The following is a 139,959-nucleotide window of genomic DNA, read 5'->3' as shown; positions in this document are numbered from 1 at the left end:
TTGTTTTTTAACTAAATACATGTTCAAACTCGCTGTATGTGCGCATGAGTATTTCCGCCCACCAGTTTGTTTGTGGTTGTTACCATGGTGACTCGTAGTATCATGGCTCCATTCATGCTGCCTGAAACTGAAAACTCAGTTTTCCATCTCAGGGTAAATCAACTCAGATATCAGGGTTAGACTCAGAGTTTGTTAACCGTCCTTCCTGAAACGGGCCCCTGCAGTGTTAACGGCTGCTTTACCGGGTCTGTGCTTGTAAACAAAAACAAAAAAACAACAACCGAGAGGTTACACCCCTGCTTGTTGGTACAGCCTTACTTGAGTCTAAACACAGTGACTTGGGACTTGTTCAAGACGGTGGAGGTTAAGACTTGTGACTTACACACGTGTGACTTAAGACAGTTACACACCGGGGGGGGGGGGGACGAATAATAAAATATCAAAGCTATTCACACCGGCAGCGATGCAAATTTGCGACAGTTTTCAATAAAAGTTTTGGATATTGGCGCCAGCTCATCTACCATGTCAGTAGGACAGATGCTGAAGAGAGAGAGAAAGTGACGGGAGATGTGGTGTGAGCGGACGAGAAAGAGAGAGAGTTAACGTTTAGTGGTGGAGAGATGAAGTGATTGTACAGCAGATTCTGCAGTTTGAGAACAAATAAATGCAGCAGCTCCTCAAAAGCACCAAAAGGTGTCCTTCTGGTTTCCAGGCTGCTGAGTGGAGGGACGGGGGTTAGCTCCGGGTACGTCCCAGGAAAAGCTGTAACACTAAGCTACTGTAAGCTATTTATTAAGATTTCCTCTAACTCTAACTGAGTATACAGTTAATACTCAATTGAATTCCTTCTGCAAAACAGTGTAGCATATGTCTCGGGCTTATTGTGAAAGGTAAAAACGGAAAGAATGTTTCTGGCATGTGCTGCCTTTGTAAAGGTTGAAAGGAGTAATAAAGTTTGCTGACTGTACAGTCTGTAGTTGGGACAGCAGCCTCCGTGTCGTTGTTTGCTGATCCTCATAAGTAAACACTACTTGTGACAAAAACAACAGTTCGAAAAAATATATTGACATGTGAAATAATCGTCCCTGGTGTACCACGGTCTTTAATCTCACCTCTGATATTTTTGATTAAGAGCTACTCTCCCGCAAAGCCACAACCAGAGATGTAAGACAAAATCTATGATGTCATCAGGTTACTAAGCTGCTTCATAGACAATGAATGTGAAACTAATTTTGTAGAATAAAAAAAACCCAAATGAGGTTTATTCTACGTTAGCGTTTCATTTCTGAAACCCAAAATCTACCCGTTACCTCCCAACACCCCCCTGGGTGTTCTCAGTGTCATCTGTAAAATCTTTCTCAATTCATTGTTTTTGAAAAAGCTCCAGACGTTATATCAGATGACATCACAAATTTGACTTTTTGGATTTTGGACAGAGTTGTTCATGTTCACTGACATTTTGAACACATTTCCCACATTGCCCATAGTTCCCCTTTTGCTATAATGTAATGTACCAGACAGTTTCTGCTCCCATAAGTTTATTCATATGTGAACTTCAAGGATAGCACTGTTTAAATAGTACATTTCTTTGTAAAACAAGCAGTAAATGGTCATTTTATGATACTTTCTGGTTATGATACATCTTAAAATCTCATAAATCTCAAATAGGAATCTGCAGTGAAAAATGTATATATTTATTGCGTGTAAAAGTAGTTAATGCAAATGTACTTTTACATAGCCCTTTGGGTTTCTGTACATTCAAAACCCCATTTACTAATCAGGAAGTTGTGAACATATATTGGATAGTTATAGTAATTACTGTCAAATAATGTTTATGAAGTATATCCCATGCACTTATAAGAAAAGTATGTAGATATATTGGTGTTGCTTGTTATTACTGTCAAATAAAGTTTATATAAAGTGAACACCCATACAATAATGGTAAAACTATGTGTATATATTGGATATTTGCTTTTATAACTAAAAGAATAATGTTTATATAAAGTAAACCTCATATATTAATGGTAAACGTATGTAAATATATTGGAGAGTTTCCTTTTATAACTATAAATGAATGTCTATTAAAAGTAAACAACATACGTTAATGGTAAAAGTATGTAGATATAGTGGAGAGTTGCTTGTAAATACTCTCAATATTGTTTATATAAAGTACTGACTATTATTACAATGTTTCTGGAAGGTATTATCCCATTATCTTCTATTTTTTGTACAGTAAATAAAAACAGTATTAAACAGGAATTTACCATAAGTAGATTGGATAATCATAATATAAACGCCTAAAGGAGGGTATATGAAAGTCATTTTACGTGATTTTTGTGTTTTACATCCAGAAATCTGTACTTTAACAGGGAGTTCTTGTGGATGGATTAGATAATCTTGTGAATTTACCAAAGAAAACCGTATGAAAACAGCAGTTTTCATTTAAATTATGTAATTTTAAGGTATTTCTGCAATATTTCTTAGTTTTGATAAAGATTTATACATTTGTTTAACATTCTAGAAATGTTTTCTAACAAGAAGTTGTTTTAATTCTACAATATTTAGACTGTAAAATATTCACAGGAAATTTTTGTATTTAAAAAAAGAATTTTCCTGTAAAACAATGTAAGGTTTTGTACTGTCATTTGACGGTTAGTGTTTGGCAACTTTGCTGCCAGACTTTTTACCGTTTTTTTACGATATTTTTTTTTACAGTGCAGGTTACGGGTTAAGTTCTTGAAGCGAAAATGAAGTAATTATTAAGTAGTTAAGTAAGATAAAGTTATACAACAAAAGTTTCAGGAAATGGCCAAACAGACAAATATTAAAACAACAACAACTAGAACTGCAAGCAGTTAAGTTGCCTCCGGTCGACGAAAGTCAAACGCAAAGTGCAACGACGGGGAGGCTAAGTCTGGAAATATTGCAAGGCGTGAGCTGCAAGGTCTGTAGTAAATTGAAAATGCAAGCTTCCCATTTACATTTATTGTATACATCCATTCTAAAAGCATCGATACATTTTTTGGGGTTGTAATAGGCCACGCCCATTTCAAGCAATCAGTACACCTTTGTGTTCCATTGAGTCTCAGGAGCGGCCCTAGATCGTACCCTGCAAGTTTCATAAAAATCACACATATATCACATAAGATATACCATCAATCACTGCTAACGTTCAAAAAATCCTTTTGAGAATTTTAATCTCAATCTTAATTAATTAGGTCAGCAAAAATGATTCGATAAGATTTGCTGAAACTAGCGTACAAGTCAGTCACCACAAAATGTGTAGACTCAAGTAATCTAAGCTCATTAGCCCTTCTCACATATCAAGATTTCAAATACAATTCATGACCAAGCTACAGTCCAGACTAGTCCAGACAATAGACTGACTTCACCAACTATAGAAACATTTGCCTTCAGGTGATGTATGTTTTAGTGACTAAAAACTAGTCGTTGAAAGATTCAAACCAACCAACTTTATTTACACATTATGACATTGACACATTATCATCACTGTTAAAGGTGCTGTAGGTAGGATTGTGAAGAGCCAGGATTTAGCCAAAGATTTTGAACATCGACAACTTCTCAGTCCCTCCCCCCTTTCTAAAGCCCAAACGGTCTCCTAAGCCCCTCCCCCCACAAGGGAGAATGAGTGCGTGTGCCTGAGCAGTGACTGACACCCCCCCTGGCCCTGATTGGTGCATCTGAACAGTTAGACACCCCCCCTGGCCCTGATTGGTCCATCTGAACAGTTAGACACCCCCCCTGGCCCTGATTGGTCCATCTGAACAGTTAGACACCCCCCTGGCCCTGATTGGTCCATCTGAACAGTTAGACACCCCCCCTGGCCCTGATTGGTCCATCTGAACAGTTAGACACCCCCCCTGGCCCTGATTGGTCCATCTGAACAGGGCTCCAGGCTGTAGGTGGAGCCAGAGGAGCTGATTATTTTAATGACCTGCTTCCTGTAGTTCTACTGGAACATAGGGTCAGTTTCAGCAGATATGACAGACAGGGAGTTTTAGAAGTCTTACCTACTGCACCTGTAACACTACTATCATCCGGGCATTTCATTGAAGTTTTTCTTGTTATTCCAACTTTGTTAGATGACACAGTAAGTTTTCTAAATTAGGGAAGGACAATTACTCGAAAAGTAAATTAAACTGAAATTCAGAACCTCTAAACCAACATCATTTTTCCATTTCCTTTTTTTTTTAAATCCTGTAAATACTTTCCCTACTGTTTGTTCATGTACTTTCCATTAAAAAACAGACTACCGCGTGTGAAGTTAGGTGACTCAGTGTCCGTTGTTTTCGACACATTTTGGCTTCAGTAAAGACGACACCGAAGGAGTAAATTCAGGATCACGGATCACCGCGAGGTGACGGCCGTTACAGTTGAGCTAAGCCGACAAAACATCACCGTCATGCGTCATTTATTGCGTTTACAGAAAAATGTATTTACGTTATTTTTTTTCTACTTTTTCAGGAAGATTGCTTTTTACATTAAAACTAAAAATGTGACGTTTTCTTTTCAAGCAATGTGTGCGTTGATTTCAACTGTTAATATTCAATAAATAATAGGGATGCACCAAATCCAGATTTTTTAGGGTTCAGCCGAACACCGTATTCAGTGGATTAAGATTGTGCCGAATCCAAAACCGAATACCAAATCCTCGTCCCATCCTCAGTCCATGAACACAGTAACACATGAATGGAGTCAACAACGTCCGCAGCCTCTACAGTAGTTAACTGTAGCAACTTAATGTTGAATCCACACGCTCTTTACACACCGTAGGAAAGCACATCGCTATCGCCAGCTGAGTGGTGTTGAATGTGATGAAGGTGTTGTGAAATGTTTGTTTAAAGCAAATAAGAAATTCATGTTGTTTAGTTTAAAACACTCTAAAGGAAATGGTCAGTTATAGTGTGCATAAAACTCACTATTTACATTATTTACAGTACTTCATTTACGCTAATATGTGAAAAGGTACACAATCTTATTTAACAGTAATTTAGTTTTACTGCGAACCTTCACGGGAAGTGCTTTTATTTTGAAGAAGCCTACACGGAAGTTGTCTGTTGTGTACTCTTGCTAGCTTACTGAGATGACCGTGAGACGCTAGATGCAAAACATGTCCGTCAAGCTTAAGTTGCTCACTTTCTTGTGTGTAAAATGCCACATATTGAACAGTAAATGTTCACAGTAAAGGAGAAGTGTTTTTGGTCATCATTCGAAGTCATTCCACTACGGAAGGCGTGTTGGGTGGGTGAAATTAGAAAGCTAACGTTAGCTAACGAGCAGCAGCCGAGTAGGGTTCGGTAGAAAAAAATTCTAAGGTTCGGCAGAAACTGAACCCCGTCAAAAAGCCCGATATTCGGCCGAATCCCAACCCGAACGTCTGGATTCGGTGCATCCCTAATAAATAATCATAAATAGTTCATATGTGTGTTTCCTTCAAGTATTTTAAAAATCACAAAGATAAGATATGCTCTTTTTCATTAGAACAAAAAAAAACCTTTAAAAGTTGAGCATATTTTCTGTATATACCTTGTCAGTAAACAAAACAAAAAAAAATACAAAAACAGAATGGTTTTTCAATCGTGATTGAGGTCAAATTGTTCAATTAATCATGATTAAGATTTTAGCTAATATTGTCCAGCCCTATAGAAGACTTTTTTAAACGTGTGTTGTGATTTCAATTGTTGGAAATATTCAATAAAAAAACTAAAACATGTTCATCTGTGTGTTTCCTCTAAGTATTTTAACATCACAAAGTTAAGATAATCATCATCAGGGTCAAATGTTCAGTTAAGCTTGACTTTAGGTAACATCGTCCAGCCCTATAGCCCTGTTCTACATTCTTTACCAAAAGCAAGACTTCTACATATGTTACGGATTTTGGACATTTTTAGTCCGTACATTACAGGATTCAAGAGCGGCTGGCACGTAAGCCAGTACAATGACAGAAAAATGCGTAACATGATGGGTAAACTGCTCATATTAAATCTGCCTTGCACTATTTCAAAGAAAGCCCCAAAAGAAAAGTTGAGCAGGGAAAAAAGGTGAGGTGTGCAGGTACTGACAGCTTTCTGTCTGGTCTGTTTAGAACCAGAAAAACACACTTTAAGGATCCTCATGTAGGAGTAAAGAATGAGAATTATAAGAGCAAATATTACAGTAAACATATACACAAGTCCATATATGTTGTTGACGGTTGTGTCGAAGCATGCCAGTTTAACGATTGAGTAGTTGTCACAGTACACTTTTTGAATCGTGTTCCCACACAGCTGTAAGGTGACACTCAGAGACATCATGACAACTGTTGCAAGCACACTGTATAACCATACGGACGCAATAAGCACGGCAACCTTGTTAGATGTCATACGAGTGTTATATTGCAGAGGATAACAGATAGCAAGATATCTGTCATAAGACATGACTCCTAAGGTAAACAATTCTACACTTCCATAGAAATGTACACAATAAATCTGCAGGAAACAGAAGGGAGCAGAAACAGTGTGAATGTCAGAGAGGATCTGAACCAGAAGGAATGGAAACAACCCTGTACTACCATACAGTTCATTTACAAACAGGCTGACCAGAAAAAGGTACATAGGTTCATGTAAGCTTCTGTTCATACAGATAACCACAATCAGCAAAAGATTGGTACAAATTATTAACATATGTAAAGCCATAACAATCATGAAATACAAATATTTGAAAGCCCCGGTGTCAAAATAGGCAACAAGTGCAAAATATAAAACCTGAGTAGAGTTTATCATGATCCCTTATTTGGTTCATCAAGCAATCAAAATATAGGAGGATAAACTAAACTTAACTATTGTGTGACATTTAGTTCCAGTTATGTAAATTGTGGTTTACACTTTAAACTCATGTGAAGCAACAGTAAACAGATTAATTCTTCATTATGAAAGGAAATAAGCCACAAAACCCAAACTTACCATTTACCCTAAACTAAATGTATATAACACAAAGATTAAACCTTAGGAGGCACAGTTCATGACATTGTCTTAATCCTCACATTCATCTGCTGCTCTGCTCTACTCAACTGATTCCCTCCCAACTGAGCTGAAACTGTGCGTCTGCTTCTTTTAAGCTTTCCAAGTCAATTGATTCTCCCAGCAGCAGACTGACGTCCTCATCAAAGGACCTGGTGGTTGTCTGTGATTCCTATTGTCAGGTCAAATAGCAAACTTCCTTTGCGTACGTGTATATACATAAATGGATAGGACATTTGCTTAAAAAGGATGTCAAAGTACCAAATAATGAAATCCCCGAGCCAGAAGCAAACTGTGGCAATTGTAAATAGTACAACAGTAACAGTAGGGATGGGTATCACCAATGATTTCCCGATTCGGTTCCAATTCATAACACTGTAGAAGAAGAAGAATGCCTTTATTTATCCCGTGAGGGGAAATTCACAATTTTCAATCTGTTAGTACAGTTGCAAACACAGGCCTGAATTACAAACATGCTCAGGATCTATACAAGCTCAACACACTGATGGAGCGATGTCAGAGTGAGGGGGCTGCTCTTGGAAGAGCGCCCCGAGCAGTTGGGGGTTCGGTGCCTTGCTGAAGAGCACCTTGGCAGTGCCCAGGAGGTGAACTGGCACCTCTCCAGCTACCAGTCCACACTCCGTACTTCGGTCCGTACGGGGACTTGAATCAGTTCCTAACCCATCTCCCTACTGCCACCCCATCCCATTTCAATACATTTTTAATAAGATATCAATCAGGTTAGGGGAAATTCAGTTACAATAGAGACAGAGTGCATTTAAGTCCCGCCCCCACCGGAGGGAAAAAAAACTCTCTGCATTGACTTGTAAATGTAAAGAACCCATATTTAAATTTTTATAAGCTGCCGACCTGGAAGACTGAGCTTTTATGAAGACAAAATCGGAAACAGAGGGAATGAGGAGACACTAAACTAACGTTATGTCGGACCGACGTTACGTGTGTTATCTTAACTTACAGACAGCTTAAAACTAACATTTGGATATTTGACATAAGAAAAAGCTTGCCAGTTTATCTCGGATATACAGTAAAAGATATTCTCAGAGAAATTCTGCTGTAAATTGTACAGCATGGCAGTACTTCTACTCTTCACAGTCTCTTTCGGCGTGTTCCATTTGTCACGTCATACATTTTAAGCTTTCTGCGTGTCATTTTATGCCCCGTTCTCATTCACCACTCGTCACATGGACACTTTTAGGACCCCTTGATGTTACGTGCAAAACTATGACGCTTCACTATGACGCTTCACTATGACGCTTCACTATGACGCTGTTTTGTGAATTCAAATAAAACTTTAGGTAACAAAAGTAGGTAGTCATTTAGGAAAAACATTGTGATTTGGGTTTAAATAAGGACTTTTTTACACCAATTATAGGGTTACGGTGAATGTAAAAGAGCTGATTTAAATATCTGGAGGGCCGATGAGGAAAGTGTGCGGTTAGTAACCGAACCTAACCAATTTGGCAAGATTTCAGCTGTGTCTTGTATTGCAACCAATTCCATCGTCAATCATAATATTTATACTGGAAACGGGGCGAGACTCGCTCCCACACCTTCATTTATTTTTATCGTACTTAACTGACATTACAAGAGAGAATACGGGATATGCAATGGCCTCACAGCCGTCATACATTTTACTCTTCGCTACTTTTCGCACGTTCTACCACTTGCTAAGAGTCTTATCATAATTTACGAATCATACCCCCATTGAGGCGCCATGCTGCAGCTTTCTGGGCAGGTGGAGAGGTAACAGGGATACACAAAGGCATGTCTTCTTCTTCTGACTCAACCTCTGTGAGTTGATTCTGAAAGCAGTCACGAGATCATTGGGGAACAAAGTGACACGAAGCAGGGTTCAGTTCACAATGTTCTAAAAGTTTAATGAGGCACCCAAGAATATATACATTTTCTAACAGTCACTCCATTCACTTCGATGACGTGAGAGTAGAAAGATAAGAAAGAGGCTCCAGAGGGAAGGAGGATTGGCTCAAAGCTGGTTCACGCAGATAGATGTTTAGGAAGGAAAACAGTGGAACAGTTCATGATACAAATTAAATGCCTGGATTATAGCGGTGTAGAAAAGAAAAAAATCGATACACGTGAGTATTGCGATATTTTATTTAGCAATACTGTATCGATTTTCAAAAACACCTTTTTTTTTTAAAGTTTACGTGCAAAAATATTCATGTAAGACAGTGGTTCATGTTTATGTTGTGTTTAAACCCCCTACCGCTAGATGGCTATGCTGAGACACACCACTAGTGTCCTTGCCTAGCAGTGCCTAACAGTCCCTAACAGTCCCTAACAGTGCCTAACAGTCCCTAACAGTCCCTAGCAGTGCCTAGCAGTCCCTAACAGTCCCTAACAGTCCCTGACAGTGCCTAGCAGTGCCTAACAGTCCCTAACAGTGCCTAACAGTCCCTGACAGTGCCTAGCAGTGCCTAACAGTCCCTAACAGTGCCCTAACAGTGCCTAACAGTCCCTAACAGTGCCTAACAGTCCCTGACAGTGCCTAGCAGTCCCTAACAGTCCCTAACAGTGCCTAACAGTCCCTGACAGTGCCTAGCAGTCCCTAACAGTCCCTAACAGTCCCTGACAGTGCCTAGCAGTCCCTAACAGTCCCTAACAGTCCCTGACAGTGCCTAGCAGTGCCTAACAGTCCCTAACAGTGCCTAACAGTCCCTGACAGTGCCTAACAGTCCCTGACAGTGCCTAACAGTGCCTAACAGTCCCTAACAGTGCCTAACAGTCCCTGACAGTGCCTAGCAGTGCCTAGCAGTGCCTAGCAGTGCCAAGCAGTTCCTAACAGTGCCTAACAGTGCCTGACTTTTTGCTAGAAGCTAACAACGTAGCTATGGCTGAACTTTGGCCTACTTTAGCATATAAACATTAGCTCACTAAGAACCTGGGAACCACAATCCCAAACTGGCAGTTTGATTTTCTGTGTACTGAATTGTTTACCTAAAGTAAACTTCTTTGACTTCATGTCTTTTTTAAACATTACTTTTTCTAAAATTATACTTGAAAAAAATTCCAATATATTGCCTTTTGCACAGTATCGAAATATATTGCAATATATTGAACCGTGACCCACGTATCGTGATATGTATCGTATCGCCAGCCCTACACAGCCCTACCGGATTATTGCAACAGCCTCCTTTACTTGCTTGAACCAAAAATGTATTTCTCCACTCCAGCCTGTACAGAACTTAGCTGTCAGGGGTTTAACCAGATCACATCACTGCCAGTATGTTTTAAGGCCCAAACGCACTGAAAGCGTCTGACGTGCGTCGATTTTGGAGCGTCAAAATGAGGATGCAGTGTGACCAAAGCTGTTTTTTTTCATAGTATGCCCAAAAACCGCCCGTCAGCTGCTCTTACGGAGGTATACAACCCTGTCCGTCAAGGGAGAAAGTCTTCTGCCCTCACAGACAGGGGGATCTGTAACATACAAAACCTCTGTCTAAATAGCAACCTTTTCTAAAATACTGCTGGTTCTGTGGTGTTTGGGCTTCAAATCTGATGCCTGGAGTGCGCCATAGAAGCATCAACTGAGGCGCATCAGCTATCGCACTCAGTGCATTTGGGCCATTAGAATACATTTTAAGATTTTACTGATCACTTTTGAGGCTCCTTATGGCCTCACACCCTTGCATATCTCTGACCGCCTACTGTACACGCTGCTATGTACTTTCAAATCCTCAGGCAGAGGTCTGTTGTCTGTTCCAGAGGCATGGCTGAAAATTAACCGGTACAGAGCGCTTGCAGTCTCTGGATCGATCTGCCCGAGGATATCAAGTCAGCAGAATCAGCGGAAGGAAAGTCTGAGGCCATGTTGTGGCTGGATGGAAAACACGCAGTTACAGTTTGTCACAATAAATGTATTTTTTTATTGATGATGAGCAAAGCCTATTGTTGTCAGATAACATTTGTAGTAAGTGAGTAAGTAAACTTCATGAAGCACCTTTCAAAACTATGCTTACAAGGTGCTATTCAGTGCAACATAAAGATAAATACACAGTTAAAATACAACACAGAAATAACAAAAAGAAAACAAAAACAATGAAAATAATAAAATAAACAAAGTTAAAGGCACTCAAACAGTAGTAACTATATCAGAGGCACAGCAAAAGCAAAAGTACCGACAAAGGTAACTTATTTAATAAATGTATTTGTATTTATGACAAGCAAAGCTCTTAGTTGTCAGATAACATTTATAGTTACATTTTGCCCCCAAAGAGCACACGTCTACATACAATGTGTATTTTGGACATTTTCAGTCCGTACAGTAAAGGGTTGATGAGTGGTTGGAATGTAAGCCAGTACAACGACAGAATAATGCGCAACATGTTCGGTAAATAGTTCATATTAAACCTGCTCTGTACTATTTCAAAGAAAGCTCCACAAGAAAAATTCAGCAGGGAAAAAAGGTGAGGTGTGCAGGTACTGAGAGCTTTCTGTCTGGTCTGTTTAGAACCAGAAAAACACACTTTAAGTATCCTCATGTAAGAGAAAAGTATTAAGATTATAAGACTAATGTTTACTGTAAATAAGTGAACAAGTCCAAAAATGTTGTTCACTGTGGTGTCAGAGCAGGCCAGTTTGACAACAGAATAATTGTCACAGTACACTTTGTTAATGATGTTTCCACACAGCTGTAAAGGAGCAGTCAGACCAAACACTACCAAAGCATTGGTAAGAAAAGAGTACAACCATGTTAGAGCAATAAGCACGGCAATCTTTTTAGATGTCATACGAGTGTGATATTGTAGAGGATAACAGATAGCAAGGTATCTGTCATAAGACATGATGGCTAAAGTCCAAAATTCTCTGCCTCCATAAGTATACACACAATAAATCTGCAGGAAACAGAAGGGAGCAGAAACAGTGTGAATGTCAGAGAGGATCTGAACCAGAAGGAATGGAAACAACCCTGTACTACCATACAGTTCATTTACAAACAGGCTGACCAGAAAAAGGTACATAGGTTCATGTAAGCTTCTGTTCATACAGATAACCACAATCAGCAAAAGATTAGCACAAACTATTAACATATGTAAAGATATGATAATAATAGAATATAAATATTTGAAAACCCCAGTGTCAAAATAGGCACTTAGTGTGAAAAATGAAACCTGCGTAGCGTTTACCATGATCCTCCTGACTCTGAAAAACTAAAAATTATAACATTGTACAAGATAACTTCATCGTGTTACATTTTGTTAAAGGATTTCTGAAAGTTTAGTTAAACCTTTAAATCTTTCTTCAGACTGTGTATAGATAAAGCATTGATCACAAACAGTATTCAATCAACAAACAGCAGAGAAATCAATTCCTCATACTTACCACTCCTCAAGTATGCGTTGTAATACTAAAGGTAAGACATTACACAACAGTTTATGAATCCTAACATTCATCTGCTTCTGTCAGACTGTGAGTCCGTCCTAACTGAGCTGAAACTATGCTTCTGCGTCTTTTAACCTTTTCCAGTGAGGAGACGCCCACAGCAGCAGTCTGACCTCATCATCAGAGCACCTGCTCCTTGTGGCAGTAGGTGCTTGTTTCTAAGTGATGCTTGAAAAAAATAACACATTTCACATTTAGCGACAGCTTTTCAGAAAATCTTGAAATATTCTACTTTTGGTTTATACATCTTTGGTAATATTCCCTAATTATTCACACACACACATTTTCTGTTAGTTATTCTTCCAAACATTTTGTGGCAGCCTACTATGTATGCATACCTTCATTTTCATCTCTTCTAGGATATGTGAGCTTACCTTAAACTTATTTCTACCATTTACATTTTTTTTTAAATATTAAGCCTTTGTGTAAATGAAATTTAAATTGAAAGTCAATGGAGAAATCTTCAAATCATCATTACGCTTTTTCCACTTTGAAATGCTACTACTTCGGCATACTACAGCTACAGACATCATTCAAACTTTAAACTGTTTCAGCTATTGTATTCAGCTTTTTTGTAAAACTGAGTGGACACACGGATTCTTCTTTTATTATTTTCAAGTCAAGGGGACGCTAGTCTATATCCTCGACGTTCCACTTCCCGGGATTGCACATGAGAATTTAACTTTTTGGGTACTAGAATAATACAATCAATTGCTTTTTCAGTCCGCTAGATGGTGCAATTGAGGGTTTTTTTAACGGCGAGGTCAGCGTTCACAAGGAAGTTCAGAGAAAGAAATAAGGAAAGCACAGTTCTCGTTTAAATAAAATTAAAAAAGGTAATTAATTGCAATTTATCGCAGAATATTACAATATGTTAAGCTTAGTATCATCTCGTGATAACTGTATCGTGATTGTATTGTGGGGCCCCATCCCTAATTTTCAAGACAGTTCAAGAAAAATTAACATGAAGATAAAAAAAAATAATAATTTCCACCAATACCCAATATTTCCTTGTCCTTTTTTATGTGTGCGGTTCAGGTCACCTATCACAGCACACATTGGCTGAAAAGCTGGGTACACTCTGGATTAGGGGTGTCATGATGCAGAGAAGGTGATTGGCTGCAATCTGCCGCTGCTCCAGGACCTTTACGCCAGCAGGTCTCTGAAGCATGCTGGAAAGATTGTGGCTGAGCCCCCCCCACCCCAGACACAAACTCTTTGAGCCACCCCCTCTGGCAGGAGGCTGAGGTCCATCAGGACCAGAACCTCACGTCACATGAACAGCTTTTTCCCCTCCGCCACTAGCCTTATTAACAAGGCCCGGACCCCACCCTGACCCTCCACCCCTGGCTCTTCATGCCACTGTTCTCTCTCTGCTGTAATGCTCTTTGCTCTTTATTTTATTTTTTTATTTCTATCTTTATTTTTAATTTAATACATACTGTGTACATATACTTATACTTATATTGTTTATACCTATACTTATATTGTTTAATATTCCATCTAGAGAATGTGTGATGTGCACCAACAACACCAAAACAAATTCCTTGTATGTGTTAAAAAACGTACTTTTGACCTTTTGAACGTACCTTTCTGATTCTGATTCTGAAAAATCCAAAATTATATTTGACTTTCGATTTTAAGGTTATGGTTCAATTCAATTTTTGATTCAAACATTTTCTTTTCAACAGTGACAGCTATGAAATGAATGAAAAATCCTTCTCCTGACCTACAAAGTTCTAAACTACAGCGACTATTTCTAGTCACTGTTCCATTATCTTTATTGTGACTATTATTGCCACTGTTCATCACACCACTACATTTTCCTCACCACTCCAGGTTTCTCCCTAATAGGAAGTGTTTCCTCACCGCTGTCCCACTAAATGCCTGCTCTTGGGGGAATTACTGGAATTGTTGGGTCTTTGTAAATTATAGAGTGTGGTCTAGACCTACTCTATCTGTTAAGTGTGTTATGATTTGATACTGTAAATAAAATTGAATACGTAGATGGGAAGATTTTTTGACATTTCGCGTTCGTGCATGTATTCCCTTTTGTCTAAATTATTACAGATTGTCCTGGCTGATGCTCGAATGACAAAAAGGCAGAAAATGCTGACAATTGTGAATAATGGTCAAAAACATAAAATAAATAAATAAATCACTAACACCATTAGGAGTGACCGCCTCTGGTCGGGAGGGAACTTTGCATTTTGGGGCCAACTATTTCCAACTTTTTAATACATGGGAAGGGAAATGTCCCAATTCTTCCTCTGTATCCATTGAACAAAAGGGCATACTTAAGGAATAATTTAGAACACTTGGGAAGGACTTTTGGGAAGACTTTTACAGTTTAGTTCAGGACACCTGGGAGGATTAAATATCCCATTTAAAAAAAGTGAATTTGCATCTATTCAAGTCTTTGCATTGACTTTGAATGTAGTCGCATCAAACAAATATTTTACTCTGCGTTTGGTGTGAACACAGCATTAAACACGACTGGTCTACCCCGCAGCATTTGTGTGCATGTGTCTAACTATAATACTTATTGTTCTAACAATTCAACAATGATCTAACATTAAGAAAACTAATTATTGAATCAATAGCATTTGAGGCTCTTCTCTTATATCTTGCTGAGCAATTTCTTGTGCAGATTTTCTTCGCATTTGTGGATTCAATTGCCCATTATCAATAACATCAACTACCAACATGACCAACCGAACCTCTGGCAGATAATTAGCAAACAATGGTTTGAAAACATCTTGGTCTCAGCTGCTCATATGGATAACAATAGATAAACTGAAAATGGAATGATCAGCAGCCTGCCTGATCTGAAGCCAAGTAATGCTTTGGCATGGCACACTTGACTTCACTTTGCGCCCCGCACCTTAGAAAATAGAGGCCCTGGTGTCCATTACAGTTCTTATAACAGTCAAGCTGGAAATACAGTCAGGTCCATAAATATTGGGACATTGACACAATTCTAATCTTTTTGGCTCTATACACCACCACAATGGGGTTGAAATGAAACGAACAAGATGTGCTTTAACTGCAGACTTTCAGCTTTAATTTGAGGGTATTTACATCCAAATCAGGTGAACGGTGTAGGAATTACAACAGTTTGTATATGTGCCTCCCACTTTTTAAGGGACCAAAAATAATGGGACAGATTAGCAATCATAAATCAAACTTTCACTTTTTAATACTTGGTTGCAAATCCTTTGCATTCAATTCCAGCCTGAAGTCTGGAAGGCATAGACATCACCAGACGCTGGGTTTCATCCCTGGTGATGCTCTGCCAGGCCTCTACTGCAACTGTCTTCAGTTCCTGCTTGTTCTTGGAGCATTTTCCCTTCAGTTTTGTCTTCAGCAAGTGAAATGCATGCTCAATCGGATTCAGGTCAGGTGATTGACTTGGCCATTGCATAACATTCCACTTCTTTCCCTTAAAAAATTCTTTGGTTGCTTTTGCAGTATGCTTCGGGTCATTGTGCATCTGCACTGTGAAGCGCCGTCCAATGAGTTCTGAAGCATTTGGCTGAATATGAGCAGATAATATTGCCCGAAACACTTCAGAATTCATCCTGCTGCTTTTGTCAGCAGTCACATCATCAATAAATATAAGAGAACCAGTTCCATTGGCAGCCATACATGCCCACGCCATGACACTACCACCACCATACTTCACTGATGAGGTGGTATGCTTTGGATCATGAGCAGTTCCTTTCCTTCTCCATACTCTTCTCTTCCCATCACTCTGGTACAAGTTGATCTTTGTCTCATCTGTCCATAGGATGTTGTTCCAGAAATGTGAAGGCTTTTTTAGATGTTGTTTGGCAAACTCTAATCTGGCCTTCCTGTTTTTGAGGCTCACCAATGGTTTACATCTTGTAGTGAACCCTCTGTATTCACTCTGGTGAAGTCTTCTCTTGATTGTTGACTTTGACACACATACACCTACCTCCTGGAGAGTGTTCTTGATCTGGCCAACTGTTGTGAAGGGTGTTTTCTTCACCAGGGAAAGTATTCTTCGGTCATCCACCACAGTTGTTTTCCGTGGTCTTCCGGGTCTTTTGGTGTTGCTGAGCTCACCGCGTCGTTCTTTCTTTTTAAGAATGTTTTCTTAAATTTGTTTTCTTGATTTGGCCACACCTAATGTTTTTGCTATCTCTCTGATGGGTTTGTTTAGATTTTTCAGCCTAATGATGGCTTGCTTTACTGATAGTGACAGCTCTTTGGATCTCATATTGAGAGTTGACAGCAACAGATTCCAAATGCAAATAGCACACTTGAAATGAACTCTGGACCTTTTATCTGCTCCTTGTAAATGGGATAATGAGGGAAAAACACACACCTGGCTATGGAACAGCTGAGCAGCCAATTGTCCCATTACTTTTGGTCCCTTAGAAAGTGGGAGGCACATATACAAACTGTTGTAATTCCTACACCGTTCACCTGATTTGGATGTAAATACCCTCAAATTAAAGCTGAAAGTCTGCAGTTAAAGCACATCTTGTTCGTTTCATTTCAACTCCATTGTGGTGGTGTATAGAGCCAAAAAGATTAGAATTGTGTCGATGTCCCAATATTTATGGACCTGACTGTATGCTTCTAAAAAGTTAGAGCTAAATAACTCTGTGAACTAGGGCTGCAACTAACAATTATTTTCATAGTTTATTAATCTGTGGATTATTATTCAGTGTTTCCCAAAGCCCAAGATGACGTCCTCAAATGTCTTCTTTTGTCCATAACTCAAAGATATTCAGTTTACTGTCACAGAGGAGAGAAGAAACTAGAAAATATTCACATTTAACAAGCTGACGTCAGATCATTTTTGAAAAAAAAATTGGTTCAAACTGATTAATAGATTCTCAAAAAAGTTGGAGATTAATTTAATAGTTGACAACTAATCGATAAATCTTTGCAGCACTATATATTATAATAGCTTAGGTCACATGCTTGTGATTTGTGCAAACATTAGTACAAATGTGTGTGCTGAAAAAGGATTAGTCGTGTGAATCCAAAGGCCTTCTTGACTGAATTGTTAACTGTCTAAGATAGGCAAGTAGAGATATATAATACAATAAAAAATATTAACAGTTAGGTGTAATTGTAAATTTGATTTCATGTCTCATAGTAAATACCTTAGAAAAGCTTATTCTGACATGATATGGTGTACATTACAATTTCTATAAACGTAAGATTAAGAGTATTGTGGATGTTTTGTTCCTGTATTGACAGTAAAAACAGGTTGAAAAGGTTTAGTTAACTTTATTTGTCACATTATATACAGTGCACAGTTCTACAATAAAATAAACAGTCCCATTATATTTTTCAAATAAGAAAACCTGTTTGAGCATTTTAGATTAATAGACTGCTTTTGATATAAGACTTTTACATATGACACGGATTTTAGACATTTGCAGGCCGTACAGTACAGGGTTGAAAAGTGGCGGGCATGTAAGAAAATACAATGACAGAAAAATGCGCAACATATTGGGTAAACTGCTCATATTAAACCTGCTCTGTAATACTTCAAAGCAAGCTCCAAAAGAAAAGTTGATCAGAGAAGCGAGGTGAGGTGTGCAGGTACTGACAGCTTTCTGTCTGGTCTGTTTAGAACCAGAAAAACACACTTTAAGTATCCTCATGTAAGTGTAAAGGATTAACAGTAAAGACACAGAGATTGTGCTAAAAGTTGCAATGAGTCCATAAATGTTAATTGCATTTGTGTCAGAGCAGGCCAGCTTCACAACAGAGTGTGTATCACAGTAAACTTTGTTAATGACGTTCCCACAGAGCTGTAAAGGAGAACGCAAAGACAGCAAAACAACCATTGCAAAACAAGGATATAACCATGTTACGGCAATAAGCACAGCTATCTTTTTAGATGTCATACGAGTGTTATATTGTAGAGGATAACAGATGGCAAGGTATCTGTCATAAGACATGATGGCTAAGTTTAAATATTCAACAGCTCCATAAGAGTGTGCACAAAAAATCTGCAGGAAACAGAAGGGAGCAGAAACAGTGTGAATGTCAGAGAGGATCTGAACCAGAAGGAATGGAAACAACCCTGTACTACCATACAGTCCATTTACAAACAAGCTGCACAGAAAAAGATACATAGGTTCATGTAAGCTTCTGTTCATACAGATAACCACAATCAGCAAAACATTAGCACAAACTATGAAAACATATAAAGACAAAATAAGCAAGAAAAATAAGTATTTAAAACCCCCGGTGTCAAAATAGGCAGCAAGTATGAAATATGAAACCTGTGTAGAGTTTATCATGGTCCTCACCTTGGTTTATAACAATACGACTGTGCACACCAAGAAATAATTATGTTAACTTTTGTTCTACATTTGTAAAACTATACTGTATGTAACTAGTTTAAATTTGGACTAGGTTGGCACAATGTGCAACTTAAACACCAAGCACACATGAACATAAGCCAGTGTAGTAATACTAAACAGATTCATTATCATGGAAACAGTTTTAACAAACAACCCCCAATGTACTATTTAGTTCAACATAATGTTCAGGTTACGAATTATTAATAAAACATTTGTGACATTGTGTAAGTTTGAGCTTACACCCTCTGTAGTCAGACTGAATCTGTCCTAACTGAGCTGAAACTTCGTTGCGACTTCTTTTATCCTTTTTGATACAGAGGACACCCACAGCAGCAGAATGACCTCATCATGAAAAGGTCCCATTGAAAGATTCTGTTTGGTCAATGTCAGCAAAAGTAAACTTTGTAGAAGGCATTTCGAACAACAGAAACATAGACAAGACAAAATATGGTTTCCATTAGAGTTGTTCCAGTACCAATATCAGTATCGGTAACGTAAGTAGTTTCCCCCTGATATATCGGCTGTTTGATAATTGATATTGTTAGAGATTATGTTTGAGCAATGTCAACAAAAAAGTAAACTTTCTAAACGCATATAGAACATTTGTGGTGAGGGGCCAGACAAAGAATGGTTCAAAAATCCTATGAAAAATCGAGGAAGGGATGAAGTGACCCTGCCCGGAGGAAGCCCGGGGCCCCCGTCTGGAGCCAGGCCCAGATGGAGGGCTCGTCAGCGAGCGTCTGGTGGCCGGGTTTGCCACGGAGCCCGGTCGGGCACAGCCCGAAAAAGCTACGTGGCGGACATCCCTCCATCCCATGGGCCCACCACCTGTGGGAGGAACCGCTGGGGTCGGGTGCGCTGCCACATGGGTGGCAGTGAAGGTCAGGGGCCTCGACGGACCAGACCCGGGCAGCAGAGGCTGGCTCTGGGGACGTGGAATGTCACCTCTCTGTGGGGGAAGGAGCCGGAACTTGTGCGGGAGGTGGAGCGCTACCGGTTAGATCTGGTGGGGCTTACCTCTACGCACAGTCTTGGTTCTGGAACCATACTCCTGGATAGGGGTTGGACTCTTTTCTTCTCCGGAGTTGCCCAGGGTGTGAGGCGCCGGGCGGGTGTGGGGATACTCACAAGCCCCCGGCTGGCGCCGCTACGTTGGAGTTTAACCCGGTGGGACGAGAGGGTCGCCTCCCTACGCCTGCGGGTTGTGGGGGGAAAAACTCTGACTGTTGTTTGTGCATATGCACCAAACAAGAGTTCAGAGTATTCGGCCTTCTTGGAGACCTTGAGTGGAGTCCTGCATGGGGCTCAGTCGGGGACTCCATAGTTCTGCTGGGGGGACTTCAACGCGCACGTGGGTAATGATGGAGACACATGGAGAGGCGTGATTGGGAGGAACGGTCTCCCTGATCTAAACCAGAGTGGTTGTTTGTTGTTGGACTTCTGTGCTAGTCATGGATTGTCTATAACGAACACCATGTTCGAACATAGGGATGCTCATAAGTGTACTTGGTACCAGAGCACCCTAGGCCAAAGGTCAATGATCGATTTTATAATCGTTTCATCTGATCTGAGGCCATATGTTTTGGACACTCAGGTGAAGAGAGGGGCGGAGCTGTCAACCGATCACCATCTGGTGGTGAGTTGGGTCAGGGGGTGGGGGAAGACTCTGGACAGACCTGGTAAGCCCAAACGGGTAGTGTGGGTAAATTGGGAATGTCTGGAGGAGGCCCCTGTCCGACAGACTTTCAACTCACACCTCCGGAAGAGCTTTTCGTGCATCCCTGTGGAGGGTGGGGACATTGAACCCGAGTGGACAATGTTCAAAGTTTCCATTGCTGAAGCTGCGGTGAGGAGCTGTGGTCTTAGGGTCTTAGGTGCCTCAAGGGGCGGTAACCCACGAACACCGTGGTGGACACCGGTGGTCAGGGAAGCCGTCCGACTGAAGAAGGAGTCTTTCCGGGATATGTTATCCCAGACGACTCCGGAGGCAGTTGCAAGGTACCGAAGGGCCCGATGGGCTGCAGCCTCTGCCGTGAAAGAGGCAAAGCAGCGTGTGTGGGAGAAGTTCGGAGAAGACATGGAGAAGGACTTTCGGTCGGCACCAAGGTACTTCTGGAAAACCGTTCGCCACCTCAGGAGGGGAAGCGGGGGAACCATCCAAGCTGTGTACAGTAAGGATGGGACGCTGTTGACCTCAACTGAGGAGGTAATAGAGGGCGGTGGAAGGAGCACTTTGAGGAACTCCTAAATCCGACTAATCGCCCTCTATGGTAGAGGCAGAGCTGGAGGATGAGGGGGATTGGCATCAATTTCCCTGGTGGAGGTTGCTGAGGTAGTTAAACAACTCCACAGTGGCAAAGCCCCAGGAATTGATGAGATCCGTCCAGAAATGCTTAAAGCTCTGGGTGTGGAGGGGTTGTCTTGGTTGACACGCCTCTTCAACATTGCGTGGAAGTCTGGGACGGTGCCTAAGGGTGGTGGTTCCCCTTTTTTAAAAAGGGGGGACCAGAGGGTGTGTGCCAATTACAGGGGTATCACACTTCTCAGCCTCCCGGTAAAGTCTACTCCAAGGTGCTGGAAAGGAGGGTTCGGTCGATAGTCGAATCTCAGGTTGAAGAGGAACAATGCGGATTCCGTCCTGGTTGTGGAACAACGGACCAGAACTTTACTCTCGCAAGGATCCTGGAGGGAGCCTGGGAGTATGCCCAACCAGTCTACATGTGTTTTGTGGATCTGGAGAAGGCGTATGACCGGGTGCCCCGGGAGATACTGTGGGAGGTGCTGCGGGAGTACACGGTGAGGGGGTCCCTTCTCAGGGCCATCCAATCTCTGTACGACCAAAGCGAGAGCTGTGTCCGGGTTCTCGGCAGTAAGTCGGACTCGTTTCAGGTGAGAGTTGGCCTCCGCCAGGGCTGCGCTTTGTCACCAATCCTGTTTGTAGTATTTATGGACAGGATATCGAGGCGTAGTCGGGGTGGAGAGGGGTTGCAGTTCGGTGGGCTGGGGTTCTCATCACTGCTTTTTGCAGATGATGTGGTCCTGATGGCATCATCGGCCTGTGACCTTCAGCACTCACTGGATCGGTTCGCAGCCGAGTGTGAAGCGGCTGGGATGAGGATCAGCACCTCTAAATCGGAGGCCATGGTTCTCAGCAGGAAACCGATGGAGTGCCTTCTCCAGGTAGGGGAATGAGTCCTTACCCCAAGTGAAGGAGTTCAAGTACCTTGGGGGTCTTGTTCGCGAGTGAGGGGACAATGGAGCGGGAGATTGGTCGGAGAATCGGCACAGCAGGTGCGGTATTACATTCAATTTATCGCACCGTTGTGACGAAAAGAGAGCTGAGCCAGAAGGCAAAGCTCTCAATCTACCGGTCAGTTTTTGTTCCTACCCTCACCTATGGTCATGAAGGCTGGGTCATGACCGAAAGAACAAGATCCAGGGTACAAGCGGCCGAAATGGGTTTCCTCAGGAGGGTAGCTGGCGTCTCCCTTAGAGATAGGGTAAGAAGCTCAGTTATCCGTGAGGAGCTCGGAGTAGAGCCGCTGCTCCTTTGCGTCGAAAGGAGCCAGTTGAGGTGGTTCGGGCATCTGGTAAGGATGCCCCCTGGGCGCCTCCCTAGGGAGGTGTTCCAGGCATGTCCAGCTGGGAGGAGGCCTCGGGGGAGACCCAGGACTAGGTGGAGGGATTATATCTCTAACCTGGCCTGGGAACGCCTCGGGATCCCCCAGTCGGAGCTGGTTAATGTGGCCCGGGAAAGGGAAGTTTGGGGTCCCCTGCTGGAGCTACTACCCCCGCGACCCGACCCCGGATAAGCGGATGAAGATGGATGGATGGATGGATATAGAACATTTGAAGTATGGGTGGGGAAGAAAAGCAATACAGCATACTCTCCTCGTTGATAAAGCTTGTAGTTAGGGAGTGAGGAGTTGCAGCGTTAGCCTAGACCGGCGGAGGAGGGTATATAGCTTCAGACTTGGCACCCTTTTCTTCCCCGCTTCTCTTCATAGTTGTCAGATTCATCTACCAACCCTGTCGCCGTGGTCCTGTTCCGCGCCCTGCTATGCCCTGCAGTGCCCTGCAGTGCCTGCAGGGGAATCCAGCTGGTGAGGCAGTGGGTGGAATTGAGTCAGCTGACGTATTAGTGTAGACTCAGTAATAAAGGTGATGCAGACGGCCAGACGGTGATGGAGAGAATCTTCCAGGTCCCAAAACTGAAGACAGAGGAACAGGCAGATTAGCAACGGTAAAACGTCACAAAAGAGCAGAACAAACTTCTCAAACTTACTAACTGGCACTCTAGCAAACATACTGGTGAGGATAACGATCCTCACCAGTGGATGTCAGTTCACAGCTTAAATGGTGGACAGGTGATGATCAGGACCAGGTGTGCAGATGAGATACAGGTGAGTTTGATTGCAGATTCTCCCGCCTTGCTTCGTCGCCAGGCAACTAGACAGGATGCGTTCAGGAACTCAGAAAAACACAGACTCACAGGTGAAAACAGAAACTGAGGCAGAAAGTGAACCTAGGAAGCAGGATTCCTGACATCTGATGTACATAATCCATCTCTTTAGGGACAAACGAGGACTAGAGGTTCTTCATTTAGGGGCAACGATGGCCATTAGACTGTAGAAGGATCCCCTGGAGAGTCTGAAGTCCACCCTCATGTCACTTTCCCCATCAAACTAAAGTACAGTGCCAGCACTGGGACTGTATTGTTCAGCTGGCAAAAACGTTACAGCCTGGGGTTTGGAGCTTGTAGAACTATAAGCACAGGACCGACTTTTAAATAAAATTCTATTAAATGTATTTAATGTTGTGTTATCTTTTGCATTGCACTTTGCATGACTGCAGCATATAACGTTAGTGCATAAAAGAATAGAAGAATGGGGTCTATTTAAATGTTAATTCTGTTGCCTCTGCTTTCACTCTTGTATTGTCACTGTATGAAGACCATTTAGAACATGTAAAATTATGACTTAAAATAATAGCCTATATAATAAATATGATATCCACCTTGCCGCAATAAACGTTGCAGGAATTTACTATCACACAGCGGTGCGTAAAAGTATTCTAACACATGTACATATGATGTGAGCCTTTATAAAATGCTCAGTCTAGCTAGAAACATAAACTTATAAGTTTTAATGATGGTTTGTCTATTAGGTAAGTTGTAAGGGTAAAGCTTCAAAACAACAGTTTTATCTATGGGCCACAAGGATTTTCTCATAAAACAGTTGAGCATTACAATTACTACTCAAATGAACAGTAATACATTAATGTTACTCATTTTAAAGCAGATACATAAAATGTACATAAAAGAGTGATCAACAAAGAATAAATATAATTAATTAATAGAAAACATTGAATAGAGAGCAATAACAAAAAAGAAGGTACTGTTACATTTTACAGCTAATAAGAGGCGGATGACACAACGGCGTTGTCGCAATCGTCTTATCCTCGCGTGACACGGAGAAAATGTAAGCAACAATCAATAAAATCCCATTTATTTTTATTAAAAATTTCAAAAACGAAGCAGGAATGTATTTTTCGCTGAAAACAATAGGTGGCTGGAAAGCTCTCCCTGGGTGAAATTCACAATTCTACTGAAGTGCACTGTTTGAGACACACTCCCAACCTATTTAAGGTCTTTTCAGACGGGGAGTGATTGATGCACCTACTAGTAATTCATATTTCAATGAGAGGCGAGCGGGCAGGTAGGGATTGTGGGCAATCTGACAGGCAGATCGACAAGTGGATGCAAACCCGTGAAACTGTCGTGGCTGTGCTGATCTCACGCACATGCCAGCCCGCTGCAAGAGATGAAATGTGTTAAACATGAGTGTTCTGCATGAGTGACGCGCAGTGCAAACCGATGGCTGGGTCTTTCATAAAGTAAGAGCTGTGTTAGCGTTCTCATCAGGAAGTGGCTGGTATAATTGCTTCAGGATTGCTTCTCTGAGTTTAATGGTTTTATAGGCTTCTTCAGACTGTGATCTGCATGCTAACACTTTGAGACCGACTGTGAGGGTCAGCACCTCCAAGTCTGAGTCTATGGTACTCTGCTGAAAAATTGCGCATTCCTCCCTGCGGATTGTGCATGCATAATAAAATGTCTGTTAAAACAAGGAGCTCGATGCACCAGGATCAGTTTTCTAGATGACAATGTATGTTTATTTTAAAACAACCACGAGTAGATTAAGTGTTCATAAACCACATAACGGCCAATAAAAGGCCTAAGTGCCACAAAATAACAGACTATGGAAAATCTTTATTTTCCGGCAGTATGTGACAAATTCTAAGAAGTTCATCGCAGTTTGAAAGCTTTGCCACCAGTTGCTGCACCTATGGGTGTCGCTGTAAATGCGGTTGTTTCTCTGTGTCTTTATGTTATCTGTTGATGTATTTGTCTGTGTGTATTGCCATGTGAATGAAACAGACAAATCTCCCTCATGGAACAATAAATATCTATCTTACACAAATTACTACGTTTTACAGAATAATGTAAAGAGCTGCTAGCATTACAATAGATGCTATGAACAAATACATGCAGAGCAATAAACCAACCAATTATCTTATAAATTGAAACATAAATGACACGATATACAAACAACATGCTTAGTCTCATCTAGTGTTACTTCAAATCATATTCACTATATGTTATCTACACAGCAACACTCACATGCTCAACTACATGTGCTCAACAAAACATTCACAAATACACTGGTGTTAAGCATTACATTTCATTGGTCCAGAGAGTCTGGCCTCTCTCCATTGACTCCAAGTGTTAACTTCCTTGAAGGTGGGTACTCTGTTGAAGTTTAAAACTATTGGATCTTCCCAGAGCCACTCTGGATCTGCCATAACCAATCGCTAACGTTTGGTCGTGACGTATGTCACGCGCATGTGCAACAAGAGGGGAGACCGACAACAACTATCGGCTTATATTTAGCATTAGCATCGCTAGCATTAGCCTTAGCCAACTCCTTCACCACTAACGGAGCGAGCTGGAAAATCAAACTGTTCCCGAACCCCGTGGGGAGGAGGGCCACAACATCACGGCCACCAACACAACTCAGCAAAGATTGTTCTGGCTCGGGCTTTAACTTCTGGATATTAGGCAGTGTTGCCACAACGGACCGAATGGCTTCGCTCACGTCTTTCTAGTGCACGTCCTCAACGTCATCGTTCTCAGCCACTCCCTCTGTTTTCGCTGATTGGACCTACAAATATTTGACCGTAGAAAACCCAAGACTATACCGCAAACCCAGACGGAGTACTGAAGGAAAATGAAAATTGAGCAGAAGTAAGTAGGAGGGCGGAGCCAGGCTAGTTAAGCATCACCTGCCACAAATACCCTTCAGTTCAGGCTGCTATACATTGTAAAAAAAGGTTCACTTACAGCCATTGCTTTTCTAAGCATTACAACCAAAGATTGAAAGTGATTGCTTCTGGTACTGGTGCATTGATTGCAAACAGAGAAGCATGAGGATCGGAGGCTTTTAAAAACTACCTATTTCCTACTTCCTGTTTCCTGCTTCACGTGTGCAACACACCTGCATAGGGCTTCAAGGAGTTGAAAAATATAATCATTACAACATCCTGTTTCAATTGAAATTGTGTTGGAAAACAAAAGAAGGATCATGATACACATGTTGTATGTAAGTGTAAATATTAAAAGTATAAGAATAACTGTTGTAAAAGTATAAACAATTCCATAGACGTTATTTACAATGGTGTTGCGTGGAGCATGCCAGTTTAATGATGGAGTAATTGTCACAGTACACTTTGTTAATGACATTGCCACTGAAGGGAATTATGTTTAAGGCCTGTCAAATCTGACTCCAATTTATTAATTCCCACGCCTTCTTACATCGTACTTAAGTTTACCAGGACACAAGGATCAATCTGAGACGAAGAGTTCAGTTAAGCAAGTTTACTTGAAGTCCAGCATTTAAATCACAACACACGTGTGGATTCACAAAATGACACTAAGTTTCCCTAACTTCAGACACCAGTATACTGAGTTCAAGTCAGCAAAGTCTGTCAAATCATGAACCCCCCCTAACCATTTCCCTAATGTTTTATCATCTTCCATGAAGAGATCTCCCTCTCCTGTCTCTGGGCAGATCTTCCAGCTCTCACACATACACAGACAGACCCAAGGGCTACCACCTGCGTTCCACCTCTCCGCCTGGTACAGAAAAATACATTCCTGAACTATAAGGTAATCAAAACATTATCTAACTATCACTCTGTGTGTCCCTAGTCTATACATTATACAGGGAATACAACTTTAATACTGAAAATAACAATCTGCAACAATCTAGATTATAGAAATATTTCTACACCACACAGCTGTAAAGGAAGACTCAAAGAGATCAAAATATATAGCAATACTTTGTTATATGAATGAATATGAATATTTCTTTATTGTGTCATGCATACAATAAAACATGCCCAGCCCACAGTCTTACAAGACACCATTACTGAGGACTTGATGCCAAAGTAACCACATACCCTAAACAAATAAACCTTCTAGTCTTTTTTGCTAAGCATTAGAAACAAAAGGCGCCAACTTACAGTCATGTGAAAAAAAATTATGACACCCATGCTAAAGTTGACTAAAAAGAGGAATAAAAAAATCATGTTTTGGAAATTGATCTTAATGCCTTAATTAAAAAAAATGAGGAAAAATCCAACCTTTAAGGACACCAATTTTGTATGTGAATGAATAATGTATCATAAATAAATAAATGTTCTTCCTTAAAATACAGGGGGCATAAGTAAATACACCCCTATGTTAAATTCCCATAGAGGCAGGCAGATTATTATTTTTAAAAGGCCAGTTATTTCATGGATCCAGGACACTATGATCATGATAAAGTTCCCTTTGGCCTTTGGAATTAAAATAGCCCCCCATCATCACATACCCTTCACCATACCTAGAGATTAACATGGTTTTATTTCAGTTAGCCTAATAGCTGGTTTGATTTGCATTGAGAGATGATCTTATGGAAAGTACCCCATGCCATATATATATATATATATATATATATATATATATATATATATATATATATATTCAATTTAAACAACCACTCCAATTGGTCCTCATTCGTGCACCAGAACATTTCAGGATTTTGGACAGACATTTCATGTAAGATCGGTGTTCTTAACTCGTCATAATATGGAAAGTACAGAAGAAAATGTGATTCGTTCTCACCTTCTCCTAATTCACATATTGAAAGTGTAAGCCGTTTCAAATTTCTTTGGGTAGGACCACCAGACCCCCTGCTTAATGTGTGATCCCCCCACAGGCCCATTCTGAGCTAACAAAATCCTGAATATGACAAATATTAAAATAAAAAGACAGAGGAAATAGAACCCTAAAACTGAGACTGTCCTCCGAAAAAAAAAAACTTACCCATAGATAATTTGTATAAGCAGTAATTACGACACATATTTAAGTTTTGCAGCAGCAGCCTACCCTATGAAAATTATTGCTGCCGCTTCCCTCAAAATGTTATCAAAAAATATCATGAAATCGTAGTGACACAAATCTGTTGAGCTGAGCTAGAGAGAGCACTGTAGTTGGCACATTATATGACAGCTACAATGTCCCCCTGTCATGGTTTGTCAGGAATGGCTTGGACCCAAATGCAGTTTATTTATTAAAGTACATACCAAAAGTGTCCAGAAAGCAACAGGCAAAAACTAATTCCAGAACAGGATCTCAAAAAACGGAGGAACAAAAAAGTAAAACGGGGCTAGGGAACAGAGGATAGTGGGAACTGGGGACCATGGGCACTCAGGAACTGGAGACAGAGCCGCTAGGCACTAGGGCACGGGAAACTAGTGGGCAAAGAGGCCTGGGAGAAACCGAGGACCGGAGCGGCCTGGGGGAAACAGAGGGCCACTAGGGGAAGCAGAGGGACCACTCGGGACAGGGAACAGAGAGGCACAGCACAGATGGGACCCCTCTGGCGGTCAGTGGCGAAAGCGGTGTCCCTCTGGCGGCCGGCGGCGAAGGCAGAACCCTTCAGGCGGCTGGCGGCGAAGGCAGAACCCTTCTGAAGAATGGCAGCGAAGACAGAATCCTTCTGAAAGCCGGCGGCAAGGACAGAACCCATCAGAAGACCGGTGGCGAAGCCGATATCCCTCTGGAGGTTGGCGGCGAAGGTGATATCCCTCTGGAGGCCGGCGGCGAAGGCGATATCCCTCTGGAGGCCGGCGGCGAAGGTGATATCCCTCTGGAGGCCGGCGGCGAAGGAGAAACCCCTCTGGAGGCCGTCCGCGAGGCAGCATCCCTCAGGCGGACAAGCAGGACGGCTAAGGCTGAATCCATCGGGAGACCTGGTGGGCCAGCGAAGACTAAACCCCTCTGTGGGCCGGGCAGGCGACGGGTCAGCAGCGCTGGAGACAGGCGACGGGTCAGCAGCGCTGGAGACAGGCGACGAGTCAGCAGCGCTGGAGACAGGCGACGAGTGTCTGCCAACAAGGTAACAGGAACAGAAGTAGGCGGATCCGCCAACAAGGCAACAGGATCAGGAACAGCTAACAAGGCAACAGGATCAGAAGTCGGCAACTCCACCGACAGGGTAACTGGAGCAGAAGTCGGCCTGACCGCCGACAAAACATGAGGGGCAGGAGTCGGCTGGACCGCCGACAAAAGCAAAGTCTCTGGGACGCTGGAGACGGGCAAAGTCTCAGGGGTACCGGGAAAGGGCATAGTCACTGGGGCAATCTCAGGGACAGTCTCAGGGACGCCGCAACCCGGCAACGTCACTGGGGTGTTGGAGACCGACAAAGTCGCTGGGGCCCCGGTCAGCCAAGACTCTGGGAGAATGGTCAGCGTAGACTCTGGTCCGCGCTGGGGCTCTGGAACTCTGGTCCGCGCTGGGGCTCTGGAAGAGTGATCATCGAAGACTCTGGACAACTGGAAGACTCTTGAAGAGCTGTCATCAGACTCTGGACGGCTGGACGTTCTGGACCGCTGCTCGGCCCGGAACTGCCGCACCCCTTGGGACCGCTGGACAACACGTGCTCAGTTCTGCTGGACAACACGTGCTTCGGTCCACTGGACAACCCGGGCTCTGGTCCACTGGACAACCCGGGCTCCGGTCCACTGGAGAGCGGTTGAACCAGTGCATGGCGTCGGGGACCATGTCAACCACGTCCTCTCTTGCGGCCTCCATGGTTCCCAGAAAATATGGCCAGACGGGTCCCTTCAAAGGACTGCTCAGGGGAGCTGCATGAAGGTGAACTGGACCGTAGATCACCAGCTAGTAATCTAACTGCTTCGGCCTCCTCAGTCCGTCTAGCACATTTAGCTAGGTACTGGAACAAAGTCATATAAGTCTCTGGCTTTCCTCCAGGTGGAGAAACTTCCTGACTGGGAGAAGCGGGCAAAGGGGTAGGCGGGGTCAAAAACAGAGAACCTGTAGCTACAATGCTAGCAGGCCTAGAAGCAGGCAGGCTAGTGGGTGCTAGCTGGCTTGGAATCTGATGAGGAGCTGGTACGTGACTGAGTGAAGCATTGGTGGAGTTAACAGGTTTGACTGAACACAATCCTTTAGTAAGTGGAGGAGCTGGAGCAAAAATTAAGCTTGTAACCCAGTTAGGAATGGAGTCCTTTAACCAAGGTTTTTCCAAAACCTTCTTACGAGCCAATGCCAAAATTGCCTCCTTCTGGCAATCATCATTAGCCTTCCTCCACCAGGCTTTGAGTTCCATAAGTTCACATATAAGGTCATGAAGTTCATCAGAAATCATCTCTGCTGGGTCCATGTTTGGTGGGAGCATTCTGTCATGGTTTGTCAGGAATGGCTTGGACCCAAATGCAGTTTAGATGATTTATTAAACAAAACTGAAGTACATATCAAAAGTGTCCAGAAAGCAACAGACAAAAACTAATTCCAGAACAAACAGAACAGGATCTCAAAAACTGGAACTCAGAGACGAAAGGTAGACTCCAGACACGAACACACTCACAGAACACACTCACAGAACACACTCACAGAACACACAGCAACAGAATGAACAGCAACAGAAACGTAATGCTGCCACACAAGACAAAGACAACACAGATACTAAATACACAGGTTAACAAGGACTAACAAGAAACAGGTGACACAACAGGTGAAACAAATCAGGGCAGAACAATAAAACAGGAGGGAAAACAAAAGACAGGAAGTAAACAAGATAGGACAAGGGAGACAAGACAGACTTCAAAATAAAACAGGAAACAGAACATCACAATTATGACACCCCCACATGTTTTATTATTATATTACCCAAAAGTTTCAATAATATGTGCAATTAGTATAAAAAAAACAATACTTGGCTTCAGTGCATCAATATAGATATGCCACAGAGAATATACAATGCTGTATTGATTCCCCCCCAACCCCTAGCATTAATAGTAATATTAATAATTATAATAATAATAATAATAATAATAATAATAATAATAATAATAATAATAATACATTTTATTTATATAGCGCTTTCCAAGTTACTCAAAGACACTTTACAATAAAGCACATTAAAAGCAAGTAATTCAGAAAAACCAGCAAATAACAGCAGGTGACATTTTATTTTATTACAGGGTTAAGGCTTATCTAAAGTGTTAGGCTTTGATACGTGATTAGCATGTGTCCAGGTCAGTTCAGTTACAGATGTGTATGGGTAGGCAGTCCCTCCAGGATTTCACGGCCTTTTTTTGAGATTGTTGCGGCCCAAAATGCCTGATTTCGCGGGAGCTTTTGTAAAAAATTGCGATAAAAGTAGCGATGTCTTTGTCTGTTTGTTGCAATGAAGTTGCGAGAGACAGTGAAAGTTGCAAAAAAGTTGCGATTTTTTTTTTTTTGTATAGTTCTTTCAAAATAAAAAGGAAACTTCTTTTGGGGAGAATAAAACTACTCTGGGCTGAGTTTTCCTAGTAACCTTACCAAAAAGGTTCAGGATGCTGTAAATGTTGGTATAATATGAAAATGGCTGGTGGATTTAAGACAAAAAATTATAATTTATTGAATGAATCAAATATGAACATATCTGTCAGTGGCTTGTTAGTTATTTTCCTATCCTGGCCTGGGCTGGGACACACATTCATACGGTTTGATAAAGTACTGACTTTAACTTATTGCACGAGCGTAGCTGTCCTCAACATGACTTTAGGTCATTGTGTCGTCTCATCTCCTTTTTCTCCTGCATCCACCGTGTGTGTCTGTGTGTGTGTGTTTGTGTGTGTGCAAGCGTCAGTCGTGGGGGGTACGGAGCAGTAGCCCCACCCGCTGCAGAGAGCCGACAGCCAGGATGGAAACGGCAGCAACTTCAGCGACTTTTAAATCGTTAAAGTCTACATTGATGTTAAAATGTATCGGACGGTCTGAAATGTTTTGCACGGTCTTTCGCTGTACGTTTTGTTGGTAAATGAGTCACACACGTCTCGTCTTCATATCAAAAACAAGGAAATGATCAACCCATTCTCACTCCCGCTTGGTCATTGGCTCTCAGAGTGCACGTGGGACTGCTGTGATTGGTTGAAGTCGCGGGAAATTTCAGGTTATTGGTCAAATGTGCGGAAAAGTTGCGGTGATTGGTCAAAATTGCGAGTCACATCAAATTCGGGGTGATTGGTTGAATTTGCGTGAATTGGCGCGATCGCGACATCGTGAAATCCTGGAGGGACTGGGGTAGGGAATCCAGAGTTATGAGGTCACTCGCCAAAACACCTGCCCATTTCTCCACTGGTTCTCACAACTAAATTTTTCACAGAAGACTGTTGGTTTTAGTTCTAAATAATTTTTCTACAAATTTATTTATGGGGTTCACCAACCAACAAGATGCTCTTTAACTTTAGTTTACATTTGACCAAAGATAAGACTTTTACATAAGCTACGTATTTTACTCATTTGCAGACCATACATTAAAGGGTTGAAGATCGGTTGGCAGGTCAGGAAGTATAATGACAAAAAAATGCGCAACATCATGGGTACACTGCTCATATCAAACCTGCTCTGTAATATTTCAAAGAAAGAACCAAAAGAAAAAGTTGATCAGAGAAGCGAGGTGAGGTGTGCAGGTACTGACAGCTTTCTGTCTGGTCTGTTTAGAACCAGAAAAACACACTTTAAGGATCTTCATGTAAGTGTAAAGGATTAAAATGAGAGGACCAAAGACTATAAGACAAGTGTAAATGAGTCCATAAATGTTATTGACTCTGGTGTCAGAGCAGGCCAGTTTGACAATAGAGTAGTTATCACAGTAAACCTTGTTAATGATGTTCCCACACAGCTGTAAAGGAACACTCAAAGATATTGTGACAGCAACTCCAACAAATGGGTATAACCATGATAGAGTAATAAGCATGGTAACCTTGGTGGATGTCATACTTGTGTTATATTGCAGAGGATAACAGATAGCAAGATATCTGTCATAAGACATGATGGATAAATTAATAAATTGTATATTTGCATAAGTATACACACAGATAAATCTGCAGGAAACAGAAGGGAGCAGAAACAGTGTGAATGTCAGAGAGGATCTGAACCAGAAGGAATGGAAACAACCCTGTACTACCATGCAGTTCATTTACAAACAGGCTGACCAGAAAAAGGTACATAGGTTCATGTAAGCTTCTGTTCTTACAGATAACCACAATCAGCAATAGATTGGTAGAAATTATTACAGCATAAAAACACATAATGATAGGAAAAAATAAGTATTTAAAGAGCCCAATATCAAAGTATGCACCAAAAGTGAAATATGAAACCTGTGTAGAGTTTTTCATGATCATTTGTTCGGTTCACAACACAACCTTTCAATTCTGCACAGGATGAACAGTTGACATCGTTACATTTTGTAGGAGGTTAGCAGAAATCAAACTAGTTTAAATGTTAAATGTACCCTTATCCTGGACTCACTGTATTAACACACAAGCAGTATTCAGCCTGAAGACAGTAAATACATTAATTATTACAATAACATAGATTCTCCAAACTTACCATTTACCTTATTTAACAGTTAATGAGATTGCATGACTATTTACATTCATGAGCTGTGTAGCAGTCATGCTGTGACTGCTTTGCAACTGAGATGAAACTCTGTCTGCTTCCTTTAAACTCTTCAAGTCAGAGGATGTGATCATCAGCAGTCTGGCCTCATTACCACGGGACACATCTAACTGACGTCTGAACGTCTACTCTGACCATATTAAAAAACAACATTGGTCAGTAATACAAAATATAAGCAAACAAGAATTGATTCTTTCCCATTTCACATGACTGTAGTTGTTAATCCAATAGTCAATCAACAGAAAATGTATGGCTATTTATGATACCGAAGAAATCATTAAAGTCATTTTTCCATATTAATAATAGTATTTAATAATTGAAGTAATATTGTTTATACTGAATATAGAAGATTTTATACAAGAAGCTGCAATACAATGTGATTCAGAATAGATGACAAATACACGTAAAAAGACAAATGAAGAAATACGACCATTAAAACATGTTCTCCTCGAAAAATTCACATTTCTTGGTAGGCAGCGGCGCCTTCTAGTGGCCGTACCAATTATGAGGGGAGCTAAGCAATAATAATGAAAAGGGGTTTTCCTGCATAGAGACATTTTTGGCGCCCCCCAAAGAGGTTTTAGCCAGCGTCAACATTTAATCACCAGCGCAAAAAAGTCTTTGAGTTCCAACTCTACTCTCATCCACAGCTGCTATATTTTAGACATGCGTCTGGCGCTGATAAGCCAGCACTGCATTGTTTTGACTGGACCTGAACGCTCCGCTGTGAAGCAAGGGCTAATGGGATCTAAGTTTTACCGTCCGGAGTAGGGTTGGGTAGCGAAACCCGGTTTCCAATATGGAATGTGTTCCACTTAATGTGTCGACTGAAACTGACGTAAAAATATCACACTTTCTCTGTAGTCTACTGTTGGCTAGCTACCGTAAATTTATGCTACTTTTAAAATGCCATATTTTCCCTCTGGGCTCACTAAAATGGATGTAAAAGCCTTTCTTTGACGTCATTTTTCAGTTTTTCAAGAATCAGTTTAGAAATCGGAATGGTTTTAAAAGTATTGTAAAAATACAAACGATACCCAACCCTAGTCCAGAGTCATTCTGTACCGAACTCTTCCGGTGACTTTACTGCCCCGGGGACCGTTGGCGCAGCGAGGTGAAGCTCTGCTCCTGGATGGAGGAGGAGCAGCTGCTGTCTGGCACAGAGCTCTCAGCCCCCCGCCGAATCAAGTTTAGTTTGGTCTGTTTGGTCTGTTTAGTCTGCGCCAGACAGAGTTTAAAGGAAGCAGACGCAGAGTTTCATCTCAGTTGCAAAGCAGTCACAGCATGACTGCTACACAGCTCATGAATGTAAATAGTCATGCAATCTCATTAACTGTTAAATAAGGTAAATGGTAAGTTTGGAGAATCTATGTTATTGTAATAATTAATGTATTTACTGTCTTCAGGCTGAATACTGCTTGTGTGTTAATACAGTGAGTCCAGGATAAGCGTACATTTAACATTTAAACTAGTTTGATTTCTGCTAACCTCCTACAAAATGTAACATTGTCAACTGTTCATCCTGTGCAGAATTGAAAGGTTGTGTTGTGAACCAAACTCTAATTATGATAAACTCTACACAGGTTTCATATTTCACTTTTGGTGCATACTTTGATATTGGGCTCTTTAAATACTTATTTTTTCTGATTATTATGTGTTTTTATGCTGTAATAATTTGTGCCAATCTTTTGCTGATTGTGGTTATCTGTATGAACAGAAGCTTACATGAACCTATGTACCTTTTTCTGGTCAGCCTGTTTGTAAATGAACTGCATGGTAGTACAGGGTTGTTTCCATTCCTTCTGGTTCAGATCCTCTCTGACATTCACACTGTTTCTGCTCCCTTCTGTTTCCTGCAGATTTATTGTGTGTATACATATGCAACTATACAATTTCATAATTTATCTATCATGTCTTATGACAGATATCTTGCTATCTGTTATCCTCTGCAATATAACACACGTATGACAGCTAACAAGGTTAGTGTGCTTATTGCTCTAACATGGTTATACCCATTTGTTGGAGTTGCTGTCACAATATCTTTAAGTGTTCCTTTACAGCTGTGTGGAAACATCATTAACAAGGTTTACTGTGATAACTACTCTATTGTCAAACTGGCCTGTTCAGACACCAGAGTCAATAACCTTTATGGCCTCATTTACACTTGTCTTGTAGTCTTTGGTCCTCTCATTTTAATCCTTTACACCTACGTGAAGATCTTTAAAGTGTGTTTTTCTGGTTCTAAACAGACCAGACAGAAAGCTGTCAGTACCTGCACACCTCACCTAGCTTCTCTGATCAACTTTTCTTTTGGTTCTTTCTTTGAAATATTACAGAGCAGGTTTGATATGAGCAGTGTACCCATGATGTTGCGAAATCTTTTGTCATTATACTTCCTGACCTGCCAACCGATCTTTAACCCTTTAATGTATGGACTGCAAATGTCTAAAATACGTAGCTTATGTAAAAGTCTTATCTTTGGTAAAACGTTAACTGATGCTTAACAGACCCCTGTCGATACATTATTTGGAAAATGATGTAGAAACTAAGTACTACTACCAGTGGAGGTGTTTTGGCAAGTGACTGGCTAATGATACCTCACCTTTCACCATCCCAGCCCCATACCTCTGGAACTCCCTACCCATACACAGCTGGAACTGAACTGAGCTGGACACATTAAAAGTACTTATCACAGCCTAACAATTTAGATAAGCCTTAAACTGTAACACAATAAAATGTCACCTGCTGTTATTTGCTGGTTTTACTGTTTTACTTGCTTTTAATGTGCTTTATTTTAAAGTATCTTTGAGTACCTTGAAAAGCGCAATATAAATAAAATGTATTATTGTTAATGCAAGGAAATGGATACAGTATAGCATGGCAATATTGTTTGTGGTAATACCAAATTGATACACAGAAGCCAGGTATAGATTATTTTTAAATCCAAATTGCATTTGAGAATTTAACTTTTGGGTACTAGAATAATAAAAGAAAAAGAAAAATTGAAGTGAGATGAATAAACAAAGAAAATGTATCTTTTAAAGATAAAACATATGATGAAAAGGTTTTCCTTTGTGGACATGGTGCCTGTCATAATGTGCATGCCAACTAAAGTTGTGTGACACACTATTTCTTGCATCCAGATACATTTGTATGTACCAAATAAATGGTGGAAACTAATTTTTATCTGTGTGAAGGAAAACAGAAAATTCAGAAGGGGGGCTTTTACATCCGATTCTGTAGAATCTCAAGTAGATTAAGTGTTCATAAACCGCATAATGGCCAAAAAAAGGCCTAAGTGCCACAAAGTAACAGAAAAAAATTTCCGACAGTATGTGACAAATTCTAAAAAGTTATAGACTGTTTCTTTATAATAGGCATACATAAATCACAATCATACTAGGCTAAATATAGGCTACCATCTGGGCCTGCGGCAGAAAAAAAAGACGCAGAGATGTAAGACACCGTGGCCCTCATTTACGAAACAAACGTATGACATAAAACAAGCGTAAAACCGGCGTGCCGTCATTTTCACGTAAAGCTCGGCATTTATCAATATGAATCTCACGTCAAGTTTAAACTCGTGTACGCAAGTTTTGGAGTCAGTGTGGCCTTGCGGTGTAGCATATAATCAGTTTAACAGGAGAAGGAGAAGTCATCAGTTGATCACTTATCAGCAATGGCAGATCTGGCTCTTTTAGAGGACCCCTACGCGCCGGTACAACAGTGCACACGTACGTGCACGGGCCACGGTGGAGTGCTCCATCGGATTGATTAAAGGCAGATGGCTCTGTCTTGCATCAGTGGGGGGGGGACCCTATACATGCCAGAAAAGGTCTGCAACTTTGTTTCAAAAAGGTATAGTGTTATGTTTGGCAATGATATTTAATACAGGATACATGACAATGCACAACATTTTTATTTATTCTTCAGGTTTTTGTTTCTCTTTTAAAGTGTCGTTGATGGCCACAGGTGAACGATTTCTGTCTGCCATTGACTAACATATTTCAGCTTGTTTTTCCAGCCCCTCTGCTGTCAGGAGACAGGGTCGGGGTGGTGGTCCAGCACGGGGGGCGGAGGACACACGCTTTCCCTTACAGCTCTGTACCTTTTTCTGGTCAGCCTGTTTGTAAATGAACTGTATGGTAGTACAGGGTTGTTTCCATTCCTTCTGGTTCAGATCCTTTCTGACATTCACACTGTTTCTGCTCCCTTCTGTTTCCTGCAGATTTATTGTTTGTATACTTATGCAGCTATACAATTTATTAATTTATCCATCTACAACATTTGTTGTACAACTGTTGTTTGTACAAGCAGTTATTATGACTTATATTCACATTTCTTGGTAGGAAGCGGCGCCTTCTAGTAGCCGTACCAATTATGACGGGAGCAAAGCAATAATAATGAAACAGGTTTTTCCTGCATAGAGACATTTTTGCAAACGAAGATAAACCAGAAGACATGACAGGGGAAAACCAACCAGGAAGGGAAGACAATGAACCCACATGAGACAAAGACAGCACAGAGACTAAATACACAAGGTAACGAGGTCGAAACAAGGGACAGGTGACACGAGGGCTCAGGAAAAGGTGAAACACATCAGGGCGGGGCAGACAATCAAAAACATGGGAAAACACAAGGCAGGAAGTAAAACCAGACATAACAAGGGAGAGAGAGAGAGAGAGAGAGAGAGAGAGAGAGAGAGAGAGGCTACTAAATCAACGGTACAGTATGCAGTGTGCTCTTCAACTAAATGGACTTTGGGGTCAAGTGTACTCTGGTTATGGTTAGTGTTGTTATTGTCCTAGGACATCTATTGTAATAGGCGTGGAAATTTTTTGTATTTTGGGCTACAATCAGATCCGTAGTTGAGATAAACCTGATGGTTTGCGGGTAACTGTAGCTTCCGTTGTTGATGTTAGCCACCCTGCTGTAAACACATGCTGTTGAGCTAAGAAGAGGGTTAAAATTCCATCGTAGTCTGGGTAATCATTAGCCTGGATGCCAGCCGAACTTAGCCCCGCCCACAACATTCGAGGATGGGAAGTTCGGTCTGGACTTGATCCGTGGTGGAGCAACTATGCTCGAACAAGATCTGTTCGGACCAATCAAATTGTCAGGGTGGGCTTTATACGATGATGGACAGATGATCAACAGTAACGTAATCAACCACGTCACCAAAGAGCGTTTGGGTTGAATTTGTTTCTGTTAAAAACATTTTGCAGCAGCAGCCCACCGTTGGACCAATTGGACTTTGGGGTCAAGTATACTCTGGTCCGGCCCAGAATCGGATGTAAAAGCCCCCCTCCTGAATTTTGTCGTTTCCCCCATTTATTTGGTGCATACAAATGTATGCAAGAAATAAAGTGTTAGATGCTCAATGTTTCTTGACAACCCTCTGTCCCCCACTCTTAATATGTCTTCCCCCCCCAAAGGCCCATTCTGAGCCAAGACAAATCCTAAAGACGACAAATACACAAAAAAGCGAGACCGAGACAGTCCTTTGAAAAATGGACTCATAGATCATTTGTACAAGCAATAATAACTACCCATATTTATGTTTTGCCAGTGGCCCACTGTTGTGAAATTTTTGCTGCCGCTTCCTTCAAAATATTATAAATTGTCATGAAATCGTAGTGACACAACTGTAGTTGGCATGCAGATTATGACAGGCACCATGTCCCCAAAAGAAAACTTTGTCATCCTCTGTTTTAGCTTTAAAAGATACATTTTCTTTGTTTGTTCATCTCACTTCAATTTTTCTTTTTTCATTTATTATTCTAGTAACCAAAAGTTAAATTCTCAAGTGCAATTTGTATTTAAAAATAATCTATACCTGGCTTCTGTGTATCAATATGGTATTGCCACGAAAAACATCTCCATACAATGGCGTATCCATTTTTTCCCCACCCCTGGCATTAACAATAATAATAATTTTATTTTTTCACTTTTCAAAGTACTTTACTTTAGAGTAATTATGTATCAAAGAATGGACAAAATCACTGGAGTTTATTTAAAAGTTCATTTACTTGCATCAAGTAGAGTCAGTTTAACGGCACTCACAGTTAGTACATTTTTTATTTCTGATCATTTGTTGAAAAGCAAAATCATAGTATGCAAAGAAACACTAAGACTACAGTTTACATCAGCAATTAAACTGATTAAATCCTGCGTTACTTTATACTATTTATAGGGCCAAAATGGAGTGGTTTTTACTTTGTTACATTTTGCAGCATTATCTATACTTTCTACTCCACTACATTTCTACAACATTCCGTTACATTTTCTGATCAGTTTTCCCCCCTGCCAAAACGTCTTCCTGACCGTCACGTTTGTCTCACTAGTGAAGTTTGGTTGCCATCGATATGGGCACCGCCGATCCTTCATCGACTTCCAAGCCGGCTCCGGTGCTCCAGAGCCCGGGCGCAGCGCCGCTGACCCTCGGCAATACAGCCTCCAGTAAAGGTGTTTTTTATTATTCCCGTTTTTAAATCATAGTTGCCATCTATTTCTCTCCATAGCGTCGTTTACTCCTCCACCAGGTAGCGTAAGACACGTTCATATCTTATTTATTTGGCTGGACCTCTTCACATCTCCTCCCCATGTTCGCTGCTTCACACACTTTATTTGCATACTTGCATGGTTAAAGAAAATAAAACCTTAAAATACATCCATGAATAAAACCAACCGCATTCTGATTCTAACAACATATTTCCGTTTTATGCTGGTTAGGATAGGAACTTCTTTTAAATTCCAGCTGGCCTTGTTTGTGGTAGTTAACATCTTCGACTTTTACTAAAGTAAATATGTCTCTGGTTATTTGTACTTTTATTTGTACTGAGACTCAGTACTTCCTCCACCACTGCAATGTAAGTCATCTGCGACTCCGAAGATTATCTCTTGAAGGCAGTCTCCCGCTTCCCAGGAGGTGCACAGGAAGTGTCATGTCCTTATATGGGAATTTGCGCGCACGTTTTCTTATGCTAATTAGGAACTGGCACACGCTTTCAGTTACGAAGACGTGGGATTCATCAATCCTAAGAACACAGGTGCGAACAATTCTGCCGTTTAAGAACACGTCATGAATCCGATGTAGACTTTTCTTACTTTCTTAAGATCATATTTAAGAGAAAACTTAGGAAGATATTGGTGAATGAGGCCTAGTGTCTTTTTATAAGAATCAGGGAGTAATATTACAAAAGAGATACTGTCTTTATCTCTGGTCAGGCCTGGCGTCTCCTCCACGTGCGCTCTGCCCTCAGGGGCATTCAGTGCTTTTCACAGGGTCAGTGGCTCTCATGATTATCTAATGGGTGACATAAATAGTTTGCACACAGACTTTTATGCAAATAGTTTAACACTAAAATGAAGTAAGCATCACTTTTGTAACAGTACTCAAAGACACTTTACAATAAAGCACATTAAAAGCAAGTAAAACAGTAAAACCAGCAAATAACAGCAGGTGACATTTTATTTTATTACAGCGTTAAGGCTTATCTAAAGTGTTAGGCTTTGATCAGTAATTTTAATGTGTCCAGAGAGAGAGGGGGAGAGAGAGAGAGAGAGAGAGAGAGAGAGAGAGAGAGAGAGAGAGAGAGAGAGAGAGAGAGAGAGAGAGAGAGAGAGAGAGAGAGAGAGAGAGAGAGAGAGAGAGAGGGAGAGAGAGGGAGAGGGAGAGAGAGGGAGAGAGAGAGAGAGAGAGACACAGAGAGAGAGAGGGAGAGAGAGAGAGAGAGAGAGAGAGAGAGAGAGAGAGAGAGAGAGAGAGAGAGAGAGAGAGAGAGAGAGAGAGAGAGAGAGAGAGAGAGAGAGAGAGAGAGAGAGAGAGAGAGAGACACAGAGAGAGAGAGGGAGAGAGAGAGAGAGACGCTCATAAAAGTTAAACCATTTAGAGACCGACAGCCCCGTTATGATTCCCTGATGGTATCTTTATGAAAGATATAGATTGTAATGGGAGGGAACTTCATATCTGCTACCAGCAGCTTGAGCCGTGTGTTGCCAATGCCCAAAGCGGTTTGAAGTATGTTTTTAGATTTTTTATTTGCTCTCACGATCACTCCCACTGCCAGGGCTGCAACTGAAATAAAAGGCTAAAGCAGCGACAGTGTGATCATGGTCAGATCTCGGTCCTGACTGATGGGGAAGTGATATTAATAAGCGTTGTGATTTACACATTTACAGGGTCGTCTATTTTTTTGCCAGCTGTCCTCCTGTTTTAGGAAGCAGCGACTGGATTGGACTGGGAAACCCTGGGATGATTGAACTAGTTAACCAGCGTCGTGACTCAGGTTATACGGGACCACGTGGTTAGGTTAGGTGAAGCCGGGGAACTGAAATCAATCCAGGGCACGTTGATCTGGATTCGTAGTACAGGCCTCTGCTCAGTTCAATGACAGCTGTGTATGGGTAGGGAGTTCCAGAGGTATGGGGCTGGGATGGTGAAAGGTGAGGTATCATTAGCCAGTCACTTGCCAAAACACCTCCACTGGTTCTCACAACTCAACTTCTCACAGATGGTGCTGCTTTTTCTCGAATTTTGAGGAAAGAGAGGCATGGTCCAATGAAGATTAACAAAAAGATTAAATAAGAAGATGGCATGACAAAAACAAGTTTTAACACTACAGCGGACTGAAAAGATGCTTCTCCCTTCTAAGTTTCACCAATATATTCCCTTAAAGTTGTGGGCACTTCCTTGGATGAAAACTCTCTCCATTGGTCCATCGTCGCCCAAAAGAAGGCGTTATTTCCAAATCCATGTGTTTTGAGGTTACTTCTGGTCACAAACAAGATCCTACCATGTGGATGTCAATTATTTTCAAGTTAGTCTTTTGGTCTTAATCTAATCAACAGTCGGCCCCCAGACAGAGACAACAAAAGTTCTTCCTGCCTTGTGAACAAAGAGCTTCCTCCTGTATGCTAAGTGACAGACATGATCCAATTAGCACAATAAGCTGCAGAGGGCAGGATGTTGATTGGGATGCAGTTGACCTGCCTAACTCAGCTGCAGCATACACTGTGACATCAAAACATAAAAGTACACTGATATCAAAGATCAGCATTGTTTTAACTTTTTTAAACTCAACAATGGCCATTATTTCTAGTTTCTACATCATTATCCAAATAATGTATCGACAGGGGTCTGTTAAGCATCAGTTAACGTTTTACCAAAGATAATACTTTTACATAAGCTACGTATTTTGGACATTTGCAGTCCATACATTAAAGGGTTGAAGATCGGTTGGCAGGTCAGGAAGTATAATGACAAAATATTTCGCAACATCATGGGTACACTGCTCATATCAAACCTGCTCTGTAATATTTGAAACAAACAACCAAAAGAAAAGTTGATCAGAGAAGCGAGGTGAGGTGTGCAGGTTCTGACAGCTTTCTGTCTGGTCTGTTTAGAACCAGAAAAACACACTTTAAGGATCTTCATGTAAGTGTAAAGGATTAAACTGAGAGGACCAAAGACTATAAGACAAGTGTAAATGAGTCCATAAATGTTATTGACTCTGGTGTCAGAGCAGGCCAGTTTGACAATAGAGTAGTTATCACAGTAAATTGTGTTAATGATGTTCCCACACAGCTGTAAAGGAACACTTAAAGATATCAAGACAGCAATTGCAAGAAAAGGGAATAACCATATTAGAGCAATAAGCACACTAACCTTGTTAGATGTCATACGTGTGTTATATTGCAGAGGATAACAGATAGCAAGATATCTGTCATAAGACAGGATGGACAAGTTATGAAATTGTATAGCTGCATACGCAAACACACAATAAATCTGCAGGAAACAGAAGGGAGCAGAAACAGTGTGAATGTCAGAGAGGATCTGAACCAGAAGGAATGGAAACAACCCTGTACTACCATACAGTTCATTTACAAACAGGCTGACCAGAAAAAGGTACATAGGTTCATGTAAGCTTCTGTTCATACAGATAACCACAATCAGCAAAAGATTGGCACAAATTATTACAATATATAAAGATACGATAATAATAAAATATAAATATTTGAAAACCCCAGTGTCAAAATAGGCACTTAGTGTGAAAAATGAAACCTGCGTAGCGTTTACCATGATCCTCCTGACTCTGAAAAACAAAAATTATAACATTGTACAAGATAACTTCATCGTGTTACATTTTGTTAAAGGATTTCTGAAAGTTTAGTTAAACCTTTAAATCTTTCTTCAGACTGTGTATAGATAAAGCATTGATCACAAACAGTATTCAATCAACAAACAGCAGAGAAATCAATTCCTCATACTTACCACTCCTCAAGTATGCGTTGTAATACTAAAGGTAAGACATTACACAACAGTTTATGAATCCTAACATTCATCTGCTTCTGTCAGACTGTGAGTCCGTCCTAACTGAGCTGAAACTATGCTTCTGCGTCTTTTAACCTTTTCCAGTGAGGAGACGCCCACAGCAGCAGTCTGACCTCATCATCAGAGCACCTGCTCCTTGTGGCAGTAGGTGCTTGTTTCTAAGTGATGCTTGAAAAAAATAACACATTTCTGTTTTGCACAGCTTCATGAAGCCATAAACATCTCTGGCTCTACCCGGTTTGCTGCTTCCTGTTTGGTGCTGGACGGAGCATTGGTTGTTGACAACGTTCACATGATTTACAGTAACTTTACAGGGTAAGCCCTATGTTCGCACATATTTAAGATTTTTCTTAAAATTAGGCCCTATGTTCCCACATTTCTAGGACATTTTAAAAATGAGGTCTTGTGTTCCTACATTTCCCTTCAATTTAAGCCCTATCCTCCCACAACATTTTTTAGGGTTAGGGGAAGTGAAAGTTATCTTGATGATTTCACCTGGGTTAGGTTAGATTTAAGAGTTAGGGTTAGGGAGATAAAATCTGATACAAATTTATGAAAAAGGAAATGTGGGAACATAGGGCCTAATTTTAAGAGAAATCTCAGAAATGTGGGAACATAGAGCTGTGGGACTATAGGACTGTGGGAACATTGGGCTGTGGGAACATTGGGCTGTGGGAACATAGGCACGCTCCCAACTTTACTAGCAAGACTTCAAACTTTCGATAATATCAAACAGGTCCTCACACTAACAGATCACCTTCAGTCCTGTCTCACTTTGTCAGCAAAGCTACATTTGAGTTAAATATTGATTTTGAATAAGCTCCAGTGGTTAGCATGGTTAGCTCCCATTAGCAGCTGGTGATCCTGAACACGTGGCTAACAGCTAACTGTTAGAACAGAGCTAATCTCAGAGCTAGCTGAAAAGTGTCACTTACCAAAAGTTTGACCTGGAGGAAACATGTCTGCATCACAACACGGGAGGAAGTTAAAGTAAAAAGCTGCTGACACACACACAGAGCAGGAAGTAGGGGGAAAAGGGGAAGGGTGTAATCTAACTGCAAGTTTGTGACATGCCTGTCTGTATCTGGGAGCTCTTTTCAAAATGTGATAAAAACTAGTTACACGTGTCTGCTGTTAAATGGTGCACCTGTTAGAATAATAATAATAAACTTTATTCTGTAGTATTTTTCTTAACAAGGTTGCTGTTGGGAATCTGTTACATTCTGTAACAAACTCAACCAAGACCTGCATCTGTTTTGACTGATACATTGAAAGGGGGTAATAGCAGTAGATTCAGAACATTTATAATGTTGGCCTGGCTACCTGGCGCCCATATATAGAGGTTTACTCCTCGAGGCAGCGGCCACAGTTTCGACTCCGACCTGCGGCCCTTTGATGCATTTCATTCCCCATCTATCTCCCCTTTCATGACTTCAGCTGTCCTGTCAAATAAAGGCTTAAATAGAACATTTAACATGGAAGCTTATTCTGTCATGTTTAACCTGTGCTAGGGCTAAGATTTTTTCTTTGATATTAACTCACATTCAACTTGACAGGAAAACTATTTCCATTTTTCGTACATCAATACATACATTTTTTATCCGATATACTGCTCAAGAGCCTTTCGGAAGCCATTGTACTTGATGTAACACACACATGTTGTTATTGTCCTGTATCTTTAGATGAAAATGAGTGCAGAGTTCATGGCCGATGTGTCGTCTGTGTCACTGCGGTAAGAAAAAAACTTCATGGAAATATGTGAATCCTACCAAAACTTAATGATGCTCAAACACTAACACATATTACGTCAACCAGGTAAAGGTCAGTGACAACTTTATTTCCTCTACAGGCCCAAGATCTTAAACATGTATTACATTGTTTGTGCTACAGTGAGATGTATGGTGAACAGAGAGCAGGCAGTGGGGACTCTGATGTGTCATTTGCTCATGTTTACTGTATCGTTTGACAGTAATGAGCCCTGGCAGATATTCTGTGTCAGCAGCAGCTATTTCCATCTGTACCACAACACAAGGCCAGACCCCAGAGGCGTCTATGGACACTTGGACACTCTGGAGGCTCCAACCAGCTTCACTAACAGGCCAATTAGCACACTCTGCATCATGGGAGGACACTCTGCTGTCGCCATGATTACTGCTGGAAACAGAGCAGTGTTTGTGCTCCTGTGGAGTCCGGTTTGGTTCGGCCCGCTGACCTCCGACTGGGCCTCAGATCCAAAGAAGCGTTGCACACTTGGGAAAAATGTGTTTGGACTCATATTGAAATAATAAACCAATAATGAACTTTACATCATGAAAACTTAAACTGCTGTTTCAGTGTAACAAAGATCAATCAGCGTCTCTTCTTTCTGAGGAGACTCAAGAAGGTCCACCTGTCTCTTCAGATCCTGGTGAACTTCTACCGCTGCACCATTGAGAGCATCCTCACCAACTGTGTCACAGTTTGGTATGGCAACTGCTCTGCCCATGACCGGAAAGCACTGCAGAGGGTGGTGAAAAAAGCAAAAACGTTGAAAAAAAGTGTTTTTTTCAAGATTGATGGGAAGACAACACAAGGGTTAACCTACTAAGCCCCCCCCTGGACAATTTGCACTACCCTACCCCACCCATGCGTTTCTATTTATTTATTTACAAATGTACATACTGTAATTACACCTATACATAGCCATATTCTACTGCTCTTCATACTATTCATCCTATATATACACTTCTTCTTTTTTTTTAAGATTATTTTTTGGGGCTTTTCCCTTTATTATAGTGACAGTGGATAGAGATGAAAGGGGGAGAGAGATGGGGGATGACACGCAGCAAAGGGCCGCAGGTCGCATTCGAACCCCGGCCGCTGCAGGACTCAGCCTACATGGGGCACACGCCCTTACTGGGTGAGCTAGAGGCCGCCCCATATACACTTATTCTTACTACTCTTATGTTACCACACTGCACATAGCTGTACATACTATAAATATCTGTCTATATGGTTCATACAGAATATCCATATTTATTCAGTTTTTTCTTATAATATATTCCGCTAATATTCTGCATATATCTATATTATTCATATTACTATTATTTCACTGCTACTACATTGCACATATCTGTACATGTTGTTCATACATTGTTCATATTACATAGCCATATTTATTCTGCTCTTATAGCACTGCAATATATTTCTTGTCCTGTCTATGCACCACCTGTCTATACATGTATATCACATTGCACTTTTCTGCTCTTTTTGCACTTCTGGTTGGATGCAAACTGCATTTTGCTGTCTTTGTACTTGTATTCGGCACAATGACAATAAAGTTGAATCTAATCTAATCTAATTAAGGGCCATAGCCTGCAGTGGACAGTCAAGGGGAACAGTCTCAATGTCCATTTGTTGGGCCAATTCACGATGCAAAAAATTGTCATCAGCACCAGAGTCAATAAGTGCATCGACAGGGAAACTCCAGGACTGCCACTGGAGGGAGGTCTGGAGCCGAATACGGGGGGGAGAACTCACTGCTTGGCTCACCAAAACTTCTCCCATTAATGATGAGCCGACCCTTTTACCTGGGCAGGAAGAGACAAAATTACCAGCCTCACCACAGTAAAGGCAAGATCGAGCATGAATGAAAGAATGTGGCGTGCACGCTCCTCAGAGGACAATTGTACACGGCCCACCTCCATGGCTTTGGGTTCGGCACTACTCGTAGGGACTCGGGGAGTCTCGGCCGGGAACTCCACCGCCATCTCTGCAATGTTGCGTGATCCCACAACAAACTCTTAGCAGCCTCCTTACCCCATACTGGGTGATCGAAAACCTTTCTCATCTCTGTGGTGAATGCCAAATAGGAATCGCACACAGCTGACTGACTCTCCCATATCGCAGATCCCCAGGAACGGGCAGAAATGATGGTAGAGTTAATCAGGTAAGCGATACGGGATCTATCAGTGGCATAGGGTAGTGGCTGTTGCTCAAAAACTAAAGAACACTGTGTAAGGAAATCGCCACAGGTTCCTACGTTACCACCGTTACGCTCGGGAGTAGGAACAAAAGGCTCTCTAATTTGCGCTGGTGGAGCAAGCAAAGCAGACGGACCGGAGGGAGAGGTGGCTTGCATGCTATGAACGGGGGGGTGTAGCGTTGACTTGAGTGGTTAGGGCAGATACTTGATTCGTGAGGAGATGGACCTGATTGAGAAACATCTGACTGTTATCGGAGATAGTCTTGAATAGTGTATCGTGTATCGTGATTTCAGGGGTGGGCTCTACGTTTGGGTCTGCTGGGTTCATTTTGAGGTCAGATCATACTGATAGGTTTGAATGCTAAACATAACCCAAATGCAGACAGGTTTCCGGGGGAAAGGGGAAGGCAAGTCCAGGTTTCCAGGGTGGAGAACAGGTCAGGTGAATTCCGGGAAAGAGTGGGTCCGTCAGAGAGAGACAGTAGGCTGGCTAGCGGGGAGTCCAGTGGTGGTGGTTCTGGTGGCAGGAGTCAGGTTCCAATAGTAGCTGAGGCACAAGAGACGGGATCAGGACAGGCAAACATACAAGTAGACTAAACAGATAGGCAAAGGTTTGTCTGGAGCGAGACTACCTGTGGCAGTATCTATGTATCTATGTATTCTATCTCTCACATTCAGAATGGAGCACCACGACCGGCAGTTTGCGGTGCTCTGTACCCAGCTCACAGTCACCTATTCTGGGGTAACTAGACCACCAACTACTGTTCAACTGACGGAGCACCACGACGGCAGCTCGCGGTTCTCTGTACTAAGGCATGGATACCCGACCCGAGCCCGACGGTCCCGACGGGCCGGGTTTCGACAGATATTTAGAAATTATGGTCGGGTTCGGGCCGGGCTCGGTCACATCAGCGTGATAAGACATTTGTTGTAAAATGGTGCTGCGGCTCCTTTAAGAGAGCTCATGTGTCTGTGTGTGTATATGTGTCTATGTGGAAGCTGGTCAGAAGAGAGATAGAGACATTTTGCAGCAGCAATCCACAGTTGCAGAATTATCGCTATCACTTCCTTCAAAACTTAATAAAATGTTATGAAATCATAGTGACACAACTGCTGAGCTGAGCTAGAGGGAACACTGTAGTTTGCAAGCACATTATATGACAGCCATCAGGAGTGTATTCACCCTTGTTATTAGGACTGGGATACAAAAATACAAAAAGTAAGGACATGGTAGATCATGGTAGATTATTTCTCTGTGGTAACAATGCTTTTTGGCAATAAATCTTATGCTGTTGGAAAGCCTGTTTAGTTCCCTTTCAAATGGTGCCTCATTTGTAAGGAACATGCTTTTGTGGGATGAGCAGCAGAGTATGTGGGTTGCGCCCATGAAAAATTTGCCAAATCTTCTCTGCCAATGCCAAACAGGTTATTTTGCCATTGACTCGTTTGGTGTTTGGTGGATTGGATGATTGCAGTTTGAAGAAACAAGAGATATTGGCAATTTAACAATTTATTCATTTCACAAACAGGAGCCTCAGTAGCGTGTGGAAGAACCAAACACAGCCACAACAGCCTGGCACCTCCTCCTCATGCTGGTCACCAGCCTGGTCACACACTGCTGTGGGATGGCATCCCATTCTTCAACCAGCATTTGTTGCAAGTCAGCCAACGTGGTTGTGTTGGTCACTCTGGCACGAACAGCACGCCCAAGCTGATCCCACAAGTGTTCAATGGGGTTGAGGTCAGGACTGCTGGCAGGCCATTACATCCTCTCCACTCCCACATTTCTACTAACTGGGATGTGTTCAGGACTGCTACCAACAGTCTGGATGAGTACACAGAGGCTGTGACGTCATACATCAGCTTCTGTGAGGACTGCTGTGTTCCATCAAGCACCAGGGTGAGTTACAACATTTACAAACAAACCCTGGTTCACAGCCAAACTCAGAAGGTTAAGGCTGACTAAGGAAGAGGCGTTCAGGAGTGGGGACAAAGACAGATTTAAAGAGTCGAAGTACAAGTTTAGCAAGGCAGTGAAGGAGGCTAAACGATGGTACTCTGAGAAGCTCCAATGCCAGTTCTCAGCCAACGACTCTGCGACTGCCTGGAAAGGACTTAGGCAGATCACCACCTATAAGCCTAAAACCCCCTACTCCTTCAATGACCGACACCTAGCCAATGACCTGAACGAGTTCTACTGTCAATTTGAAAGACAAAAGGACAGTCTGACACCATCCCCCACGACACCTCCCTACAGCTACAGCCACTGTGCTTCACCTCCACCTCCCCCACCTCAGCAGGGTCCTGGGCCTCCCCACCAATGCCATCCACAAAGGTCTCCCCCTCCACCCCCCACCCACCTCAGTGACGACTCTCTCCATCCATGAGAGGGACGTCAACAGACTCTTTAGGAGACAGAACCCCAGGAAAGCTGCTGGACCGGATGCTGTCTCCCCATCCAGCTTGAAGCACTGCGCTGATCAGCTGTCTCCAGTGTTCACAGACATTTTAAACACCTCACTGGAGACATGCAATGTGCCTGCCTGCTTCAAGACCTCAACCATAATCCCTGTCCCCAAGAAGCCAAGGACCACAGGACTTAATGACTTCAGACCCGTCGCCCTGACCTCTGTGGTTATGAAGTCCTTTGAGCGCCTTGTGTTGTGACCCCCTCCTGGACCCCCTGCAGTTTGCCTACAGAGCCAATAGGTCTGTAGACGATGCAGTCAACCTGGCCCTCCACTACATCCTCCGGCACCTGGACTCCACAGGAACCTACGCCAGGATCCTGTTTGTGGACTTCAGCTCTGCCTTTAACACCATCATCCCGGCTCTGCTCCTGGAGAAACTCTCCCAGCTAGGCGTGCCTGACTCCACCTGCAGGTGGATCACTGACTTCCTGTCTGACAGGAAGCAGCATGTGAAGCTGGGGAAACACGTCTCCGACTCACAGACCATCAGCACCGGATCGCCCCAGGGCTGCGTTCTTTCCCCCCTGCTCTTCTCCCTGTTCACCAACAGCTGCACCTCTAGTCACCAGTCTGTCAAGCTTCTGAAGTTTGCGGACGACACCTCCCTCATCGGACTCATCTCTGATGGCGACGAGTCCGCCTACAGGTGGGAGGCTGACCACCTGGTGACCTGGTGCAAGCAAAACAATCTAGAGCTCAACGCTCTAAAGACAGTGGAGATGGTTGTGGACTTCAGGAAGAACCCAGCCCCACCTGCCCCAATCACTCTCTGTGGCTCCACAATTGACACTGTGGAGTCTTTCTGCTTCCTGTGAACTACCATCTCCCAGGACCTCAAGTGGGAGCTGAACATCAGCTCCCTCGTGAAGAAAGCACAACAGAGGATGTACTTCCTGCGGCAGCTGAAGAAATTCAACCTGCCAAAGACAATGATGGTGCACTTCTACACAGCCATCATTGAGTCCATCCTCACATCCTCCATCACCATCTGGTACGCTGCTGCCACAGCCAAGGACAAGGGCAGACTGTCCTCACATCCTCCATCACCATCTGGTACGCTGCAAGCACAGCCAAGGACAAGGGCAGACTGCAGCGTGTCATTCGGTCAGCAGAGAAGGTGATTGGCTGCAATCTGCTGCCGCTCAAGGACCTTTACGCCACCAGGACTCTGAAGCGTGCTGGAAAGACTGTGGCCGACCCCTCCCACCCCAGACACAAACTCTTTGAGACACTCCCCTCTGGCAGGGGGCTGATGTCCATCAGGACCAAAACCTCACGTCACATGAACAGCTTTTTCCCCCTCCGCTACTAGCCTTATTAACAAGGCCCGGAAACCACCCTGACTCTCCACCTTCATGCCACTGTTCTCTCTCTGCTGTAATGCTCTTTGCTCTTTATTTTTTATTTATATCTTTAACTTAATACATACTGTGTAAATATACTTATACTTATATTGTTTAATATTCCATCTAAAGAATGTGTGACATGCACCAACAACACTAAAACAAATTCCTTGTATGTGTTAAAAAACGTACTTGGCAATAAAACCCTTTCTGATTCTGATTCTGATTCTGGAGGTAGTCTCTGATAAACCCCGCCCTGTGGGGGCGAGCATTGTCATCTTGGAGGATAGAGTTCGGTCCCAGACTGTGGAGATATGGGATTGCCACTGGTTGCAGAATCTCATCTCTATATCTCTCTGCATTGAGTTTTCCTCCAATGATGACTAGCCTCGTTTTTCCAGTGAGGGAGATGCCGCCCCACACCATCACACTGCCTCCACCAAAAGGTGTTACTCGGTGCAGCAATCAGCATAGTGTTCTCCGCGTCTTCTCCACACTTTGACCCCACGATCCAACTGCCGTAGGCAGAATCATCCAATCCACCAAACACCAAACGAGTCAATGGCAGAATAAACTGTTTGGCATTGGCAGAGAAGATTTGGCAAATGTTTAATGGGCGCAACTCACATACTCAGCACTGCTGCTCATCCTTCAACCAATCAAACCAACGATCCGGATGACGTAGCAGCGACAGCAGCATCAACGGGTTGCTGCGCTTCGGTGGCCGTCATGTTTAATGTAACAAAAAGCTGCTTGCCGTCGCTGCGCTATCGTCATCGTGTAAAGCCTGCCTCAACGGTTGTGATTGGTGTAAAGCCTGCCTCAACGGTTGTGATTGGTGCCTCCATTTGGAAAAATTGGAAATGGGCTTCAATGGGCTCTTGGCCAGACGGACTTGCAGAGCAAATCTCAAATTTGCCAGAAGTTCGTCAGGGTTTTCCCAGGCTAGGTTAGAGGGTTCCTTATAGAACTTACAGCATTATTTTTTTCTGAGAATCTCTACAGTTTTTCCAACTTCAAATTATGTCCTCAAAGAAAAAATCTTTGTCAACATCTGTTTTATCTAAAAAGACAAAATTCTGTTTGTTCATCTTGTTTCACTTTTATTGGTGCAAAATGGGATTGTTAAGCAGACAAACTAACAAAAAATAAATGTCAAATGTTGTAAAAAAGATACATGATGCAATAGATCAATACTTGCCGTCCGTGTATTGCTACAGTATTGCCACAGAAAATATTGTGATACTATGGTGTATACATATTTTCCCCTACCCCTAGCATTAACATATAGCTCTTTTCAAGTTCCCCTAGGACAATTTACAACATAGAACATTAAACATTTCTCCTTACAACATAACTCAGTTTCTCACAGATGGTCGTTATTTCTAGTTTCTACATCATTTTTCTATAAACAATGATTCACGGGTTCACCAACCAGCCAGATGCTCTTTAACATCAGTTTACATTTTACCAAAGATAAGACTTTTACATAAGCTACGTATTTTGGACATTTGCAGTCCATACATTAAAGGGTTGAAGATCGGTTGGCAGGTCAGGAAGTATAATGACAAAATAATACGCAACATCATGGGTACACTGCTCATATCAAACCTGCTCTGTACTATTTCAAAGAAACACCCAAAAGAAAAAGTTGATCAGAGAAGCGAGGTGAGGTGTGCAGGTACTGACAGCTTTCTGTCTGGTCTGTTTAGAACCAGAAAAACACACTTTAAGGATCTTGATGTACGTGTAAAGGATTAAAATGAGAGGTCCAAACACCAGAAGACAAGTGTTAATAAGTCCAGAAATGTTGTTCACTGTGGTGTCAGAGCAAGCCAGTTTGACAATATAATAGTTGTTACAGTAAACTGTGTTAATGATGTTCCCACACAGCTGTAAAGAGGAACTTAAAAATATTGGGACAGCATTTGCAAATAATGGAAATAACCATGTTAGAGCAATAAGCACGGTAACCTTGGTGGATGTCATATGTGTGTTATATTGCAGAGGATAACAGATAGCAAGGTATCTGTCATAAGACATGACGGCTAAGTTACTAAACTCTACACTGGCATACATATACACACAGAAAATCTGCAGGAAACAGAAGGGAGCATAAACATTGTGAATGTCAGAGAGGATCTGAACCAGAAGGAATGGAAACAACCCTGTACTACCATACAGTTCATTTACAAACAGGCTGACCAGAAAAAGGTACATAGGTTCATGTAAGCTTCTGTTCATACAGATAACCACAATCAGCAAAATATTGGTAGAAATTATTACAGCATAAAAACACATAATGATCAGAAAAAATAAGTATTTAAAGAGCCCAATATTAAAGTATGCACCAAAAGTGAAATATGAAACCTGTGTAAAGTTTATCATGATCATCCGTTGGTTCCCAACACAACCTTTCAAGTTTGCACATGATGAAATGTTACATTTTGTAGGAGGTTAGCAGAAATCAAACTAGTTTAAATGTTAAATGTACGCTTATCCTGGACTCACTGTATTAACACACAAGCAGTATTCAGCCTGAAGACAGTAAAGACATCAATTATTCCAATAACACAGATTCTCCAAACTTACCATTTACCTTATTTAACAGTTAATGAGATTGCATGACTATTTACATTCATGAGCTGTGTAGCAGTCATGCTGTGACTGCTTTGCAACTGAGATGAAACTCTGTCTGCTTCCTTTAAACTCTTCAAGTCAGAGGATGTGATCATCAGCAGTCTGGCCTCATTACCACGGGACACATCTAACTGACGTCTGAACGTCTACTCTGACCATATTAAAAAACAGTAAAACAAAATATAAGCAAACATTGATTAGTTCAAGTTATCATTTGTCAATTTAATAGGCCTAATATAGTTTTTTTTTAATATATATATAAAAACGTTTATACAAAACTTTGGCAGTGACGCTGCCGTCTCAGCTGCTCGCTCACAAGCTCCACACAGGACGTGACAGAGGCTGGTAGTAGCAGAGCAATCATGGCAAGAGAGAACAAAGCTAACTTTTGAGAGAGTTTTTAGCTTTGTGGCTTTTTCCTGGACAGCGCTCTGTGCCAGGCAGACACAAAGCTGACAACCTCACAGATGGATGCGGTTGAGATGGCCTCATACATACACGCAGCGGACCGCTGTGGACTTGTGTCGGTTGCATGGACACGCAAGGATTTCCAGAAAAGAGGCTGCATGTCTCTATGACAATGCACGGACCATCGTAGCTACGCGACCAGTACAAGTCGATACAGACATTACATAGTATACACTAACACCGTGTAACGCCGATGACCTGCTGATGGTGCATTCAACCTGCGCTGGACTCGTTCATAATGAATCAGCCGTCACTCTGTGAGGAGAGAATCCAGTCTGCAGTGGAGTTCAGACACCTCACTGATAAACCAGAGATCGGCTTTATGGTCAAAAATAGTTTTTGTATAATTAACTTAAGTAACGTTAAAGTAACGAGTAAAGTAAAAAAGTTACTTTCCATAGGGGGTTACTAAGTAAAGTAACAGATTACTTTTTTAAGAAGTAACGAGTAACGAGCAAACACTACTTTTTAAAAGTAACTTCCCCAACACTGGTAGCGCCGCCCTCTAGTTCTGTAGTAGGTATGGCGGGAGCAAAGCAGGAAGTCATGTAACCTGGTATTAAGACCAAGCAGCAAGTTCCGTGCCAAGACGTAATGCCAATGCATAACTACCTTAAAGCTGCATTCTATCTAATTTCCAGTAGGGGGTGACACTAATAGCTCCAAAAAGAAGTCAGTTTCTATAGAAGTCTATGAGAAAATGAGCCTAGTTCTCACTTGATTTATCTCCTCAGTAAACATTTTCATAAGGAGTTCATGGTCTCAGTCGCTAGCGTTGTTTACATTTCTTTAAACCAATCTGAATCGTTAAGCTCTGGACACAGTGACGATGCCTCTTCAAAATAGTCTGAGGAAGTAAAAAGCGCTGTGTTAGCTTTTTCACCAGAGAAGAAGTTGGTCACCTCTATGCTCCTGCACGTCACTGAAAGGAAACTGAGGCGCTTTGCTAATAGACCTCTGTGCAAGTCACATTGTCCACAAGGAACATCGTATTCCTTAGAGCAATTCATGAAGGTAGTTGGTACATGAACATTTTATGGCCAAAGATCAATGACCGACTCTAGAAATCCTATCTTCAAATCACCATGACATCATGACCCGGTTAATCTAAATGTGTAGCAAGGTGAACTGGTAATGGCTGGAAGAAGCCAATGTGCACCAGGTCTTACACGCTTATTTGCAGAGGAAAATGTTAAAAAAATAAATAAATCTATTCATTCTAAGTCTAAAAAACAACCTACTCATGCTCGAAAGCCTCCATTGCAGAGTGTCTATTCAGAATCATGGCCAGAAGGTCAACGGCGATTTAACGTAACTTAACAATGCCTTCCTTAACTGTTACAAAACGTTGTATTTTTCTAAATAAATTATTGCTTGGGTAATGGTCAGAGTGCGGGACTTTCGCTTCTTAATGGTAACACTTCCATGAATGAAATTACATTAACAGAATGACAATATATGATTATTTATTACAAAAACAAAGGAACGCTACATACTGGTCTCCTCAAGAGAGACCTGCATGGTGGCCACAGGGAGCCACCTACTGGGGATACCTGGTGGCCACAGAGTAACTTTTTGTGGCCACGTGCCATCGTTCCATGCTTAATGTCGAAGCCTATCAAATGCTGAGGGCTGTAACTAAGCGTTGGTATTTGACGCCCTGGGAAGGACAACAGCCTGCAATCAACAGGTATTGGGGCAGGTAAATCCATAAAGTCAACAGTGAATTCTGCTAAATAATAGTTTTAATATGAATGTAGCCTTGTTCAACAGTAACAAAGTGATGATGGGATTAAACCTTTTTGAGAATATTTTATTTGTTTCATCATGTTTTTAAGAGTTAATTTGGTTTTAAAGTTTGGTCTATATTATAAATTAAACTACTCAGCAGTTAATTACATGAATAAATCTTCCAAAATGTTCAGATATTGTATAGATTAAATTAATTATTAATGAAAATAATTATCAGTATGTAACTTCAGGTGGAGAATGATGATGCAATGGTGATTTGAAAGTTGCTTTATGCTGCCATCTTGTGGTCTCATAGGATATTACATATGCATTACATTCTGGGAACTGTGCCCTGAATCAGACCCTGTTTTAGAATGGGGGGTGGGGGGTAAAAGATGTTGTTTGGGCCCAAGTCTATTACAGTTAAAACATTTGAATTAGTTTTAACTTTAGTTTAGGTTTGACTTTTAGATTTTAGTTTTTAGAGTGTGTTTGTCAGTTTTATTGCTACCAAACCAACCTTAATATTCACCGTTTGATTGTATGAAATAAATAACAAAATCCATTTTTTTCAGTTGCTGGACAGGTACTGCACTACATTTATCTGATCCTGGCCCACGTCCCTGATGTGAAAGCCCCCTTTCTGCATTAAATTCCAATATATTCTAAATTGTCACCTGCCTCCTGAATTTTGTTTTCCTTCACAAAGATAAAAACGTTTCCAACATTTATTTGGTGCATAGAAATGAATCGGAATGAAGGGAATTATGTGTTTGACACTCAATATTTCCTGGGGTAAGACCACTGGATCCCTGCTATGTCTCCTCAAAGGCCCATTCTGAGCCAGGAAAAATCCTGAAGACAACAAATACACATCAAAAGACAGAAGAAATAGCAGCGATAAAACCCAGAGATCGCTTGTACAAGCAGTAGTTACGACCTACATTTATGTTTTGCAGCAGCATCGCTATCACTTCCCTCAAAACTTAATAAAATGTCATGAAATCATAGTGACACAACTGCTGAGCTGAGCTAGAGGGAACACTGTAGCTGGCATGCACATTATATGACAGCCATCAGGAGCGTAACCCCCCTTGTTATTAGGACTGGGACAAAAAATAGATTTTCTGATTGAAATCAATCTTAATTTGAATGACACGATATTGATTCATAAAATTCCAAGATCGATCTTTTAAGAGGCTCTGTTTTAAAGCTAGAGTGAAGATATTGGAATCATATCAAGCTAGACAATGTAAGGAATCCATTTCATGCTTTGTTGCCTCAACGGCCCATTCTTATCCCAGACATTTTCAATTAAAGGTTTAAATCCCTGCCTCCAAACTGCTCCCCCATCGGTCACAGATTGTCTAAAGTGAAACTTCAATCATTGGGGCAGATGGATTTATTCACCCACTTTAAAAAGATGTATTAAAAGCTTCTTTCTTTACACATTTATTTACAGCATTATATGTTGATATTTATATCATAATATGCTGTATATTAACTTATTGGGAGAAAACAGGTAGTTAAAATCCGACATTGAGCACCCCCATTAAGTAAAAATGGCAACGTCCCCCGCCTCTGCAAAGATTTGATTGTGAGATTGGCAGTCAAATCCGGCCAGGGTCTTTCGGGGTCACCCCTAAAGGAATCTAAATAATACAATTCATATCCAACAATTACTGAACAATAAAAGTGTCTGTCCACCCTGAGGTTGTGACAGAGCGGTCTGATGGGAGGTCATTACCCACCAGTCTCTGAGGGCCGTGCTCATTGGTCTCACTGGTCAACAGCTCTGATTGTAATCAATAATTGACAAAACAATCCGTGTAGACGAATGGGCGTAGAGTTGAAATGCGGAGACATGAAATCTGCAAACTTGTTTATTTCTGTTATCATTTTCAGCAGCAACTGTAAGCTTTAAAGAAATATGGTTAAACACGGAGGACCTGACTAGAGCTGCAAAGATTATTCAAATAGTTGTTAACTGTTAAATTAATCGCCAACTATTTTGACAATCGATCAATAGTTTTGAGTCATTTTAGATGGAAAAGTAGGTCAAGATTCCCTATTCCCTGTATCTTAAATGTGACTATTTTCTAGTTTCTTCTCTCCTCTGTGACAATAACCTCAATATCTCTGACAAAAATTTGAGGACATCATCTTGGGCTTTTGGGCAACACTGATCAAAAGTTTTTTTTAACATTTTTATTACTTTTAATAGACAAAACATCTAATCTGTTAATTAAGAAAATAATCAACAGATGACTCCAGGATAAAAATATTTTTTTGTTGCCGCCCATATGCAGAGGCTTAGTCCTCGACGCAGTGGCCGTGGGTTTGCCGCATGTCATTTCCTCTCTCTCTCCCCTTTCGTGTCTAAGCTGTCCTGTCACAAATAAAGGCCTAAAATGTCAAAATAAATATTCTTGAAAAAATCGTTAGTTACAGCCTAGATCTGTCGTCTCTGCTGTCCTTATTTTCTGTACATTGTTGCTTTGCTAGCGTCTATCATAAACCAAATCTAGCGTTAGGAACGGCAACATTTCAGCACCGGTTATACTGACTAGGCAAGTTTGGTTGGTGTCATTTTCTTTAGTCTGTGGCCAACAGGTAAATTAGGTCTCCAAGCTAATGTTAGTCTAAGTGTTGAGATATGAAAGCTTCAAACATGCAATTTAGATAAAGGAGATGAGAGTATATCCAGCTATACCTTGCCCCCTTTTGCTCAGCGGCTTTATTTATTCAAGGTTCACTGAGAGACAGCCTCTCTTTTGCAGGAATGCCCTGATCACATTCGCACAGTTCCACATTCATACCTGGAAGCTGCCCAGAACTACCACAGTCTGTCCCTAAGACCTTTAGACCACAGCTCCCCACCGCAGCTTCAGTAAGGGAAGCTTTGAACATTGCCCACTCCAGTTCAATGCCCCCAACCTCCACAGATATGCCAGAAAATCTCCTCCAGAGGTGTGAGTTGAAGAACTCTTGGACAGGGGCCTTCTCCAGACCTTCTCAGTTCATCTGCACTACCCGTTTGTGCTTCCCAAGTCTGTCCAGAGTCTTCCCCCATCCCCTGACCCAACTCACCACCAGATGGTGATCAGTTGACAGCTCTGCCCCTCTTTTCCCAGTTATCTTGTGAAATTACGGTCATTACAGAAGAAAGTTATACGTGCCACATCATGGTCAAAGGTAAATGTTCCCACTGACCCTCTTTTCCACAGCTACAGTCTTCTGAAGCTTGCTGAATGTAAAATCTTTTACAATGCCTGTATAATGTTAAAGCTTTAAATAGCTTACCAGGGTGTCCCATTTCAACTGCATTATGTCTTATGATTGTACTTGTCTTTTAACTTTTGTGAATAGATTGAACCTTGAACCTTGAACCTTCACCCATGGGTCCATAACATGTGGCCTCAGATCAGAAGATACAATTACAAAATCTATCATTGCCCTTCGGCCTAGGGTGCTCTGGTACTAGGTACACTTATGAGCATTATGTTCAAACATGGTGTTTGTTATAGACAATACATGACAGTAATCTAACAACAAATGACTTCTCGGGTTCAGAGCCTATTAGAACTACGGAGTCCCCTACCGGAGTCCCATGCAGGACTTCATTCAGTCTCCAAGAAAGCTGAATACTCTGAGCTGCTGTTTGGTGCATGTGCACAAACAACCTGTAGGCGTAGCAAGGCAACTCACTTGTCTACCGGGATAAACTCCAATGTAGCGCCACTCTGCATGGGGCCTGTGAGTATCCCCGCACCCGCCGGTCGTCTAACACCCTTTACAACTCCAGAGAATAATAGAGTCCAACCCCTATCCAGGAGAATGGTTGCAGAACCGAGACTGAGCTTAGAGGTAAGCCTCACTAGATATAACCATTGTGTGGTCATAGTGGTAGCACACCCAACCCCAGCGGTTCCTCCAACAGGTTTAATATATGTCTATTTTTAATTTGTATCTGTCTTATGGAGCTCAGCGTAAGTTCTTGCAGGAAGACTTCTAAACTTAATCACATTCTTTCTCTGCTAAATCTGAACAGCTGTTAGAGGCATACATTTATCTAACCAATCAGAAGCAGCCTTGAATTTCATGAGCCAATCACAACATGACATCCCTGTTTTAAACCTGTCTCTCTCTGCTGCTCAGTTGTCATTCAGGTTAAGACCACAACCCTCCTCCCCTTTTTCCTCCCGTCTTCATCTTGCATGGGTCCTGGTTCCTCCTCCGGCAAGAATGCCATCGGCTCATCGGTTCGGTATTCGGGTTCCTCACACCACCATCAGTGTCTAGACTCCATCAGGGGATCAGCTTCTGGCTGTCTAAATCCCTAAAAATATATATCATTTCATAATGATGGAGTCTAATCTCTGACTGTACATGTTTTTATCCTGCATTTGCACAATAAATCTTTGCATATCTGCAACGAAGTCTCTCCTGATTGAAATATGTGTCTTGTTGCAACATAACATGATCTTAGATTTATTGCTGACCCAACCAACCTCCATATTGACAGTGTTTGTATGAAATAAATAACAATATACACTTGCTGGACAGGTACTGCACCCATTTGTCTACACAGATTGTTTTGTCAACATGATTGTTGCAGTCTATAATATGGAGCTTTAAACTTCTGGGATGTTAATTAATAACTAACTTCACTCTCTTCTTTAAGTGATGCAACCTCTCAAAGGTGTTAGGAGAAGTTACATCACTGCATCTCACTGATGAAGTCCCTCAGGTCAAAGGTCATTTCAGCCTGTCAACATGTTTGTCCCTGAGGTCTCTTCGCATTAGCCACAGTTTCCATTAATTCCCTCTGAAGCAAATTACAATCAGAGCTGTTGACCAGTGAGACCAATCAGCACGGCCCTCAGAGACTGGTGGGTAATGACCTCCCATCAGACCGCTCTGTCACAACCTCAGGGTGGACAGACACATTAGAAAATATTAGTTTACAGATTCGTATTATAAAAATCTAAATATAATCAACAAAATTATGTATTATTATACTACCCAGCAGTCAATTATATAAATAAATCACTGTGTGTATTGTCTTGTCAGTTCACACACACACACACACACACACACACACACACACACACACACACACACACACACACACAGATTTGTTTCACTATCTATGTGGGGACCCTGTCACATAACGTGACATAATACATTCCCTAGCCCCTTACCCTAACCTTAACCATCCCAACTAAATGCCTAACCTTAACCCTTACCCTCACCCTAACCAGAACCTCATTCTAACCCTAATCCTAAAACCAAGTCTTAACCCTCAAACACACCTTTAACCTTGTGGGGTCCAGCATTTTGGCCCCACAAAGCTGTCGGGACCCCACATGTCACGAATATAGTTAAACAAGCCCACACACACACATACACACACACACACTAGAGCTGAATATCTTTGCCCGAACCTAATGGGTTCAGTCGGGTTCAGTCTTAATTTCTATCATTTTACACGGGCTCAGGCTTGTGCTCCAGGTTGAGCGGTAAATGAGCGGTCAGGTGATGCGTTTCGATTAGTGCGAAAATGGATGCTGAGGAGGTGAAACGGAGGCTGGCCTCTGGAGGACTTATTTTAGTTCTTTGTTCCAACTTCCTTCTCCTTCCTTATCGGGCCTAACTTTTAAGGCCCGATTACAGCTCTAACGCACACACACACACACACACACACACACACACACACACACACACACTAACTTTAGCCATCATACATTGAGTAACAATAAACTCTGACAGTTTTTAATCTCTAAACTTTTTTTTATTTTCTGGTTTCATTAATTTTGGGATTCATTGTTAAGTTGTATTGTTATGAGCCATTTTAGCATTTATTATTAAATAAAGGGCTTAACTTTTGCCATAAGTACATTGCTGGCATTTTATTTCAATACACTACAATTCCTAATTATCTAATGACACAGTGTTAGGAATGCTTACATTTTGCAGTTTCTTTCTAAAATGAGCAAACATTTCTATATATAAAATAGTATAGTATAGTTATTATATATAATAACTATACTTTTTACATCTTTTCAATAATATTTTTACACGCATTTTGTATTTTGGACATCTGCGATCCATATATGATAGGATTCAGTGGTTGCATTATCAGAAAATACTGTGACAAAATAATGTAAAGCATGCTTGGTACACAGGTCACATCAAATCTTTTTCACATCTACTTAGTATCTCTGCGACAGGCAAACATCTTATAAAGGAGGACATGTTTACATGTATTGCGTATTTTGGACATTTGCAATCCAAACATGACAGGATTCAAAAGTGGCTGTATGATGAGAAAATACAGTGAAAAAATGATGCGAAACACACTCGGTACACTGGTCATATCAAATCTACTCTGAAGTATTTCAAAGCAGCAGCCAAAAGAAAAGTTTAGGAGTGAAGCGAGGTGAGGTGTGCAGGTACTGACAGCTTTCTGTCTCGTCTGTTTGGAACCAGAAAAACACACTTTAAGGATCTTCATGTAAGAGAAAAGGATTAAAACCAAAGGGAGCAATATGGAGAAAGAAGTGGCAAAAACACCATAAATGTTATTCACGTTGACGTCGGAACAGGCCAACTTAGCAACAAGGTAGTTATGACAATACAAACTGTTTATAATGTTTCCACAGAGAGTTAAGTGGATGGTTAGGGATGAAGTAATTAAAATGTTTACAAAAGAGTACAACCATATCACAATGATTAAGATAACCGCCTTGTTTGTTGTCATACGAGTGTGATATTGTAAAGGATAACAGATAGCAAGATATCTGTCATAAGACATGATTGATAAGTTACTAAACTCTACGCTTCCATAAGTATACAAACAGAAAATCTGCAGGAAACAGAAGGGAGCAGAAACAGTGTGAATGTCAGAGAGGATCTGAACCAGAAGGAATGGAAACAACCCTGTACTACCATACAGTTCATTTACAAACAGGCTGACCAGAAAAAGGTACATAGGTTCATGTAAGCTTCTGTTCTTACAGATAACCACAATCAGAGATGTGTTGGTAATAATAATAACAATGTATACCATTGCAGTTAACATGAAATACAAGTATTTCAAACTCCCTACATCCACATAAGCTCCAAGAATTAAATATGATAAAGTTGAAAAACTTGAATTTAACATTCTTCTAGGTGAAAAAATGAATTGAGTATAAATGACAAAAACCTCACACACGGCCTTACACATCTACTCCCCTCCCTCAGAGTTTTAAAAGACATTTCAATCTGTAAATGAAACATGAACACGTCACACACAGTTCAGTGTTTGTTACCTGTTGTGCTGCAGAGTGCTGCAGTCACTTCTGTCAGCTGCAGAAACATCTGCTGCTTTATAGCTTTTCAGAACTTTATCACCAGGGCCCATACCATCCTATCCATGGACACATTTAGAGACCCCTCCAAGAGTCACCAACCAACAGGCCAGTCCTACTTTATCACCAGGGTCCATACCATCCTATCTATGGACACATTTAGAGACCCCTCCAAGAGTCACCAACCAACAGGCCAGTCCTACTTTATCACCAGGGTCCATACCATCCTATCCATGGACACATTTAGAGACCCCTCCAAGAGTCACCAACCAACAGGCCAGTCCTACTTTATCACCAGGGCCCATACCATCCTATCCATGGATACATTAATGGCGTTTTTCCATTACATGGTACCTGCTCGACTCTACTCTACTCGGCTCGACTTGGCCGCGGTGCCCCGTCCTCCATTTTCCATTGCAGATTTAGTACCGCCTCATGCCTGAGGCGAGCGTGGCTGGTCGTCATAGCGAAGCTGCAGGAAACTGCCCTGATCTAACCCGACACACACACACACAGAACGTGGAAGGTGTGTTGTTGTTGCCACAGCCAGAAGACAAATTTAGTTTCTAAAGGCAGCAGCAAAAAAAAACACCGCTGGCTAAACTATTTAAAAATGGCAGGTTTGTTCAGGACGCCCCCCCGTCAGTCGCTAGCAATGATGACGCAGTGGTTAGTGACCATTCTCTCCGACCAATCAGTCACCTTTTGGTATCGCCTCAGCTCGCTTGGAACCTCGACGGAGGTGACACGAAAAAAAGTACCTGTATGCAGGTACCAGGGACTTTTTATCATAATGGAAAACCAAAAAAGGCGAGTAGAGACGAGGCGAGTCGAGCAGGTACCATGTAATCGAAAAACGCCATTAGAGACCCCTCCTAGAGTCATCAACCAAGGGGCCTGGTTCCCTGGATCACAAGTGAACTATTCTGATGATCGATGATCTGTTGGAGTAAGATTCCCTATTCCCTGCTTGTTAAATGTGAATCTTTTCAAGTTTCTTCACACCTCTGTGACACTAAACTCAATATATTCGAGTTGTGGACAAAACAAGACATTTGACTATGACAGACTGTGACATGTTGGTTGGTGTCATGTTCAATAGCCAACAGGAAAATTAATTAATTAATCAGTGTTGACATATGAAAGCATTAGAAACGACAGAAACTACGCACTATAGCTTTAATGCTACAAGTCTAATATATTATGTTACTCACTTGCTGCTGTTGTTTTAGCAGCTTTCTGCTTCCAGAACAGACATTTACCATTTCGGTAATCATTTAAATGATCAATACAGCCGACAGGAAACCGCTGTTCTGTTCCTTGATTTTAGCTCAGCTTTTAACACCATTATCCCTGTCAGGCTGTACAACTCTCTCCTAGCCATAGGTGTTAATGCTGTACTGTGTCAATGGATCTTGAACTTCTTGTCCTGTAGGAAACAATATGTCAAAATTCATAATCATGTGTCATCAACCAGGGTTCTTAACACCGGCGCCCCACAAGGGTGTGTCCTGTCTCCTCTTTTATATTCTCTTTATACCAACAACTGTACATCCCACTCAACAACAGTTAAACTGTTAACATTTGCAGATGATACCACTGTAGTAGGTCTTATCTCTGATGGTGATGAATCTGTTTACCGGGGTGAAGTAGTACAGCTGGTGAGGTAGTGTGAGGACCATAAACTAATCCTCAATACATCTAAAACGAAAGAGCTGATAGTCGACTTTAGAAAGAAGGCAGCCCAGCACCTTCCCCTCTCCATCAATGGCCAGGTTGTTGAGAGAGTCCCCTCCTTCCGCTTCTTCAGCCCCACCACAAACCAGTCTCTCTTATGGGACCGGAACATCAGTCTCATTGTAAGCAAAGCCCATCAGAGGCTCTACTTCTTCCGTCAACTGAGGAAATTTGGGGTTAGCTAGAATTCAATTCAATTCAGTTTTATTTATAGTATCAAATCATAACAAGAGTTTTCTCGAGACACTTTACAGATAGAGTAGGTCTAGACCACACTCTATAATTTACAAAGCCCCAACAATTACAATAATTCCCTCAAGAGCAAGCATTAGCGGTAGCTATTGCGACAGTGGCGAGGAAAAACTCCCTTTCGGGAAGAAACCTCGGACAGACCCAGACTCTTGGTAGGCGGTGTCTGACGGTGCCGGTTGGGGGTGTGATGAACAGTGGTAGTAATAGTCACAATAAAGATAATGGAACAGTGACTACAATGGTAGTCGTAGTAGTTCATGTCATAGTAGGGCACAGCAGGGCGTTACGGGGTGTTATGTGGCACAGCACAGCATGGGTGGACGCGGTAGGACACAGCAGGACGCAGCCGGACACTGCAGGGAATCACAGAGCGTAGCAGGGTGTAGCAGGTCCCTAGCGACAGCTGCACCCAAGACCCAGGTCTTGGTGCCACCCTAATGCAAGGCGATATTCTGGGTGAAGAAGAAACATAAGGACTCCGAGGAGTAAACTCCCCAGAGCTAGGTTAGTAACAAGCATTTCTGGGAGAAGAATGCACATAAAAGGAACAAATGAAAAGATAGATGAAAGAGCAGCTCATTGTGTCATAGGGAGGAAGGAACTTCTCCAGCAGTCTAGAATTATAATAGCATAACTAAGAGAGGCAGGCTAAAGAGAGGTGCCGGGTCGGGCTTGAACTCTCCCCTGCCGGAACGGGCTGTACTTCCTGCCTCCCTCTACTCTCACTATATTATTGATTATATGATAGGTAGCTCTGATGACTATGAGGAGAAGCAGAGGGAAGCTGGGGTGCTGTGTCTGTAGCCCGCCGGTCTAGGCATACGCTGCAACTCCTCACTCCCTAACTATAAGCATTCGGTTGGGGAGATTGTTTTTGAGGAACGTTGTCGTTTGGCCGATCCAGGCAGTGTAGGCCACCGAACCATCTGACTACTGCATCCCTCAGAAGCTTTCGCCGCGCGGTAGCAATTCTCTTCTGTGACGACGGCTGGTCAGTCGGCGTTGAAGGGGGGCGAGCTACCGGTTCGACTCCGGCAAGGATAACCGGTGTCGAGCAAGAAGATGGACGTTAGCATGCGGCTGAGTCCCATGGCACAGTATCCTGGGAGGCCACCGGGAGAGATGAATATGAGCCACGTCCCTAACTATAAGCTTTATCAAAGAGGAGGGTTTTAAGTTTATTCTTAAATGTGGTGACGGTGTCTGCCCCCCGAACCCAGACTGGGAGCTGGTTCCACAGGAGAGGAGCCTGGTAGCTGAAGGCTTTGGCTCCCATTCTACTTTTAGAGACTCTAGGAACCACAAGTAGCTCTGAGTTCTGGGAGCGCAGTGCTCTAATGGGACAATAAGGTACTAAGAGCTCTTCTAGATATGATGGTGCTTGACCATTTAGAGCTTTGTAGAAGGAGAAGGATTTTAAATTCAATCCTGGATTTTACAGGAAGCCAATGCAGAGAAGCTAGTACAGGGGAAATATGGTCTCTTTTCTTAGTTCTTGTCAGAACACGTGCTACAGCATTCTAGATCAGCTGGAGAGTCCTATTTGAGCATCCTAATAGTAAGGAATTACAGTAGTCCAGCCTGGAAGTAACGAATGCATGGACTAGTTTTTCAGCATTGTTTTTAGATAGGATGTTCCTGATTTTGGCAATGTTACGAAGATGGAAAAAGGCTGTTCTTGAGGTTTGTTTTAAGTGGGCGTCAAAGGATAAGTCCTGATCAAAAATAACTCCTAGATTTCTGACAGTAGTGGTGTAGGCCAGGGCAATGCCATCTAAGGTAGCTATATCTTTAGATAATGAAGTCCGAAGGTGCTTGGGTCCCAGGACAATAACTTCAGTTTTGTTGGAGTTTAACATCAGAAAATTGTAGGTCATCCAGGATTTTATATCTATATATATATATATATTATATATATATATATATATATATCTTTAATGCACGCTTGAAGTTTAGCTAACTGACTGCTTTCATCTGGCTTAATTGACAGATATAATTGGATGTCATCTGCGTAGCAGTGAAAGTTAATTGAGTGTTTCCTAATGATATTGCCTAGAGGAAGCATATATAAGGAGAATAGAATTGGTCCAAGCACCGAGCCTTGAGGAACGCCATGGCTAACTTCAGCGTACTTGGAGGATTTATCGTTGATATTAACAAATTGGGATCGCTCAGAGAAATAGGACTTAAACCAGCTTAGTGTGATTCCTTTAATGCCAACTAAATGTTCCAGTCTCTGTAACAGGATGGTATGGTCAATAGTGTTGAATGCAGCACTAAGGTCCAATAAGACAAGTATGGAAACAAGTCCTTTGTCAGCAGCAGTTAGAAGGTCATTAGTGATTTTCACCAGTGCCGTCTCTGTGCTATGATGCTTTCTAAATCCTGACTGAAAGTCTTCAAATAGACTATTTCTATATAGAAAGTCACATAACTGATTAGCGACTATTTTCTCAAGGATCTTAGAGAGAAAGGGAAGGTTAGATATAGGTCTATAGTTGGCTAAGACCTCGGGATCGAGGGTGGGTTTTTTCAGAATAGGTTTTATCACAGCTACTTTAAATGACTGTGGTACATAACCTGTTAATATAGACATATTGATCGTGTCTAATAATGTGGTGTTTACCACGGGTAGTACTTCTTTAAGTAGCCTCAGTGGAATGGAGTCTAGGAGACAGGTAGTTGGCTGAGCTGAAGAGACCTTTAACATTAATTGTTGAAGGTCTATAGGAAAAAAGCATAATTTTATCATTAAAGAAGGTCATGAAGTCATCACTGCTCAGAACTAGGAATAGATGGCTCAATAGAGCTGTGGTAGATTTGTCAGCCTGGCTACAGTGCTGAAAAGAAACCTTGGGTTGTTCTTATTTTCTTCTACTAGTGTTGAGTAATATTCTGATCTGGCATTTCTGAGGGCCCTCCTATAATTTTTCAGACTATCTTGCCAATCTACATGAGATTCTTCCAGTTTGGTGGAGAAGTTTTCGTGAGATTTGTTTTAATTTGCGAGTTTGGGAGTTATACCAAGGTGCTAGTTTCCTTTGCATCGCCATCATCAGAATGGCATGACTCATTTCTACCGAGCCGTCTTGGAAAGCACACTGACCTCTATCCTGTCCTGGTACGGTAACGGGACCAGCCCGGATAAGCAACAGCTAGAGAAAGTAGTGCACAGAGCCTCCAAGATTATTGGCAGTAGTCTGCCTACCATAGTCTCACACTATGACACCAGAATCATCAGGAAGACTAGAAACATCTCCACTGACCCCTACCACCCAGCAAATCACCTGTTCACCCTTTTGCCATCAGGGAAGATGTATAGAGCGTCACCAGGAGAACATCACGCTTCAGAGATAGCACCTACCTCCAAGCCATACGACACTTAAACATGGCTTAACGTTTTAACGTTTTTCCCTGCGGTATTATGTACTTGTGGACTGTCCTCTCTGCACTATGGTTGCCCCCCCCGCACTAGGGACATTCCCATTCGCCTTTGCATTATGAGCTCTGGCTTGTGCCTCCTGCACCAAGCACTTTATGGACTGGTCCACAACCCGTTTACACACTTTAAAGTACAATATGTGTTGTTTATGTTTATGTCTGTGCATTTGATGTCAATATGTGAGGTATATGTGTACAATGTGTTGTTATGTTGGTGCATTGTTGTCAATTAGGTGGTATATGTGGGCACACCAAGACCAATTCCTATCAACTGCACTGTTAAAATGGCTAATGAACTTAAACTTGAAACTTGATAACATATCCTGAACCTTTGTATGTCGAGCTCTATCTCCACAGTGCTGGAGAGTAAGGTCTGGCTACACCATATATGCATTCTGGGAGAAAAAAACACTCAGGGTTGTTTGCATTTCTTTAAACCAATCACAATGGTCTTGGGCTTATTTTTTGTTGGATTTACTGATAATATTTGAGTTTGGCTTAATCAGTAGCCTACTTTAATTTAACTGTAATCTAAACATACAAGTAAATATTTAAGCTCTAATAACCTCAGACTTGAGTTTATAAACTCAAAACAATTGTGGCAACTGAATTCAATTTTTTTATTTCTGCTTACACACTCGGGTTTACAGTGTGTACATGTACTTGGTCCACAGCAATCTCACCAATCGGTCCCAAAACGTCCCAGTTAGAGATGAAATGCCGTAAACAAGTTTTACCCAAAAATAACTTGTATAGAATATTTTTGATTTATGTGTGTTAATGTTGTGTTAAAAGTAAGAAAAAAGTGCCTCACAATGGCTTTTCTTTTTTTTCTGACGCATCGGCCCTCAGGCCTTCTTCAAATCAACAATCAAAGACAGACACATGCACTAAAGGAACATAGGCCTCACACTAAACACACACCTGATGGTGGTTAGGTAATCATGTAGCTCCATTGGGGTAAGAAACACCATCACCAGTTTTGTTAACCATGGTATAGTTGTAAAGTTGTTTCATGGTCCCTCTCCTCTCTGGCTATAGTCAACAGTTGTCTGGTTTTGTGTTGGCGACTGTTGTAGTTTATCAATGACTGTCAATTTAGTACTGGGAAGTAAAAACTACTTTAAACAAACTTTTGGGGGGGGGGGGGTCGGTTGATATTTTAAACATTAACCTGGTGCATTATCAAAAATATTTGACGGTTGCATTTTGAATTAATTTCAATCAATTTACAGCAGAAGTTCTCTGAGAATCTCTTCTATATTCAAGCTAAACTGGTATTTTATCTAAAATGTAGTTGAATCAAGATCTTGGGATTCAGGAAATCATTGGTGATTCCCAGCTTTATTGTAATGCAAATTAAAGAAAGAAAGGGCAGAGCTGGCTGTACTTCCTGAGGAGGCTGCAGTCCTTTAATGTCTGCAGCAAGCTCCTCTGGATGTTTTACTAATCTGTTGTTGCCAGCGTCCTCTTCTATGCTGTGGTATGCTGGGGAGGAAGCACTAAGAAGAGGGATGCTGGGTGACTGGACAGGCTGGTAAGGAAAGCTGGCTCTGTTGTGGGCGCTGACCTGGAGTGCATCACTTAATTGTCAGATAAAAGGACCCTGAACAAACTGCTCAACATTTTGGACAATGACTGTCATCCACTCCACAGCACTATCACAAAGCACAAGAGCATGATCAGCTCAAGACTATGCACACTGCCATGCACAACTGACAGACTGAGAAAGTAATTTGTCCCCAGGGCCATACAACTATTCAATGCTTCACAAAAAGGAAGAGGAGAGATAGACTTCTCTGCATAGTCTGTCTGCAAACCTTCCATTTTTAAGTAAAATCATTGAAAAAGCGTTTTTTAAACATCTCAACCTTTTCTTGTCACTGAACAACAGTTTTGATGCCTTCCAGTCAGGTTCTCGACAACACCACAGCACTGAGACAGCTCTTGTTAAATGCTTTTATCTTCAGTAGACTTGACTACTGTAACGGTGTCTTTACAGGTCTCCCTAAAAAAAATCAATCAGACAGCTGCAGCTGATTCAGAACGATGCTGCTCGAGTCCTCCCTAAGACCAAGAAAGTGGATCACATCACTCCAGTTCTGAAGTCTTTACACTGGCTTCCAGAGAATTGCTTTCAAAATACTTTTGCTGATTTATAAATCACTAAACGGTTTAGGGCCAAAATACATTTCTGATCTGCTACTACACTATGACCCACCCAGACCTCTCAGGTCGTCTGGGACAGGCCTGCTTGTTGTCCCCAGAGTCAGAACTAAACAGGGGGAAGCAGCATTCAGTTTTTATGCTCCACATATCTGGAACAAACTCCCAGAAAACTGTAGGTCCGCTGCAACTCTCAGTTCTTTCAAATTAAGGCTGAAGACCTATCTTTTTGATGTTGCCTTTCTTTAAATAATTGTTAATTTATAAGTCCTCTGGGAGGTCAGGTTTGGAACCTGTGTTGCAACAGAAAAAGAGTTAAAGTATAAGTCCTCTGGGAGGCCCGAGTTGGACTTGGTTAATTTGTTCTTATACTGCACTGTAAATTTTATTAACGTCTTTTATCTGTTTTAAAAAATAAATAATTGTTTTTAACTGCTATTTAATGTGTTTGAATTGCTCTGTTGCTGAAATGTGCTATACAAATAAAGCTGCCTTACCTTGCCTCCTATAACAACAGTTACAGTGGGGCAAAAAAGTATTTAGTCAGCCACCAATTGTGCAAGTTCTCCCACTTAAAAAGATGAGAGAGGCCTGTAATCTTCATCATAGGTTCACTTCAACTATGAGAGACAAAATGAGAAAAAAAATCCAGAAAATCACATTGTAGGATTTTTAATGAATTTATTTGCAAATTATGGTGGAAAATAAGTATTTGGTCAATAACAAAAGTTCATCTCAATACTTTGTTATATACCCTTTGTTGGCAATGACAGAGGTCAAACGTTTCCTGTAAGTCTTCACAAGGTTTTCACACACTGTTGCTGGTATTTTGGCCCATTCCTCCATGCAGATCTCCTCTAGAGCAGTGATGTTTTGGGGCTGTCGCTGGGCAACACAGACTTTCAACTCCCTCCAAAGATTTTCTATGGGGTTGAGATCTGGAGACTGGCTAGGCCACTCCAGGACCTTGAAATGCTTCTTATGAAGCCACTCTTTCGTTGCCCGGGTGGTGTGTTTGGGATCATTGTCATGCTGAAAGACCCAGCCACGTTTCATCTTCAATGCCCTTGCTGATGAGGTTTTCACTCAAAATCTCACGATACATGGCCCCATTCATTCTTAATTTGGTCCCAGCTCTCTGCAGGTCATTCACTGGGACCCCCATGTGGTTCTGAGATTTTTGCTCACCGTTCTTGTGTTCATTTTGACCCCACGGGGTGAGATCTTGCATGGAGCCCCGGATCGAGGGAGATTATTAGTGGTCTTGTATGTCTTCCATTTTCTTATAATTTTTCCCACAGTTGATTTCTTCACAACAAGCTGCTTACCTATTGCAGATTCAGTCTTCCCAGCCTGCTGCAGGTCTACAATTTTGTTTCTGGTGTCCTTTGACAGCTCTTTGGTCTTGGCCATAGTGGAGTTTGGAGTGTGACTGTTTGAGGTTGTGGACAGGTGTCTTTTATACTGATAACAAGTTCAAACAGGTGCCATTAATACAGGTAACGAGTGGAGGACAGAGGAGCCTCTCAAAGAAGAAGTTACAGGTCTGTGAGAGCCAGAAATCTTGCTTGTTTGTAGGTGACCAAATACTTATTTTCCCGAGGAATTTGCAAATAAAGTCATTAAAAATCCTACAATGTGATTTTCTGGATTGTTTTCCTCATGTTGTCTCTCATAGTTGAAGTGAACCTATGATGAAGATTACAGGCCTCTCTCATCTTTTTAAGTGGGAGAACTTGCACAATTGGTGGCTGACTAAATACTTTTTTACCCCACTGTATGCACTGACTGTCCACTGACCTACTGTTTACTGCTTACACTGTTTACTGGCTATATTAGCCCATATGCACAACCCCTAACTCCCCCCTTCCCCCAGCCTGGACTAAGGTCTAACTTAATACTTGAACAATGGTCGTAACACTATTGCTTCAAACCTCTAACATTGACTGATTTGTGTCTATACTACTGTCTACTTTATTCCCTTATAATGCCCATATTTAATAGTCTTTTTTTAACTTTATTCTTGCACTGCTATATAGTTTTTATATTACTATGTGTACATCATTCTCTTATATTGTCCATATGTAATGCTGGTCTCTAGACTTTATCCTTGTACTTATTTGCACTACCACCATGACACACACTCTCATAGAGCACCTTATTATGCAGACTGAATCACTGCAAGCGTCTCATGCTTAAACATCCCTCCCTCAGATTTTTTATTTAGTATCTTTTCTTTCATTGTCCATATTATTCATGTAGATTTGTTATTGTATCATCCTGTTTATGATGTATGTGAATGTTGTGTGTGATGTCTTTAAGCCACTGGGACTTTGGATTTCCCATGGGGGATCAATAAAGTACCTATATCTAAATTCCTTGTGTCAAGAAAAAAAAAATACTAATAGGTTAATAGCAAAAGTTGAATATAGAAAATTAAATATAGATTATGATTTGAAATGTCTTCGGTACCTCAGTTTATTGTATATTTAGACAAAGTTGCTTATGAGGTTCATCTAAAGCTGATGACTGCTGCTATATATATATATATATCTCTCTCTATCTTTACACACACACACACAATGTTTTTACTATTCTTACCTACACTGTACAGGTTTTAGACACCATATGTCTATTGATTTTTCTTTTCTTTAGTGCTGAAACGAATGAAAACGCTAAAATAATTACAAAAATCCAAAAGAAGAACATGGCATGAATCTAGTTTTGGTGATTTAAAGAAAATCTTTCACTTCATGATTCAAAGCAACCTTGTCATCTGTTTTATTAAAACACACAGTTACAGGTTGTCACATTATATAGTTAGATGAAAAAAGTACTGTCAAAGGTAACTCATTTAATAAATGTATTTGTATTTATGACAAGCAAAGCTCTTAGTTGTCAGATAACATTTATAGTTACATTTTGCCCCCAAAGAGCAGACGTCTACATACAATGCGTATTTTGGACATTTTCAGTCCGTACAGTAAAGGGTTGATGAGTGGTTGGAATGTAAGCCAGTACAACGACAGAATAATGCGCAACATGTTCGGTAAATAGTTCATATTAAACCTGCTCTGTACTATTTCAAAGGAACCCCCTAAAGAAAAATTCAGCAGGGAAAAAAGGTGAGGTGTGCAGGTACTGAGAGCTTTCTGTCTGGTCTGTTTAGAACCAGAAAAACACACTTTAAGTATCCTCATGTAAGAGAAAAGAATTAAGATTATAAGACTAATGTTTACTGTAAATATGTTAACAAGTCCATAAATGTTGTTCACTGTGGTGTCAGAGCAGGCCAGTTTGACAACAGAATAATTGTCACAGTACACTTTGTTAATGATGTTTCCACACAGCTGTAAAGGAGCAGTCAGACCAAACACTACCAAAGCATTGGTAAGAAAAGGGTACAACCATGTTAGAGCAATAAGCACGGCAATCTTTTTAGATGTCATACGAGTGTGATATTGTAGAGGATAACAGATAGCAAGATATCTGTCATAAGACATGATGGCTAAAGTCCAAAATTCTCTGCCTCCATAAGTATACACACAATAAATCTGCAGGAAACAGAAGGGAGCAGAAACAGTGTGAATGTCAGAGAGGATCTGAACCAGAAGGAATGGAAACAACCCTGTACTACCATACAGTTCATTTACAAACAGGCTGACCAGAAAAAGGTACATAGGTTCATGTAAGCTTCTGTTCATACAGATAACCACAATCAGCAAAAGATTGGTACAAACTATTAACATATATAAAGATATGATAATAATAAAATATAAATATTTGAAAACCCCAGTGTCAAAATAGGCACTTAGTGTGAAAAATGAAACCTGCGTAGCGTTTACCATGATCCTCCTGACTCTGAAAAATAAAAATTATAACATTTTACAAGATAACTTCATCGTGTTACATTTTGTTAAAGGATTTCTGAAAGTTTAGTTAAACCTTTAAATCTTTCTTCAGACTGTGTATAGATAAAGCATTGATCACAAACAGTATTCAATCAACAAACAGCAGAGAAATCAATTCCTCATACTTACCACTCCTCAAGTATGCGTTGTAATACTAAAGGTAAGACATTACACAACAGTTTATGAATCCTAACATTCATCTGCTTCTGTCAGACTGTGAGTCCGTCCTAACTGAGCTGAAACTATGCTTCTGCATCTTTTAACCTTTTCCAGTGAGGAGACGCCCACAGCAGCAGTCTGACCTCATTATCAGAGCACCTGCTCCTTGTGGCAGTAGGTGCTTGTTTCTAAGTGATGCTTGAAAAAAATAACACATTTCACATTTAGCGACAGCTTTTCAGAAAATCTTGAAATATTCTACTTTTGGTTTATACATCTTTGGTAATGTTCAACATTTCAATGAAATTTATACAAATTGAAACCATTTCCCCTATTCCCCTAATTATTCTCACAACTTTGCCTTCATCTTATACATTTAAGCTAGACATCAATATTAGCTTCAGCAATTTAGCTTTTCAGCATTCACACACATTTTCTGTTAGTTATTCTTCCAAACATTTTGTGGCAGCCTACTATGTATGTATACCTTCATTTTCATCTCTTCTAGGATATGTGAGTTTACATTAAACTTATTTCTACCATTTACATTTTTTTTTAAATATTAAGCCTTTGTGTAAATGAAATTTAAATTGAAAGTCAATGGAGAAATCTTCAAATCATCATTACGCTTTTTCCACTTTGAAATGCTACTACTTCGGCATACTACAGCTACAGACATCATTCAAACTTTAAACTGTTTCAGCTATTGTATTCAGCTTTTTTGTAAAACTGAGTGGACACACGGATTCTTCTTTTATTATTTTCAAGTCAAGGGGACGCTAGTCTATATCCTCGACGTTCCACTTCCGGGATTCCTCCGGTGACGCAGGAAGTTCCGCCGGATGCATGTATTTGCGCCGATGTCCGTCCCCTTCCTCTTTCTTTGTGTTGGCGTTCTAACCTCTGGTGGATGTGTGAGGACTCTGGTTAACTGCTCCTCAGATCTCTGCAGGGTAAATCCAGACAGCTAGCTAGACTTTTTTTCTCGCATATCTGTTTTACGGCGGCTCGGAGGGTAGCTCAGCGCCACCCAGGACGATTGTGATTGACCAGGTAGTATTTACGTATCAGTCTGTTATTGGGAAAGAAAACCAAGTGCATTAATTATTCTTTCTAGATCAGAGGGTGATAGGAATTGTCTAATTTTGGAAATGGTTCTGAGTTGAAGAAACTGGACCTGACAATGGAATTTACCTGGCTAGTGAAACTAAGATCGTCATCAAATATAAAACCGAGGTTCCTAGCATGTGGTCCGGTGTAGGCAGAAAGATAATTAACATTCTAACATTTGTATGGTGTGGAAGGGTGTTAGGGAAACATGGAGCCATTGCGTGTCCTTGTCTGAGCATGGTGTGTTCCTGAGGGCATACATGCCCTTCCAGACCAGATAGGGGAGATGTCATCAACTCTGACAAGATAACAATTGACAACATTAACTCTGTATCATGATTTATTACATTTATTATAAAAAGCAGCTGTAGAGAGCTTTTCGTTAGGTCATTGTCTGTACTATTCTGTAGTGCGGAGACGGCCTCCTTGTTGGGTTCTCAAGTAAAATTAATTTTAATATTTCTTCAGTGGTCTCTGTCTATTCTTGATAATATAATTATTCTAACAAAGGGAAAAAGTAGTATCTTTTGTTTTTGTCCCCATTTAGCTGCAGAAAAATTATGAGCCAACTAATCTTCAATGTATTGAGACAGTTTTTATGTCAACGGCTTGATTATTGGAATTAAAAGGTCTGTGTAGCAGTTAAAAGAAATGCATTGTTTTTGAATGATTCTCTCCAATAGGAGCATGTAAAGACAGAAGATTAGTGGACCTAAAATTGAACCTTGTGGAACCCCACATTAAATATTTGCATTCTGTCTGTTTGAAATGTTAGAACAATCGAGGAAGGACTCAGAAATGCAGATGTAGCTTGACAAGCAATCCAGCAGAGAAAGAGTGGTTGACAGTATCAAAAACTGCACTGAGATCTAAAATAATTAATATAAAGCATTTACCAGAATCTGCTGCACAGAGGAGGTCATTTGTCACTTGCAGAAGAACCACCTGCCTCAGTGCTGATTTATCTAACTCATGTCAGGAGGCAGGCTGGATATGGAGAAGACAAAAACTTAAACATTATATGTAAGTTATAATATTTAAGTTGGACAAGTTAAAAGGAGATTCTCAGAGAACTTTGTAGAAGCAAGAAGCAACCCTTAAATAATTATTTTTTATAATGCACCAGGTTAATGTTTACAGTAAGAACTGCCCCAAAAAAGTTTTTGTTGGGTTATATAGCCATGGTGAAAAGCCAGATATTAAAAGATCAATTTCTGGATTTTATTAATCGATATCAGATCATTCAAACATATCGAGTTTAACAAAATATTACTACAGACGATTTTATGATTCCATAACTTTTTGTTTGCATTTTTACAAATAAGTTTCTATACAGCCTTAAGTTTTTATCATCAATTAGATGAATGAGGTCAGACTGGTGCTATGGGCGTCCTTTGACTTGAAAAGGTTAAAAGACGGAGAAGCAGTAGCTCAGTTAGGAGGATGGACTCCATCTGACTCAGCAGATATGTGAGGATTCACACAATGTCACAAACGGTTTTCTACATTCCCTTACGTTAGTGTAGACTTTAGACTTTATATAAGAAAATGGTACGTTTGTAAAAATTGTTTACTTGAATATGAACTTTTTACTTTGTGTCGGGTGAATACTGTGTGTTTAAAATTTTGACTGCACATGGTCCGAAACAAGTGTAGATTGTATGCAGTTTACACTTAGTGAAATTAGTTTGTCACATAAACAGTGTTATGATTGCTTAATAAGGTAAAAGGAGATCATGATCAACTCTACTCAGGTTTCATATTTCACACTTGGTGCCTACTTTGATACCGGGCTTTTTAAATACTTCTATTTCCTGATTGTTATGTCTTTATATATGTTAATAGTTTGTGCCAATCTTTTACTGATTGTGGTTATCTGTATTAACAGAAGCTTACATGAACCTATGTATCTTTTTCTGGTCAGCCTGTTTGTAAATGAACTGTTTGGTAGTACAGGGTTGTTTCCATTCCTTCTGGTTCAGATCCTCTCTGACATTCACACTGTTCCTGCTTCAGTATGTTTCCTACAGAATTTCCTTTTATTCTCTTACGGAGGTGTAGAATATTTAAACTTAGCCGTCATGTCTTATGACAGATACCTTGCTATCTGTTGCCCTCTTCAATATAACACACGAATGTCATTTAACAAAATTGCAATGCTTATTGGTGCAACGTGGTTTTACCCTTTACTGATGTGTGTCGTGATGACATCCTTAAGTCGTTCTTTACAGCTGTGTGGAAACATTATTAACAAAGTTTACTGCGACAACTACTCTGTTGTCAAACTGGCCTGCTCTGACACCAGAGTCAATAACATTTATGGACTCTTTGTGACTTCATTCTCAATAATTTGTCCTCTTATTCTAATCTTTTACACGTACATGAAGATCCTTAAAGTGTGCTTTTCTGGTTCTAAACAGACCAGACAGAAAGCTGTCAGTACCTGCACACCTCACCTCGCTTCCCTGCTGAACTTTTCCTTTGGTTCTTTCTTTGAAATAGTACAGAGCAGGTTTGATATGAGCAGTTTACCCAATATTTTGAGAATCGTTTTATCATTATACTGGCTTACATGCCAACCGGTTTTTAACCCTTTACTTTATGGTCTAAACATGTCAAAAATTCGCATCATATGTAACAGTCTTGTCTTTGCTAAAGTGTAGGCCACTTACATTGGGGCCACCCAACACACTTTCATGTTTCTAAGAAACTGAAATTGCATTTATGTAGTGCTGCAAATCCTGATTATTTTTACTGTCGATTAATCTCTGGATTATTTTCTGGATAAATGGATTAGTTGTTTGGTCTATACAATGTGAAATGGTGAAAAAGGTCGATCGGTGTTTCCCAAAGATCAAGATGACGTCCTCAAATGTCTTGTTTTGTCCACAACTCAAATATATTTAGTTTACTGTCACAGAGGAGAGGAGAAACTTAGAAAATAATCACATGTAATAAGCTGACATCACAAAAGTTTTACTTTTTTTTTTATAATAAATGACTCAAACTGATTAATCGGTTATCAAAATATTTGGCAATTAATTTAATAGTTGACAGCTGATGAATCTTTGCAGCTCTACATTTATGGTTGTTTAAGGTCTAAAGTATGACACTTGAAAAGTAGCTGCACAACTGCTGTGTTAACAAGCACCTGATTAGATGTATTAGTTTTCCATGACGATTTTAAGTTAATGAACATCTTCCTATACTGTTATGAAATGTTTTTTCACAAAATCTATGAAATAAAGTGATTAAAAAAATACATGAAATGTGTTTTTATTGAAAGCAAGGTTTAGTTACTTTTAAGGCTTTTGACAAGACTTCCTATAGTATTCTTTAGAATTATTTTGTATTTACTCATCACAGCCTTCGCCTGAACATTTGAGTCTTCTGGCAATGTTTGTCCTGTGAATGTAGATTCTGTAAATCCAAAGATCTGATGATTCAGAAAACATTTAAATAACGTTTTATAAATTATATTTACTCACAAATAAAAAATAAGTTTGCCCATGATAGATATAATTAGAGTCCAGTGGTTCCCAACCTTTTTGGTCTGAGTTTCCCCACACAGTCCTGTCAGATGAACTCATGTACCCCTTCATCAATTCACAATGTATTTTCCAAATGTATAACACTATTCATTATATAAAAGGACATCTTTTTAATTACTTAATACAGTTTAACTGTCAATATTAAGTTTGGTTTGGTCAACAATCATACTACTACCAACCTTGTAGGCTTCTACTACTTAGAGTAACGGCAAACCGTTTATCCATTAGTGTTTCTTTAAGCCATAACTATTTTAACCATTAGCTATTTTAACCATTTCTCTATTACTTTAGCTAATCATTCAAAGTATTTATTTTAGCTAAACTTCTGTGCTCACTTGTTAACTAGTTTTCACACACTCTTACATAACTGCAACATGTACTGTTCAGGTGTTACAGTTGACTTCATGTTAATATGTGGATATGTTCTTCCCACCACAAAATTTTGATAGGGCAAGAGGGTCCTGAATAATCTCATTTTGATTTTCCACTCAAATTCCTACCAGACGGGACTATTTGTTATTTGAGGTCCTTCTCTGCATGATGATTCCCAGTTTGTATCTGAGATAATGGTGTTCATCTCAAATTCCCATTGTTCCTTAATATCAAAACTGTTATCAGTTGATTATGATAATTTTTTCTTTCTGATAGTCCCTTTAATTGTCAACATAAAGACATGTTCTATATTGGATGGTGATGTACATAGATTATCCCATTCTTTGTGTTTCAGCTTAGTAAGGTCTAAGTTGTAGGTATTTAAAAAGGTCATGGACTGGAAGGTCATATTTATGTTAAAGTTGTTTGAAGGACATTAGGTATCGTTCTTCAAATAACAGACCCAGCATGATAAAACCTTTTTCTACCCACGTTTTAAACCCTCCACCTAATTTGATTGAAATAATGTCGGAGTTATGTGCAGATTTCATTGCCCTGGATATTGACAGTCTTCCTAACCATAGATTATATATTTTTTAAATTCAACCCACTGATTACTACTTTTATTTATTCTCCGGGTAGCTTGATGCACTTCTGGGCAGTCTGTCTGCTTCATCCCAACCCATATAAATCTAGGACCCCATTTTATTTTGGGCATACCATTCTTCAATTCTTCAGTCCTAGTTCTGCAAAACTTGAACTGTAATTTATGTTTTAAATGTTTTTATATGCAGGTCATTGCTTTAATGTTTAGTTTACCTGAGGCCAAACGCTAGCTGGTTGACAGTCCCGAGACTAGCTGTTTGGGAGCCGTTTTAACTTCAAATTTAAATTTAGAAAAATGTCATGACTCATGTATCTCTTTAGTATTCAACCTTAACTGCCCATGCACAGTTACTTACTCTAAAATGTCTTAACAAAGGAATGTTTTTTGGTTGTGCATTATTAGTTTGCTCTTAGTTGCTTGCATCGAGGTCTCGTTCCATTTAAGACAAAAACATCTAGACTAGTGTTTCTCAAACTTATTTAGACCAAGGACCAATAAAAAAAAAAACTCACAGATCACCTAACTACCAAAATATTCCCTAAAACAATAGGCCTCATACTTCAACATCCATCCATCTTCGTCCTCTTATCCGGGGTTGGGTCGCGGGGGTAGCAGCTCCAGCAGGGGACCCCAAACTTCCCTTTCCCGAGCCACATTAACCAGCTCCGTCTGGGGGATCCCGAGGCGTTCCCAGGCCAGGTTGGAGATATAATCCCTCCACCTAGTCCTGGGTCTTCCCCGGGGCCTCCTCCCAGCTGGAAGTACCTGGAACACTTCCCGAGGGAGGCGCCCAGGGGGCATCCTTACCAGATGCCCGAACCACCTTCACTGGCTCCTTTTGACGCGAAGGAGCAGCGCCTCTACTCCGAGCTCCTCACGGATAACTGAGCTTCTCACCCTATCTCTAAGGGAGACGCCAGCTACCCTCCTGAAGAAACCCATTTCGGCCGCTTGTACCCTGGATCTTGTTCTTTCGGTCATGACCCAGCCTTCATGACCATAGGTGAGGGTAGGAACAAAAACTGACCAGTAGATTGAGAGCTTTGCCTTATGGCTCAGCTCTCTTTTCGTCACAACGGTGCGATAAATTGAATGTAATACCGAACCCGCAGTGCCGATTCTCCGACCAATCTCCCGCTCCATTGTCCCCTCACTCGCGAACAAGACCCCAAGGTACTTGAACTCCTTCACTTGGGGTAAGGACTCATTCCCTACCTGGAGAAGGCACTCCATCGGTTTCCTGCTGAGAACCATGGCCTCCGATTTAGAGGTGCTGATCCTCATCCCAGCCGCTTCTCACTCGGCTGCGAACTGATCCAGTGAGTGCTGAAGGTCACAGGCCGATGATGCCATCAGGACCACATCATCTGCAAAAAGCAGCGATGAGATCCCCAGCCCACCGAACTGCAACCCCTCTCCACCCCGACTATGCCTCGATATCCTGTCCATAAATACTACAAACAGGATTGGTGACAAAGCGCAGCCCTGGCGGAGGCCAACTCTCACCTGGAACGAGTCCGACTTACTGCCGAGAACCCTGGACACAGCTCTCGCTTTGGTCATACAGAGATTGGATGGCCCTGAGAAGGGACCCCCTCACCCCGTACTCCCGTAGCACCTCCCACAGTATCTCCCGGGGCACCCGGTCATATGCCTTCTCCAGATCCACAAAACACATGTAGACCGGTTGGGCATACTCCCAGGCTCCCTCCAGGATCCTTGCGAGAGTAAAGATCTGGTCCGTTGTTCCACGACCAGGACGGAATCCGCATTGTTCCTCTTCAACCTGAGGTTCGACTATCGACCAAACCCTCCTTTCCAGCACCTTGGAGTAGACTTTACCGGGGAGGCTGAGAAGTGTGATACCCCTGTAATTGGCACACACCCTCTGGTCCCCCTTTTTAAAAAGGGGAACCACCACCCTGGTCTGCCACTCCTTAGGCACCGTCCCAGACTTCCATGCAATGTTGAAGATGCGTGTCAACCAAGACAACCCCTCCACACCCAGAGCCTTAAGCATTTCTGGACGGATCTCATCAATTCCTGGGGCTTTGCCACTGTGGAGTTGTTTAACTACCTCAGCAACCTCCACCAGGGAAATTGACGACAATCCCCCATCATCCTCCAGCTCTGCCTCTACCATAGAGGGCGATAGTCGGATTTAGGAGTTCCTCAAAGTGCTCCTTCCACCGCCCTATTACCTCCTCAGTTGAGGTCAACAGCGTCCCATCCTTACTGTACACAGCTTGGATGGTTCCCCACTTCCCCCTCCTGAGGTGGCGAACGGTTTTCCAGAAGCACCTTGGTGCGGACTGAAAGTCCTTCTCCATGTCTTCTCCGAACTTCTCCCACACACGCTGCTTTGCCTCTTTCACGGTAGAGGCTGCAGACTGCCTCCGGAGTCCTCTGGGATAACATATCCCGGAAAGACTCCTTCTTCAGTCGGACGGCTTCCCTGACCACCGGTGTCCACCACGGTGTTCGTGGGTTACCGCCCCTTGAGGCACCTAAGACCCTAAGACCACAGCTCCTCACCGCAGCTTCAGCAATGGAAACTTTGAACATTGTCCACTGGGTTCAATGGCCCCAGCCTCCACAGGGATGCACGAAAAGCTCCGCCGGAGGTGTGAGTTGAATGTCTGTCGGACAGGGGCCTCCTCCAGACGTTCCCCATTTACCCGCACTACCCGCTTTGGGCTTACCATGTCTGTCCAGAGTCTTCCCCCACCCCTGACCCAACTCACCACCAGATGGTGATCGGTTGACAGCTCCGCCCTCTCTTCACCCGAGTGTCCAAAAACATACGGCCTCAGATCAGATGAAACGATTATGAAATCGATCATTGACCTTTGGCCTAGGGTGCTCTGGTACCAAGTACACTTATGAGCATCCCTATGTTCGAACATGGTGTTCGTTATAGACAATCCATGACTAGCACAGAAGTCCAACAACAAACAACCACTCATCATTGCCCACGCGCGCGTTGAAGTCCCCCCAGCAGAACTATGGAGTCCCCCGACTGGAGCCCCATGCAGGACTCCACTCAAGGTCTCCAAGAAGGCCGAATACTCCGAACTCTTGTTTGGTGCATATGCACAAACAACAGTCAGTTGCGGGTTGTTTTCCCCCCCACAAGGGAGGCCACCTCTCATCCACCGGGTTAAACTCCAACGTAGCGGCGCTCAGCCGGGGGCTTGTGAGTATCCCCACACCTGCCCGGCGCCTCATACCCTGTGCAACTCCAGAGAAGAGTCCAACCCCTATCCAGGAGTATGGTTCCAGAACCGAGACTGTGCGTAGAGGTAAGCCCCATCAGATCTAACCGGTAGCGCTCCACCTCACGCGCAAGTTCCGGCTCCTTCCCCACAGAGAGGTGACATTCCACGTCCCCCAGAGCCAGCGTCTGCTGCCCAGGTCTGGTCCGTCGAGGCCCCTGACCTTCACTGCCACCCATATGGCACCCGGTCATATGCCTTCTCCAGATCCACAAAACACATGTAGACCGGTTGGGCATACTCCCAGGCTCCCTCCAGGATCCTTGCGAGAGTAAAGATCTGGTCCGTTGTTCCACGACCAGGGACGGAATCCGCATTGTTCCTCTTCAACCTGAGGTTCGACTATCGACCAAACCCTCCTTTCCAGCACCTTGGAGTAGACTTTACCGGGGAGGCTGAGAAGTGTGATACCCCTGTAATTGGCACTACACCCTCTGGTCCCCCTTTTTTAAAAAGGGGAACCACCACCCTGGTCTGCCACTCCTTAGGCACCGTCCCCAGACTTCCCTGCAATGTTGAAGATGCGTGTCAACCAAGACAACCCCTCCACACCCAGAGCCTTAAGCATTTCTGGACGGATCTCATCAATTCCTGCGGCTCAGCCGGGGGCTTGTGAGTATCCCCACACCTGCCCGGCGCCTCATACCCTGTGCAACTCCAGAGAAGAGTCCAACCCCTATCCAGGAGTATGGTTCCAGAACCGAGACTGTGCGTAGAGGTAAGCCCCATCAGATCTAACCGGTAGCGCTCCACCTCTCGCGCAAGTTCCGGCTCCTTCCCCCACAGAGAGGTGACATTCCACGTCCCCAGAGCCAGCGTCTGCTGCCCAGGTCTGGTCCGTCGAGGCCCCTGACCTTCACTGCCACCCATATGGCAGCGCACCTGACCCCAGCGGTTCCCCCCACAGGTGGTGGGCCCATGGGATGGAGAGATAGGTGCCACAGGAGAGATGTCCGCCACGTAGGTTTTTCGGGCTGTGCCCGGCCGGGCTCCGTGGCAAACCCGGCCACCAGACGCACGCTGACGAGCCCTCCATCTGGGCCTGGCTCCAGACGGGGGCCCCGGGCTTCCTCCGGGCAGGGTCACTCCATCTCTACCTTGGTCACTCATAGGGTTTTTGAACCATTCTTTGTCTGGCCCCTCACCTGAGACCACTTTGCCTTGGGAGACCCTACCAGGAGCACAAAGCTCCAGACAACACAGCCCTCAGGTTCATAGGGACACACAAACCTCTCCACCACGATAAAGTGATGGTCCCCGGAGAGGTCATACTTCAACATATTATAAATCATAGCCAGATTAAAGTGGCTATATGTTACTTTTAGTTTGTGTTGATTCTAGCGACCGCTTTGGACAAAGTGTTTTTACCACACCTGCTGTTGTAAAGGTCTTTTCTTTACTGTGCTGTATTACCCCCTGTAGATTACTAAATTAGTGTTACCGGGAGGTCATTTAGTCGCAATGAATGTTTTGCTCAGAGAGAAAGTCTTTCATTTACAATAAGAGAATTCAAGTGTAGCATACGGTAACTTAGCCTACTTTGGATGTCTCGTGTATCACTGTCACTGTGTCACAAGCCAAAGCATTAAGAGATTGTTGAAGCAACCAACGTTTTAATATTTAGATTAATATAGCGCATTTCATGAAACCCACGGACGCTTTACCAAGGTAGGCTACAGGGGGACAAGAGAAAAGAAAATGGTAGGCCAACACAAACACAGACTAAAAGGAATAAAACGTCCATGCTAAATGGAAGGGGGACCTAATTTAATGTTGGTTACTGACGTACAACCACATCGCACATTGTAAAGTTATTTTATGAATGAAATAGACATATTACATATTTGAATCATTTACAATCCCGTAATTGTATCAATCTGGTAAAAGCCCAATCGAGTATGACTCACGTTATTGCCGTTGTCTTTCACTTTCCCTTTTATCTTTTAGTTGTTCTTCATTTACTTTCCTGTGATGGTCCTGTCCCAGTATCAGCCATAACTACAGCAGATAACTTCTAAAATAACATTAAAATACTATTAGGCCTATTTAAAGAAATGTCCTGCTTCCTTTTACCTGGCTCAGCTGGCTGGATACTAACACAGGCTTTTCTGGTGTTACAAAGAAATCTGTGACCCGTCAGAATGTGTGACTGTAGCACCGTCTACCTGCCGCAAATCATTCTGTGACTTTGCTGGGAAAAATTGACCCAGGCAGAGGCATTAATAAAAACTATTTAAAAATAGTATATCATGTTAGTCTGTTACAGGTCTTTTTAGATCATTGTATGAAAAATGACAGAGCTTCGGAAACATTAAAAAGTTCCATATAGTCAGTTAAAAGTTTTACAAAACAGCTGACTCACTCATTGTTTCAATGGGAAGAATCGTGCTGCTTATGCTGAGAATGCAGTCACCGTAAACTTCTCCTCACTGTTAGGCTTTGGGTCGCTGGCAGATAGTTTGAGAAATACGCTTTTGAATTTTAAATTACAAACGTGGTATTTCACCAATTCTTTTAGGAGTACTGCTCTAGACCATGTCTCTCAGATCAAGTGAAAAAGATATAAGCACAACAAAGCAAAAATAAAAAAATACATCTGTGCATGATATCTTTTAAAGAGCAATAACATCCTTAACCCGTCTTGTATTACCACACACACATTATACTAGAGACATTGTTAGTGTTGATACAGTCAGGAGAGGCATTTATTATTGCTGTTTCATGTAAAACTGAACTAATCTTACACCTTACCACACACCAGACGTTTACAGATCATGCGTATTTTAGACATTTTCAGCCCGTACAGCACTGGGGTAAAGAGCGGCTGGCATGTTAGAAAGTATAACGATAATAAAATGCTCAACATGTTGGGTACACTGCTCATGTCAAACCTGCTCTGTATTATTTGGAAACTACCACCAAAAGAAAAGTTGATCAGAGAAGCGAGGTGAGGTGTGCAGGTTCTGACAGCTTTCTGTCTGGTCTGTTTGGAACCAGAAAAACACACTTTAAAGATTTTCATGTAAGTGTAAAGGATTAAAAAAAGAGGAATGATGATGGAGATGACAGTGTAAGTGAGTCCATAAATGTTGTTCACTCTGGTGTCAGCGCAGGCCAGCTTAACAATGGAGTAGTTTCCACAGTAAACTTTGTCAATAATGTTTCCACACAGCTTTAGAGGTGCACTCAAAGATATCAAAACAGCAATTGCAAGAAAAGGGAATAGCCATGTAAGAGCCATAAGCATGGTAACCTTGTTATATGTCATACATGTGTGATATTGTAGAGGATAACAGATAGCAAGATATCTGTCATAAGACATGATGGCTAAGTTGCAAAACTCTACACTGCCATAAGTATACACACAATAAATCTGCAGGAAACAGAGAGAAGCAGAAACAGTGTGAATGTCAGAGAGGATCTGAACCAGAAGGAATGGAAACAACCCTGTACTACCATACAGTTCATTTACAAACAGGCTGACCAGAAAAAGGTACATAGGTTCATGTAAGCTTCTGTTAATACAGATAACCACAATCAGCAAAAGATTGGTACAAATTATTACAACATATACTGATATGATAATAATAAAATATAAATATTTGAAAACCCCAGTGTCAAAATAGGCATTTAGTGTGAAAAATGAAACCTGCGTAGCGTTTACCATGATCCTCCTGACTCTGAAAAACAAAATTATATTTAAAAATTATAACATTTTACAAGAGAATCCTTTTACATTTTGTTAAAGGATTTCTGAAAGTTTAGTTAAACCTTTAAATCTTTCTTCAGACTGTGTATAGATAAAGCATTGATCACAAACTGTATTCAATCAACAAACAGCAGAGAAATCAATTCCTCATACTTACCACTCCTCAAGTATGCGTTGTAATACTAAAGGTAAGACATTACACAACAGTTTGACATTGCCTGAATCCTAACATTCATCTGCTTCTGTCAGACTGTGAGTCCGTCCTAACTGAGCTGAAACTATGTTTCTGCGTCTTTTAACCTTTTCCAGTGAGGAGACGCCCACAGCAGCAGTCTGACCTCATCATCAGAGCACCTGCTCTTTGTGGCAACACGTAGATTGTTTCTAAGTGAGGTTCGAAAAAAATAACACATTTCTGTTTTGCTCAGCTTCATGAAACCATAAACATCTCTGGCTCTACCCGGTTTGCTGCTTCCTGTTTGGTGCTGGACGGAGCATTGGTTGTTGACAACGTTCACATGATTCAACTTTACTAGCAAGACTTCAAACTTCGGATAATATCAAACAGGCTTGATTTTGTCAGAACGTCTAGATGGGAAAAAGACTGACTGAACCCCTTACTCAAACGATTGACATGACGGGAGCTCCCCGACTCTAGCAAGACACTTGTCTGTGACAGAGGAATCGCTTGGAAAGTCATTTGGTGGAAGGTTGGCATTAGGTGCAGAGGCTGGAGTGACAGGATCAGGATAATGCAACAAACTTCCACCGAAAGAAATCCTATTCTTAAGCAAACTCAGGATGAGATGACAGCATCCGACCTCATGAAGTCAAAATCATGCTAAGACAATGGTTATGCCAAGACAATGGTTGGGTGTGAGGCAGCAGTGGTGGGATGAATTTACAAATATGTGTAAACTAGTACATGTATTTGTTGATAATGACATCCGCATTCTCCGGGAACCATCACCTTATCGTGGTGGAGAGGTTTGTGTGTCCCTGTGAACCTGAGGGCTGTGTTGTCTGGAGCTTTGTGCTCCTGGTAGGGTTTCCCAAGGTAAAGTGGTCTCAGGTGAGGGGCCAGACAAAGAATGGTTCAAAAATCCTATGAAAAATTGAGGAAGGGATGAAGTGACCCTGCCCGGAGGAAGCCCGGGGCCCCCGTCTGGAGCCAGGCCCAGATGGAGGGCTCGTCAGCAAGCGTCTGGTGGCCGGGTTTGCCACGGAGCCCGGCCGGGCACAGCCCGAAAAAGCTACGTGGCGGAAATCTCCATACCATGGGCCCACCACCTGTGGGAGGAACTGCTGGGGTCGGGTGCGCTGCCACATGGGTGGCAGTGAAGGTCAGTGAAGGTCAGTCGGGGACTCCATAGTTCTACTGGGGGACTTCAACGCGCACATGGGTAATGATGGAGACACATGGAGAGGCGTGATTGGGAGGAACGGCCTCCCTGATCTAAACCAGAGTGGTTGTTTGTTGTTGGACTTCTGTGCTAGTCATGGATTGTCTATAACGAACACCATGTTCAAACATAGGGATGCTTATAAGTGTACTTGGTACCAGAGCACCCTAGGCCAAAGGTCAATGATCGATTTTATAATCGTTTCATCTGATCTGAGGCCATATGTTTCGGACACTCAGGTGAAGAGAGGGGCGGAGCTGTCAACCGATCACCATCTGGTGGTGAGTTGGGTCAGGGGGTGGGGGAAGACTCTGGACAGACCTGGTAAGCCCAAACGGGTAGTGCGGGTAAATTGGGGAACGTCTGAGGAGGCCCCTGTCCGACAGACTTTCAACTCACACCTCCGGCAGCGCTTTTCGTGCATCCCTGTGGAGGCTGGGGACATTGAACCCGAGTGGACAATGTTCAAAGTTTCCATTGCTGAAGCTGCGGTGAGGAGCTGTGGTCTTAGGGTCTTAGGTGCCTCAAGGGGCGGTAACCCACGAACACTGTGGTGGACACCGTGGTCAGGGAAGCCGTCCGATTGAAGAAGGAGTCTTTCCGGGATATGTTATCCCAGACGACTCCGGAGGCAGTTGCAAGGTCATAGGGCAGTGGAAGGAGCACTTTGAGGAACTCCTAAATCCGACTAATCGCCCTCTATGGTAGAGGCAGAGCTGGAGGATGAGGGGGATTGGCATCAATTTCGCTGGTGGAGGTTGCTGAGGTAGTTAAACAACTCCACAGTGGCAAAGCCCCAGGAATTGATGAGATCCGTCCAGAAATGCTTAAAGCTCTGGGTGTGGAGGGGTTGTCTTGGTTGACACGCCTCTTCAACATTGCGTGGAAGTCTGGGGACGGTGCCTAAGGAGTGGCAGACCGGGGTGGTGGTTCCCCTTTTTAAAAAGGGGGGGACCAGAGGGTGTTTGCCAATTACAGGGGTATCACACTTCTCAGCCTCCCCGGTAAAGTCTACTCCAAGGTGCTGGAAAGGAGGGTTTGGTCGATAGTCGAATCTCAGGTTGAAGAGGAACAATGGGGATTCCGTCCTGGTCGTGGAACAACGGACCAGATCTTTACTCTCGCAAGGATCCTGGAGGGAGCCTGGGAGTATGCCCAACCAGTCTACATGTGTATTGTGGATCTGGAGAAGGCGTATAACCGGGTGCCCCGGGAGATACTGTGGGAGGTGCTGCGGGAGTACGGGGTGAGGGGGTCCCTTCTCAGGGCCATCCAATCTCTGTATGACCAAAGCGAGAGCTGTGTCCGGGTTCTCGGCAGTAAGTTGGACTTGTTTCAGGTGAGAGTTGGCCTCCGCCAGGGCTGCGCTTTGTCACCAATCCTGTTTGTAATATTTATGGACAGGATATCGAGGCGTAGTCGGGGTGGTGAGGTCTCATCGCTGCTCTTATGATGTGGTCCTAATGGCATCATCGGCCTGTGACCTTCAGCACTCACTGGATCGATTCGCAGCCGAGTGTGAAGCGGCTGGGATGAGGATCAGCACCTCTAAATCGGAGGCCATGGTTCTCAGCAGGAAACCGATGGAGTGCCTTCTCCAGGTAGGGAATGAGTCCTTACCCCAAGTGAAGGAGTTCAAGTACCTTGGGGTCTTGTTCGCGAGTGAGGGGACAATGGAGCGGGAGATTAGTCGGAGAATCGGCACAGCAGGTGCGGTATTACATTCAATTTATCGCACCGTTGTGACGAAAAGAGAGCTGATCCAGAAGGCAAAGCTCTCAATCTACCGGTCAGTTTTTGTTCTTACCCTCACTTATGGTCATGAAGGCTGGGTCATGACCGAATGAACAAGATCCAGGGTACAAGCGGCCGAAATGGGTTTCCTCAGGAGGGTAGCTGGCGTCTCCCTTAGAGATAGGGTGAGAAGCTCAGTTATCCGTGAGGAGCTCGGAGTAGAGCCGCTGCTCCTTTGCGTCGAAAGGAGCCAGTTGAGGTGGTTCGGGCATCTGGTAAGGATGCCCCCTTGGCGCCTCCCTAGGGAGGTGTTCCAGGCACGTCCAGCTGGGAGGAGGTCTCGGGGGAGACCCAGGACTAGGTGGAGGGATTATATCTCCAACCTGGCCTGGGTACGCCTCGGGATCCCCCAGTCGGAGCTGGTTAATGTGGCCCGGGAAAGGGAAGTTTGGGGTCCCCTGCTGGAGCTGCTACCTCCGCGACCCAACCCCGGATAAGCGGATGAACATGGATGGAGATGGACATCTGCATAAAGAGTACAGATTTGCATGGTGGGGTGGTGCAATTTTCAGCACTGGCTAAGTCCTCTACAGGGACCACAGGCAAAAAAAATTAGACAATTCTGCCAGCAAAGGGGGCCATAACAAAAAACACATTTTTCCCTATAACTCCTATACTTTACATCATAAATGTAAAAACCTTATAGCCATGCATTTCCTAAATGGAAGGTTGTTCGTCCAATCTGCCTGATATATAGCATCTACAGATGGCCCAGACAAAGTTATGAAAATAATTTAGCTTGGTACAAAAATACAAAAATAACGTACAAACACATTTCTGTAGCTAGCGACCAAAACGCCAACTTTTGTATATGTTAAGTAAATGTTGTTTAAATGTTGCTCTGGACCAAAATTGGCAAAGATTTGGGGCGCTACAAATTTGAAAAGGTTTATGGGCCCTATCTTGCACCCAGCGCAATTGACTTTGTACACAGACGCATGTATCATTCCTCTTTTGCACCCGACGCACAGCGGACTTTTCCCTCCACAGACTCACGTTGGTAAATTAGGGAATGAACTTGCGCTCCCGGGGGCGGTTCAGCAAAAAGAGGAGGCGTGTTCCGGCGCAAACGTTCCCTGGTGCTATTTTGCAGTTTCAGAAAACAATTCTGCCACAGACCAGGAAAAACCTAGTCTAAAGTCAGTGGCCCGTTATTCAGATGATATTTTAAGGGCGCATGCTTGGCCATAATGTAGAGTGTGCACACCGCACATAAACTTTGCTTCTCTCATCTCACGGACCCAGCGGTTCCCATTTTTGCAAATCATACATAATTACAAGGAAAAATATGACCTTGTTTTACACAACATTTCCATTAATCATGGATGTGTTGAGGACATAAATGAGGAAATATTAGAGGACTTAAGGAGATGTTGAACTGCATGTGCTGATGCCACTTAACCCAAATGCCCCAGCAGCAGCACGGGAGAGGAGAGACAGAAGAGCTGCATCGTCTATAGTGAGGTCATCTCGGTCTAATGTTAGACTACATTGCAAAAATATCACCATGCATTCATAACCTCGTGATTCAGTGAGAGTGAGCCCAAAACATCGGAAAGTATGTTTTTGTGACATTTCTTTATTTACATTTTGTCAAAAAGAAAAATCAAAAATTTAAATCAATTCAATTTTATTTATAGTATCAAATCATAACAAAAGTTATCTCAGGACACTTTACAGATAGAGGAGGTCTAGACCACACTCTATTTCAGTAATTCCCCAAAGCAAATGTCGGTCTCCTCGGCTGTGAACCGCTCCTGGCGTGCGCCCATGGATGTATTAAGAGTGTGCGCCTAGCAAATCCACCATTATAATAGCAATCCGCCATGGAACAAGCACGCCTACTTTTAAAGGGAATGTGAGATAACGCTCTGATTGGTTTATTGCACGTTACGCCCAAACCTGTGATGGTTGGGGTCGGCTGGCTGTGAGTTTTTATTTATTTTCTCTAGCTGTTGGTTTTCTTCTCTGTTGGCTCCGTCTCTCTCCCTGTGTCGCTTTTGCTTTCCCTCCTCCCCTCCTGTCTACTGCCAGCCAGCTGACAAGACACACCTGCTGCAATCACCATCACCGCTCTCCCGCCACGCACACCTGCCAGCCATCTACAATTAAGCACAGTACTTCAACCCCGGCTCAACAGACCATCTCCGCTGAATCGTTGTCTCAGCTTCATTGGTGACGCTTCGTTGATAAGCTACCTGAAAGAGCCTTTGCACTTAGCTGTCCCTGTGTGTTTCCTTGTCTTAACCTTTTTTGTGTTTGCTTTCGCAGTGTTCACCTCCAAGCCTTCCATATCCAGTCAGCTGGCCTCCCTATTCAGTCCTCCTCCCACAGCACCCTGCTTCACCCTGCCTCCGTCTCCACATCTGCGGTCCCTCGCCATCCTAGTTCCTGCTCCTGAGTTCCTCGCCAGACTTGATTTGAAGTGATTATGAAGTTTTTGTACAATAAATTTGTGTTCATTTGAGCCTTGCGTTGGAGTCCGCTCTGTTCACTGTAACCCAAACCACACCTATGAGTAATGTAGCTACTTCAGACCAACCCATTTTAGATTTGCATCGGGCGCAAGAGTCATTTATCCCACCGGTATAATGGACCTTTTTCACGGCAGACATTTTGACTTGTCGTAGTAGGAAAAGCACAGCTGAGATTGATCACCTTAACGATGGCTCAGTTCCATCAAGTGTCCCAGTAAGCTAGTTCAGTGAGTCAACATGATCAATACCAGGACCTCTCCTAAGGGGAATGCAGCCATCATTAATGGTTTTGAATACACCTGTGCTTTTCCTACTATGACATGTCAACATGTCTGCCATGAAAAAGGTCTATAGCAACAACGCCCGAGATCCGCCCACAAAGCTACTTGCGTTTCAGATCGTTAAAATAGGGCCCTAAATCTCATGAATTTTACGATCCGGTGCCACTCCTGAGGCCACACCTACGATGGTGTGCTGAAAAACTAAACACATTCATGCTTTTTAAACACATGTATGAAATGAGGAGAAAATCAGATTTTTGCAATTTTAATTTACGACAAACAGTGCAGCTCAGACTTTGTGATCTTTCTTGACATTTGCCTAGCAGCCATCGCACTTTGTGTCGGACTTTCACAGACTCCGCTGGTCGTTGTTTGTTGAAAGAAACACCCAAAAGAAAAGTTGAGTAGAGAGGTGAGGTGTACAGGTACTGACAGCTTTCTGTCTGGTCTGTTTAGAACCAGAAAAACAAACTTTCAGGATCTTGATGTACGTGTAAAGGATTAAACTGAGAGGACCAAAGACTACAAGACAAGTGTAAATGAGTCCATAAATGTTGTTTACTGTGGTGACAGAGCAGGCCAGTTTGACAACAGAGTAGTTATCACAGTATACTTTGTTAATGATGTTTCCACACAGCTGTAAAGGAACACTTAATGATATTGTGACAGCAACTTCAACAAATGGGTATAACCATGTTAGAGCAATAAGCACAGCAACCTTGGTGGATGTCATACATGTGTTATATTACAGAGGATAACAGATAGCCAGATATCTGTCATAAGACAGAATGGATAAATTACGAAATTGTATATGATCATTCGTTTGGTTCACAACACAACCTTTCAAGTTTGCACAGGATGAACAGTTGACAATGTTACATTTTGTAGGAGATTCGCAGAATCAAATTAGTTTACATGTCAAATTTACATTTATTCTGGACTTACTGTATTAACACACAAGCAGTATTCAGCCTGCAAACAGTTAAGACAATTTCTTACAATAACACAGATCCTCCAAATTTACCAGCTACCATGTTCAAATGCAATATAATGTTTAGGTTAGTTTTCTATATATAGAAACTATTATACAAAAAGCTACAATTCAATGTGAATCACAAAACATTACAAATACATGTAAAAAGACAGATTAAGAAATAGAAGCATTAAAACCAAAAACCTAAAAAAAAAAGACCACATAGGTCATTTGTACAAGCAGAAATTACGACCCATATTTCCGTTTATTGGTTGGCAGCGCCGCCCTCTAGTGCTGCAGTACCGCACCTGGCACCACAAGGGGGCAAATGTTTTCACCCCCCTTGTTTTAGCATCTTACATCCATAAAACTGACAAACACAACAACACAATTACTATTAGGTTACAAGGTTTCCCTGGCGTCTTTATCGCAACTACTAACAATCCCATACGTGGCGATATTGGACACAGAGAGTGAGCGCTCCAGCCGTCCTCTTGCTTCATTAACCCCACCGCGGCGCTTAGAGACAATTTGAGCATCTGTCCGATAATGGAGGACCGTCTGACCTTGACACCCAGAGGTTTTCTCTTTACTGTCAGTTATAGCTTACTGTGCAAGCTAAACTAATTATACTTATTGATATTTCTTAGTGTAGGCTCAACTATTACGGGATGTGTCTACTACTGGGAGCACGTACTGGGAGAGCGCAGTCACAGCCTTTGTGTGTGTGTTTAATCTGTAGTGAAAGAGCCTACAGCTCACAAACCGACTCTTAGATAGATAGATAGATAGATAGATAGATAGATAGATAGATAGATAGATAGATATACTTTATTAATCCCGAAGGAAATTAAGGTGCCGTCGGTAGGATTGTGAAGATCCAGGACTTAGCCCAAAAATTTGAACATCGACAACTTCTCAGTCCCTCTCCCCTTTCTACTAAAGTCCAAACGGTCTCCTAAGCCCCTCTCCCCTACAAGGGAGAATGAATGTGTGTGCATGAGCAGTGATTGACACGCAGTTAGACATCCCCCGGCCCTGATTGGTGCATCTGAACAGGGAGCGGTGGATTTTTGCAAATCACACTACAGGCTGTAGGTGGACCCAGAGGAGCCAGATTTTTTTTTAATTACCTGCTTCCTGTAGTTCTACTGGAACATAGGGTCAGTTTCAGCAGATATGACAGAAAGTTAGTTTTATAAGTCTTACCTACTGCACCTTTAAATGTTACTTTGTCAAGTCGTACTTATTATTTAAAAGATTAGCCAAAATGGACAAGCAATGCCACATTTCCGAGTGTTAACCCTGTTGCGGGAGCGGGTAAAGCCTTCATAAATAAATAAATTGTAGCCCACATTATGAAAGAAAACAAATCGCTCCCTTGCAATTTTTACGTGCCCCCTTATTCATTTTACCCTGGCGCCAGGCTTGCGTAGTAATTATGGCAGGGAACAAAGCAGGAAGTCATGTAACCTCGTATTAAGACCAAGCAGCAACTACCTTGCCTAAAGGTAATGCCAACGCATTATTGTCTTAAACCTGCATTCTCACTACTTTCCAGCAGGGGGCGACTCCACTGGCTCCAAAATTAAGTCACTTTCTATATTAGTCTATGAAAAAAATTACCCTACTTCTCACTTGATTTATGACCTCAGTAAACGTTTTGTGAGTTTATGATTTCAATCGCTTGCGTTGTTTGCATTTCTTTAAACCAATTGGAATCGTTAAGCTCCAGACACAGTGACGATGGTTCTTTGAAATAGGCTCGGGAAGTGAAAAATGGCAGTCAGTGTTGAGCTCTATTTAGTCATTTAGCCCCCTGCTAAATACATGCGCCTAAGTCTACCACAGGCAGTGTTGAGATCTATTCAGGCTCAGCATAAAAAACCAAGTGAGGTCATTGCCCAATGGGCTGTTGACCCACAACAATGAGCATGAAGGTTTGGTTTATTGCTCCCCAAATGGCAGGCAAGGTCAGCGGCCTTAGTATGTTGAGCTAGAGCTAGAGAAGAATGTTGACCATAACAACTCAATATATAATAGTTGGACTCATCTGTATGCACAGGGCCATTTATGGAACCACATTAGGGCCTTCAGTTACACAGTCAGAGATGCCGGTATTCTCTGAACTGCCTGAATGACTGCCGTGGTGTTAGATTTTCCCCCAGAGAAAAAGTTGGTCACCTCTATGCCCCTGCACGTCATTGAAAGGAAACTTACTGCATCTGAAACTGTTACGCTTTTCTTTCTTTCGGAAGTGTAATGTTTTGTGCTATTAGACCTCTTTGTTAATCATGTTCTCCATAAGGAGCACCGTATAGGAGTATATGGCAATTCAGAGGGGTAGTTTGTACATTTTACGGCCAAATCTCAATGACCTACCCTAGAAGTCTTTCCATTAAACCAGTGACCCGATGAATATTAATGCCAAACTCAAGCCTTAAGTACGGCAGCCCACAAACCAATGGATCACGTCACGGCTGTTACGTCCACTATTATTTCAGTCTATGTGTTAGCTACAAAACTGGTTCTAAGAATATTAAATGTCACCTCTCTTAAGCTCTGGAACCAGGAGATGGCCTTTTTCCTATTCCTATTTCCTTTAATTTCCTTGAACTTGCATTTCAGTGTACAGAAGTGTGTTGGAAAATTAAGTGACTTCCACGGCTCTCCTCCGAAAAACAACCCTTGGATCCTTTTTACAAGCAGTAATATCAACCCATTTTTAAATTTTGTTGCATTGGCCCACCATTGCAAAACTATTGATGCCACTTCACTCAAAACATTATAAAATGTTATGAAATTGTAGTGACATGACTCTGTTGAGCAGAGTTAAAGGGGACACTGTAGTTGACATACACATTATATAACAGCCACCAAGACTTTCTTCACCTTTGTTATTAGGGCTGGGTTTAAGAAATTGATTTTCCAATTAAAATCGTTGTTCATTTAAGTGATACGATATTTGTTTATAAAATCCCGATATGGATCTTTTAAGAGTCTCCGTTTCAAAGCTCGTATGAAGGTATTGGTATCATATCAAACTAGACGATTTAAGGAATACATATTATGCTAAATAAAGTTCTAAAGTAAGTGGACATTAAACACATCTTTAACATTAGTTTACATTTCACCGAACACAAGACTTTTACATAAGCTACGTATTTTTGACATTTGCAGACCATACATTAAAGGGTTGAAGATTGGTTGGCAGGTCAGTATGTATAATGACAAAAAAATGCGCAACATAACAGGTAAACTGCTCATATCAAACCTGCTCTGTACTATTTCAAAGAAAGAACCAAAGAAAAAGTTGAGTACAGAAGCGAGGTGAGGTGTGCAGGTACTGACAGCTTTCTGTCTGGTCTGTTTAGAACCAGAAAAACACACTTTAAGAATCTTCATGTAGGAGTAAATTATTAAACTGAGAGGACCAAAGATTGCAAGACAAGTGTAAATGAGTCCATAAATGTTGTTCACTGTGGCGACAGAGCAGGCCAGTTTGACAACAGAGTAGTTATCACAGTAAACCTTGTTAATGATGTTCCCACACAGCTGTAAAGAGGAACTTAAAGATATTTTGACAGCAACTTCAATCAATGGGAATAACCATGTTAGAGCAATAAGCATGGTAACCTTGTTAGATGTCATATGTGTGTTATATTGCAGAGGATAACAGATAGCAATATATCTGTCATAAGACATTACGGATAAATTAATAATTTCTATAGTTCCATATGTAAACACACAATAAATCTGCAGGAAACAAAGAGAAGCAGAAACATTGTGAATGTCAGAGAGGATCTGAACCAGAAGGAATGGAAACAACCCTGTACTACCATACAGTTCATTTACAAACAGGCTGACCAGAAAAAGGTACATAGGTTCATGTAAGCTTCTGTTCATACAGATAACCACAATAAGCAAAATATTGGCACAAACTATTACAGCATAAAAACACATAATAATTGTGAAAAATAAGTATTTAAAGAGCCCAATATCAAAGTATGCACCAAAAGTGAAATATGAAACCTGTGTAGAGTTTTTCATGATCATTCGTTTTGTTCCCAAAACAATATTTCAAGTTTGCACAGGATGAACAGTTGACAATGTTACATTTTGTAGGAGGTTAGCAGAAATCAAACTAGTTTAAATGTTAAATGTACGCTTATCCTGGACTCACTGTATTAAGACACAAGCAGAATTCAGCCTGAAGACAGTAAAGACATCAATTATTACAATAACACAGATTCACCATCTTTCTTACTTAAAGTCAATATAATGTTTAGGTTAGAAATGACAGAACACAGTTCATGACATTGCATGAATCCTTACATTCATTTGCTGTGACTGAGATGAAACTCTGCATCTGCTTCCTTTAAACTCTTCAAGTCAGAGGGTGTACACATCAGCAGTCTGGTCTCATTACCACGGGACAAATCTAACTGATATCTGCATCTGCGTTTGCATTTCTTAAAACCAATCGGAATCATTAAAGACCAGACACAGTGATGATGCCTCTTCAAAATAGTGTCAGGAAGTGAAAAGTGGGCAGGCAGTGTTGAGATCTATTCAGGCTTAGCACAAAAAAACAAGTGAGGTCATTTCCCGGTTAGCTGATGACCCACAAAAATGGGCACAAAGGTTTGGTTTATGGCTCCCCAAATGGTAGGCAAGGTCAGAGGCCTTAGCATGTTGAGCTGGAGCTAAAGAACAGTGTTGACAATACCAACTAAATATACAATAGTTGGGCTCACCTGTATGCACAGGGCATTTCTTGAACCAATTTTCTGGATAGGGCCTTGAGTCACACAGAGTCAGAGATGCCTGGAAAGTGCAGGTATTCTCTCAAGGACCTGGATGACTGCCGCAGTGTTGGATTTTCCCCCAAAAAACAATTGGTCACCTCTCTGCCCATGTACTTCACTGAAAAGAAAGTGAATGAATCTAAAACTGAGGGGCTTCTGCTAATACCCTCTGTGTAAGTCACATTCTCCATATGGAACACCATATTCGAGCATAGGGCAAATCATAAGGGTAGTTGGTACCTGCACATTTTATGGCCAAAGCTCAATGACCGACTCTGGAAATCTTGTGACCGATCAGTGACCCAGGATATCTAAATGTGTAGTGAGGGGGAACTGGTAATGCCTGGAAGAAGCCAATGTGCACCAGGTCTTACACACTCACTGTGACACTCCGCTACGGTTGCTGTTTTAAACTCAGGGAACACTTTAACGTGAATTCAAACAAAACTAAATGTCTAACTGACCGAAGGGTGCCCAGAGATAGATCAATATTTTATCGTACTTCCCACATTTGCCACCAAGCCCCCAAAATGTTGTATAATGTATAGTTATTTATTCAAATTGAAAACTTTTTCTGATGGTCTTTTACTTCAATCGGCTGCAGATCACCACTCATAAATGGACTGCAACATCAAGATATTTCACAGAAACATGGTAACAACAGCGATGTTATCGATAGTTTTCATTGTGCTAAAAGAGACGTTACATTCTCAGGTCTCATTCTCAAGAGAGACCTGCATGGTGGCCACAGAGTAACTTTTTGTGGCCACAGGCTATCGTGTCATGCCGTATGTCGAACCATATTCAAAAGTTGTTGCGGTATCACAAAATCCTTTGGAGAAGGAGCTGGGATTTATTAGCTTTATTAGGTACATATGTAAGCCTACCTAAATGATAAGACTGACTGACGTGTGTCGTCGTTTCCAAAAGTCTCTGTTTGTTCCTGTCCAGACTACAAAGCAACCCAGGAGTTTTCAAACTAAAACAGGGTCAGCAGTGTTTTCAAATGTCTCCATTTTTAGGGGCTCGGAAACAGCTGACAAACAGCTGAGTCAGGTTAAGCAGTTTATTTACAGCTGCAAATATAACTCTAAATGTTTAACTTGAATCGCTGTTTATTTCATTCAAGCATGGTCTGCAGTTTTTTATTCTATTAAGGCATGAATGGGATGATTTATTCAATCTGATATGATCAAACAACTTTAGTGATAATATGTTGTCATGAGCCTTTATGTACAAACACATTATTCATCTCCACACGTGAAACATGAGGCTGACACCTTACTGGCTGTTTTATTTTGTATATCTGCAGTATATATTGTAGATTTTACATTGTTCATGTGTCTTCTGTGGACAGCAAAGGAAGAATTTCATTGATCAGTTAGTCAATCAACAGAAAACGATTTTGATAACCGAGTAATTATTTGTCAATACTAATAATAAAGTATTTTTTTTTACTATATAGGAACTTTTTTACAAAAAGCTGCAATTTAATGTGATTCACAAAAAATTACAAATATATGTTGATAGGACCATTAAAACCGACACCTGTTCTCCTTTTGGAGGTCGTTTTTACAAGCAGAAATTATGACCCATATTAACGTTTATTGGTAGGCAGCGCCGCCCTCTTGTGCCATGGTAAACATGGCGAGAGCAAAGCAGGAAGTCATGTATCTTGGTATTAAGACCATGCAGCAACTACCATGCCAAGAAGTAATGGCAATGCATTACTGCCTCACACCTGCATTCTATCTAATTTCCAGCAGGGGGTGACTCCACTGGCTTAAAAATGTATTCAGTTTCTATAGAATATAAGTCTATGAAAAAAATGACCCTGCTTCTCACTTGATTTATGACCTCAGTAAACATTTTCATAATGAGCTTATGATTTCAATCGCTTGTGTTGTTTCTTTAAACCAATTGGAATCGTTGATGGATCTTTTAAAGAGTCTCCGTTTCAAAGCTCGTATGAAGGTATTGGTATCATATCAAACTAGACGATTTAAGGAATACATATTATGCTAAATAAAGTTCTAAAGTAAGTGGACATTAAACACATCTTTAACATTAGTTTACATTTCACCGAACACAAGACTTTTACATAAGCTACGTATTTTTGACATTTGCAGACCATACATTAAAGGGTTGAAGATTGGTTGGCAGGTCAGAAAATATAATGACAAAAAAATGCGCAACATAACAGGTAAACTGCTCATATCAAACCTGCTCTGTACTATTTCAAAGAAAGAACCAAAGAAAAAGTTGAGTACAGAAGCGAGGTGAGGTGTGCAGGTACTGACAGCTTTCTGTCTGGTCTGTTTAGAACCAGAAAAACACACTTTAAGAATCTTCATGTAGGAGTAAATTATTAAACTGAGAGGACCAAAGACTATAAGACATAGGGAAATGAGTCCATAAATGTTGTTCACTGTGGCGACAGAGCAGGCAAGTTTGACAACAGAGTAGTTATCACAGTAAACCTTGTTAATGATGTTCCCACACAGCTGTAAAGAGGAACTTAAAGATATTTTGACAGCAACTTCAATCAATGGGAATAACCATGTTAGAGCAATAAGCATGGTAACCTTGTTAGATGTCATATGTGTGTTATATTGCAGAGGATAACAGATAGCAACATATCTGTCATAAGACATAATGGATAAATTAATAAATTGTATACTTCCATATGTAAACAAACAATAAATCTGCAGGAAACAAAGAGAAGCAGAAACATTGTGAATGTCAGAGATGATCTGAACCAGAAGGAATGGAAACAACCCTGTACTACCATACAGTTCATTTACAAACAGGCTGACCAGAAAAAGGTACATAGGTTCATGTAAGCTTCTGTTCATACAGATAACCACAATAAGCAAAATATTGGCACAAACTATTACAGCATAAAAACACATAATAATTGGAAAAATAAGTATTTAAAGAGCCCAATATCAAAGTATGCACCAAAAGTGAAATATGAAACCTGTGTAGAGTTTTTCATGATCATTCGTTTTGTTCCCAAAACAATATTTCAAGTTTGCACAGGATGAACAGTTGACAATGTTACATTTTGTAGGAGGTTAGCAGAAATCAAACTAGTTTAAATGTTAAATGTACGCTTATCCTGGACTCACGGTATTAACACACAAGCAGTATTCAGCCTGAAGACAGTAAAGACATCAATTATTACAATAACATAGATTCTTCAAACTCATCATTTTCCTTACTTAAAGTCAATATAATGTTTAGGTTAGAAATGACAGAACACAGTTCATGACATTGCATGAATCCTTACATTCATTTGCTGTGACTGAGATGAAACTCTGCATCTGCTTCCTTTAAACTCTTCAAGTCAGAGGGTGTACACATCAGCAGTCTGGTCTCATTACCACGGGACAAATCTAACTGATATCTGCATCTGCGTTTGCATTTCTTAAAACCAATCGGAATCATTAAAGACCAGACACAGTGATGATGCCTCTTCAAAATAGTGTCAGGAAGTGAAAAGTGGGCAGGCAGTGTTGAGATCTATTCAGGCTTAGCACAAAAAAACAAGTGAGGTCATTTCCCGGTTAGCTGATGACCCACAAAAATGGGCATAAAGGTTTGGTTTATGGCTCCCCAAATGGTAGGCAAGGTCAGAGGCCTTAGCATGTTGAGCTGGAGCTAAAGAACAGTGTTGACAATACCAACTAAATATACAATAGTTGGGCTCACCTGTATGCACAGGGCATTTCTTGAACCAATTTTCTGGATAGGGCCTTGAGTTACACAGAGTCAGAGATGCCTGGAAAGTGCAGTTTTTCTCTCAAGGACCTAGATGACTGCCGCAGTGTTGGATTTTCCCCCAAAAAACAATTGGTCACCTCTCTGCCCATGTACTTCACTGAAAAGAAAGTGAATGAATCTAAAACTGAGGGGCTTTTGCTAATACCCTCTGTGTAAGTCACATTCTCCATATGGAACAGCATATTCGAGCATAGGGCAAATCATAAGGGTAGTTGGTACATGCACATTTTATGGCCAAAGCTCAATGACCGACTCTGGAAATCTTGTGACCGATCAGTGACCCAGGATATCTAAATGTGTAGTGAGGGGGAACTGGTAATGCCTGGAAGAAGCCAATGTGCACCAGGTCTTACACACTCACTGTGACACTCCACTACGGTTGCTGTTTTAAACTCAGGGAACACTTTAACGTGAATTCAAACAAAACTAAATGTCTAACTGACCGAAGGGTGCCCAGAGATAGATCAATATTTTATCGTACTTCCCACATTTGCCACCAAGCCCCCAAAATGTTGTATAATGTATAGTTATTTATTCAAATTGAAAACTTAAGTACTTTGTAAAATATATTTTCTCGGCGGTCTTTTACTTCAGTCGGCTGCAGATAAATGGATGAATGGATTACTGCAACATCAAGATATTTCACAGAAACATGGTAAAAACAGCGATGTTATCGATAGTTTTCATTGTGCTAAAAGAGACGTTACATTCTCAGGTCTCATTCTCAAGAGAGACCTGCATGGTGGCCACAGAGTAACTTTTTGTGGCCACAGTCTATCGTGTCATGCCGTATGTCGAACCATATTCAAAAGTGGTTGCACTTTGGAGAAGGAGCTGGGATTTATTAGCTTTATTAGGTACATATGTAAGCCTACCTAAATGATAAGACTGACTGACGTGTGTCGTCGTTTCCAAAAGTCTCTGTTTGTTCCTGTCCAGACTACAAAGCAACCCAGGAGTTTTCAAACTAAAACAGGGTCAGCAGGGTTTTCAAATGTCTCCATTTTTAGGGGCTCGGAAACAGCTGACAAACAGCTGAGTCAGGTTAAGCAGTTTATTTACAGCTGCAAATATAACTCTAAATGTTTAACTTGGATCGCTGTTTATTTCATTCAAGCATGGTCTGCAGTTTTTTATTCTATTAAGGCATGAATGGGATGATTTACTTAATCTGATATGATCAAACAACTTTAGTGATAATATGTTGTCATGAGCCTTTATGTACAAACACATTATTCATCTCCACACGTGAAACATGAGGCTGACACCTTACTGGCTGTTTTATTTTGTATATCTGCAGTATATATTGTAGATTTTACATTGTTCGTGTGTCTTCTGTGGACAGCAAAGGAAGAATTTCATTGATCAGTTAGTCAATCAACAGAAAACGATTTTGATAACCGAGTAATTATTTGTCAATACTAATAATAAAGTATTTTTTTTTACTATATAGGAACTTTTTTACAAAAAGCTGCAATTTAATGTGATTCACAAAACATTACAAATATATGTTGATAGGACCATTAAAACCGACACCTGTTCTCCTTTTGGAGGTCGTTTTTACAAGCAGAAATTATGACCCATATTAACGTTTATTGGTAGGCAGCGCCGCCCTCTTGTGCCATGGTAAACATGGCGAGAGCAAAGCAGGAAGTCATGTATCTTGGTATTAAGACCATGCAGCAACTACCATGCCAAGAAGTAATGCCAATGCATTACTGCCTCACACCTGCATTCTATCTAATTTCCAGCAGGGGGTGACTCCACTGGCTTAAAAATGTATTCAGTTTCTATAGAATATAAGTCTATGAAAAAAATGACCCTGCTTCTCACTTGATTTATGACCTCAGTAAACATTTTCATAATGAGCTTATGATTTCAATCGCTTGTGTTGTTTCTTTAAACCAATTGGAATCGTTGATGGATCTTTTAAGAGTCTCCGTTTCAAAGCTCGTATGAAGGTATTGGTATCATATCAAACTAGACGATTTAAGGAATACATATTATGCTAAATAAAGTTCTAAAGTAAGTGGACATTAAACACATCTTTAACATTAGTTTACATTTCACCGAACACAAGACTTTTACATAAGCTACGTATTTTTGACATTTGCAGACCATACATTAAAGGGTTGAAGATTGGTTGGCAGGTCAGAAAATATAATGACAAAAAAATGCGCAACATAACAGGTAAACTGCTCATATCAAACCTGCTCTGTAATATTTCAAAGAAAGAACCAAAGAAAAAGTTGATCAGAGAAGCGAGGTGAGGTGTGCAGGTACTGACAGCTTTCTGTCTGGTCTGTTTAGAACCAGAAAAACACACTTTAAGGATCTTCATGTAAGTGTAAAGGATTAAACTGAGAGGACCAAAGACTACAAGACAAGTGATAATGAGTCCATAAATGTTGTTCACTGTGGCAACAGAGCAGGCAAGTTTGACAACAGAGTAGTTATCACAGTAAACCTTGTTAATGATGTTCCCACACAGCTGTAAAGAGGAACTCAAAGATATTGTGACAGCAACTTCAATCAATGGGAATAACCATGTTAGAGTAATAAGCATAGTAACCTTTTTAGATGTCATACTTGTGTTATATTGCAGAGGATAACAGATAGCAAGATATCTGTCATAAGACATGATGGATAAATTAATAATTTCTATAGTTCCATATGCAAACACACAATAAATCTGCAGGAAACAAAGAGAAGCAGAAACATTGTGAATGTCAGAGATGATCTGAACCAGAAGGAATGGAAACAACCCTGTACTACCATACAGTTCATTTACAAACAGGCTGACCAGAAAAAGGTACATAGGTTCATGTAAGCTTCTGTTCATACAGATAACCACAATCAGCAAAAGATTGGCACAAATTATTACAGCATAAAAACACAAAAAAATCAGAAATAATAAGTATTTGAAGAGCCCAATATCAAAGTATGCACCAAAAGTGAAATATGAAACCTGTGTAGAGTTTATCATGATCATTCGTTTGGTTCACAACACAATATTTCAAGTTTGCACAGGATGAACAGTTGACAATGTTACATTTTGTAGGAGGTTAGCAGAAATCAAACTAGTTTAAATGTTAAATGTACGCTCATCCTGGACTCACTGTATTAACACACAAGCAGTATTCAGCCTGAAGACAGTAAAGACATCAATTATTACAATAACATAGATTCTCCAAACTTACCATCTTTCTTACTTCAAGTCAATATAATGTTTAGGTTAGAAATGACAGAACACAGTTCATGACATTGCATGAATCCTTACATTCATTTGCTGTGACTGAGATGAAACTCTGCGTCTGCTTCCTTTAAACTCTTCAAGTCAGAGGGTGTACACATCAGCAGTCTGGCCTCATTACCACGGGACACATCTAACTGATATCTGCATCTGCGTTTGCATTTCTTAAAACCAATCGGAATCATTAAAGACCAGACACAGTGATGATGCCTCTTCAAAATAGTGTCAGGAAGTGAAAAGTGGGCAGGCAGTGTTGAGATCTATTCAGGCTTAGCACAAAAAAACAAGTGAGGTCATTTCCCGGTTAGCTGATGACCCACAAAAATGGGCATAAAGGTTTGGTTTATGCACAGGGCATTTCTTGAACCAATTTTCTGGATAGGGCCTTGAGTCACACAGAGTCAGAGATGCCTGGAAAGTGCAGGTATTCTCTCAAGGACCTGGATGACTGCCGCAGTGTTGGATTTTCCCCCAAAAAACAATTGGTCACCTCTCTGCCCATGTACTTCACTGAAAATAAAGTGAATGAATCTAAAACTGAGGGGCTTTTGCTAATACCCTCTGTGTAAGTCACATTCTCCATATGGAACACCATATTCGAGCATAGGGCAAATCATAAGGGTAGTTGGTGCATGCACATTTTATGGCCAAAGCTCAATGACCGACTCTGGAAATCTTGTGACCGATCAGTGACCCAGGATATCTAAATGTGTAGTGAGGGGGAACTGGTAATGCCTGGAAGAAGCCAATGTGCACCAGGTCTTACACACTCACTGTGACACTCCACTACGGTTGCTGTTTTAAACACAGGGAACACTTTAACGTGAATTCAAACAAAACTAAATGTCTAACTGACCGAAGGGTGCCCAGAGATAGATCAATATTTTATCGTACACATTTGCCACCAAGCCCCCAAAATGTTGTGTAATTTATAGTTATTTATTCAAATTGAAAACTTAAGTACTTTGTAAAATATATTTTCTCGGCGGTCTTTTACTTCAGTCGGCTGCAGATAAATGGATGAATGGATTACTGCAACATCAAGATATTTCACAGAAACATGGTAACAACAGCGATGTTATCGATAGTTTTCATTGTACTAAAAGAGACGTTACATTCTCAGGTCTCATTCTCAAGAGAGACCTGCATGGTGGCCACAGAGTAACTTTTTGTGGCCACAGGCTATCGTGTCATGCCGTATGTCGAAACCATATTCAAAAGTTGTTGTGGTATCACAAAATCCTTTGGAGAAGGAGCTGGGATTTATTAGCTTTATTAGGTACATATGTAAGCCTACCTAAATGATAAGACTGACTGACGTGTGTCGTCGTTTCCAAAAGTCTCTGTTTGTTCCTGTCCAGACTACAAAGCAACCCAGGAGTTTTCAAACTAAAACAGGGTCAGCAGTGTTTTCAAATGTCTCCATTTTTAGGGGCTCGGAAACAGCTGACAAACAGCTGAGTCAGGTTAAGCAGTTTATTTACAGCTGCAAATATAACTCTAAATGTTTAACTTGAATCGCTGTTTATTTCATTCAAGCATGGTCTGCAGTTTTTTATTCTATTAAGGCATGAATGGGATGATTTATTTAATCTGATATGATCAAACAACTTTAGTGATAATATGTTGTCATGAGCCTTTATGTACAAACACATTATTCATCTCCACATGTGAAACATGAGGCTGACACCTTACTGGCTGTTTTATTTTGTATATCTGCAGTATATATTGTAGATTTTACATTGTTCGTGTGTCTTCTGTGGACAGCAAAGGAAGAATTTCATTGATCAGTTAGTCAATCAACAGAAAACTATTTTGATAACCGAGTAATTACTTGTCAATACTAATAATAAAGTATTTCTTTTTACTAAATAGGAACTTTTTTACAAAAATCTGCAATTTAATGTGATTCACAAAACATTACAAATATATGTTGATAGGACCATTAAAACCGACACCTGTTCTCCTTTTAGAGGTCGTTTTTACAAGCAGAAATTATGACCCATATTAACGTTTATTGGTAGGCAGCGCCGCCCTCTTGTGCCATGGTAAACATGGCGAGAGCAAAGCAGGAAGTCATGTATCTTGGTATTAAGACCATGCAGCAACTACCATGCCAAGAAGTAATGCCAATGCATTACTGCCTCACACCTGCATTCTATCTAATTTCCAGCAGGGGGTGACTCCACTGGCTTAAAAATGTATTCAGTTTCTATAGAATATAAGTCTATGAAAAAAATGACCCTGCTTCTCACTTGATTTATGACCTCAGTAAACATTTTCATAATGAGCTTATGATTTCAATCGCTTGTGTTGTTTCTTTAAACCAATTGGAATCGTTGATGGATCTTTTAAGAGTCTCCGTTTCAAAGCTCGTATGAAGGTATTGGTATCATATCAAACTAGATGATTTAAGGAATACATATTATGCTAAATAAAGTTCTAAAGTAAGTGGACATTAAACACATCTTTAACATTAGTTTACATTTCACCGAACACAAGACTTTTACATAAGCTACGTATTTTTGACATTTGCAGACCATACATTAAAGGGTTGAAGATTGGTTGGCAGGTCAGAAAATATAATGACAAAAAAATGCGCAACATAACAGGTAAACTGCTCATATCAAACCTGCTCTGTAATATTTCAAAGAAAGAACCAAAGAAAAAGTTGATCAGAGAAGCGAGGTGAGGTGTGCAGGTACTGACAGCTTTCTGTCTGGTCTGTTTAGAACCAGAAAAACACACTTTAAGGATCTTCATGTAAGTGTAAAGGATTAAACTGAGAGGACCAAAGACTATAAGACATAGTGAAATGAGTCCATAAATGTTGTTCACTGTGGTAACAGAGCAGGCCAGTTTGACAACAGAGTAGTTATCACAGTAAACCTTGTTAATGATGTTCCCACACAGCTGTAAAGGAGCACTCAAAGATATTGTGACAGCAACTTCAATCAATGGGAATAACCATGTTAGAGTAATAAGCATAGTAACCTTTTTAGATGTCATACTTGTGTTATATTGCAGAGGATAACAGATAGCAAGATATCTGTCATAAGACATGATGGATAAATTAATAATTTCTATAGTTCCATATGCAAACACACAATAAATCTGCAGGAAACAAAGAGAAGCAGAAACATTGTGAATGTCAGAGATGATCTGAACCAGAAGGAATGGAAACAACCCTGTACTACCATACAGTTCATTTACAAACAGGCTGACCAGAAAAAGGTACATAGGTTCATGTAAGCTTCTGTTCTTACAGATAACCACAATCAGCAAAAGATTGGCACAAATTATTACAGCATAAAAACACAAAAAAATCAGGAAAAGTAAGTATTTAAAGAGCCCAATATCAAAGTATGCACCAAAAGTGAAATATGAAACCTGTGTAGAGTTTATCATGATCATTCGTTTGGTTCACAACACAATATTTCAAGTTTGCACATGATGAACAGTTGACAATGTTACATTTTGTAGGAGGTTAGCAGAAATCAAACTAGTTTAAATGTTAAATGTACGCTTATCCTGGACTCACTGTATTAACACACAAGCAGTATTCAGCCTGAAGACAGTAAAGACATCAATTATTACAATAACATAGATTCTTCAAACTTACCATTTACCTTACTTAAAGTCAATATAATGTTTAGGTTAGAAATGACAGAACACAGTTTATGACATTGCGTGAATCATCTTACATTCATTTGCTGTGACTGAGATGAAACTCTGCGTCTGCTTCCTTTAAACTCTTCAAGTCAGAGGGTGTACACATCAGCAGTCTGGCCTCATTACCACGGGACACATCTAACTGATATCTGCATCTGCGTTTGCATTTCTTAAAACCAATCGGAATCATTAAGGACCAGACACAGTGATGATGCCTCTTCAAAATAGTGTCAGGAGGTGAAAAGTGGGCAGGCAGTGTTGAGATCTATTCAGGCTTAGCACAAAAAGACAAGTGAGGTCATTTCCCGGTAAGCTGATGACCCACAAAAATGGGCATAAAGGTTTGGTTTATGGCTCCCCAAATGGTAGGCAAGGTCAGAGGCCTTAGCATGTTGAGCTGGAGCTAGAGAACATACCAACTAAATATACAATAGTTGGGCTCACCTGTATGCACAGGGCATTTCTTGAACCAATTTTCTGGATAGGGCCTTGAGTCACACAGAGTCAGAGATGCCTGGAAAGTGCAGGTATTCTCTCAAGGACCTGGATGACTGCCGCAGTGTTGGATTTTCCCCCAAAAAACAATTGGTCACCTCTCTGCCCATGTACTTCACTGAAAAGAAAGTGAATGAATCTAAAACTGAGGGGCTTTTGCTAATACCCTCTGTGTAAGTCACATTCTCCATATGGAACACCATATTCGAGCATAGGGCAAATCATAAGGGTAGTTGGTACATGCACATTTTATGGCCAAAGCTCAATGACCGACTCTGGAAATCTTGTGACCGATCAGTGACCCAGGATATCTAAATGTGTAGTGAGGGGGAACTGGTAATGCCTGGAAGAAGCCAATGTGCACCAGGTCTTACACACTCACTGTGACACTCCGCTACGGTTGCTGTTTTAAACACAGGGAACACTTTAACGTGAATTCAAACAAAACTAAATGTCTAACTGACCGAAGGGTGCCCAGAGATAGATCAATATTTTATCGTACACATTTGCCACCAAGCCCCCAACATTTTGTATAATGTATAGTTATTTATTCAAATTGAAAACTTTTTCTGATGGTCTTTTACTTCAATCAGCTGCAGATCACCACTCATAGATGGACTGCAACATCAAGATATTTCACAGAAACATGGTAACAACAGCGATGTTATCGATAGTTTTCATTGTGCTAAAAGAGACGTTACATTCTCAGGTCTCATTCTCAAGAGAGACCTGCATGGTGGCCACAGAGTAACTTTTTGTGGCCACAGGCTATCGTGTCATGCCGTATGTCGAAACCATATTCAAAAGTTGTTGCGGTATCACAAAATCCTTTGGAGAAGGAGCTGGGATTTATTAGCTTTATTAGGTACATATGTAAGCCTACCTAAATGATAAGACTGACTGACGTGTGTCGTCGTTTCCAAAAGTCTCTGTTTGTTCCTGTCCAGACTACAAAGCAACCCAGGAGTTTTCAAACTAAAACAGAGTCAGCAGTGTTTTCAAATGTCTCCATTTTTAGGGGCTCGGAAACAGCTGACAAACAGCTGAGTCAGGTTAAGCAGTTTATTTACAGCTGCAAATATAACTCTAAATGTTTAACTTGAATCGCTGTTTATTTCATTCAAGCATGGTCTGCAGTTTTTTATTCTATTAAGGCATGAATGGGATGATTTACTTAATCTGATATGATCAAACAACTTTAGTGATAATGGGCCTAATTTACTAACACTAGCGCAGTTTGCGCTGCGTCTGTTTATGCGAGTTCGGTAATAGTGCACGCTATGCTTCCACATTTTGTGTAGTATTTATCAAACCTGACACCCATCAGGCAATCAGCGCATACTCCGCCCTCCATTAGCGCCCCTCTAAAAGAGCAAACAATGGGCCCGTATGTACAGTCAGGTCCATAAATATTGGGACATCGACACAATTCTAATCTTTTTGGCTCTATACACCACCACAATGGAGTTGAAATGAAACGAACAAGATGTGCTTTAACTGCAGACTTTCAGCTTTAATTTGAGGGTATTTACATCCAAATCAGGTGAACGGTGTAGGAATTACAACAGTTTGTATATGTGCCTCCCACTTTTTAAGGGACCAAAAGTAATGGGACAGATTAACAATCATAAATCAAACTTTCACTTTTTAATACTTGGTTGCAAATCCTTTGCATTCAATTCCAGCCTGAAGTCTGGAACGCATAGACATCACCAGACGCTGGGTTTCATCCCTGGTGATGCTCTGCCAGGCCTCTACTGCAACTGTCTTCAGTTCCTGCTTGTTCTTGGGGGCATTTTCCCTTCAGTTTTGTCTTCAGCAAGTGAAATGCATGCTCAATCGGATTCAGGTCAGGTGATTGACTTGGCCATTGCATAACATTCCACTTCTTTACCTTAAAAAACTCTTTGGTTGCTTTCGCAGTATGCTTCGGGTCATTGTCCATCTGCACTGTGAAGCGCCGTCCAATGAGTTCTGAAGCATTTGGCTGAATATGAGCAGATAATATTGCCCGAAACACTTCAGAATTCATCCTGCTGCTTTTGTCAGCAGTCACATCATCAATAAATACAAGAGAACCAGTTCCATTGGCAGCCATACATGCCCACGCCATGACACTACCACCACCATACTTCACTGATGAGGTGGTATGCTTTGGATCATGAGCAGTTCCTTTCCTTCTCCATACTCTTCTCTTCCCATCACTCTGGTACAAGTTGATCTTTGTCTCATCTGTCCATAGGATGTTTTTCCAGAAATGTGAAGGCTTTTTTAGATGTTGTTTGGCAAACTCTAATCTGGCCTTCCTGTTTTAGAGGCTCACCAATGGTTTACATCTTGTAGTGAACCCTCTGTATTCACTCTGGTGAAGTCTTCTCTTGATTGTTGACTTTGACACACATACACCTACCTCCTGGAGAGTGTTCTTGATCTGGCCAACTGTTGTGAAGGGTGTTTTCTTCACCAGGGAAAGTATTCTTCGGTCATCCACCACAGTTGTTTTCCGTGGTCTTCCGGGTCTTTTGGTGTTGCTGAGCTCACCGGTGCGTTCTTTCTTTTTAAGAATGTTCCAAACAGTTGATTTGGCCACACCTAATGTTTTTGCTATCTCTCTGATGGGTTTGTTTAGATTTTTCAGCCTAATGATGGCTTGCTTCACTGATAGTGACAGCTCTTTGGATCTCATATTGAGAGTTGACAGCAACAGATTCCAAATGTAAATAGCACACTTGAAATGAACTCTGGACCTTTTATCTGCTCCTTGTAAATGGGATAATGAGGGAATAACACACACCTGGCCATGGAACAGCTGAGCAGCCAATTGTCCCATTACTTTTGGTCCCTTAGAAAGTGGGAGGCACATATACAAACTGTTGTAATTCCTACACCGTTCACCTGATTTGGATGTAAATACCCTCAAATTAAAGCTGAAAGTCTGCAGTTAAAGCACATCTTGTTCGTTTCATTTCAACTCCATTGTGGTGGTGTATAGAGCCAAAAAGATTAGAATTGTGCCGATGTCCCAATATTTATGGACCTGACTGTATCTATCATGGATCTTCCTACGGGAAAAACAAAGCGCAAGCTTAAATTTAGTGAAGAAGAAGAAATGAACATCTTAGTGCATGAAGTAACAGCAAACCTGAACATATTACAGGGCAGAACATCCACACCCTCGGAAAACAATTCAATTTGGATTGCCATAACAAATAAAATCAACTCTTCATCATCTACACGGAGAGAAGTGGAGGAGGTAAAAAAAACGGTGGCAAGACATAAAGCGCAGAACAAAAGAGAAGGTTGCGTACAACCGGGCACAATTGAGGAGAACCGGTTCAGGTCCACCAGAAATAGACACGCTAACTACTACTGAAGAGGTGGTGCAGCAAACACTCGTTGCCCAACAGGTGGAAGGTGTGGACGGCATAGATACTGCTGAGATCTCTGTAGAGAATGAAGGTATGTGTGGTTTGTTATGATACTGGTGTGTTGGCGTTGGGTAGGCTATATATGCATATGTTTAGCCTATATCATTAATATGTCAACCCAACCGATGGGGTTAAGTAATTAAAGAGTGTTATATAGTTAAATAATCGCAAAATTGCTTATCAAAAATGGAACAGACATGGAGGCGTTTTTCTTTTTTTGTGCCAAGTGTATTTGATGCTATGTTTGGAACTTGTCTTTTCACAGCGTTTGGGGAACCACTTGAACCACCTGGCCTGTCTCAGCCTCCTCTAACCTGCCTCGTCTCAGCGTCCTGCACGCAGGATAGATGATATTGATGAAATGCTGTTGACTGAGCAATGCGCCCAGACAAAGGCTCTTCAACATATATCTGGTAATGTGCAGCAGATGAACCGTGAAATGAGACGGAATAACGGGCAGGTAAAGGAACTGGTTAGTGCAATGAATGGATTGGCCAGGGCAGTAACCAGACTGTGTCGCCACCAGCAACAGACCAACGACTGCCTAAGGACCATTGCTGCAGGCATGGTCAGTGGTCTGCAGGGGACCTCTGGCATCTTATCTACACCTGCAGCATCCACATGTGCAGCCTCCACGTCTGCGCCACCTAAACCTGTGCCATCCAGCATGGCACAATCTGCGCCATGCACCCCAGTGACACCTGAGCCTCTTCCAGTCACATCTACGCCCACACGTGTTCTAAGAAAAAGACTAAGCAAACAGTCTCAGTTAAAACATTGTCAAACAAATAAAAAACACCACAAAAAGCAATTATTCCAGTCTGGCTTGATTTATTTACTCCATTTTTTATTTTCAATTTCTACCTAACCTAACGCCCAATCACCCCCCTCATCTGTATGTGTGCGTGGTTGTAGTTTTGTTGTGCTGCAGTTGTGGGGTTAATTGGAGTCATTAACCATGGCTGTTGGGGATACCCACCATCACCTACAGCAAAATATACAACATTACAGATATAGCACATTCTAAGAAAATAATGATCTGGTATTAATGCATGAGCAGTTGGATAATACTGGTATATATGGCTGGACAAATTATTTTCACAAGGGAAATTAAGGTTCACTGTAAAACCTCTCCAAACAATGCTTACCAAGTAGCCATGCCTCTCCAAAAGCCCGGTTGCTCAATCTTTGGTAGATAGCACTATGACGGAAAATGAAGCTGTCATGGACAGACCCAGGGAATTTGGCATCACATATGACTTGAACATTCATTGAGTATGTATGCTTCCTATTTCTGTAAACGTGCTCGTTGATTGAAAGTGGGAGTATAGGGATATGAGTGCAATCAATGGCTCCTATAATGTTCGGAAAGATTGCAATGTGAAAGAAATCTTCTTTGATGCGTCTTATTTTGGCGTCAGTAGTAGGGAAATGTATGTATTGACCAGTGCGCCGTAGTAATGGGTTGAGTACCTGGGTGAGTATGTGGCTGAGTGACGGCTGCGATATTCCCACAGCTGATGCAGTGACCGTTTGAAATGATCCTGATGCCAATATTTGTAATGTTGCCAGGAGTTTAACGTGTGCTGGGATGGAATGTGAACGCTGAGTGAGAGGTTCCAGGTCATCTTTGATTTCGTCCAGTAATTGAATTATTGCATCGCTGCTTAATCTGTAACGTTGGATGATTTGTTGTTCGCTTAATTTGAAAAGAGTGATTCTCGTGGCATAAATCCTGTCTGCTCGCCGTCTTGGCCTATGTCTTGGCCTATGTCTTGGCCTATGTCTTGGCCTTGCTCGGATCACTGCTGCCATTGAGGTAAATTTGAACACACAGGAAAACGCGCTCTCTGGTTTAGACCTGCTTTTAAGAGGCGGAGAATTCCCCCCGCAGAATAGCGGCGCGCTCTTACTGGCAGTCTTTGTAAATACAACGGAATATATAATTAGGCGCACTTTACGCGTATCCTCCCACCTTTTTGGGTGGAACTCCCACTTTCCCTATGACCCTCCCACGAACGCATATTGAAAGTGCAACTTGTATCTTCTCGCTCATGTGGCAGGCAATCTGCGATTTTACCCAAGTGTGCCCTGTTTGTAAATAGCCCGCATCGGTTACGTCCGTCTTTGCGACCAATTAGCGCCTGGAAACAGGTGCAAACGGCCTGATAAATCTAGCCCAATATGTTGCCATGAGCCTTTATTTACAAACACATTCATCTCCACACGTGACAAATGAGCCTCACACCTTACTGGCTGTTTTATTTTGTATATCTGCAGTATATATTGTAGATTTTACATTGTTCGTGGACAGCAAAGGAGGAATTTCGTTGTACAGGGAAATGTGTTTCCCTGCTGTGCATATGACAAAAAACTTTGAACTTGATATGCTTTTAACAGTGGATTTCACAATATGGTGTCCTATTCGTCAAACAATAATTGGAGCCCTTGTGCCATTCTGCACTTAAGAACTTGGATGCTACACAAATGACATCTGAAGTCTGCGATGGTTCAGTACATGGGGCTTATGATCACCATTAAAACAAGGCCAAGTGCTGCACTGACAGGTACCAAGTTATTTAGAATCTGTGTTCTAATGCAATTTGGATTTAAAAGATCTAAACCTATTTACACCACTGTCATCCGGAGGGTACAAGTTTTTCACCCTGACTATGTAAGGCCCCTCCATGAATCACAATGTTGTCGTTGTTGGGGGTTTGCGTGTCCATTGGACCAGTGTTGTCAGGGAAAACCGCAACTCCTCCGCAGAGCCTTTTGCATGCTGAGCTTGTGCTAGAAATGAATGTTGCCAATAACAACTACTGTAAATATACAATAGTTGGGCTTACCTGTATGCCAGTGCAGGTCACTAAAAGTATTACGGGATTTTTTTTCACTCAATACACTACATTGCATAATTATCTAGTGATAGTAAGACAATGTCAGGAATGCTTACATTTTGAAGTTATTTTCTAAAATGAGCAAACATTTCAATGCAACATATTAAAAATAATTGACATATTGAATTAATTTATGTCAACATCTTATCTCTGTGACAAGTCAACATTTTACAACAGAAGAGATTTTTTACATGTATTTCGTATTTTGGACATTTGCATTCCATACATGACAGGATTCAAAAGTGGCTGTATGATGACAAAATACAGTGACAGAATGATAAGCAGCACACTGGGTACACTGGTCATATCAAATCTACTCTGAAGTATTTCAAATAAACACCCAAAGGAAAAGTTTAGGAGTGAAGCGAGGTGAGGTGTGCAGGTACTGACAGCTTTCTGTCTCGTCTGTTTGGAACCAGAAAAACAAACGTTGAGGATTTTGATGTAAGAGAAAAGGATTGGAAGCAGAGGGACAAAAATGGAGAGAACAACACCAATCAATCCATTGATGTTATTCACTTGAATGTCAGAGCATGCCAACTTAACTATTAGGTAGTTTCTGCAAACCAAACTGTTTATGACGTTTCCACACATTGTCAAACGGATGTTTAAGGATAAAGTAATTAAGCATTTCACAAAAGAGTATAACCATATTACTACAATAAAGGTGAACACCTTGTTAGTTGTCATACGTGTGTGATATTGTAGAGGATAACAGATAGCAAGATATCTGTCATAAGACATGACGGCTAAGTTACAAAATTCAACATTTGCATATGAATACAAACAGAAAATCTGCAGGAAACAAAGAGAAGCAGAAACAGTGTGAATGTCAGAGAGGATCTGAACCAGAAGGAATGGAAACAACCCTGTACTACCATACAGTTCATTTACAAACAGGCTGACCAGAAAAAGGTACATAGGTTCATGTAAGCTTCTGTTCATACAGATAACCACAATCAGGGATGTGTTGGTAATAATAATAACAATGTATACCATTGCAGTTATCATGAAATAAAAATATCTCAAATTTCCTACATACACATAAGCTCCCAGAATGAAATATGATAAAGTTGAATTTAACATTCTTCAAGGCGAAAAAATTAATACAACTGAGCAGAAATTATAAAAACCTGACATTCACATCGCCCTTCAGTTTTTATCTGTAAATGAAACATGAACACATCACACACAGTTCAGTGTTTGTTACCTGTTGTGCTGCAGAGTGCTGCAGTCACTTCTGTCAGCTGCAGAAACATCTGCTGCTTTATAGCTTTTCAGAACAGTAGAAACCAACAAGCCAGTCCTACTTTATCACCAGGGCCCATACCATCCTATCTATGGACACATTTAGAGACCCCTCCAAGAGTCACCAACCAACAGGCCAGTCCTACTTTATCACCAGGGCCCATACCATCCTATCTATGGACACATTTAGAGACCCCTCCAAGAGTCACCAACCAACAGGCCAGTCCTACTTTATCACCAGGGCCCATACCATCCTATCCATGGACACATTTAGAGACCCCTCCAAGAGTCACCAACCAACAGGCCAGTCCTACTTTATCACCAGGGCCCATACCATCCTATCTATGGACACATTTAGAGACCCCTCCAAGAGTCACCAACCAACAGGCCAGTCCTACTTTATCATCAGAGCCCATACCATCCTATCTATGGACACATTTAGAGACCCCTCCAAGAGTCACCAACCAACAGGCCAGTCCTACTTTATCACCAGGGCCCATACCATCCTATCCATGGACACATTTAGAGACCCCTCCAAGAGTCACCAACCAACAGGCCAGTCCTACTTTATCATCAGAGCCCATACCATCCTATCCATGGACACATTTAGAGACCCCTCCAAGAGTCACCAACCCAAGGGGGCCGGTTTGCCAGGTAACAGGCAAAGATGGGGCCCAGGCGTGCTTACCTCAGACAACAAAATCTGGTTCAAGGGAGGTGCAATGTCACCTCTCTGGTAAGGAGCCAGAGTTAATGGGGGAAGTGGAACTACATTGATATAAGCCACTTTCCGACCAAGTAGTTACAGGAACGTAGGAAAAGCCCACTTCTAAGCAGTTCTACTAACTACTCTCCCCCAAAACTGGTTTTACCATTTGCATTCGCACTGGCCAAGTGGCCATAGGGACTGGTAGGAGGGGTAAGGGAGTGATGCAAGCACTGCAACGGTCTTTATAGCGTTAAAATCAGAAAACAAATACACCCAAAAAAGTATGAACTAAATCTAATGTATATAGCATATATGTCATAATTCAAACAAGTCTCCCGAAGAGAAACGTATCTCTCTCTCTCCTCCGCCTCTGCCTGCTGCACTGTGTGTGTGTGTGGCGGTGAGATAAAAGATAAAACAGGTCCTTATTACTGGGGGAGAGCAGTCAAACTAGTGTATTTAAAACAGTGAGTAAAAACCAGTTGAGGAATAACAATTTATTTAAAAAGACATAAAACAATTAAAATTCTTCTTTAAAAGAATTTAAAAACAAAAACACAACCAACTAAAATCAAGCTAAAAAAAAAATGGTACAGCAGAACAGGAGTTGGAGATTAAAATGTCCACAGGTTTCCACTGGCAACCAGCTTCTTTGTTGTTTGGCTCTTCCCCTCGGGCATAGCCTGTGAAGGAGAACTCTAAGCCAGTCAAACGTCCTTTTAAAAGTGCCACAGTTTCATATACTACTCACAACAAACACCGGTCTTAGAAGAGACTTACGCGGAAGGGAGAAGTTTTATCTTCTCCCACTGTTGCCGCTAGCGATCGGTGTTTGAGTTTTCCGATGTATTCTCTGGTCTCCTTCCGACCAGGGCCTGTTCTGTTCCCATCTGTTGTGCTCGCAGCTGCGTCTCCCTCCGTTCTCCTTCGTTGCTGTTCTGTCCTTTTTATCTAAAAAAACAGTCAATTCTCTGTCTGGCTCCCAGGTGCAAATCCTTTATCCTAATTACTAAGTGTCCGATGGCGGAAGTAAAACATTTAAAAACACACACCACACATTTCAAAATAAAAGCATGCAATAAAAAAAAAAAACACAGCAAATAGTAAAAACACAGCACTTCAAGTAAAAGCATGCTTAAATAAAATCTACTTCCACCCCGTGACATTATGATGGACATGTGTTGTGATATTTAAACAAACGAACCGTCAACGGTGAAATAAAAGCCTCTTATTTACGAGAGCGGTCTGAGAGACCTCCAGCTCACAGCGAGGTGTGTGTGTGTGTGTGTGTCTGTGTCTCTGGTCTGAGAGACCTCCAGCTCACAGCGAGGTGTGTGTGTGTGTGTGTGTGTCTGTGTCTCTGGTCTGAGAGACCTCCAGCTCACAGCGAGGGGTGTGTGTGTGTGTGTGTGTGTGTGTCTGTGTCTCTGGTCTGAGAGACCTCCAGCTCACAGCGAGGTGTGTGTGTGTGTGTGTGTCTGTGTCTCTGGTCTGAGAGACCTCCAGCTCACAGCGAGGTGTCTGAGCAGGACTGGCCAAGCGACGAGCTAGAAGCCGGGGCAGGCCCCTTGCTGGCTGTCGCCTCACTTCATGGAGCTTCTCAACTCCAAAAACTTTGAAGCCAATTGTGAATTCGGCATCAGTTTTCGCAAGACTGCCTATATTAGAAATATAAACAGTTAATTTCTCGCCTAAAACGTTGTCAGAAGTGAATTAAATGATGAATAAGATGGCGAAAACTGTTAAAAATGTCCCGTTGTTGGTCTGTCTGTACCGGAAACCCGACCCTCGTTGACCTAGGTCCCTATGCTGAAAAGGGAACAGCAAAAAGACCCTGCCCTGAAGCAGGAGCTGAAAGAGTTACAGGAACTGCGGCCAGAGGAACTTAAAAATCCCCAAATTGGTCCAGTCGGAACGCAAGAAAAAAAGGGCTCTAGGAATTTTATGTTCTAGGAACTGCAAAAATCCCTCCGGTTGGAAAGCGGCTATAGTTGGGCTCACCTAGGCATAGCTCTGAAATATGGCTGGGTTAATCTGGGTTAAAGCAACTCTCCAATTAAAATCGATCTTTGTTTGAGTGATCTGATATCAATTAATAAAATCCAGAAATCGACTTTTCACCATGGATAAATAAGGGCATAATGTGATGGGCCGGGAGAAGTTAAAAGGAAAAACACAAGACTGTATCCTGGGAGTACTACTTAAGGGGACCATTGTTTTAACCAAAACCACAAACTATTTGTAAAGTGAATTCAAACAAAACTAAATGTACAACCACTAAGTTAGGTTTAGGAAAAGATTGAGTGTGGGAAAGTGATGCACAGGACACACAGGCCACGAAACCCAGTCTCCTAGGTGAAACTCCTGTGATGTTTGACCAATCCACCACCCCGTCCTCCTCCTTACGTGGACTTTGTCACTCTTACTTCTGAAGAACTTGCTCTGAGCATTTAATATATGAGCAGAAAGGTTTACAGTTGAAAGCGCAGAGCGTATCATATATACACTGACTGAAGGGTGTCCAGATATAGACGCTAATATCTTTAGGCAATGGCCACATTTGCCACCAAGCCCCAAAATTTGGTGGTCCAAATGTAAACTTATTAAAAAAAGAAAAATATGTAACGCATGTTAACACAGCCTTCCTTAACTGTAACACTTCCATAAATGAAAAGACATTGACAGAATGACATGATTATTTATTCGTTATTATTAGTTCGTTGTAAAATATATTCTCTGACAGTCTGTTAAGATACCACTATCAAATCTACTGTGAAGTATTTCAAAGCAGCAGCCAAAACCAAAGTTAAAGAGGGAAGCGAGGTGAGGTGTGCAGGTACTGACAGCTTTCTGTCTCGTCTGTTTGGAACCAGAAAAACAAACATTGAGAATGTTCATGTAAAAAAAAAAGATTGAAAGCAGAGGGACAAATAAGGGAGAATATCAAAAATTCATGTATTTTATTTCTGTTAGTTAGAAAGCCTTGTCAGTAATAAATTACTGATACATTGTTATTATATCTACTTAGTATCTCTGCGACAGACAAACATCATATACCGGAGGACATGTTTACATGTATTCCGTATTTTTGACATTTGCAATCCATACATGACAGGATTCAAAAGTGGCTGTATGATGAGAAAATACAGTGAAAAAATGATGCGAAACACACTGGGTACACTGGTCATATCAAATCTACTCTGAAGTATTTCAAAGCAGCAGCCAAAAGAAAAGTTTAGGAGTGAAGCGAGGTGAGGTGTGCAGGTACTGACAGCTTTCTGTCTCGTCTGTTTGGAACCAGAAAAACACACTTTAAGGATCTTCATGTAAGAGAAAAGGATTGGAAGCAGAGGGACTAAGATGGTAAGAACAATACCAAAAAGTCCATAAATGTTATTCACGTTGACGTCGGAACAGGCCAACTTAGCAACAAGGTAGTTATGACAATACAAACTGTTTATAATGCTTCCACAGAGAGTCAAACGGATGTTTAAGGATAAAGTAATTAAGAATTTCACAAAAGAGTACAACCATATCACAATAATTAAGATAACCACCTTGTTAGTTGTCATACGTGTGTGATATTGTAGAGGATAACAGATAGCAAGATATCTGTCATAAGACATGACGGCTAAGTTACTAAACTCTACATGTGCATAAGTATACAAACAGAAAATCTGCAGGAAACAGAAGGGAGCAGAAACAGTGTGAATGTCAGAGAGGATCTGAACCAGAAGGAATGGAAACAACCCTGTACTACCATACAGTTCATTTACAAACAGGCTGACCAGAAAAAGGTACATAGGTTCATGTAAGCTTCTGTTAATACAGATAACCACAATCAGAGATGTGTTGGTAACAATAATAATAATGTATAACATAGCAGTGAACATAAAAAACAAGTATTTTAAAGTCCCCACATTTAAATAAGGGCTAAGAATAAAGTAAGCTGAAGTTGAATTTACCATCATTCTTGTTTTAGGTGAGAAAACTCAATCATAAAAAGAGGTTTGCTTCTGATTGCTTCATATGTTTTAACCCAAAATGACTAATTTGTTGTAAATGAAGACAGTGCTCTGAATAACTCAGGTATTATTTTCAGTCTTCTGAGCTTTGCATTGACAACACTGCTTCGCGGTTGTTTTTCATCTGAAATGATCACAAGCAGAAAAAGCTTACCATTTACTCCACAGTCTCATTAAATGTATTAATACATTTAAATAGATTTTCTTTAAAGGAAACAGAAATAGTTACGCTACACACAGCTTAACATTTGCCCAAAAATATATAATATAATAACAAGTTGAATAAATTTTTTTTACAAAGGATTCTAAAACCACCAACTACTTTCTAAAAGGGAAGAGAGCTGCACTGATTAAACAGGCCATAAACAACTTAACTCTCCTATGCAACAACACAAGCAAGCGTAAACACTCTGCCTCCAAAAGAAAGTAAGATTACCGACCTCATTACAGCACAACTTGAGTAAAGACAACCAACACACACATTCAAAGTTGCCAATTTGCCCACTGGCCCATCTGTAGCTCTCTCCAGGTCCTTTATACACCAGTCCTGATGAGCAACAACTCACTTGAGACTTAGATATATTATCCCAAAGGACTCCGGAGGCAGTTGCAGGGTACCGAAGGGCAGGAAGGGCTGCAGCCTCTGCCGTGAAAGAGGCAAAGGAGCGGGTGTGGGAAAAGTTCGGAGAAGACATGGAGAAGGACTTTCGGTCGGCACCAAGGTGCTTCTGGAAAACCGTTCGGCACCTCAGGAGAGGGAAGCAGGGAACCATCCATGTGTACAGTAAGGATGGGATGCTGTTGACCTCAACTGAGGAGGTAATAGGGCGGTGGAAGGAGCACTTTGAGCAACTCCTAAATCCAACTAATACACCCTCTATGTTAGAGGCAAAGCTGGAGGATGATGGGGGATTGTTGTCAATTTCTCTGGTGGAATTCGCTGAGGTAGTCAAAGAACTCAACAGTGGCAAAGCCCCGGGCATTGATGAGATCCGTCCAGAAATGCAGAAAGCTCTGCATGTGGAGGGGCTGTCTTGGATGGCACGCCTCTTCAACATTGCGTGGAAGTTTGGGACAGGACCAAATTAGTGTGTGCCAATTACAGGGGTATCACACTTCCCAGCCTCCCTGGTAAAGTCTACTCCAAGGTGCTGGAAAGGAGGGTTCAGCCGATAGTCGAACCTCGGGTTGAAGAGGAACAATACGGATTCGGTCCTGGTCGTGGAACAAAGGACCAGCTCTTCATTCTCGCAAGGATCCTGGAGGGAGTATGACCGGGTCCCCCAGGAGATACTGTGGGAGGTGCTGCGGGAGTATGGGGTGAGGGGGTCCCTTCTCATGGCCATCCAATCTCTGTATGACCAAAGCAAGAGCTGTGTATGGGTTCTCGGCAGTAAGTCTGACTCGTTTCAGGTGAGGGTTGGCCTCCGCCAGGGCTGCGCTTTGTCACCAATCCTGTTTGTTATATTTATGGACAGGATATCGAGGCTTAGTTGGGGTGGGGAGGGGTTGCAGTTCAGTGGGCTGGGGATCTCATTGCTGCTCTTTGCAGATGATGTGGTCCTGATGGCATCATTGGCCTGTGACCTTCAGCACTCACTGGATCGGTTCTCAGCCGAGTGTGAAGCGGCTGGGATGAGGATCAGCGCCTCTAAATCGGAGGCCATGTTTCTCAGCAGGAAACCGATGGAGTGACTACTCCAGGTAGGGAATGAGTCCTTACTCCAAGTGAAGGAGTTCAAATACCTTATGGTCTTGTTCGCAAGGGACAATGGAGTGGGAGATTGGCCGGAGAATCGGTACAGCGGGGGCGGTATAACATTCAATTTATTGCACCGTTGTGACAAAAAGAGAGTTGAGTCAGAAGGCAAAGCTTTCAATCTACCGGTCAATTTCCATTCCTACCCTCACCTATGGTCATGAAGGCTGGGTCATGAACGAAAGAATGAGATCCAGGGTACAAGCGGCCGAAATGGGATTCCTCAGGAGGGTAGCTGGTGTCTCCCTTAGAGATAGGGTGAGAAGCTCAGTCATCCGTGATGGACTCGGAGTAGAGCCGCTGCTTCTTTGCATCAAAAGGAGCAAGTTGAGGTGGCTTGGGCATCTGGTAAGGATGCCCCCTGGGCGCCTCCCTGGGGACGTGTTCCAGGCACATTCAGCTGGGAGGAGGCCTCGGAGAAGACCCAGGACGAGGTGGAGGGATTATATCTCCAACCTGGCCTGGGAATGCCTCGGGATCCCCCAGTCAGAGCTAGTCAATGTGGCTCGAGAGGGAAGGGAAGTTTGGGTTCCCCTGCAGGAGCTGCTGGAGCTGCTGCCCCCGCGACCCGATCCCAGATAAGCGGACGAAGATGGATGGATGGATCATTGCTGCAGTAACACTGATCATCTTTTGTGTCTTAAGACGCTGTGCTGATCTCACTTTCATGTTGATTTTATCTTATTGTATTGTATTTGTATTTTATTTTATGTTAATCTGAGAATGTTTTTTGTTGTTTATGTTGTGAAGCAACAGATTGTAGCACTATGTCCAAGACAAATTTTCCCTCGGGGACAATAAAGTGTGTTCTATTCTATTCTATCTTGGTTTAGGGGTTAGGTTTAGGATTGGATTAGGTCTATTCCTTTCAGACCGGCAGACAAATGGAGTTATCCGGCTAAATGGTACTGGCACTTCAGGATCCAGCCAAGTCTTGGCGAAATGACACCACAGCTCATGACATTGTGCTGAAAACAGACACAGGCATGACCAACCAAAGAAGGGCTACAACAGCACCTTGATCTTCTGCACAATTTCTCCCAGGCCTGGGCTTTAGACAGTGAACCAACAAAGACAAAACTATTATATTGCAAAAAAGACCCAGCCTCCAGCATCTTAGACATATTTTTAGACATAGCTGAGCTTGAACATAGAAAAAACTATACCTACCTCAGCTTAAACATCAGCACCACTGGTAAAAGTCAACAAGGGCTTTTTACGCCATCAAAAAGAACATCAAGTTGGAAATCCCAATAAAAATCTGGCTTAAGATACTGGACTCAGTTATAGAACCTACCTCCCTTTATGGTTGTGATGTTAGGGGTCAACTCACCAACCAAGACTTTACAAAATGGGACAAACACCAACTCTCTGCACGAACCTCTGCATGCAGAATTTTGCAAATCCATTTTCGAAGTGTAAACGGAAAACACAAATAAATGCATCCAGAGTGAAATCAGGCCCATTAGGCTTGTGCCGATTGCGATCCGATTATTTCTTGATGATAGAAGCAATGATTGGCGTTTGGTTTTCCCTATGCTGATATTAAAGCGATTTTAACCATCTTACTATCATAACTAAAAAGAAAATATAGCTTGAGTCTTCATTAAGTCTTGTTTCTGATGAAGCTGCAATTCCTCCTGAGTTTTGTGAATCTGTAACATCATCTCATCAAAAATCAAAATCTGAGAGGGGCCAGGTTTGGCCCACGGGCCTTGAGTTTCACACATCTGCTCTACTACTACTATTGGAATTATATTCAACTTTCGGAATTTGTTCAGATCAAACTGAAAAGTTAGGTGTGAAAGGTGCTAAGGAGTGTCATGGAACAGTCACTGATTGCCTGGCCCAAACGCAATCTGTGTAGTTCTTTTACAGTTTTTAGCGGTGATTCAGAATGAAAAGCTGAAGAATTTAACGGACTGGTTTTCTGCTTGTACTGGGGATGTGTTAACATTCTGAGCTCAGTTTAAGTTTTTAATTTGTGTAAATACTGCAAAAACAAATGTTTACAGGGTTCAACCCAACAGTGACCTCTGATTCTACACTTAAAGAATCTGAATATTACAATTCAAATCCAACAATTACAAACTAGTAAAACTAGTATTTTCTGTCTTTCTTTCTGTCCACCCGCAACAGCTCTGATTGTAATTTGCTTCAGAGGGAATTAGTGGAAACTGTGGCTAATGCGAAGAGACCTCAGGGACAAACATGTTGACAGGCTGAAATGACCTTTGACCTGAGGGACTTCATCAGTAAGATGCAGTGATGTAACTTCTCCTAACACCTTTGAGAGGTTACATCACTTAAAGAAGAGAGTGAAGTTAGTTATTAATTAACATCCCAGAAGTTTAAATCTCCATATTATAGACTACAACTATCACTTTCCGGGAACAAATGGCCATAGATTTGAAATGTGAAATCTTGTTTATTTCTGTTGTCATTTTCAGCCATAACTGTAACCTTTAAAGAAATATGGTTTAACATGAAGGTTTTGACTAGAGCTGCAAAGATTATTCAAATAGTTGTCAAGTATTAAATTAATCGGCAACTATTTTCATAATCGATTAATCGTTTTGAGTCATTTTTTATGGAAAATAAGGTCAAGATTCCGTATTCTCTGTTACTTAAATGAGTTTCTTCACTCCTCTGTGACGGTAAACTGAATGTCAAAACAAGACATTTGAGGACAACATCTTGGGCTTTTGGGCCTGATCGATTTTTTTCTCTTTTTACGACTTTATAGACAAATCGGTTAATTAAGAAAATATTCAATAGATTAATCCACAATGAAAATCCAACAATTACAAACCAGTAAAACTAATATTTTCTAATGTGTCTGTCCACCCTGAGGTTGTGACAGAGCGGTCTGATGGGAGGTCATTACCCACCAGTCTCTGAGGACCGTGCTGATTGGTCTCACTGGTCAACAGCTCTGATTGTAATTTGCTTCAGAGGGAATTAATGGAAACTGTGGCTAATGTGAAGAGACCTCAGGGACAAACATGTTGACAGGCTGAAATGACCTTTGACCTGAGGGACTTCATCAGTGAGATGCAGTGATGTAACTTCTCCTAACACCTTTGAGAGGTTACATCACCTACAGATCAAAGTAAAATTAGTTTTATTAAGAAGCATCACTTTAGATTGTTTGTCAGAAGTTTAAAGCTCCTTATTATAATCCGAATAACCATGACATTGCGCTAACACAACAATCATTTCCGTGTAGACGAATGGGCGTAGAGTTGAAATGCGGAGACATGAAATCTGCAAACTTGTTTATTTCTGTTGTCATTTTCAGCAGCAACTGTAAGCTTTAAAGAAATATGGTTAAACACGGAGGACCTGACTAGAGCTGCAAAGTTTATTCAAATAGTTTAAAGTTCAAATCAGTTCAAATCAATTAATCACTTTGAGTAATTTTTTATGGTAAAAGAAAGTAAATATTCCCTATTCCGTGTATCTTAAATATGAATATTTTCCTCTGTGACAGTAAACTCATTGGCACTCATTTATGAAACATGCGTACAACCTAAAACAGGCGTAGGACAGGCGTACGCGCTTCCTACGCAAAGCAATTTGAACATGAGCGTATGCTGCGATAAAATCTCACGTCTGGTCTGAACTCGTGTACGCAAGTTTTGGAGTCAGTGTGGCCTTGCGGTGTAGCATATAATCAGTTTAACAGGAGAAGGAGAATTCATCAGTTGATCACTTATCAGCAATGGCAGATCTGGCTCTTTTAGAGGACCCCTACGCGCCGGTACAACAGTGCACACGTACGTGCACGGACCACGGTGGAGTGCTCCATCGGATTGATTAAGGGCACATGGCTCTGTCTTGCATCAGCGGGGGGGGCGGGAGACCCTATGTCTGCAACATTGTTTTGGCCTGTGGGGTTCTGCAATGATACACAAGAAACATGACGATGCACAACATTTTTATTTGTTCTTCAGGTTTTCGTTTCTCTTTTAAAGTGTTGTTAATGGCCACAAGTGAACAATTTATTTCTGCCATTGACCGTCGGCTTGTTTTTCCAGCCCCTCTGCTGTCAGGAGACAGGGTTGGGGTGGTGGTCCAGCACGGGGGGCGGAGGACACACGCTCTCATAAAATACGGACGCTTGGTCAGGTGCCTTTGTCGTTGTTATTGACGCTAAAAGTCTCCTTTAGCATCATATAACACACTTTAACTAAACGCTCAAGACTATTGGCGTCCCTTTTGACGCAGGTAGGTTAAGGAAAAGCTTTGACTTGGCTTACATTTCCGTGACTCGCGGGAACGGGAAGGTTGAGTTTAGGGAAAGGTCGTGGGTGAGCTTACGTTTCCGTGACTCGCGGGAATAACGGGCCAGTTAAAGAAGAAAGCGGCTTCCATGACACGCGGCAATAACAGGATGGTTAAAGACACACGCAGGACACGAACCCCGGTCTCCTGGGTCCTGTGTTTGACCATTCCACCACCATAACCAACCTCCCTATGCGGAATTTCCCCCTGACATACTACTCGCTAAACCCTGTGTAGATGCTGCTCTCCCACGCTGAAGGGCGCTTTTTTCGTCACTTCAGACGCTGACAGCCACTGTCCAAACGTCCATATTTTACAAGTTCAGAGTGAGAGTGGGTTGCAACACGAGCTTCCTCCAGTTCACCCGTACTACCCATTTGGGCTTATTTTCCAGAATCTTTCCCCATCCCCCTGACCCAACTTACCCCATAAGGTGATAAGTTCACAGCTCCACCCCGTCTTCACCCGAAGGTCCAAAACACACAGCCTCAGATCAGACAATACAGACTCAATTCAGCGTTTCCAAGAAGGCAGAATACTCCTAGCTGAAGAGAGGTTTGTGTGTCTCATAAACCTAAAGGCTGTGTGGCCTGGAGCCTGGTGCTCCTGGGTGGGTCTCCCATTGCAAAGTGGTCTTAGGCGAGGGGCCAGACTAAGAATGGTTCATAAAGACCCTATGAGTCAACGAGGAAGAATGACCCACCTGAGAAGAATGTCTGCCATTGAGGCACAGCACGAAGAAGCTATGTGGCAAACCCTTCTCCATCCCATGGGCCCACCACCTCAGAATCAGAATCAGTTTTATTGTCACTACCATAATACACACTCGGCATACATGGTAGTGAGATATTGTTCTCCATATCATGGTATGTTGCAGGTAAAAAATCCAAGACACATAATAGACAGAGACTAATATAAAATAGACATACTGTATATTAAACCTGTTGGAGGAACCGCTGGGGTCGGTTGCACTACCACACAGGTGCGTGAGGTGGAGCACCACCAGTTAGATCTGGTGGGCCTTACATCTATGCACAGTTTTGGTTCTGGGGGGTTGGACGCTTTTCTTCTCTCGAGTTGTTTGTACAGTGTGTGAGGCCCCGGGCGGGTGTGGGGATACTCACAGGCCCCCGGCGGAGCTCAGCTACGTTGGAGTTTAGATGAGAGGGTCGCCTCCCTACCCCTGTGGGTTGTTGGGGGGAATATTATGATTGTTGTCTGTGCATATGCACCACACGCATCTAGGAGTATTTAACCTTCTTGAAGACCCTGAATGGAGTCCTGCATGGAGGCTCGAGTAGGAACTCCATAGTTCTGCTGGGAGACTTCAACAAAGTCGTTTGTTGTCATGCTTCTGTGCTGGTCATTGATAGCCTATAACAAACACTATGTCCTAACATAGGGATGCTCATGAGTGTACCTGGTACCAGAGAACCCTAGGCCGAAGATCGATGACCGATGTAGTCATTATATCATCTGATCTGAGGCCGCAGGTTTTGGCAGCGATTACCATCCACCATTTCTTGCCTTAATAGTATTCAATTAAACATCCATTGTTGAAAATATGAATGTGTGACGTGTTCATCAGGAGGGACATGGCCTCAGCTTTGTCACTGTGTACCTGTCTGTGTGCAGTTTTTAGGCATATAAGAGCTGCTGCTAGCTGACTCTGTTCTCCAGCAGCTCGGCAGAGTTTCAGCTGCTGCTGCGTGTGGAAACAAATCAACAGTTTGTCTCTGGTGTTGATGTGTCTGATTGCTTACTGTTTCTTAACTTGTCCTGTTGATGATGTTACGTTTATTCAGGTGTCCAAAGTGAAAGAAGAGTCCAATCTACAGTAGGTAATGTTGTTAACTGAAGTCAGTGTCTGCCTTCATGCATTAACACCTTTAATCTCCTTTTGTCTTGTATCATGTCAACATCACTGTGATTCAGTTTTTATGCTTCTGATAGGTTCACAGAGTGAAATGTTGAAGCACATTTGATGTCTTTCCTTGTGGTTTGTTCAGCTGAACTATTTAATTGTTTAATTTAATGAAAACTGTGTCTGATGGTTTAGTCTGTTTCTCTAAAGCTTTGATCAAACTGATGACTCATGTTTCCTGATCAGTAGTTTTTCATGTTAACCCCACTGATGTTTTAAACAGTCTGTTTTCTTTACAGATGTGGAGAGACTCAGATTTGATGAACTATTGAACATATTAAAATAGTTTCCTTCCTTTGTTTAAATGAGCAGAAATCTTCTGTTTTGTTCTGCTGAGCTGATTCTAGTTTGATGAGTTTTCATCTGTTGACTTGATGCTTTTCTGTTTCTCACTCATACATCCAGCTGAGAGTTGTTATACTAAGAAATGTGCAGAGAATGAGTCACTTTAAGGTTTGAAATCAACTGGAAGTGATCCTCACAAGAGTCTGAATTCATTTATATTTTAGTTTATCTGATGAAGAAAAAGCTCAAAGATCATGGTTGTGTTTGTCAGCTGATTTTAAATGAACATTTTTAGACAAACGGCATCAGAAAGAATTAATAACTGAGATTACATTGTTGTCTACTAAATGTCTGTTTTTCATTTTGAACCCCACTGATGTTTTAAACAGTCTGTTTTCTTTACAGATGTGGAGACACTCAGATTTGATTAACTATTGAACATGTTACAATAGTTTCCTTCCTTTGTTTAAATGAGCAGAACTCTTCTGTTTTGTTCTGCTGAGCTGATTCTTGGTTGATGAGTTTTCATCCGTTGACTTGCTGCTTCTCTGTTTCTCACCAGAGGAATTTAAATGAACATTTTTAAATAAACAGCATCAGAAAGAATTAATAACTGAGATTACATTGTTGTCTACTGAACGTCTGTGTTGCAGTGCTGATGTTCTACTTGTTCAGTCATTTCTGATTCCAGCTCTACACTGTGAGGATTTGCTGCTCTTCTGTTTCATGTCGATACAAACTGAATCTGTTTGTGTCTCTGAACTGTTTAAAGAATCACTATGAACTAAAGATGGACATTTTTTGATGCTGCTTCAGACATTGTATTCGGTTTTGGAACCTAAAATAAGTTTGAAATTTGAAAGTACATTGTGCTTATATTAATCAATTTTCCAACTAAAGTCCATATTTGTTTTGTGAAAGGTTATCTTTGGGGCTTTTCCCTTTATTTTTTGAAAGTGGATAGACATGAAAGGGTTAGAGAGATGGGGGGTTGACACGCAGTAAAGGGCAGCAGGTCAGATTCAAACCCTGCGCCACTGCAGGACTGATATATATTATATATATGATATATATTACTAACATCTTGGAATAGATCTTTTAATATTTGCCTTTTTTCCCAGTCAAAAGTACTTTAAACTTTTGGAGGGTCAGTTCCTAATGTTAACATTAACCTGGTGCACTATAAAAAAATATCTGAGGGTTGCTTCTTGCTTAAACAATTGACAGTTCTGTGAGCATCTCTTTTATGTCCAAGATAAACTGGTATTGTAACTGAAATTCCCCTATCCTAATTGATATTGAAACAGAAATGTAATCAGGACCTTGTGAATAGGAATCAAAACAATTCAGGAAATCATTAATGCCCATTTTGTTTTGTGATCAGCAGTTGTGATGGAGAATAACTCTGAGGTGGTGTTTGTGCTTCAGGGTCTGAACGACTCTCTGACAAGCCGTCAGATGTACTTTGCCTTCGCCCTGATGTCGTACCTCTTCACCATCTTCGTCAACCTGACGCTCATCGTCACCGTCTGCCTGGAGAGAACACTCCATGAGCCGATATACATCTTCCTGTGCAACCTGTGTTTTAACAGCATCTGCGGAGCGTCGAGTTTCTACCCGAAGCTGCTTCATGGCCTTTTGGCCGACTCAAACGTCATCACGTATGCCGGCTGTTTGACTCAAATATTTGTGGTTTACAATTACATTTTCTGTGAGTTCACCAGTCTGACCGTCATGGCGTACGACCGCTACTTGGCCATCTGTAAGCCGCTGCAGTACCCGATGCTGATGCCTGTGCAGAGGGTGGCACTGCTGCTGCTGCTCACCTGGTGCTTCTCACTGCTGGAGACAATTATCGGTATCACACTGACCGCCAGATTGCCGCTGTGTAGGCGCCACATCAACAAGATTTTCTGTACCAACTGGGAGGTGGTGAAGCTATCGTGCGCCAACACAAACGGCAGCAGTATCTACAGCTTGGTGCTCATTTTTTCGCACACTTCGCAGACCGGACTCATCCTGGTGTCCTACATCTACTTGGTCCAAGCCTCGCTCAGGTTGGCGTCTAGCCGGAAGAAGTTCGTACAGACATGTGTGCCGCACCTGGCCACACTGCTCATCTTTGCAAGCTCACTGATGTTCGATTCCATCTACGCTCGCTATGGCGGCGGCACGCTACAGTTGCTGCAGAACCTGCTGGCCGCAGAGTTCCTGGTGGTCCCGCCTCTCATCAACCCCATCATCTACGGCATCAACTTGCATCAGATCAGATTCAGGATCATCCACAACTTCTCCCACAAACCAGAGATCTAAAACCAACACTAATGAAAAACTAAATTACATTGACCAAAAGTCCACTTAATAAGAGAAACCTTAATATTAATGTTTAACCAGATACTATAATGTTGATTTAAAGGGGAACTATTATGTAGCATTTTCAGGTTAATACTTGTATTTTGTGTTTGTACTAGAACATGTTTACATGCCTTAATATTCAAAAAACACTTTATCATACTGCCTATGGCTGCTCTACCTGGACGCTCTACACTATTTAGGAGCGCCTGTCTCTTTAAGCCCACCCTCTCAAAAAAGCCCAGTCTGCTCTGATCAGCCAGCGTGTTTCTGCAACTCTTAGTCTCAGCAGCCTCTGCTGTTGTTGCATTCCAGAGCCTGACTGCAACGGAGCATATAGCAGGACTTTGTACCATAAAAAATCACCAGTAGAGGCTTCTTAACCAAATACTACACAACCAGACATGTTCCAGCTAGCCTGGATGCCAGCCGAAATGTTACAGCCAAATGTTAAATGTTAAATCTAAATTTTAAATCTAAATGTTAAATCTAGATTTAAATGTTAAATCTAAATGTTTCGGGTGAAACTTAATATTTAACTAATATGCAAATTCAAAATGCGTATCGAAACATTTAGATTCAACATTTAACATTCAGGTGTAACATTTAATATTTGGATATAACTATTTAAAATATCTCTAAGTTGACAAATATTGTTGTAAATGTGCAAAAAAGTGATCCTCAAACATTCTTACCAGTTTTTTAAACATTGTTTAAAGCTAAATGTGGCAAAATGCTGCTGTTATTTTCAGCGTGAGCCGCTTTACAAACGGCACCCCATAGCACCGATGGTCGCTAAGAAGATGGGGCACATCACACGTCACATACTCCGTTGCTCTGATTGGTTGTAGGTCTGTCCATTGCTCTGATTGGTTATAGGTATATCCAATGAGTGCAGAGGCATTTTCTTTCCTGGTTCGGTTGAAACACGCCCCATAATCCCAGCCCATCGGAGCAGTATCAGATTGATATTCTGACTAGAGTCTGAGTATGACGACGTCAGGCTATGTTCCAACAGTAAAGTGACCCGAAATTGGGGAGAAATATCAGTCAGTTTGAAACTTGACCTGCTGTCTGTTTGTGTTCAAGAAGTCGTTATATCTCATGTATACTCTATACTGTATATCATTTATTTACTCTAAAAAATATTATGTTTTTATGCTTCGTAACAACACGGAACAACTTTTTCATGACTCACTATATCAGATGAAAAAAGTGCATACAATTACAAAATTGATTAAAACATCTGCTCAGTCGTAGTCAACACATATGTAAATACTGTGGCTGTCAATCCATTAAAATATATAATTGTGATTAATAGCTAGTGATGGCCAAATGAAGCTTCGTGAAGCATTTTCTTTATTTTCTGAGCCTACTAGATGGTGCACTCGGTTTGAAGAAAAACACTGAAGGAATGGCAGCTCAGTGTGCTTTTAACCCTTTGTTGAACAAAGAGCGCCATCTAGTGGGCTCAGAAACAAAGAAAATGCTTCACGAAGCTTCATTTGGCCATTACTATTAATAGCATCATTGTACATAGTTAACTCGTGAATAATCACAAGTTAATTGAACTAACAGTTAGACTACAAACCGACAGCTTTCGTTGTGAAGAGACCACTTGCAGACACAGCAGAAATATCGTTTTCTTCATCTAAATGCCTATTAAGCTGATGAGAGACATTGGGCGGACACCGCAAACTGCGGACACCGCTACTCCAAATATTAGTGGTAATGCTTATGACATACTTCAGCTCCAGTACACTGAGAAGACAGTATTATTTACAACTAACAATGGCGTCAAGTACAATGTATTGGGCAGGGGTAATTCCAGGATTTTTTAAGTGGGGTGGCACGGGGGGGACCAATAATCAGTCAGGGGGGGCCCAGGGGATTTCATCAGAATACAGCAAATAGAAAGGCAGCGAGTGGCAGGACAGGCAGCAAAGTGACAGTACTCTGATCCAATGGAAATCAAATTTGTCTGATTGACAGCACTCTAGCCCCATGTATTGGGGGGAGCGGGGCAACACAGGGAGCCAATCGTATTTCAGGTGGGGCGGTTGCCACCCTGGTCCCCCCCTCTAGACTCACCCCTGATATTGGATAAGGGCCTCTGTTAATTTTACAGCCAAAAATCTCCAAAAAGCTGGCAATGATTGCTCCTCTTCCGCCGCCTATACCTGATACACAGAGAAGTAAATGTCACGTTGCTATAAGGTGGTATTGGGTGTGGTAGTGTCGGAGTAATTTTATGATTACAGCATGATATCATGCGCACGGCATCGGACCGATACCCGATACTGGCATTGGTATCGGTGTATCCCTAATTCAAACTCAACTTGCCATTCAAAAGAGCCTTTTCTTTATCCATTTCTGCTGAAGCAGCTTTGTTTCTGCTAGCCATCCACAATGACACTGCTGCATGGCTTCCTAAAACCCCAAACTACAGTGTAATGTAGATAAGGGGTAGATGCTCAGTCTAGGTGCTAGTTATAGGGTTATCACTAAGTTCACGCAGGTGTGTCGGCCAAATATCTCATGAATAAATAAATGAAGAGCTGTGAGATGTTCTTTTTCCGTTTATTTCTTCCTGGTTCCTTTGTGTACATTTGAGTGTGAGTGTGGTTTCTATAAAATAGAGGAACAAAATACAAATGAATAAAGGAAACATATGTATACACTCATTCCTTCTTACGCACTAATATACATTACCGAACATAAAATAAACAATAGTCAGCATATGGCTATATATCTCTTAAACTCCAATAATGTAAGCAGAGAAAATGGATTCAAACACTTATTATATGGGATTCTCATAGATTTTCTACCATCCGTTAAGTTACTGCTAACGTAGACAGCACTTCCTGTTGTCTATGATACACTTAAAAGCCTCCAACTAAACGGCTTGATGCTTTTATTGTGATAATCCCTGGAGCGGATGTTATATTCCGTTCAAGCTAGCAAAGTCTCAATAGAGAAGCCTCAATAGCAGCACAGATAACACTATTTAACACCACTAATTTCTTATTTTACTCAACCGCAAAGTACTGAACAATCTTAACAAGTATAAAAAAGTATCAACATGTTTAAACACAATGTTACATATTGTGTACTTGTACTTGTGTATTGTGTACATACGTACTGAGTCGGGTGAGCCGAAGGTGATAAACTAGCTTGAATGAACGTGGCTATAATTAGCACAGTGGTTGCGTAGCGTGGCGACCCCTTAAACTCCTAACTCTCATCCACATCAAATAGCAGAAATAAAAGCTGGTTTAACAAAGAAATACATATCACGAGTGATGCAGCAGATATACTTACTCTTCTCATTTACACACACTGAAGAAATATGCTGCTCACAACTACAGTCCAACTGACCGACTAACTATCTTACTGCTTATTAACTGTGTGACGTCAGCTATAGTATACCAACCAGCACGCGCTTTGGCTAAACTATTACAAGCACTGAATAAACAAGAGTAAACGTGAAACACAAAACACAACGTGGTCAACTGCACTAAACAACAGCAACACCAACACAACTTTGGGGCCTTTTCTACAGCCGCCCCCAAATGTATGTAATACATTTCCTGATCAATAAAGGCAACAAAGTTCTATGGCTGGGTTGTAGTAGCAGGAGTGGAACTGTCTCCATCTTCTCCAGAAGGAAGTGCAGGGAGGACAACTAGCCTGGCAACTGGCCGGGTGTAGACTTTCTCCTTCACTTTTACATCAGCGGACCTGATGTGATGATCAGGGCTGGGATGAGTCTTGACGACTCTCCCAATGGGCCAGAGGGCCCTCGGAAGATGTGGATCAGTGATAATCACTACACAGTCCCCTGCGATATCAGCTGGTGTAGCCTGCCACTTCTGGCGAGCTTGCAGACTCGGCACATAGAGCCAGATGAAACGGGCACAAAAGTGGTCAGCCAAAACTTGGGAGTGTTTCCAACGTCTTCGACAGATGAGCTCGCTTTCGGGGTAGACTACCTGCGGTAGAGAACCATCAGGCCGCCCCATAAGAAGAATATTGGGAGTCACTGGATCTGGGTCGCTGGCATTCAAAGAAACATAACCCAAGGGCTTACTGTTGAGGATCCCTTTCACCTCAGTCAGTACGGTGCAAAGCACTTCTTCAGGAACAGGTTGAGCACCAACTGTGGCATAGAGTGCACTCTTAACTGAGCGTATCTCCCTCTCCCACACCCCTCCGAAGTGGGGAGCTGCTGGGGGGTTAAAGTGGAAGGAGATCTTCTGTGGTGCAAGGAGATGTTGCAGTTTGTTAGACATTCCAACAAAGGTCTCACGGAGTTCTCGCTCACCTCCCTTGAAATTTGTCCCCTGATCGGAGAACAACTCTGCAGGCGTTCCTCTACGGGCGATAAACCAACGAAGGGACATCAGAAAGGCATCAGTGTTAATAGAGGTAAGGAGGTCCAAGTGCACCGCCCTAATTGTGAGGGACTTGAAGATGATCCCCCATCTCTTCTCCCGGCGTCAGCCCACTTTGATCTCAAATGGCCCAAAGCAGTCCATCCCTGTAGAATAGAAAGCAGGCTTGAAAAGTTCCAGACGGGCTGATGGCAGGTCTGCCATCTTCGGCACTGCAGGTCTAGCCCTCCATCGTCAACAGTCAGCGCAGCTGTACTGGTAGCGCCGGACAGCCTTACGCCCTCGCAGGATCCAGAAGGAGCATCGAATCTTGGCGAACACCCGCTCTGGACCTGTGTGGCGGAGGCAGTTGTCAAAGTCTTGGATCAGAAGCGTAGTCACTCGGTGACCTGGGTCTAAGATGACTGGATGGAGAGTGGTCAGTTCTAGGCCTTCTGCTCGACGGAGTTGCCCTCCTACCCGAATGAGCTCTCCCCTTTCATCCAGCTCCGGAGACAGTGTGCGAAGTCGACTGCTGCTGGGGACTGGCTTACCAGCTTTCAGCAGGATGTACTCCTGCTTGTAGATATTACGCATCGTGGGGACACCGTACTCCACATGACGATGCTTGTAGCCAAGGACATCAGTGTGGAAGAGCCAGCTTAGCCCTAGAGTAGATTCTGGGGTATCTGTCTTGTTCTGAGCCAGCTATAACTTAACACTAGCTGAGCAGCTCTCTTCTGGTAGGTGACTTATTACATCTGGTTCGTTGCTGGCCCACTGACGGAGATCGAAGCCTGCAGATGGTAGAAGGGCTCGTATTTTGTCGACAAGGTGCCTTGCCTAAGCAATTGTGGAGACACTCTGGAGGCAGTTATCCACATAAAAACATTTCTCGACTGAGATCCTCACCTCTTCATCTGGCTGGCTGTTATCAGAGACATGGCGTTGCAAGGCAAATGTGGCACAGCATGGGCTGCATGTTGTTCCAAACGGTAGCACCTGCCACTCGTACACTGCAGGAGGTCCTTCTTGACTGACATCGCGCCAAAGAAATCTGAGCAGAGCACGATCTTCTGGGAGGAGGCGAACTTGGTGGAACATGCCTCTGATGTCTCCGCTAACTGCAACTGCATGCTCGCGAAATAGTAGCAGAACCCCCAGCAGTGATGCTCCTAAGGTCGGCCCAGGCAGCAGATGGTCATTGAGGTTCTGCCCTCGATACTGATAGGAGCAGTTGAATACCACCCGATTCT

The 139,959-nt window shown here is 41.7% G+C and overlaps 15 protein-coding genes and 3 pseudogenes across 15 annotated transcripts; 3 read left to right on the top strand and 15 right to left on the bottom strand.

The window, feature by feature from the left end:
- Positions 1-5,840: 5,840 nt before the first annotated feature.
- On the bottom strand, positions 5,841-6,782 carry LOC144515943 (olfactory receptor 6N1-like). The gene has a single exon (XM_078247141.1). The coding sequence runs from the start codon at positions 6,780-6,782 to the stop codon at positions 5,841-5,843; it is 942 nt and encodes a 313-aa protein (XP_078103267.1).
- A 4,475-nt stretch (positions 6,783-11,257) lies between these two features.
- Positions 11,258-12,190, bottom strand: LOC144516021 (olfactory receptor 11A1-like). Its single transcript, XM_078247279.1, has one exon. The coding sequence runs from the start codon at positions 12,188-12,190 to the stop codon at positions 11,258-11,260; it is 933 nt and encodes a 310-aa protein (XP_078103405.1).
- Positions 12,191-17,806: 5,616 nt separating this feature from the next.
- LOC144515942 (olfactory receptor 11A1-like) lies at positions 17,807-18,736 on the bottom strand. Its single transcript, XM_078247140.1, has one exon. The coding sequence runs from the start codon at positions 18,734-18,736 to the stop codon at positions 17,807-17,809; it is 930 nt and encodes a 309-aa protein (XP_078103266.1).
- A 13,928-nt stretch (positions 18,737-32,664) lies between these two features.
- On the bottom strand, positions 32,665-33,593 carry LOC144515941 (olfactory receptor 2A12-like; annotated as a pseudogene).
- Positions 33,594-35,441: 1,848 nt separating this feature from the next.
- LOC144515940 (olfactory receptor 11A1-like) lies at positions 35,442-36,380 on the top strand. The gene has a single exon (XM_078247138.1). The coding sequence runs from the start codon at positions 35,442-35,444 to the stop codon at positions 36,378-36,380; it is 939 nt and encodes a 312-aa protein (XP_078103264.1).
- Positions 36,381-43,018: 6,638 nt separating this feature from the next.
- LOC144515939 (olfactory receptor 11A1-like) lies at positions 43,019-43,957 on the bottom strand. The gene has a single exon (XM_078247137.1). It carries the CDS (start codon positions 43,955-43,957, stop codon positions 43,019-43,021), a length of 939 nt encoding a protein of 312 aa, XP_078103263.1.
- A 9,490-nt stretch (positions 43,958-53,447) lies between these two features.
- LOC144516011 (olfactory receptor 2A14-like) lies at positions 53,448-54,381 on the bottom strand (annotated as a pseudogene).
- Positions 54,382-63,037: 8,656 nt separating this feature from the next.
- Positions 63,038-63,994, bottom strand: LOC144515938 (olfactory receptor 11A1-like). Its single transcript, XM_078247136.1, has one exon. The coding sequence runs from the start codon at positions 63,992-63,994 to the stop codon at positions 63,038-63,040; it is 957 nt and encodes a 318-aa protein (XP_078103262.1).
- A 10,698-nt stretch (positions 63,995-74,692) lies between these two features.
- LOC144516008 (olfactory receptor 4B13-like) lies at positions 74,693-75,625 on the bottom strand. Its single transcript, XM_078247264.1, has one exon. It carries the CDS (start codon positions 75,623-75,625, stop codon positions 74,693-74,695), a length of 933 nt encoding a protein of 310 aa, XP_078103390.1.
- Positions 75,626-78,693: 3,068 nt separating this feature from the next.
- Positions 78,694-79,620, top strand: LOC144516012 (olfactory receptor 6E1-like). Its single transcript, XM_078247267.1, has one exon. It carries the CDS (start codon positions 78,694-78,696, stop codon positions 79,618-79,620), a length of 927 nt encoding a protein of 308 aa, XP_078103393.1.
- A 7,882-nt stretch (positions 79,621-87,502) lies between these two features.
- Positions 87,503-88,429, bottom strand: LOC144516013 (olfactory receptor 11A1-like). The gene has a single exon (XM_078247268.1). The coding sequence runs from the start codon at positions 88,427-88,429 to the stop codon at positions 87,503-87,505; it is 927 nt and encodes a 308-aa protein (XP_078103394.1).
- A 10,093-nt stretch (positions 88,430-98,522) lies between these two features.
- LOC144516006 (olfactory receptor 11A1-like) lies at positions 98,523-99,455 on the bottom strand. The gene has a single exon (XM_078247263.1). It carries the CDS (start codon positions 99,453-99,455, stop codon positions 98,523-98,525), a length of 933 nt encoding a protein of 310 aa, XP_078103389.1.
- A 2,824-nt stretch (positions 99,456-102,279) lies between these two features.
- On the bottom strand, positions 102,280-103,211 carry LOC144516010 (olfactory receptor 2A14-like; annotated as a pseudogene).
- A 2,841-nt stretch (positions 103,212-106,052) lies between these two features.
- On the bottom strand, positions 106,053-106,985 carry LOC144516005 (olfactory receptor 11H4-like). Its single transcript, XM_078247262.1, has one exon. It carries the CDS (start codon positions 106,983-106,985, stop codon positions 106,053-106,055), a length of 933 nt encoding a protein of 310 aa, XP_078103388.1.
- Positions 106,986-109,727: 2,742 nt separating this feature from the next.
- Positions 109,728-110,660, bottom strand: LOC144516004 (olfactory receptor 2A12-like). Its single transcript, XM_078247261.1, has one exon. The coding sequence runs from the start codon at positions 110,658-110,660 to the stop codon at positions 109,728-109,730; it is 933 nt and encodes a 310-aa protein (XP_078103387.1).
- Positions 110,661-114,772: 4,112 nt separating this feature from the next.
- LOC144515937 (olfactory receptor 11A1-like) lies at positions 114,773-118,827 on the bottom strand. Its single transcript, XM_078247135.1, has 3 exons — positions 117,933-118,827; positions 115,380-115,563; positions 114,773-114,857 (listed from the first exon to the last, which is right to left on the bottom strand). The coding sequence occupies exons 1-3, from the start codon at positions 118,825-118,827 to the stop codon at positions 114,773-114,775; spliced, it is 1,164 nt and encodes a 387-aa protein (XP_078103261.1).
- Positions 118,828-122,718: 3,891 nt separating this feature from the next.
- LOC144515936 (olfactory receptor 11A1-like) lies at positions 122,719-123,669 on the bottom strand. Its single transcript, XM_078247134.1, has one exon. The coding sequence runs from the start codon at positions 123,667-123,669 to the stop codon at positions 122,719-122,721; it is 951 nt and encodes a 316-aa protein (XP_078103260.1).
- Positions 123,670-133,370: 9,701 nt separating this feature from the next.
- On the top strand, positions 133,371-134,291 carry LOC144515935 (olfactory receptor 11A1-like). Its single transcript, XM_078247133.1, has one exon. The coding sequence runs from the start codon at positions 133,371-133,373 to the stop codon at positions 134,289-134,291; it is 921 nt and encodes a 306-aa protein (XP_078103259.1).
- Positions 134,292-139,959: the final 5,668 nt, after the last annotated feature.

This window comes from Sander vitreus, chromosome 3, assembly GCF_031162955.1.
Source record: "Sander vitreus isolate 19-12246 chromosome 3, sanVit1, whole genome shotgun sequence".
NCBI lineage: Eukaryota > Metazoa > Chordata > Actinopteri > Perciformes > Percidae > Sander > Sander vitreus.
The sequence above is the reverse complement of the archived record's forward strand: the minus strand, read 5'-3'. Positions and strand labels throughout refer to the sequence as shown.

Bases quoted from the DNA above. Each gene is read 5' to 3' on its own strand.
- LOC144516006 (XM_078247263.1), bottom strand. From the start codon at position 99,455: ATGATCATGAAAAACTCTACACAGGTTTCATATTTCACTTTTGGTGCA.
- LOC144516021 (XM_078247279.1), bottom strand. From the start codon at position 12,190: ATGGTAAACGCTACGCAGGTTTCATTTTTCACACTAAGTGCCTATTTT.
- LOC144516008 (XM_078247264.1), bottom strand. From the start codon at position 75,625: ATGGTAAACGCTACGCAGGTTTCATTTTTCACACTAAGTGCCTATTTT.
- LOC144516004 (XM_078247261.1), bottom strand. From the start codon at position 110,660: ATGATCATGATAAACTCTACACAGGTTTCATATTTCACTTTTGGTGCA.
- LOC144515935 (XM_078247133.1), top strand. From the start codon at position 133,371: ATGGAGAATAACTCTGAGGTGGTGTTTGTGCTTCAGGGTCTGAACGAC.
- LOC144515942 (XM_078247140.1), bottom strand. From the start codon at position 18,736: ATGATAAACTCTACACAGGTTTCATATTTCATACTTGCTGCCTATTTT.
- LOC144515937 (XM_078247135.1), bottom strand. From the start codon at position 118,827: ATGTTAAATTCAACTTTATCATATTTCATTCTGGGAGCTTATGTGTAT. The intron at 115,564-117,932 runs GTAAAAAATCTC...GTGTGGGCGTAG, and splicing joins GTCCAAAATACGAAATACAT to ATGTGACTGGAAGAGGCTCA. The intron at 114,858-115,379 runs GTTGGTCTGTTG...CATTCTCTACAG, and splicing joins GCAATGGTCCTTAGGCAGTC to AGATCTCAGCAGTATCTATG.
- LOC144515938 (XM_078247136.1), bottom strand. From the start codon at position 63,994: ATGTTAAATTCAAGTTTTTCAACTTTATCATATTTAATTCTTGGAGCT.
- LOC144516013 (XM_078247268.1), bottom strand. From the start codon at position 88,429: ATGGTAAACGCTACGCAGGTTTCATTTTTCACACTAAATGCCTATTTT.
- LOC144515940 (XM_078247138.1), top strand. From the start codon at position 35,442: ATGATAAACTCTACACAGGTTTCATATTTCACTTTTGGTGCATACTTT.
- LOC144515939 (XM_078247137.1), bottom strand. From the start codon at position 43,957: ATGGTAAACGCTACGCAGGTTTCATTTTTCACACTAAGTGCCTATTTT.
- LOC144516005 (XM_078247262.1), bottom strand. From the start codon at position 106,985: ATGATCATGATAAACTCTACACAGGTTTCATATTTCACTTTTGGTGCA.
- LOC144516012 (XM_078247267.1), top strand. From the start codon at position 78,694: ATGATCAACTCTACTCAGGTTTCATATTTCACACTTGGTGCCTACTTT.
- LOC144515943 (XM_078247141.1), bottom strand. From the start codon at position 6,782: ATGATAAACTCTACTCAGGTTTTATATTTTGCACTTGTTGCCTATTTT.
- LOC144515936 (XM_078247134.1), bottom strand. From the start codon at position 123,669: ATGATGGTAAATTCAACTTCAGCTTACTTTATTCTTAGCCCTTATTTA.